The 120,604-nt window shown below is 29.2% G+C and overlaps 5 protein-coding genes and 1 non-coding gene across 7 annotated transcripts; 4 read left to right on the forward strand and 2 right to left on the reverse strand.

The window, feature by feature from the left end:
- Positions 1 to 4,813: 4,813 nt before the first annotated feature.
- Positions 4,814 to 4,886, reverse strand: TRNAV-AAC (transfer RNA valine (anticodon AAC)). Its single transcript has one exon. It is a non-coding gene; the product is annotated as a tRNA-Val (tRNA).
- A 10,325-nt stretch (positions 4,887 to 15,211) lies between these two features.
- On the forward strand, positions 15,212 to 28,378 carry ReepB (Receptor expression enhancing protein B). Its single transcript, XM_016066538.5, has 5 exons — positions 15,212 to 15,457; positions 21,977 to 22,070; positions 25,129 to 25,267; positions 26,208 to 26,364; positions 27,879 to 28,378. Exons 1-5 carry the CDS (start codon positions 15,328 to 15,330, stop codon positions 27,914 to 27,916), a joined length of 558 nt encoding a protein of 185 aa, XP_015922024.1. The 5' UTR covers positions 15,212 to 15,327; the 3' UTR covers positions 27,917 to 28,378.
- A 12,665-nt stretch (positions 28,379 to 41,043) lies between these two features.
- On the forward strand, positions 41,044 to 70,946 carry LOC107450685 (ATPase family AAA domain containing bor). Of its 2 annotated transcripts, XM_071185909.2 has the most exons (15): positions 41,044 to 41,390; positions 46,564 to 46,742; positions 47,817 to 47,876; positions 49,012 to 49,081; positions 49,945 to 50,110; positions 50,539 to 50,608; positions 52,999 to 53,211; positions 54,584 to 54,709; positions 56,219 to 56,343; positions 58,385 to 58,436; positions 64,015 to 64,085; positions 65,605 to 65,772; positions 65,859 to 65,967; positions 69,152 to 69,344; positions 70,921 to 70,946. In XM_071185909.2, exons 1-14 carry the CDS (start codon positions 41,177 to 41,179, stop codon positions 69,338 to 69,340), a joined length of 1,812 nt encoding a protein of 603 aa, XP_071042010.1. In that variant the 5' UTR covers positions 41,044 to 41,176; the 3' UTR covers positions 69,341 to 69,344; positions 70,921 to 70,946. The 2 variants fall into 2 exon arrangements, with proteins under 2 accessions (XP_071042010.1, XP_015922025.1); XM_016066539.4 differs by lacking the exon at positions 70,921 to 70,946 and having other exon boundaries at positions 69,152 to 70,693.
- A 7,370-nt stretch (positions 70,947 to 78,316) lies between these two features.
- Positions 78,317 to 80,922, forward strand: LOC147808610 (uncharacterized). The gene is made up of 3 exons (XM_087162638.1): positions 78,317 to 78,434; positions 78,555 to 80,734; positions 80,836 to 80,922. Exons 1-3 carry the CDS (start codon positions 78,317 to 78,319, stop codon positions 80,920 to 80,922), a joined length of 2,385 nt encoding a protein of 794 aa, XP_087018764.1.
- Positions 80,923 to 80,932: 10 nt separating this feature from the next.
- On the reverse strand, positions 80,933 to 82,291 carry LOC147808611 (uncharacterized). The gene has a single exon (XM_087162639.1). It carries the CDS (start codon positions 82,289 to 82,291, stop codon positions 80,933 to 80,935), a length of 1,359 nt encoding a protein of 452 aa, XP_087018765.1.
- A 109-nt stretch (positions 82,292 to 82,400) lies between these two features.
- Positions 82,401 to 85,769, forward strand: LOC147808612 (uncharacterized). Its single transcript, XM_087162640.1, has 2 exons — positions 82,401 to 83,541; positions 83,704 to 85,769. Exons 1-2 carry the CDS (start codon positions 82,401 to 82,403, stop codon positions 85,767 to 85,769), a joined length of 3,207 nt encoding a protein of 1,068 aa, XP_087018766.1.
- Positions 85,770 to 120,604: the final 34,835 nt, after the last annotated feature.

The following is a 120,604-nucleotide window of genomic DNA, read 5'->3' on the forward strand; positions in this document are numbered from 1 at the left end:
TCACATTAGAATTTCATATAATCCAAATTTTCGTTATTCTAACAGTCAATGTTCACAACTAGTTCAAGATATCAGAATTCCACTGCATTTTTAAGATAAATACTAATAAAATTTGCATTTAATTAACAAAATTGTATTTAAATCCAATATAAAAGTTGAATTTATATTTTATAAGTATTTTTGTTGTTTATTTATATAAAAGAGGAAGAATAATTTCTATTTATGGTGATACCTTTTTCTATTTTTATTAGAATTTTATGTAAACCAAATTTTCGTAATTCGAACTGGCATTGGTCACAACTAGTTCCGATTATCAGAATTCTATAGTATTTTTAAGATCAATTCTGAAAAATATACATTTAATTAAGGAAATATTAATTAAACTCAGAATAAAAGTTGAATATATATACTAATATGTTATCCATATTATTGTTGTTTGCTCTTAAGAGAGGAGAATTTATTTCTATTCATATCAGAATTTCGTATAATCCAAATTTTCATTATTCCAACAGTCAGTATTCACAACTTGTTCGAGTGATCAGAATTCCTTGAAATTAAATCCGGATTAAAAGTTAAATTTAAATTTTGTATGTAATTCTGTTGTTGATTTAAATGAGAAAAAAAATTCTTGCATTTATAGCGAAGCCTTTTTCTATTTAAATCAGAATTTCATATAATCTAATTTTTTCGTAATTCGATCATTGGCCACAACTAATTCGGATTATTAGAATTCTTCGGTACTTTTTAGAATAAATACGGAAAATAAACTTTTAATTTAAAAAAATGTATAATTAAATTCAAAATAAATGTTGAAATACCCATTTAACCTTTACCGTAACTGAATAAACAGTGTTCTGACTGTTTCAAGGTCGAGTTCGACAGCATTTCGTAATTTCTTCTAGCAACTAATAATTGAATCAACAAAAGAACGTTCATATTCAAGGAAATGATTGGCCTGCGGAGAAAATAGTGTAGAGGTGCTTAATGGTTCCTTTTTACGATATTATTATTCGTCATTTCCGTCTTATTTAGGAGATACGTTCTTTTTCATTCGAAGTTTCCTTAGACAATTCAGTTTAAAGTTTCCTCATTTACTCTAAATTCATGGTTATTTCTGTCATTTACAATGTCTCGTATATGTTTTAATCTTTTTAAGGTAAAAAAATATTGAAAAGAAAAAAAAAGCAACGTGAATGTTTTATTGCTATCTTTTTTTCCCTTTATTGTTAGAGCAAGAACGAATTATGTTTAAATTATCAAGAATTTACCTATTTGTGTCTAAAGTTCTTCGAAAAGGATTCTTCAGAACAGCGGTTCCAATTTTTTTCAGCTATGGAACCCCAAATGGTCGATCTTCTTTGGGCGGAACTCTGATTTTGTAAATAAAGTTTAAAAAATATAGGGAGATTAAAAAAAATATAGGGATAAATAAATAAAAGGAATGGAGCCATGATGACTCAGGGGGATCGTTCCCCCTCCCAATGAGGTGCACCGGGTTCAAATCCCAGCAATGGCAGGTCGATACGAATTCCACACCCGGCTCACACCGACCACAGTGTTGACGTAAAATATCCTTAGTGGTAGACGGATCCGTCAGGATTGCCGTTTTCGTGTTTTTCCTCTCCATGTAACGCAAAATCGGGTTAATTCCATCAAAAAGTCCTCCGCAATTGTAAAATTTCTCCCAATACTTGGTCCAGGAGTTTCTTTGTCTTCTGGATTGGGTACAAAATTACAAGGCTACGGAGTTGAACATTAGTAGTCGTAAATCCAAAAAATTGGGTCAGCTGTTCAATGACGTTTATAAAATATAAAAAAAATAAGAGGAAGGAAATTTTTTCTTCGTTATACCATTATATCTTAAATTATGTTTTATGTCCGACAGTTGAATTCACGTTTCTGAATAATCTAGTAATGAATTTAATCTTTGGGTGTATGTATAAGACGAAAATCTATTAAATAAGCTGAATTATGGTTTTCGTTGAAATGAAAACTTAACAGAACTGCTGTAAATGATAAAAATGATTAGTAGGGAAACATATTAAAGAATTTAATTATTTGATGATTTGAAAAGCTCAATGGGAAACTCGATAATTCTATAATTAATTTCCATTCAATAAATCGTTATTTAAAATTACAATATTTTTTAAAATAAATATTGCCATTTCTTTTTTTATTGGCATTTTACTTCTTAATTTTATAATTTCATAAAGACAACCGAATAACTAAACGAAAATTGAATTTTTAAATTTATCTAAATGTTTTCATTAGTAATTTTATCCGGTTTTAAAATTGCTTAAAAAATTTTTTTTAAAAAGAAATTAAGTATAAAGTATTATCTAGTCGTAATACTGGAACTTAGGTATATAGTACACTTAAAAATAGGTATACATATTATAAATATGAACTATTTTTTATGACAAGAAAGTTGTAATAGGTCACTTCATATTTTAAAAGGTAATGATCGATCGAATGAAAGCCGCTTGACGGTTCCCAGTATCTAAGACATACTAGAACTAGCATACTAGAACATGGCTGCCAACTACTAAGCTTATCACAAAGCTTTTTATAGAGTAGTAGGCAATTAAAAACTAATGTTTTCAGTATTTTCGGTGATTTTAGGCAACATCTTAAAATTCACACCACGGAAGAGCAGAAACAGCGTGGCACCTTTGGAATTATTTACTTGTAGTGGTGCGGAAAAGAACTATCAATCAAATGTATAAAACAAAGAATGATAGAATTAGATATATACTTAGTTACCACTAGAATTTTTTCCCCCTAAAAGCGATGAAAGCTGAGGGGATAGAAGCTTGTAAATTTTATTACTGGCTGCTGGTACTAAAATTTATTGACCAAACAATTTACTCTGATTTATTGCATTAAGTTTAATAATTTATTCTGATTGGTTTTATTAAGTTTAATAATATTTATTATTCGGATTTATTTCATTATGCTTAATAATGTATTTTGATTTAGTGTATTAAGTTTAGTAATTTATTCTGATTTATTGCATTAAGTTTAATAATAATTTATTCGGATTTATCACACTATGTTAAGTAATTTATTCTGATATAATGCATTATGTTTAATTACTTATTCTGTTCTATTGCATTAAGTTTAATAATTTATTCTGATTGATTTTATTAAGTTTAATAATATTTATTATTCGGATTTATTTCATTATGCTTAATAATGTATTTTGATTTAGTGTATTAAGTTTAGTAATTTATTCTGATTTATTGCATTAAGTTTAATAATAATTTATTCGGATTTATCACACTATGTTAAGTAATTTATTCTGATATAATGCATTATGTTTAATTACTTATTCTGTTCTATTGCATTAAGTTTAATAATTTATTCTGATTGATTTTATTAAGTTTAATAATATTTATTATTCGGATTTATTTCATTATGCTTAATGATGTATTTTGATTTAGTGTATTAAGTTTAATAATTTATTCTGATTTACAGCATTAAGTTTAAAAGTTTACTCGGATTTATCATATTGTGTTGTGTTAAATAACTTATTCTGAATTAATGCATTAAGTTTAATTATTTATTCTGTTCGATTGCATTAAGTTTAATAATTTATTCTGATTTATTTTATTAAATTTGACTTTTTTGCCTGATTTATTGGAGAAAGATTAATAAATAATTTTGTCGTATCTCATCAAGTTTAATAATTATTCTGATTTATTGCATAAAATTTAATAATTTATCCTGATTTGTTGCATTAAGTTTAATAATTATTATTCGGATTTATTGCATTATGTTAAATAATGTATTTCGATTTATTGCATCAAGTTTAATAATTTTCTCTGTTCTATTTAAGCTTAATTATTTATTCTGATTTATTTTGCTAAATTTAATTATTCTGATTTATTGGATAAAGCTTAATAATTTATTTTGACGTATTGCATTAAGTTTAATAATTTATTCTCTTTCATTGTATTATTTATTTAATTGTTAAATATTGTATGCCAATGATGTTGAATCAGCAAAACAACATTATAGTCAATTACCGTTTTAATAAATATTTTATTTTAAGTCCATCGGAAAAAAAAAGTGAAATCAATCAGAGCTTCTAAAATAAAAAGTGGCAAATAGTTTTTAAAATTCATCAGTTTTCAAAAATTATTTATATGCTAGTTCATAACTGTCAAATTTTATGAACTCATAGTAATATTTTATATTTATCTTTAAAAATACAATTATCATTTTAAGACGAACAGAAGACGCTACGAAATTAGTATATATAGACCAAAAAAATTATTAAGTAATTGATAAATAATTAATTACATAGAAAGGAAATGCATAATTAAGGTTTCAAATCGACTTCACAAGATTTTATAAAAACGAAATTCGGTTGTTATACGCGATCCATAATTATTTATAATTTACCACCACTTTCTCATCTTTTGCCCCATTCATTTCTAAGTTTGTCGTTATTGTATAATGAAGTCTTAACTTCGTTATTGAATCATTAAATATTGTTCAATAGTTATCAACAAAATGAAACTTTTAAGTATCGAACAAGTAATTGCAAACTTAGTCTTTAATATAACTCATTAGTTTTTTGTTAATTAAAATTTTAGCTGAAATAACAAACAACTTGTTAATAAAGAGCAATTTTTGAATTAATGAATTTTAACAAATTATTTTCCGAGTAAATTTTTAAGTATGTAAGTGATTAAAGAAAGCCTTAGTTTGTTTGTAAAAAATAGAAAACGTGTAAGAGAAAAATTAGTTTAATTAATTAGAGTTAATAGGATTCAACTGCAAAAATTAATGCGTTTACGCACTTTTTTGTACCTACCAGGTTTCGAACCTGGGACCTTCCGCGTGTTAGGCGGATGTGATAACCACTACACCATAGGTACGCAAGAATTGAAGGAAATTTTATTTTCATACTCGCAAGTTGAAGCTAAAATGACTAGTTTGAATCCTTTTATCTTTCACTAGATTTTCATGATTAAATTGTCGCATATTCAACGAAATTTAATCATGAGGTTTTTTTTCTTTTTTAGAGCAGGTTTTTTAAGGTATCTCTTTTAAAGTATGTACCTTTTTTTTTCAATTTATTTATTGAGATGATAAGAACAAGACAAAAAAAAAATATTATAATATAATATAAATAATGTCCATTAGTAGTTTCAAAAATAATACAATCAGTTATTTTTCGACATCTTTTCCTGCCATTAATGGCTCTATAAATAGTTTTTATTTATTTGAACAATACAACAATGATATGTTTTTAATATTGTTACACTTGAAATTCGGTTATAAAAATGATTTTTAAAGATTTTAAAATAGCTAAAAACTTAGAGTAAGCATTATCTAAATTACGCAATTTGCTTTTCTCTTTACTACATTCCATTCTAACACGATTAGAATATCTGAATAGATTTATTGCAGTATTCAACTAACTGTGCAGTAGTTATTTTTTTCCTTCTTTACCTAAAATTATGTTACTCAAAAAAATCTTATGAATGTAAAAATATATTTTAAGTGTTCCGCTGCATTTTCACACATTTGTTATTTAACAGCAATATATTTTAATATATAGGCAATGACGGGCAGAAATATTATCTCAAACAATACATATTTCCTGCTATTCATATCGGTTATTGACATATTTAAGATTGTTACGACTAATTAAAAATTTTGTAGGGTTGGTTGATAAAAAAAAATAATTAAAAAAAATTTATGAATGCATGTATGTTAATAGGGTCATATCACGTTTTTAGCCAGAGAAGTATAATATCGTATAATCTTTAATCTTTGTTTCACTTCTTTTTTTTCTTCTTCTTTTTTTCCTTTTTTAATGATTCTAAAGCAAATTTAATTTTTTACTTTGGCTGCAGCAGAAGTAATTTTAAGCTTTTTCAAAATCTTCCTCGTTTTGCAAAAACTGTAATTTAGGTTAAAGTGTGTTAAATGAAAATAAAATAATTCGAAATATTTTTTTAGTCGAAATTTTCACTCTGTAATGTGCTTGTTTCACGTTTTTCTAATGATTCTAAAACAGCTAGTATGGAAGAATAATTTTTTTCTTTTTAAGTTTATTTTTCCAAGACTGTAAATTTCAACCCGGAATATAAAAAAAAAAGACGAAGAAAATTTTTTTTGCGAAAGTATTATTCCTATAATACTAGAATTAAATACAATCCTTGAATTATTTAGATTACTTTAATAAATGTATTGGTAAGAAAAAAATTATCTAGCTTTTATGCTTTACAAATGCTCTGAGCATGTTCAAAACGATCAATACAATAAAACATAATAATATAACAACATTATTTTACATAAATAATTTTTTATTTCATTAACAATTTTATTTTTATTCAGATAAGAACTTTACTTCTTATATCATAAGAATTTCATTAAGATATATTTTCATTTTAATTCATTTAAAAATTTTCTTTTAATTTATATAGAAATTTTATTTAAATTTAGACAAACTTTGTTATCTTTCAAGATAATTTTCTTATTTTAATATCTCTAATACTTTATTTTTAATTCATTAAACAAGTTTAAATAATTTTATTTTTTTCCGATAGCAATTTTATTTTAAGTTTTTAAACAATTTTTCAGATATAATTTCGTTTTAATTCATTTAACAATTTTATTTTGATTTATCTTACAATTTTGTTTAAATACAGACAAAATATGTTTTCTTTAAAGATAATTTACTTATTTAAATATCTTCAACTCTTTATTTTTAATAGATATAAAAGTTTCATTTAAAATCATTAAACAGGATTAATTACCTAAATAGTTTTTTTTCGGATAGCAATTTTATTTCAATTAATTGTTGTCGTGTGCAATTAAGGCAAATGAAGTGCGCTTCGTCTATTTTAATTAATTGAACAATTTTATTAAGATTTAAGTAATTTAACAATTTTACTTTATTTTATATGGTAATTTACTTAAATTTAGACAAAAAATATTATGCTTCAAGATAATTTATTTATTTAAACATCTTTAACACCTTATTTTTAATTCATATAACAGTTGAATATAAATTCCATATACAATATCATCTTAATTATTCGGGTTGAATAGAATTTTATTTCATTAATCAATTTTATTTTTATTCTGACAATATTATTTTCATTCAGACAAGTATTTTATTCTAATTCTTATGACAATTTTGTTGTTGCTCAGTTATATTAATGCTATATATATATATATATATATATATATATATATATATATATATATATATATATATATATATATATATATACATAATAAACTAAATATTGCAATGTATATAATACACTAATATACTCTGTAATATTAAATCATGAAAGTTTCTTATCAACAAATAGCATCGTCATTTTCATTTAAGGAAGAGGTGATTCAAATAATTTGTATTACCTTTACCTGTTATGCTATTAAAGTGTTTAGTTTTATCTCATCAATCTTCAGGGTTTATAAGGTCAGGGTCACTGGAGCAATTCATCAAGATGAAATCAGACACCAGTTTATGCTTTTTTGATAAAGCTTTTGCACCGAATGCGTTTAGATAAAGAATTTCTTTTTTTACAAATACGTTCCTTTTATTTCCATAGTTCCAAAAGTAACGCAGATGTTAAAAAATTTATTTGAAAATTACAAATTAAATTTTTATTCAAGTGTGTATTACTTGAATTGTTGAATTGTGTGTCAAGTGTGTACAAATTAAATTTTTATTCAAGTGTGTATATTTTCAAACAAATTCGATATTATTTATCTTTTTGGAATTTATAATTAACCCATTAATATTCAGTCAGGATTTGTGCAGTCGTTAAAAAACACAAAATTCCAAAAAATAAAAGACATTTTAATAAATTTGTCATCACCGTGAAGTTAAACATGCCCAAATATTATTTCGTAGTTTTATAAATATTTTATTGTGAATCGAAAGTTTTGAAATTCGTAATTTCAGAGATTTAGTTATTTAAAAGAAATTTGTAACTTTTTAAATTACGACATCAACTTTTGACTTTCTTAAGGATTGGGTGATACGAACCCTGACAATTATTAAGAGTGGTTCGCCCAGTATCCTTTAAAAAAAAAGTCAAAAACATTTTTGTTACACAAGTTTTTTGAAGGATGCGAATAACATAGAGCAGGGGTGGCCAACCTGCTGCTCGCGAGCCACATGAGTCGGCTCTTTGAAGGATTATTTGTGGCTCTCGATAAATGTACCTGAGTTTCCTTTTAATTTTTGGTGCTATTATATTTTAAAAAATTATTATCCTTCCGTATGTGTTTCAAAATGTCTTTTTAATTACCGAGAACAAATATGAAAGACTAAGTGCAACGTTGTTCAATTCAAGGTGAGTTTTCCATTTCCAATATAATTATGACACAAAAAGCATCTGGAGAATTAGAATTAATAGAGATGCAAGAGGGTCAAGCTCTACAATTAAAATATAAGTCGTCGAAGATTGCAGAATTTTGAAAATTTGTACCAGAATCGAAGTATCCTGCATTAAAAAAGGCTGCTCGTCGAATTATTTCAGTATTCGAAACAACGTACTTATGTGAATCATTTTATTCCACTTTAAAATTCGTGAAATCCAAACACCGATCAGTATTAACTAACCAGCATCTCAAAGAATTACTGAGAAGTGCTGTCACCAATTATTCACCAAATTTTAAAGATATATATATATATAATTATCTATCCCCCTAAATTTTTAAATCAGTCGTAACAATCTTAAATATGTCAGTAACCGATATAAATAGCAGGAAATATGTATTGTTTGAGATAATATTTTGCCCGTCATTATTATTATTATATCAGACTGAAATTCCAAGTTGTATCTTTTTTGTCCACGTCACTCATGACACAGATTTTAGCTTGGAATATTCTTTTCTCTTCTTTTTCTTTTTTTGAATCAAAAGAGATAACATATATGAACTCGTGTGGTTATTTGAACTCAGTTATCGAATTTAAAAATAAATCGCTACTAATCTCTGCTTCCAAAGTTTATTTCTGATATTAAAGTTTCAAAGTTACCGTTTCTAAAAGTAACGCATCACACCAAATCAAATAACTGCGGTATGCCTTTATCTATTTTAAACGAACCTATTCAAGAAAATAAAAAAAATGTAATAACTAGCGATGTTTGCTTTATTTTGCGCTGAGAACTGAGATATATTTTGAAACGGAAATAAAGACTGAAATATTTTATGTAATAGGAAATCTGTAAACAAGACTGTAAATATAAATATAAAATTACAAAATTCTAATCCGAATCTGAAATATTTTGGATTCCACGAAGCTTTTAAAATAAATATGCAGTATAAATATACAAAACTCCATTCAAATTACAAAACTTAAATAATAAGCCTGTAAATAAAAATGCGGACTATGTACTGTCAATAAAAAAAAGGTTTCTCAAAATAGTGCAAAAATATGTCAAAATTGCTATACAAATATAGTCGAACTTAAGAAACCCCATGTACTCAATTTTAAAAGTAATGGCATGCTCAAAATAACATATACTCATATTTTTAGATTATGCTCATTCTCCTATAAACAACATATTACTCAAAATGAGTGTATAATGTGTTATGTCATGGGACTCAGAGGAGAAGCATTTTTTTTTTTGGGAGGGGGGGACGAAATTGAAATACATAATCTCAATTTTAGTGAATAGTCTAGTCTAGACAATGGTTGTCAATTAGTCTCAATAATTTTACACATAAAAAATAATGATTCATAAATCTGCAAAAAGATTCATTATTTTTTATCTCTTTCCCGTTTTTAATACTTTGATGAATTTAAATAGATGATGACTCATAAAAGTTTTCTTTATTCGTTTGAAATATTGAGGGTGATTTTTAAAGATTTATAGTTATTGAGGGGGATGCATTCCCACAGTCCCACTCGCCAACGACCCCATGGTACTTTCTGAAACTGTACATTTTGCTCAATGAGTATATGTTGTTTTGAGCATGTCACCATGCTCAATAAGGAGTACATGGGGGTTTCAAATCTGATTGTATCTCTTGCAGAACTTTTGACACATTTTCGTTCAATTTTAAGAAATCTTTTTTTTTTCAGTCTAAGTTTAAATGTAGATACATTAAATTCCTCTCCAACTCCAAAAGGGAAATATTTTAGATGAAATGTAGTCTGTGATCAAGTATAGAAACCATGAGTATGCGAATATTATAAATATATATATAAGAAGTTCCTCTCAAATTCTAAAAGCAAAATATTTCGTGTTGTTTAAAGTCTGTAAATAATCATACAAGCAATAAGTATAAATAGAAATATGCGAAATTCCTCTCAAATTCCAAAACTTAATTATTTCAGATTGCATGAAGTCTGTAAAATAAATATACAGTCTTTAAGTATATAAGAGTATACTAAATTTCACTCTAATTCCAAAACTGAATTATTTTACGTAGTACGTATAAAGTCTGTAAATAAGTTTTCAAACTTGTCAGAACAAGCATTCTAAACTTAAAGATTTGACTTTAATGATCCAGGTTTGATAATAATCAGATAATAATATAAAAACTGATAAGTGAAACGTTTGCAAACTATTAAACGTTGCTACGCACTTATTCGAAACAGATTCTAAAGCAATGCTCGCAACGTCCTATTAAAAAGAAAATAGTGGTAGAAGACCTTTAAAATTTCTGCTCATTTTTTTTAATTGATAAATTAAGATATTCTAATTACCTTTTGAAATTTAAGTAGTATTTAATTCTAAAACTGACAAAAGCATTACTTACAAAATAGAAAAAGAAAAAAAAACAACATAAGACTTAAGAATTTTGCTAGCCTTAAATTAAAGTAAAACTTTTGTTAGTTAGATTAAAGCAAATTGGCAATAACTATTAAAGGACGCTGTGACCACTGTCAATTGCGATTTACATTTTAAAGCGCTAATCTGCAGTAAATCACTTTTTAGGGACCAAATTTATAGCGCCCCGCTTTTTAGGAACTGAACCTATAGCGATTAACAGATTTGAACCAAATTTTATCGAGACCCATCTTCTTAGAGTCCGAATTAGCCGGCCAGGTGGCCGGGTGGTTAGCGTGCCTGACTGCGAAGCCAATGGCTGCGGGTTCGAATCCCGCTCTAGGCATGGATGTTTCTCTCTCTGTGTGTTGTCTTCTGATGTGTGAATGTATGAATGCGGCGCACCCTATGAACGGTTATTTGTGGCAGTGTGGCGTGGGTACTGTTGCTCGCCTCCGTGACTTTGGTTCACAGGTGCCCACAGGTTAACGATAAATGAGCAACACTTCCGGCATCTTCTAAGGAGATGAGCCAAAAGTTCAGTGCCTACCGTTATTTAAAAAAAAAAGAAAAAGAAAAAAAGAAATAAAAAAAGAGAGAATCCGAATTATAGCGACCCGTTTTCTAACAATCAAATCTATAGAGACCCACTACTTATCACTTTTTTTAAAAAATCTTTTTTTATACTCTATTACTTTTTAGGGACCAAATCTATAGCGACCTAATTTTTTTAGGAGCTGAATCTTCAACGAGACCCATGTTTTTGAATTTGAATTATAGTAACCTGTTTTCTAATAATCGAATCTATAAAGACCAACTACTTATCAGTTTTTATTTTGATTCTATCAATTTTTAGGGACCGAATCAATAGTAACTCGCTTTTTAGGAACTAAATCTATAGCGATCAACAGATTAGGTGTCAAATTTTATCGAGAACCTTTTTCTTAGAAGCCGAATTTTAGCGATCCACATTCTACCAACAAATGTATTGAGATCAACTAATTAGAGCCTGAATCTATTAAAAACTAACTTAAAAACTAAATTAGAAATCAAATCTATCACGAATCATTTTTTTTCCCTTCCTTTCAAAGAACGAATCTATAGAGACTCTTTTTTTATGAACTAAATCAATAGCGAACCAATTTTTAGAAACTGAATATATACATAGCGACCATCTTTTTAAAACTGAATAGAAACGCATTTAATCCTCAAATCCTGGTTATTGAAAAAATTTTGATTTCACTGCTTTTTTTTTTTCCACATACTTTCTTGCCGAAAAGGGTTGTTATGAATTATTATATAAAGAAATAATAATAAAATTCTTATTAATTATTATTATATAAATAGTCATGTATTATTGTGAATAAGATTAATATGTCTCATTCGTAATGAGCAAATTGAAAATAAAATATTATTAATTACTTATAAAAATTGTATTATTATTTTTTTTTTGTCTGTCTGCGAAATAAAACTAAAACAATGTGCATGAAACTACTCTGCAAAATTTAATTATATATATTTTATTACTCTCTTTTCATTTTATGAGTATCGATAATTCTAAAAACGCTGTAATGCAATAACAAAATAACTCTATTATTAATAGTATTACTATTAAGTGAAACGACAGCAATCTAAAATTCAACATGACACACTTGATACGAGGATTGAAAAGTAAAATTTATTATTTATCTTTATAAAATCTCTATTTTTTTATTTATTTATAAACTATCTTCTTGTAAAAAAAATAATAATAATAATAATACATCCCATTTCGTAATATAACAGAATTATTACCATTTTTTGCTGCGCAAATTTAGTTTTAAAGAACCGCTGTTTATACCTACGGCGTACGTCGCAAATTTCTTGATTTTATTCAGCTGTTCGTGTGTCATTTTGCTTTTATTATGCGGAGTGAACAAACTGAATAATCTTCTCTTGTTTCGAAACAATTTAGGCTTTCTAGATACTGTTTATGAATATTCTAATTGCTGTACAGATATTAGTTCACAGTATACACTGTATAAATATGTAACTCATTCGCATTACGAAAATTTCGATGTAAATTTTTTTAATATAAAAAAGATCTTTGTGAGCATAAAAAATAAATTATACGAAGTAGCAGATTTTTTTTAACCCATTAACCACTACTTTTAATAAACCCTTATGGACACTAAAATTTTAAATGACCAAATGCGCATTTATTACATTACTATACCTTTTAGTACCATGATTATATAAACATGATCACGCGATGACTTTAGTGATGTAAGATGACACGGACCTAATCTTGATTCGGTGCTCTCATATTACATCTCCTATTAGTGAGTATACGTATAGTTTGTCTACGGTAAGAACTCTCCCCGCCACAAAGTCTGAGGCCGTCTGCTGCTATGGAAACAAGAATAGCGCATTTCAGGGAGGGTAGCTTCTCTTCACTGAAGGGCTTACACAGTAGACCGAAGAAAAAGATTTCCTTTTTCTCACTGACCCGAGCCTAAACCTGGCCTAAACAAATTGACCCCACACCCCTACTTGAAATAGTTATACCTCGTTACCATAGTCATCGCCACGGGTCCAGACGAATGGCTAGGGGAGTTCTTACTTTAAACAAACTATACTTCTTAGTGTGTATAAACTCGGGCCATGACTTTTTTCACTTTTTTCAATAGACATTTCGCTCGTAGATAATATTTTGAAAAATAAAAATATGATTTTTTCAAAAAATTGGAACCGGTTGAAGAATGATAAGGGTTACTAAGAAATTTTAGGGCTTTAAAATACTAAAGAGGAAGATCAATTTTAAAATAAAAATTTTCTTTACATTTATAAAAAGGAAATCGGGAATATTTTGTAGAGAAAATAACACCGTATTTTGAAATAATTTTCGTATTTATTTAGAATTTTATGCTTGTATCCTTCAGATAGTTTATTAATATTGTATATATTTTGGAAATGAATGTATTTTTTTCTTTCTCTGCATTAATAATATAAATATAAATTTCTAATACGTATTGTAGAATAAGTAATATATGTTATTATAAACAATATTGCATAATTGTATGCTGATCTAAGCAATAAAATTGGAACGTTGGAAGTAACGCGAATCTCAATTAGAAATGACTTCTCGTGTATTCATTTTCCATCAAACAAAGTAGCTGGACTTAAAACTCAGGAAAATTTTATGAGTTTTAAATATATATTTGAATATTATAAAGTGTTTGTTTTCTTAAAAAATGGGTATTTGATCAATTTTTTCTACAACTAAGAAATGGTATTCTTTATTTTGCAAAGTAATAATCTTCGAATTATTTAGCATATCATTTAAAATGATTTTGAGGATCATCAAAATTAATTGCATTAATTTAAGTGCTTTAGTTTTTTTCCTTCTGTGATGTGGAAAAGGAATAGATTTGTGAACATTTATGTAATTATGAATTTACATAATTACTGTTTTACTTTTGAGTTCAATAAACTGAATGAATCTCTGGTTTATCTGACATGCCCCTAAAACAACAAAATTTTTGGTTTTTAGCGAGCTGTAATTCCTCTCTTCTTACTACATTAAAAAGTAATAAAAAGCCATCGCCAGTGTTTTAAGCGTTCATTTAAAAAGTGTGTTCATTTAACAGGTGTTTAAATTACATTTAAAAAAGAACCAATTATGTCATAGATAGAAGTGTCAATAGAGGCTGTAATCTATAAATATTTTGTCTAAACATCTGACATTTTATGCTGCTTTTCATCCCATGTAGATTTTCCCAGTTCAGCCTGTATCTCGAAACAAGCTAAGAGCCATCTAAATTGAACTGCCCGAGCCTATCTGCTAGGTTCATTGGAGTAAAATCTAAACATTCCAATTTGGATCCCTCTTCAGGGCATGTTTTTGTTACACTTTTGTTAAGCTACTACAGTTATTTTTACAGTTAACTTCGATTCTCCAAAAATACCGAAAAATATTCCTTCCTTCTAAAGTACACAATCAGTATCATTCTTGCCCCAATGAGTCCCGCAGTGAGGGCATTCTTGCCCTCACTGCGGGACTGTTCACATTGGATGCCACTTGGGAATTGAGAAAGTGGATCATATTATAATATATAGTAATATATTTATTTGCGGAAAACTCGCCAATTTCAGGTTCTCTTTAGCATCACGAAATCGCATATGCAATTTTTTTCGCATGCAGTGTGAATGTGTCTAATCTCTGCATAACTTCAAAAATTCATTCCGTAATAGTAGAATCTATTCCAGGCCGGCATAAGTATGCTGAAAAATAGGTTAATTTGTCTTTTGAATCGACGCACTCCCGTCAGTTAATTAAATAAATAAATAACTTAATTAATGCTATATACAAAGCCATTTTCAATATCACGTGTCATCAAATCATCATTGTTTAACTACGTATCATCTCAACTCGTCTCTAAAAAACTGTCTACCCCCTCTTTTAATTTTATTTGTTGCTTTCATGTGATTTGTCCGTTGATACACTGTGAATTTAAATAGTTGTTTCTGTGTAAATACATTTATTAATTCAAATCGATTGAGGTAATTAAATTTATAGTGTTTGAAAATGTCTGCTTTATTCGCCGGTTATTTAGAAATCTTAGACAAGAAATTGCACGAAAAAAATTGCAAGGTTAACGAATATTTTGAAAAAGCTGAGCAAGCTACCGGAGTTAAACGTGTTTACCTAGCTCTTGGTAAGTTAAGATTAATTTCATAACTAGCTTTAGAAAATTTGTTTGTTTGTAATTGAGTAACCCTTACTTTTACTTCTTATAACTTCATGTGTGTTAGAAATTTAGGAAAGCATAATTGTCTGATATCATATCCTTTAGTTAAATACTATTTCTGACATTTTAAATTTTCGTCAATTAGCATGTAGCAATTTAACGCGACTAAGCTATCATATTATATATTAGTCTATGCATGATTATTTTATATGTAATACTTATATTTGACATTATAATATTGTCTTTGGCGATACAAAAATGTTTTCATAGTCGTTTGAAATTGTTGAATGAAATGAAAAACAAAATTACAAATTCATTTTACTTAAACCATTATCTTTTTTATCCTAGTATTTGGTTTAAAATTCAGTATAGTGCGAAAAATTATTGTCTAGGGTACTTATTTGGCTGGTTATGTTTTTTACAAAGTTGTGTCACTTTAAAATGTGTATCATGGCAATTAATACTCACACTAACACTTTAAAGCTTCTTAAATGTGTTTTTTTAGAATTTAATTTATTGGTTTACAAGCCTTTGGGACAAAATTAATTTTGAATACCATTAAAAATTGTTACATTTTTATTAACTTTGAACAGAAATTGTAAGAAATCACATTTTAAGTGTACAACATTATCATCTTAAAGCGTCATTATATTATTTTATGTAATATTAATTTGTTGGTTAGCATAATGATAATATTTTTTCTAATTTTATATGAAGAAATACAAAAGGTAGGATTCATAGTAGTTTTGATATTCCTAAATTTTCTGATAAAAAATTTTTTTTTTCTTTTAATTTTCTTGATTTCTTTTTAGGTCTTTGTTTTGATTTTTGTGTGTTTAATTTAAGGCATCTAATTTTCTAAGAATACAAGATTCTGAGATTTATAAAAATAGAATTGAAAGATTTTGGTTCTTGATAAAGCATCTTTTTGTTTAAAATACTAATGCTAGTGAAGATAGTTAGTTAGTTCCAGAATGTGGTAACTCTTATAATTTAGGGCATATTTACTAATTATATATTTAAGGCTCAGGCATATAGGATACATTGTTTCAACTTCCTAAGAAAATTCAGTAATTCCATTATTAAGATATTCAATTAACAGTTTTACATCATCAAATTTCTATGTTGAGGATTTAAAGGATCATGCTTTTTGTTATTTTTAGAAAAATCAGTGAAACATATTTATTTATAATTATTAAACACGGTATATTTATTATTAACATTACAATTTTAAAATGGACACATATTTATTTTTATAATTATTGATTTGTTTCTTTCATGAGATTTTCGAAATGGTCAGCTCCAATCCAGTAATGGAATCATAGTATTTTAAAGCAATGAATTGAGACATAAGCATCGCCAGGGTTAAATTTTTAAGGCGGAGTGAATTAAAACACACATATGTAATACTTTTAATTTAATGCAGAAAAAAAATTTCTTATCTGTTATTAAATACATATAGAAAAATATCTTTTATTTCTTTAATTTATATTAATTGAAGTAGATTCAAGAAAATTTACTTCAATCTTCTGAAATATTGACAAGGACTTTTAGAGTTCTTTCATTTTAGAGGGTGACATATCACTCATTGTCCCACTTGCAAACAGTGCCCTTAAACTTAAGGATCATTTACTAAAATTACTTTTGTATAAAAATTTTAAGTAGCACATTCCTAACACAAGTCCTAACTTACATATTTTAATTATGTATTGGTATAAAGCAATATTAACTAATTGATACTAGTTATTTTTTTAATGTAAAAGCACTATGAAAGTTTTCTAGGTATTAATTAGTAACTGTTATCAGTTTTTTTATAAAATTATATTGGAAACTCTTAAAACTTTTTGCTCTTTCAGAGTAATTTAAAATAGTACATTTTATTATTCTTTTGCAATAAAATTAGCATTTCTTGCACTTAAAGCATTTTTTTAATTTTTTTAAAGTAGTCTGGTAAATGTAAAGAAATGTAGATTTCTCCCAATTTTTTTTTCTTTCCTTTGAAACCTGAAAATATTTTCAACTTTATTTAATGCACTTAAATACTTAATTATTTCTTTATTTCATTGATTTAAATAAAAGATGAAATGACCGATTTTCACAATAGCCCCTGTGGCAGAATTTTTTCTGGCTTTCTGCGACAAACCTGACTAGAACCAATAACTTTCTGCAAGATATTTTTATCATTATAAATATATGTGTAATGAATTTATAATAATAGATGCACTTCATGTTATAAAAAAGCCTACATGCATAGATTAAACTGTGTAGATTATTTTTTCTTCATTTCATAATATAAGTTTAAATTTCTTAATAAGTTAAAATTTACATAATCTTCGATAATAAAGAAAAATTATAAATGTATAGATCTGCAGGCAAAAATGCTTACTAGAGCATAAATAAATATTACCAAGAACCTGAAATAAGATAGAACTTATAAAAATAGCTAAGAATGGACAAAAAGATTAAATTTATAAAACAAGATAACTGAATTTGAAGTATCAGTTTAAAACAGTATGATTTAATGTTTCATTATAGTAATTATATCAGGTACAGAAACAAATCAGGTGAAAAAATGAATATTGAAGTTGAGTAGTCAAAATGATAAAATAATATTGACTATAACCGAATTCTAAAAGCAAAAAAATTAAAGCAATCTATTTCTATATGAAAACAATTATATTCGATTAATTTTGTACTGACTTATTGAAAAAATTTTATAAAAAAAAAGGTAAATAAAACTTTTTTTGTGATCAGATTAAGTTCAAAAAGAAAAAAATACACAGCGTGTGGGATTTGTAATAGAAGTCTCACTGTATTGTGTAAATATATAGCATTGATTCCACACGAAGTACGCAGGCGCGGTTTCCGACATAATACGCTCGAGACTATTCAACATCTCGAAACGAAATAGTCTTCATAAGTGCTGAAACATTGTTATTAGAGCCATACTTATTAGATGCGATTTTTTCGCATGCATATGGAAACCTATTTGAAAGTGTTTCGCCAGTAAATATTTTCCACCAATCTGGTTTTCATTTGCATGCCAAAAAATTGTAGATAATGAGATCTTAGGCTTTATTTCATTTATCGTTATATTGCGAGTGTTTTTTTATGTCGACGACTTAATTCAAAAGATATAGGTATTTTATCATCCGTTTCATCCCTACTATCGACATTGCTACTAGTAGGAATATTTGGTTCGAATCTAGAATATCTTTCTTTTTTCTTTTCCCAATATTAGTAGCGTAGAAAGCTTCTTACCTCTTTTCCTGTCACTTTCCAGAAAAAAAATCTGACATCGCTAGATATTGTCAACTTACATCTTATTTCTTCTTCGGAATGCCGCCTTGAAAAATAAGTTTTAATTTTTTATATTTTTTTATTATTGTTGCTTCACAAGAGCAACAAATAACCTTTTTCGCTAGACATTATTTTTTTTAAAAAGAGAATCTTTTTATGCATGAAATTTTCCATATTGGCGCAAAAAATATAAAACACTCTGTTCTCACAAGAAAACACAAATCAAATTTCTGCGCCAGCGATAAAGGCCGAAGTTGGCAAAAGTCCTAAAAATAGCTTAATAAAGGGGAAAAAATTTCTCCCCTTTTATATCCAGTAACTGTTTGCGTTGGAGACGGACTAGATAGATTAACGGAGGATCACGAGTGCTTTCCCGTTCCACGGTGCGCTAGAAAAACAATTCTGTAAGAAAATAATTTTGCAGAACTATTATTGCTTCTGCAGAAATTTTCTGTTTCTGTCAAAATTATTTTTTTGTAAAACAGTTTCTGTTTCTGAAGAATCTTTTTTGAGAACCTTTGGTTTTTTCCAAACCAAAAAATTTTATTTCCCAAATAAAAAAATCTTTCTGCAAGAACTCAGTCCCTTTCTGTGACAATGTCGCTGTGTCGCCGTGTTTCTGCCACGAGGACAATAGCTGGGGTGAAATCCCGTAAATTTTTAAAACTTACTGGATCTTTAGAATAAATTGGTGCTATTTAAAATTAAATAATATGAAAATATTTCAAAAATAATTAATAATTCTGCTGTTTGATAAATTTTTATAGATAATAAATTTAAGCAAAATGGTTAGCAAAGTTTGGTCAAAAATAGGATATATTAACTGATCTATAATGTTATGACTGGGTAATAAAATACAGTAAATTATCTCTACTTTAAGAATGAAACTATAACCTTTCATCATCAGGTAATAAAAATTAACTTGCTGTTCAATGTAAAAATTTAGTTCAAATATTATAAGAAACCCAATTTATTAATGCTTTTTCCTGATTTGAAGTTTTTGTTTTCTTTCACTTGTTCAGTTTTAAAATAAAATGACTTAAGTTAAAGCTTATTTAATATTATAGTTATTAATTATTCTAATATTATAGTTATTAATTAATTAGTTTCTTCTCTGAAATAGTGCTGAAGTAATGCTAAAATTGTGCATCTAGGATGTGAAAATATGCATTAAAACTTATTTCCAAAGATGCAACTGTTTCATTTTAATTCTTTTTATAAACTTTATTTGTTATTACTGTTTTTTTTTCTACTTCGGAAGTTTAAAATTTTTAACTGTTGACATATTAATTCAAAATATAAAAAAATTTGAATTAATATGTATTTTGATTGAGAACAGAAGCTATTTTTTGGGAAAGTTTTCTGTAATCAGACTATATTCAAGCAATATTTTGCATGTAGTTATTAAAAATTAATTCCTAAATAGTCTATATATATATAAACATAATTTTTTTAAAAAAAATTTCAGCCGATTTCTATCATTTTTGTTCTGAGGAGTTATTAATTTGCAGTAAGTTTTGACAGTTTAAATCATGGATAAAACTGTTGTCTGGAACTGCAGTATTAAATTATATTTTGCTTGACATGTTATGTAGTATTTAATGTTAAATATTTTAACATACATTCAAAGTAATACCTTTTAAGAAATCCAGATATTTATCTAACAAAAGTTCAGATGTAAGAAGGCATGGTTAGCAGTCGCTAACAGCAGTCTAAATGAAATAAAGTGACCACCAAAAAATTACCATAATTTGCCACTCACTCAAAACTTCCTCTTTTTAGCATTCGACACCCTATCCTCAACACTCCTTAGTTTCTTGAAATGCACCCCTATAAGAAAGTTTATTTTAAATAACTTCTGTAAATTCTTTTCTAACTACATGTTTGGAATCTTTAAATTTTAACTAAATTTATGCACATTAAGTTTCAATCATAACTTTTTTTTCTCCACCTATTTAAATGAAAGTGTTTCATTGATTTATTATTTTTAAATATATTTTCTGACTTTTTTTGTCTCTTTTTATGGAGGGAGTAAAGTAGAACTAATTATTAATTAAAATAATCTTCTCGAAGAGTAAGTGTGAAAGGGAATGACGGAAATGGTAAACTCATGAAAGTAATATTTTCAAAGAAAAGTTTAGCAATAGAATTGAAAAGAAAAAAAAAACATGGCAATGATTGAAATATGAAATTGATCTGAAAAAAATTAATTAAAAAGATAAATGAATGCAAAAGATAAAGAAATAATGAACAATGGAATAATACAGAGGTAAATGAAGCTGAGAGCAGCAGTTGCAAAAATTCTGACCTTAATGTTCTCTGATTTTATGTTTAAGACACTTAATTTTCGAGTTATTGTATTTCATTCTGATACAGAAGTTTAAAATTGAATGAGAGAAAAACAAGTTTAAAATCAAACCTTTCTTTTTTTAAATTATCATTTTTTCTTAACGAAATTTTATAATTTTAATTATATATAATATTTTTTATATTGACAAATTTTTTAAACTAATTTTAATTTTTTTAATATAAAATGTTTTTAAGTAAAATATTTTAATAATTTTTTAAAAATTTACTTCTAAGTAAAAAAAAGTGGTTTCTAGAGAAAGAAAAAATGGCCACCAGCTAAATTTCCCTGTCTTTAAAAAAAATACTAATAGGATTCCTATTATGAACTAATAGAAATGAATGATACTAAAGGAATATGATTTCTTAGGATCTTTGCTATTTTAAGACGCTTGCTTTTTTTAGACAATTCTGTTAAACAATGTTTTAATTTGGATTTTATGCAGTGTAAGAATTCAATTTTTAAAAAATATATGTTATTATAAGTATGTAGTATATTTGTATATATTTTAATCAATTCATATGTTTAATGTTTTAAATATATAATAAAAAAAACTTTTTATACATTTAAATGTATAAAAAGTTTTAATGTATATATATTTTAATGTATAAAGATTTCTGACAGTAATTTTTTTTAGACAAGACAAACCTTAAAACTGGGTAAAACACCAGTTTTTAAGGTTTGTCTTGTCTAAAAAAAAATTTCGAGGACCATTTATGGAAAATGTTAGTGTTTCCTAATATGTTCTAATCAATTAAGAAATTTTATGACCTTTCAAGCTACCAATTTTGTTAATATTTAACAACTGGAGCACTGATGCTACATTTATTCTGTTTTAGGTCTTATAGCAATATGGGCCTTGTACATGATTTTAGGCCATGGTGCAGAATTAATCTGTAATGCAATAGGATTTGCATACCCAGCTTATGTTTCGTAAGTATAAGCTGTTTTTTGGTGTATTTTATCTCTTTCTGAATGTGTCATGTCAGTTGTTTTAACTATAATTTGAAAGCAGAAACTAAATATTAATTTTTATCCATTAAATATTTTAAATGCGCAGATTTGTTAAATATCTATTAATATTTTATAAGTTATTATATTTTGAACAAATCAGAAATATTTTACTTGCTTGTAATTTTTTGGAAGAAAATTAAGGAACATTGAATAAAGTCACACAAGTTTTGTAAGCATTATTCTGGACCTTTTTTTTTTTAAAGATAAAAATTAAATTAAAAATAACTCCTTGGTTGAATTCACAAATTTTATGAATTAGTTTTAAAATGAGCATAATTCTAGATTTTTGAAAAAAAAATTCTCAAAATTAGAAATCTTGAAATTTTAGAAATCTTGAACAAGACTGACCCGAAGACGGGAATCGGAATTTTTTTTTTTCTGTCTTTAAAAATATTTTCTAGGTCTACTCTCTACTACTTAAAAATATTTTTTAGGTCTACGTTATTGGTCTACTTTCTTATGTCCTGTTGTTATTTTATCAAAAGAGAGATGAATAAATATTTTTTGTACAGTATTTAAACTTGATGTATTATGGTAAAGCTTTCTTAGATATTTTGCATATGCCGAGGGGGTATTGTGTATGTTAGGTATTTCAGTCAAAAAATTTTCAGTCTTGACCTTTTTTCCAACTTGCACCCATGAATCACCTTGAATCAAACGTCTTGCGCATCCTTTAAAAATATCAGAATTGGGAGAATCATGTGAATAGGACCAATAAAATAGTATAAGCAACTGCTGAAATAAAAAGTAACTGCCGAAAAACCTAAAAAAAATGGCATGGAATTGTGATAGAATCGTCACAAATCGAACCTATCAAATAGTGATTACACAAATTCGAAATTTGCATGTGGTGACAACATTGTATTAAAAATATCAAATTTGTAAATGCTTGTGAACAGAAAAAAATGACAGCTTTCGGAAATATTATCATTAAACAATGTGAAGTTACGATGAAATCTTCATAAATCAAGCACATTAAATAATGATAACTGAAATATCTTATTAAAATATCAAATTTGAAAAACCATGGGAAAAGGGCCGATAGAATGATGAATAACTGAGGAAAAAGATGAGAAGTTTTGATCGAATCAATACGAATCGAACGCAGTAAGAGGTGATAAATCAAATTTGAATTTCGAACATTGCGATAGCATGATATTAAATATATCAGAATTTAAAAGACCGTTTGAAAAGCCAACAAAATTATGAATAACTTCCTAAAAGACCAAAATCAGACACAGTAAATATGCGATGCAATTTTAATAATCGTGAAATTACGATAGAATCATGACAAATGTTTACTGCATGTTACTTTTTGCATGGAGTTATATTTGGGTAAACTAATGTTCTGATTGTGAGTGAATTTATTATTTTTTTTTTTTTTAAAGTCGCATAAAAAGTTCTTGAGTTGCAAAATATGCAAAAAGTAAAATTCACAATTGGTGGTCTTTTGTGCGCTCTTCTGGTCAAACTATTGGGACCATATTTCCCAGATTATCGCCTATCCCCTATATATTGGGGTGTCAGGAATCCGAATTCATTTTTGGAAAAGGTATGTTTATTCAGAGAAAGTACAATTATGTCTGATTTCGTAACTTAAAATATCGCATGCGCTTATTAATTAACATATTTCTTGTCCCTCCAAGCATATTTCTTTCCCCCCCTCCAAGCCATTATGATTGAGTTCCCAGAACAACGCAGTGATCCAATCATTGCATCAAAAGTTATTCAGGGTGGTCCTTTTTTGCTCACTGTACACCAAAAAGCAAGTTTGTAAAAAATAGCAATTGAGAGTAGGGATGTAACGAATATTCGGCCACTATTCGGTATTCGGCCCTTTTGCCGAATATTCGGCCTAGCCGAATAATGAAGTATATGCTATTATTAATTATGCTGCTATTATTAATTATTTAGATTTGTGAAAGCCTTATTGTTGGCATCAAGATATTTAAAATATTACAAAAAATACATCAAGTTGTTAAATTTTTTTTAAAATATAGAAAGTTTAAAAAAGCAATTTTTTTAATATTTATTTCATTTTTAATTTAAAATTTGAGAATTATTTAATTACATAATTAAAATTTCAAAAGTGAAACTTTTTAAAAAGTTCTTAATTTTCTGTGTTATAATAATTTTTCTGACAAAAAAGAAAGTTAAGATTACATTTTAACAGTAGTAAGTAATGAGTTTTTATCTTAAATAAAATAGCATATAAATTACAAGTATAACTATAACTAAAATATGCTATTATTAATTATTTAGATTTATAAAAGCCATATTGCCTTGTTATTGGCATCAAGATATTTAAATTATTACAAAAAATAAATCAATTTAAAATTTTTTTAAATATACAAAGATTAAAAAAGCAATTTTGTTAATATTTATTTCATTTTTAATTTAAAATTTGAAAATTACTTTAATTACAATCAAAAGAGAAATTTTTAAAAAGTAAGTATTCGGCCACCGAATATTCGGCCCCATCACTATTCGTTACATCACTAATTGAGAGAGGTATTGTGGAAATTGTCTTGTAACAAAAAATGAGGAAAAGTTAGTTTACATGTTTTTCTGATACTTCAACCTGTAAATGGCAATTTTTGAATAATAATCTTATGTTTTTTACCCTGATTTTACCAATTCATGCATATTTTAACTCTAGTTCAATGTAAAATGTGAGTTTCACTGTGTGTATATATAGATATTGAATTTTTGCGGAACCTATTTTCAGTTACTCCGTTGTAATTAGTTAGACTCTATTTTTTATGCACATTATTTGTTTAATTATTAAAAATGATACAAAAATTATTTTAGCACTTTAATAAACTTTACTTTAGCAACTTTATTTAAGCACTTTAATAAATTTATTGATGATTTTGTAATTAAATGTATTGCATTTTTATTGTTCAGGAAAAAATTATATCTAATATTGAATCTATCTAAAATTATATATAATATCTCTGTTTTTTATAATTTTCAGGATGCACGCTATAGAATCCAGCAACAAAGAAGACGACACACGATGGTTGACTTATTGGGTTACCTTTGCTGCCTTTTCCTTGTTAGAGTTCTTCTCTGAAATCATTTTGGATTTTGTTCCATTTTACTGGCTTTTGAAGGTAATTTAATTCATGTGACTGATCACTCACTGAATGATGATTTTGACAATTTTCATGCTTAAGATATTAAGAGTGATCAAAAATTAACCCTGTTGTACCAAATACTCCTGAAAGATGTGTTGATCGTTTTCTAGCATAATGGGCTTGAAATTATCAGTTGTCCAGGACTGTACTAAAATTTCACTCTAAAATTATCGGTGATCTCCAAAATCAGCAATCAACGTATATTATAAGTATGGTATACTTTTTAGGCGCTTGTGCTTTTGGACCAGTAACTAATTTTTAAAAATTTCTCAGTGGTCTGTCCAGGCCGAATTTACTACCGTTTAGCGGTGCCTTCACAAATTCAATTTTAGGAAAAACGCTAGTTTCACGAAATACTTTTTCTTAAAATTTTATTTTTGTATCCTTAGTAAAAATATAGATTTATCGTTTCTTATGTTTTTGTGTTGATTTTTTAATATAATTTTTAATTTTTCACAGATTATGCCTAAATTTTCACAAAATAGGTACTTCTCAGAAAAACTTAGACAGATCCCTGTTTCTACTTCTGTTAAGATGTCTATCTCATAAATCAACTGTGTAACATTCAGCAAATAACTTGCTTGCTGATCAACGTGAGGTACTTTTTCTGAGTTCAAAACTTCATCTTGAATAAAAAAGTAAAATTTTCAACTAGAGGGTGGTGTTATTCTAAATTGTATTGAAAGTTTTAAAATACAATTTCTTTAATTAGTAAATTAACTTTCATACACTTCTTTTTGGGATAAACTGATTTTATTTTAAGATGGCTTTTTTTAGGAAGGTATTAAAAAGTTTGCGGTCTTGATTTAGCTTTTAATTTTCTGCATTTATTCTTTATTTTAAAATCAATGTTGAGAATTTATTGCTTTTTATGATTGCTTATATAGTGTGACTTATATTATTTTTTCTTTTGTAGTGTTTGTTTTTAGTTTGGTGCTTTGCTCCCATCTCAAACAATGGTTCTCAATTCTTGTATCATCGATTCATCAGACCTGTGTTTATGAAGCATAAGGGTGCTATTGATGATACTCTTAATAAAGCTGCCTCTGGTGTTGCAGGATTAGCCAAAGATGGTAAATAATTTACTATTTTCACGTTTTCCAAAGCTATGTAATGTATTGTCACAGATTGCTTTTAGTCTATTAGAGGAAAAAGCAGTGTTAAAATTAGTTACCTATAGCTAACAAATTAGTTTGGGACTCTATTTACTTCCTTAAGAAATAAGCTGTTTTGCAAGTTCAGTGTAAAATTTATCTAATAAAAATAAACATATTCAGGGTATTCTACGTTGAATACTATATTTCATATATATATATATATCAGGAATGAGATAGATTTTTCCACTTTTCATGGATTTCTGCTTTTATCTCTCGAGTTTCAGCCTTTTTATCAAAAACTCTGATTCTCTAACAAAAAAAAGTCTTTTATGAACATTCCGGTTTTTCTGAAAATTCAGCTGTTGAAATAAAATAATTATATTTATTTTAGATTTTCAAAGGTAAACAGAAAATTCAAACTACTTAGTTGCCAGCCCTTGCTCAATATTAGCTATTTAAGTCACTTTTACGCACAGAAAATATTTTCTGCATTTTTACCCACCTGCTGGGTAGCTCGTATTTTCATGACTCAGACGTAGCTGCTTCTCTTCTCGATTCTTATTCACCCGATTTAAATATCGTATATTGTGATGCTTATTTACGAGATTTACAGATCCAATATCATGATTTGTATTTACTCGTTTTTAAAATACTATGTACTGTTTATATTCAAGAGAGTTTGAAATCCAATGTTGTGATACATTTATGCGCTATATATATATATATATATATATATATATATATATATATATATATATATATATATTCTTTTTTTTTGCTTTCTGACTACTCTCATCCCTAATATATGCTGTTATACCTCAATCCATCGCATCCTTTTTTTAATGATCCTGTCAAAAATGCTTTTCTTATAATGTTAATAACATAAGAATAGCATACCACATACCAGTCTAGATAGTTTTGAAAATTTCCACATCTATCGTTCAAAAATTTTACTGACATCTAGAGAAAAAAAAATTGTTTTGAAAAGAAAAATAGTAACTCCTGATGCTAATGAGGAAGATAATATAGAGTTTTGCGATTTGGTTTTCATAAGCTACGAAAGTACTACAGACAATGAAATGGAACTGTAACCACTGCCAACAAAGTTCATTGCCTCTTTCTTTTCACATTTTCAAGTCAGTATTGTTAAATTTAGTCTCGCATTTATAGTCGTGTATCTTGTTCGCAAAGAAGTGTCCTGCTAAAAAGGACAGATTTGAAAAATAAATATAGGTTCTACTCTATATTTATTTTTCAAATTCACCAAATCTATTTTGCTATTAAATTCATAAACCATTTAAAAAGTTTAAAGGGGCATTAGTATTATACATGTATTGATGTTATTACAATTTTTAATAATGCAGATTAAAATTTTTTTAGCTTCAGGTAAGATTAAATTCATAAATTATTTAAAAAATTTAAAGGCGCATTAGTATTATATCTGTATTGATATTACAATTTTTCATAATGCTGATTAAAATTTTTTTCAGCTGCAGGTAAGGTGCTTGCTGGTGCTAAAACTGATTAATTGCACATTAACTTCACTGAATGTGCACTCTCTAACAGGGGACATGAACTTTTAGGATTGTTTCATTGTTGCAAATTTGCTGAGCAACAACAATGTATTAGAGTTCATTTTCCTATTTGCTGTAGAAGGGGATTTTCTTTTTCATCATTGTAAATAAATTACTTAAATATTGTGATATTGTTGCTAAATAAATTTGCTGTATGTGCCATTATGTATAAATTTAACAGCTTTTATTTCTTTTAAAGTAATAGATTTACTGCAAATTTACGAATGATAAATTTTTCTAACACACTAACTTTGTTGAATCCATCCTATTTCAAAGTGAAAGGAAATTATGTACTGCAAATCAAATGCACATTATAATATGTATTCACATATTTTACTCTTTATTACATTATAATCTAGTTATATGCTTGTAATTGTATCACATATCTTTGTAATAAATTTAATTTTAAGCTAAAATGTCTTGTTGTAAATAATTGACTATTTTGACTTGCAATTCAGTGGCTGGAATTTTTTTTTCCCAACTGCAATTTTTATTTATGCTATCTATTGTGTTTCATCTAAGGTTTATTTTTAGGAAGAAAGCAAACAAAAAGAAAGTATTTCTGAAGCTTTTTAAAACTAAGCTAAGTTTGTTTTTAATATAAATTGGAAACTTGTATTTAAAGAATACTGTTATGAATAGAAGGTGAAGAGTTTTCTTTCTTTTATTAGCATAGACTTAACTGTATAGGATTTTAAAATTAAATTTTTTTGGATTCACAAAGATAATGCTCAGATTCACTCTGTAAATTCTGCTGCCAGGTCAGTTAACATGAAACAGCAGTTCCCAGTCTGTACTGATCCGGTGAGTTGTAAATACTGATCAAGACTTTAAGAGAAAGTGAATCTTTGAGTCTATATCAGCTTATATAGTTATACCAGCTTTTCAGAACAATTGACTAGTCCTAGTAGAATCTAACACTCAACAGCTCTCCTTGGTTGTAGCCGATGAGATCCACATTGGGTTTACTTCCAGCATTCTCCTACTAGCAACATAATAGCAGCTTTGAGAAGATGTAATAAAAACCTCCATATGGGCGATTTGAAGTGCGAAAATGCAAAGAAATAGACGAATGAGAAGAAAGGAAAGTAGGACATTTCGCAATAATTATTGTTGATCACTTTTGTTCTGATCCTAGAGGAATTACGTGGAGGGAAAACTTCTCTTTGTCGCAAGAGAGAGTTTAAGTCATTAATGAAGAAAGTATTCAAAATATCTGTAAGAATTATTTGTTTTTAACAGATTATTTTTAATTAAAAAAGTTTTACCAAATTTCTGAAATAATTTCTGTGCCCTTATTGAGCTGTCACTCCTTATGCTGAGCAATGCTTGTTTGTTAGCATTCTTTTGATTTGTTTTTACTTGTTAAGGTTAACGTGTGATCTCTACCCCTAGGGAGTAGTATTTTCATAAATTTTTAAAATCTTAGATAATCACAATAAGTTACTTTTTGTTTAACTCTGTTGGCATCGATATTAAAGTGAGTTTAAACAGAACTGTCATTCTTACTTCAACGCTGTTTTGCTAATTAGGTTGCTTAGTTCTTAACGTTTAGTTTGAGTTACCTTTTGATGTTTTTCATGTTATTTATTCACTGTGCAGGCCTACCAACTATGCTTTTTGCAAAATATTTTATGGGGTGGTGGACATTTAAATACCAAAGCTTTCAGAATTTTCGGTAATTTTGCCAACAATTTAAAAACCTCGCCACGAAAGAGGTGGGTTAAAGTGGCGTTGCATTGTATGAACTTTTAAGTTATTTATTAGTAGTGGTGTGAGAAATAAGTTTAAATGAATAATAAATTAAAATAGAGATAGCTACCACTAGAATGAATTTTTACAAAAGAGAAAGTTAGCAGCCCTGACTGAGTGGTATTTATCATTAAAATGTTGATCATGGTAAGTGTTTAGCGTTTTAATTTATGTTAAGCTAAGCCACCCTCCAGCAAAAGAACTTTCCATTCTCTGCATAGTGCATTGCCTTGTTGTCATAAAACATCAAGAGGATTCATGTTATTGGAATAAAACTAGTGGCGAGCCGAGATACAGTTAGGTGCGTCACAAACTATATTTTTGTAATCTTTTATCACTAACTTTCTTGGTATAGGTTTTCTCCAAAACTATGCCAATAGATTGAGCAATTATTACGCTTTTTGGTTCTATCTCATTACCACCAAATTAGCTCACCAAATTATTTCCACTTAATCTTTCTGTATTAACCGAACGGTGTGAAGACATATCAGAATAGTAGTTCTTTTAATTTTGTTGATTGCATTGATGCAATATGGTGTAATTAGTTGCAGGAAAGGTAATAGCTTCGGTGTTAAAATCATTCTGGGCAGCGATGCAACCTGTGAAAATGTTCTCTCAAGTAAGAATAGAAAAAAATCGTTTTTTTCCAGATTCAGATTTTTCATAAAATAAAAGAATCCATTTTTGTCTCTCCAAAACTTTTTAATTTTGGTTTGGTCTCAGGTCAGCAGTTATGTGGTTTGAAATTAATTTACCCATATGCTGACACACCACAACTGATCAATATCTGATATTTTGCCTTGAATCTCAAATTATGCGTCATACCGTTATTTCCTTAAATTTAAAATGTGATGTATCTGAATTGTTATGCTAGTACTATATAATTGGAATTTCACTTAAATGTCTTCATTCATAAATAACTATGGAATAGACAGCATTATTTAAACAATTATTATATGTTTTAAAGGGAGAGTTCTAGTGTAGTCCGTTTTTGTCAAATGTGTTGTAATATCAGCTATAATATTTTTTTTTTTAATGAATATTTCAAATGCATAATTTACAAATGTTTAAAAAGTGATTTGATAGTAATGTATGCAAACTTAAAAGTGCATCAAAATTATGCTTTTTTTCAAAAAGGTACTTTTATTATGAATTATGGGGTTTTTTTTCCGCTCAATTATTTAAATAAATTTTAGTTCGATTTTTTAAGTTATAATATATTTACGCATGCACATGGAAAAATTCGAAAAGTAGTTGTCATATAAAGATGAAATATTGTATTATATCATGAGACTAACTATAGGATATTTCACTATTGTAAATACATCTAGATTTTATGACTCAAGATTCAAATTTTTTATTCTAATGTGATAGCAAATAGTAGTAAAAAGCCTTTGGCTCTTTTAAAAATTGATACCAGTTCTTAATTGCTACGGATTCGTTTGAACACCTGTATAACTTATGCAAGATAATTCATGTTGATAAAATGCAATATTTAATTTTGGCGTAAAAAGCACTTTTTGGGAAAAGTAGGACTTTATATTTAGACTAATACATTTTCTATCATCGGCTCCAACTTTAGTTTTATATAATCACAATGATCTAATTTCAGTTCAATATGTAAATATATTATCAATAAATAATGATAAATACGATTGTCTTCTTTCTCTAAGATAAATTTCAAAAATGAAATAATTCAGTTACCAGTCTGAAATTTATCGAAAACTTCACACGTATTTGGCGCTTAATGGGCTAACGGCTTGTTTTAACGTAAAATAAGTATATTTATAAATGAAGAACACAACTTAAAAATGTCCTCTTTAGACCCAACCCAAGGAATCCATTAGGTTAGGATACATCACCAAATATACGGCATACGCAATCTGAAAAAAGTGGTGAATTTTTTTCTTCAAGATTGCTTAAAATTAAATAAAGTTAACTTTCAGTTCCTTTTGTAAAATCAGTCGTAAAGTTTATACACCAAAAAGATAAAACGAAATCAAAATATTTTGTCAGTTATGTATACTTTTAAAAATTTAGCTACCAGTTTAAAACATTTTCCAGGTCATGACACATCAGGTCTGAAGATGTTAGATAGTTCAAACAATCATCACCCTGGGATTTCCAGGTAGTGAATGATGTTTCAAACAATCGTCTCCATGGGAATTCAGGCAGTGAAAGATAGTTCGAACAATTATCTCTGTGGGAATTCTGGAAGTGAAAGATGGTTTAAACAATTATCTCTGTGGGAATTTAGAAAGTGAAAGATAGTTCAAACAATTATTTCCGTGGGAATTCCAGGTAGTGAATGATAGTTCAAGCAATTATCATCGGAATTCCAGGTAGTGGATGATACTTCAAACAATTATCTGCGTGGGAATTCCAGGTAGTGAATGATACTTCAAACAATTATCTGCGTGGGAATTCCAGGTAGTGAATGATACTTCAAACAATTATCCGCATGGGAATTCCAGGTAGTGAATGATACTTCAGACAATTATCTCCGTGGGAATTCAGGTAGTGAAAGATAGTTCAAACAATTAACTCCATAGCAACTTAGGTAGTGAAAGATACTTCAATCAATCATCATCTTAGGAACTCAGGAAAGTGAACAAAAGTTAACTAGCTAGCAAGTTAGTTTCTACATCAACTCTAGTTCGAGCTCATAAAATAAGATTTCGAAGGAGATCTAAATAAATTTCCCCCTACTACAACGGATATATGCTCCTCATTGAAGAAAAAAAAACACATAACTTCTCAGGTACAAAACACAAACACGCTAAACCCCAAATTGTGTTGCTTATGATATTTATGGTTTTGACTGTCGCAGCTTTAAGAATACGAAATTTCTAAAATATTCTTTTTGCCATGAGTCAAAAGATTTATCACTTTTCCTAAAACGTCTAATTCTTTAGTTTTAAATTTTATGTTTTAGATTTCGTTGAATTTATTTATAAATGTATGTTAAATCCGTCATTTATTTATAAATGTATGTTAAATCCATCCTTAACTTTCTCATGCTTTGAGTAAAAAGTGGGCGTTACTTTCCTTCATTACCTAATTTTCAATCAGTGACTTCTAAAACTTGCTTCTCAGATTTTGAAGAAGAAAAAAAATAGCTTAATTCCCAGATAGCAATATAAGGTTTTTTTCACCCAACAAAAACCTTTTCATGAAACTTAAAAAGGATTTTTAGACGGTTTACGCGTAAACCTTCTAACCTTAAAACGAGATCTGCGACAATCTGCTCTATTCTACGCACATTACCCTAATCCAGGGGTCGGCAACCTTTTGAAATGAAAGAGCCAAAAGTAACAATTTTACAAAATTTCCCGCTTTTAAAGAGCCACTGAAAATTTTTGATTTAATACTATAATATTTTTTTATCTATAGATTATTTTTAATTAAAAAAAACGGTTTTGAATACAGAATAATATTTATTCTTTATTTTTAAAATACGCTAATAATTTTTTTTTTAAATTTAGTTTTTATTTAATTTTTAATTTTTTAACTTATTTCTTTTTTATTGGGGGGGGGGGGGGAAAGAATATTTGGGTCATTAAAATTCGATGAAAATTGCAAATTTTCTTACTAATTCTTGTCAAATTTTCAACAGAAAACGCGATTTTTTTTATTAAATGTGCAACGAAACACAATCTTATCAGACAGATTTTATAATAATTCTTTTTAATTTTTCATAGCAATTCCGTAATAATATTCATTTATATTATATCAGAATTTTTTCACAATTTTCCTTTTTTAAGAATTATGTAACGTCTATTCTTGTTATTGTTAAAAACAATTTTTAAGCACTTAATTATTAAACATTTAAATAAATTTTGAATTTTTTTTTTCAAGGCAAACGTTAAATCGACTTATGATGAAGTGCTAGAAACGATGGTCACGTACTTTTTCTATTTATTGTAATTTCTATTTCTATTTATTTTCTATTTATTGTAAACATTTATAGAGCCTCGAGCTTTCCAACTCAAATAATTTAACATTATTTTAAAAAATTAATTTAATAATAGTCACTGAAAGTAACGATCTTCTATTATTTTAAATATCTTTTATACGCAAAATTACAACATTAATGTATTTGATTGCTAAATTTAATAATATGCAGGTAATTCGGAGTGACCGCTCTTAATATGCATTTAAAGAAATTTTGTTTCAAGTGAACGCGAAAACGAACGGATAGAGGTTACACGTTAGAATTTTAACAATCAAAAACAAGCAAATCACTGTTGAGGAAGGCGAGTGTAAAAAGGAGATTAGCGATTTTTTACAAAATTAAATAACTTTATAAATTAAAAACTTCAACATTCACCTGGCAATTAAACAGGCCTGTTATTATTACTATTATTATAAAGATTATATCAATACATTGCGTTAGATATTTTTTAAATTTATATGCTTGTTTTTTCCCTTTTAAATTTTAATTTACTACATCCGCTGAAGTAGATTTTTATCTTTATTTTTTACAAGGTTTATAAAAATTTATATTAAGGGTGGTCTTTTCATAACATCATGTTTTACATGATAATAACATGTGATACACATCAAAGGCTTTAAAAAATGTAGATGAAAATTAAATTAGTATTTATTCATTAAACTGAAACATTAAACTGAAAAATTATCAGACATCAATTATGACTCGTGCATTTTTTTTTAAACTCTTAATCTAAGTAGGATTCTTTCTGATGCATTTCAAATATTATATGCGTATTTATTTAATTTTAGTAATTTGATTTGCGAATAATTATTTTTAATGCTTATTTATTACTAAATTTTTTTTTTCATTTTCATTTAATAATTTTATTTATTTTTATTATTCATTTTATAATTTACATTGTTATTAATATAAGAGCTGTGACTAAAATCTTGAATGGGGATACAGAAATAGTTCTTTTTTTTCTGGGGGGGGGGATGAACTAGTTTTGGAAGCACAGATAAATTTTTTCACGCATTCTTGCCTTAAATTGTAAAATGCTAAATTTTTTATCCGAATATTTCTTTATATAAAAATAATACTATATAAATAATAAATAAAACTTTTAAAAAAATTTAACTATGTATTCAAACATTGCAGCGTGATAAATCATAAATAAATATTTTTAAAATTTTATGACTTGTAAATAATGCTTTACCGAAGAATGTTTAAGTCTTTTATTTAAAATATTAAAAAAAAAAAAACCTTAAATCGCAAAATAATTTTTTTTTCTAGTTAAGGTAGTTAAAGTACAATTTTGTTAATTATTTATTTTGTTAATTATCGTGCCTTTTAATACAAAACTGTGAATTGAGTTTTTACATAATTACAAAAATATTAAGTTTCTTTTTACTAATAATTAACTTAAACAAATGAAAAATTGTTAACTTAAATCTAAAATATAAATAAAAAACATTAAATACATACGAAATACATCAACATAGTAACAAAAAAGATGAAGAAAAAAAAATTATTTTAAAAAAAACTGCCGCTTTTCTATTTTTAAACACATTACATTTTTAATAAAATAAGCATTAGTATAGTTTTGTTCATAAAGGATTGCAGTTTGAACTTATTATAAAAGCAACTACTGCGAACAAATATAGAATTTGATTTTTGAAATTTAAATTAAATAAGATCTGTGAAAAATAATCTCAACTGAAAAAATTAAATTTAAAAATAAATTACTATTTTAAACACAAAATTAAAAAGCTTAGTAAATAACTATTTAAAAAAAGAAAAAAGAATTCCTATATTTAGAATTCAAATATGATTTATCTGCTTGCATCTCAAGCTCCTACTAATGAATATAAATAACGTAAAAAAATTTTAATTGCTCTTTTTTCTTTCTTTTAATCATTTTACAGTGGAAAAGAGATTAAAAAATTTTTACCTACTTCATAAAAATCAATTTTTACCCATATATATTTTTTAAAAAAATATTTTTTTCTTTTTTGAAAAAAGTCTTATACCTAAATTTTGAAGCAATAATTAAGGAATTAATTTAACAAGAAAATAACAACATATTTAATGAAATTTAATTTTACCTTAATATTTAAACAATAAGACTGCAAATAGTAAATATTCATAAAAGATTTATGCTTACATTCCGTAATAATTTTAATTTATAAGATATGCTTTGAGTAACTAAGTACTTGTAAACTGGTACTGGACAGTTAAAGACAGGTCAGTGAAGTAACTGGGGAGGTGAGGGAAAAGAAACTGGACAGTCATATAGAGAAAACCACAGCTGTGTGTGCATTGAGCCCTTTTCTTCCCTTTCTTAACGACATGGACAAAGATATTGTCTTTATTCTTAGAAAGAGCAAGAGAAAACGTGAGAAAAAGGCATTTCTAGATAAATACTTTTAAAGCACCCTGGATTTTTCAAGTTGACAGAAATTTCCGGGGTTTTGTCTGCTGTTTCACAAGATCAGAGTCGCAGGCATCATCCTTTTTTTGTGCCTTTTCATGGTGTCGGTAACGGCATGCTCAAACAGACAACAGACTTGCCACTTTTCCGGGTGAATACTCGGAATGAGACACCCCTCTAACCGGACTTAACGCCAGGCCTGAGGGTAGCTGTTTGTAATTAACGATTATAAGAATAGAAAGCTCTTGAGAAATTAGGTACTTAAAAATATTTTTTCTTATTTTTAAGGGCTTTGGTAACAATTTATTAATTTTTTCGTATGGAACTGGTGAGCCGCAACTTTGCATCAAAAGAGCCACATGTGGCTCGCGAGCCACAGGTTGCCGACCACTGCCCTAATCCAAAACCTCGGAAAACAACCTTCTACTTAACAACCTTAAAACGAGGTTGTCTTAGGGTTTTCAAGAGAAAAAGAAACCTTGAATAACGCTTGTTCTAAGATAAAAATCATCCTAAATCTACATAATTATAAGGTTTCCGTTTGCAGCGTTTCGTATGCTCAGCTAAAATCTACCTTGTCATGAGATTTTCATTGACAATGTAATTTAATACTATTGCTAGTGTACGTCAGCTAAAACGTCATCCTGAACGTGATATCATCTCCCCCAGGATTGTATGACGGCGCGTTTCATTATTCGTTTTAAATTTTAAAGTTTACTTCTTATACCTTCTCAGTCCAAGGAAAATTCTCGTTTCCATTAATTTTGCTTGATTATTTTGGGGGAAATAGTCATTTTTTATCAGTCTGACTTACTTTGCTGTAAGAACTTAGAGATTTACAAGTTAAAATATCGTTTAATGTAAAATTTTTTTTATTCAACGATTTGATTTATGAAAACACAAAACAAATAGAACATATGTAATACTTAAAGAGGGTTTGCGTATTTTCTTCTTTCTTATTCGGAAAATTATGCGGTGTGAGAAGTTTTGATGAGTGCGAAAACGTTTAGTTTTTTGTATATCAAAGAAAATTAACATAAAATATCTTCTTTTGACAAAATAAATAAAATGCAGCTGATTATTTATCTCTTACTTAATATGTATGTTGTTGTTGTTAATTTACGTCGCACTAGAGCTGCACAATGGGCTATTGGCGACGGTCTGGGAAACACCCCGGAGGATGATCCGAAGACCTTAATATGTATGACTTGATAAATGTAAAAAACTTAATGATAACAAAATATTTTTTAAAAAAATCGTTTAATGAATGTAGAAATTCCAAACATACTTTTTTAACACACAACAACAAATAAATATTATGATTATCATAACAGTTAGTGCATTAGTACAAATCAGATATGCCTTAATTATATTAAGTATTTTGTTAATACATAAAAATATTATCTGTATAATAACCATTAGTGAATAATACAAAACAGATATACCATAATTAAATCAACTATTTCGTCAATACATAAACAAATGATATTGTAGGTATAATAACCACCAGTGAATACACAACATATTTAACGTGAAGGAATTAGCGAAACAATCTTCATTAAAATAAATTATTTCCTCTTCAGATATGCTCCTTTCTCTGAAAAATAAGAGGAAATTTTTGTGTGCGTACTTGCGTATATAGAATGAAATTTTATGCATATACTCATGAATTGTATGTACGTACATAGACTCAAACGTATATTGTACGTACAGAAAAGCATGCGTATATTATATGTATACAGGTGCATACACACTCTTCGCTTGGATATTTTATTGCTATACCCTAATTAGGTTTGCAGTAAGGTAAAATGAAAGAGAGAAGGTCGCACATTTTAAAGGAACGGCAACGCATAGGACCCCTAAAGCCAAATTCGAGAAAAAAGTGAAATTTGTAAAAAAATATTGAAGAGTCAATTTTAAACTCCAGATCCAAATTTTTTTAAATTTTATTTATTTCTTAATGAGATTGTTCGAATGAAAAGTTTCTAAAAAAGAACTATTACTTATACTTGTGTCGAGAAACCTTTAAAAGAAAGTTTTCGTATTGCACTTTCGCTGACCTTAAAAAACAATCCAAAAACATAGTCTTATGTTCGTTTATTTGCTTTCCCTTAAATGAGGTCCTTTGCAAAATATTTTCTTATTATTTATTAATATTTTTGCTGAAAAGGTTCATATTTGCTTTATTTCGTCTCCTTTGAAAAAGGTTTTCGCTTAATATTTCTGCTAACCTAATCATGACAGCCAACAAAAATACAAAAAATAAGGTTTACAATTTGCTTGTTTTCTGACCTAAATAACAATATTTTTTAAAAAAGATTTAAGAATCATTTAGTTTTCCTTTAAGGAGGAAAGGTTGGAAATTGCAATATTTTTACGTCATTGAAAAAAGGTTTTTACTGCAAACCTTTTCGTGACAATAAAAATAAAGTTAAAACACAAGGTTGTCGTAAGGTTACATGCTTTCTGGGAGTGCACCAAGCCAAGAAGCCTTCCTGCCACCTGCATAAATTGCAATGGAAAGCATCCAGCCTATTTTACGGGCTGTGTTGCTAGACCAAGACGGAAACCACCTCAGACGAAGAGACAGCTCAGGAGCGCTACCGATACTGCTACCAGATTTCTGCATATCTTCCGAGAGATGCAAGAATTTCTACAAAACGAGGAGCTGGTTCAGCTTCTCCGTTCCATCCTACCAGAAAACAAGCCATTGTGACATCACTTCTATCCACCAAGCCAACTACTCATCCAAGCCTTCTTTAAATTTTTTTTCTTCATAAAGACATTATTCCAGGTGCCCACGGGCATCATCTCAGATAGGAGTGAAGTGTCCGCTTCGTGGGCAGGGACACCGTAAACGAACTCAGTCTAAGTCTAATTAATAGCGTTAAAACTTAAAAAACTAATGAAATATAAGTCATCAATAGCCCAAGGTTACGTGATTTGCAATTGGATTTCCTTTAGAAATGATAGCTAGCTTGCGGTTGGTACTAGTAGAGATGATTTAAAAAAGATGTATAACATACTAATATCAAATCAATACTGGTGATTTTTGATATTAGCTGAAATATCTAAGTCTTTGGTCATTTGGTTTGCACCATTATGAATAGCGAATGTTGATTAATGATTGAGTCTTGGTTCCGGAGGGTTGACCTCAGATATGCTAAATAATTAGTGTAAGTGATATTAAGTTACGAAATCACTGAAATATACTTAAAAAAAAATGCCATTCATTCGACGGATTTGGATTTCTAAATCCCAAAATTTAGGGGCAGTCGCAATATGAGATATACGTATAGTCCCCATTGTTTGGAGAGGAGAGCTATTCAAAGTTTGAACAACTTAATGATAATTTTGCATACTTCGCCATAGCTCGAGAATACTCGAGCAATTTGAAATTTTTGTCACACACTTCTAAAGGTTGTTTTCTCACCGATAATTACGTGCTAAAAATTACTTTTGATAAATATTTATTTTTTATTATTTTATGTTTTGATAGTTGGAGTAAATTTGAATTGTAGGGCATACAATTTCTCACATCGTTATTAAAGAAGGTAATTTAATATGGCAAAATACAAAATTTGAGCGAAATTGATCTTGAGAAATCAAGCTTTTAATATACGACTTTTTAAAAACTCGGCTTAAAATTCTGTATACGAACTAAATGAATTTAGACCCTTCCCCCGCATAACAATTTCTTTTTAAAAAAATTAACTTTTGAAAACTAATTAAATTTAATTAGTTTTGAAAGTTGTTTTTAAGAAAAAAGATAAATATAAATCATTTAAATATTTGGGGAAAAGAAGGTTTCTTGTATCTTTATGATCATACATTATACGAATGCATATGCTTCATGATTGAACAAGCTCTAATTTTTCTATACATAGGATGCTTATTGTTTGTTTTAATATTCTGAAAATGAAGATAACTATTTAATGAAAAAAATTACTGTTATTGTCTCTTTAATGTTACTTCTTTTTCTGAGAAACTAAACTGTTGTCATGGTTGGTTATAAACTACATATCATAGCCTTATGCTATAATTTTATTTTGTTGTCATTTTACTTTGATTATACGAAACAAATATTATATATAAATAAAGGACATTTTTAGAACCCTTTTGAAAACAGTATAAAAAATTTTCCAAGCATAATTTTTTACTGCAAACATATGTTTATGGCAGTGATATATAGGTGATATAAATGTAATGTGTAAATATATATTTATTTTTTATACTATGACATATATTTCCTTTTTATTTTAATTTTATAATAGTCGTTGAGCAGCTGATAAAAATAAACAGTCAATAAAAATGAAAATAAACAAGCATTTTACTCCAGAATAATTATTCTAGGTTGGACTAGGGCACATGAACCCCTTGGTTTTTACATTTTTTTGTCCTCTGGTCATTACCAAATCGCTATATGTGTGCTTGAAAAGGTTCCATCCATTGCCTTGACAAGTAATTACCCCCTTAGAATGACTACATCCTTGTAATGTGATATGAAGAGAAGGGATAAATTATTTTTCTTGTCTCTGCTTGTGGGTAACAAAATAAAGATTTATTTGGACATCATTTGAAATTTTTTCTCTGCATTCTAGTCATACTCTTAAGTGCTAAATGTTTCTTTTTTAAAAAAAAATCTGTATCAGCTTTGAAGAAGCATTTTTTTTCAAGATTCTTAAATAAAAAAACATTGATATTGATCGATATTGAAGCCTTTTTCAAATAATGTATCCACGGTATTCGCTGTAGTTGCCATACCCTAGGTACGCCACTGCACATATGGTTCTTTCATTTCAAATTTTCATTAATTTAATAATCAAAATCGTTATTATTCTTGACTTGAAATTTGGATCAATCGACTTCCTAAGGTTTTTACATCAATTTTCCGCTAGATGACGCAAAAGTAGACTTGAATATGATCAGTTTTTTGTTTTACTTTTTACGATTTGAACTGTGGCATCATGTTAATTTGTTTATTGCAACATCCTTCACCGGCAACAACACACGTGCATATTGAACTGAAGCTAAGTAGCAGTAAATTTCTGTTTCCAGCTTCCATTTAAATTCCACTTTCCATTTAAAAGACTGAATATGAGCTGGTTGTTTGGAGTTAAGAGGGATCCTGTTCCTGATTTCAGTTCTATGAATGTTTCCAGTGGTAGTGGATCTCCGCCAGAAAATCAAGGGACCGGCGATGGAGGATCAAACTCAGGCTCCAATGATGATAGGAAATCTATGTCTTATAGATTTGATTCTTCAGCTTTGGAAAGAGCAGCGAAAGCTGCTAAAGAATTGGAACAATCTCGTAGGTTTTATTTCCCTTAAAAATAAAGATATGATTGAAACCAATTCCTAGTCTTTTATACAACATTATTCTTTTTTTCCTCCAATCTATTTCTGATGAAATTTAAGCTATTGTTGCATTTTTCGTACTATATTTAGAATATCATATTTTTCGTCGTTAAAATAATCGTTCTAATATTGTTTGAAGAAATCTTAGACAGATGATGGTGAAAACAGACATTCACCCATGAAAGTCAACCAATCACATTGTTGGTGTTGTGAATGTTCAGATTATTTATTATATCCGATTTGATATTAATTTATTTAATATGTTTATATTTATCTGGATTCGATGTTGGGCATAGGGAATCCTGGACAATTCACCTTAACCTTTAAAAAACATCTCTGAAGGGAATAATTGGCAATAGCCCACATATCTCTGATGATTTGTTATCTGATTATCTTTAATAATAACCGCACTATTAGGTGAATTTATTATGTGAATCCCATTTTCTGGTACTTTTTACAATGTTTTTTTTTTAATTCTTCAGGGCCATTGTTGGTGTATGTGATTAACAATACACAAGCAAACTTTAATAATTAAAGGCTAAGTTGAACAGACTAGAAAAAAAACTTGAAATATCTATATATTTAAATAACAGCTATGTATTTAAATATCTATATAATGTCTTTATATTTAAAAAGTTAAATTAAAATTGCTAACCCTACAGAAAAAAATTAGACTTATAAATATTATTTAAGAATACTGTTGATTTTTCATTAACACTAACTTAAATATGCTTATATATATATATGTATATGTACACACACACATATATATATGTTATATATTTTTATAATTTTTACTAATATGCACTATATTTTGTTAGTTTATAATAATATAGTATTATTATAAACTATTATTGATAGCTTCATAATTTCTTAAGCTTTTTTTCTAGTTTTTTCATCATTACTATGCTTTTAGCTTATGTTTATTAATCATAAGAAGTATTAAGTTTTGACAAATCCATTGTAGGAAAAATATCTGGAGTGATCGTATTTAAGATTTTTCGTATCCTTCCCGCCCCAAAACTAAGAGAAGGCTAGGGCACATGATTTTGCCACAATTTTGACATAGTTCTGCTTATCTCAAGAATATTAGTTTGCAGAATTCTGCAATTCAAAAGCTTATCTGACAAAATGTTCACAGATTTTTGCAATCTAAAGTTTAAATTTTGAATCTTCTGCAAAAATCTTGTCAACGATACTTTTACATTTATGTGAATTTACTACCAATTGGGGAAAATTTGCCTATTTGATTATTTTGAATTAGCTAAATTTTTCCATTTTGAATATTTGAAGCTGCACCAAAATTTATTATTGTGATTCATATTGATGTGATATAAATATGAAACATAGGTTTTCATGTCGTTCTAATCTAAAAATTGCACATTACGATTAGTATCCACGCTCTTGAAATATCCATTAGTGTAATTCGTATTCATGCAATTTAAATATCCAATATTGCGATTTGTATTTATGCTTTTTTAAAATCCAATATTGGGATTCGTAATTGTGCAATTTTAAAATTCAGTATTGTTATCTTCAGGGATGAGATTTTTCCGCTTTTTAGCGGATTTCCGCTTTTTTCACTTTTATCACTTGAATTTCAGCTTTTTTCTCAAAAATTCAGATTTTTCTAAAAATTTCATTTTTTTTTATAAGTATTCCGCTTTTTCAGAAAATTTACCGATTTTCAAAGAGAAACAGAAAATTCAAACTGCATAGCTACCAAACCTTTTTCATTTTTACTTATTTTAGCTGTTTTCTCTCCGTTTACTCACAGCAAATAAGATTTTCGGAATTTTTTACCCGCCCTCCAGATGGATCAGATTTTTGTAGTTCAAGTGACGCTGCTTCTGACAAGCCTTTTAGAGGTCCCAAGCCTAGAATCTGCTAATATCTCGATCTCATTCACACGATTTTAATATCAAACATAGCTTATCATATTTGCGTGTTGCGATTCTGATTCACGTGATTTGAGTATTGTATGTTGCGATTCTTATTTACGAGATTTAAAAATCCGATATTGTGATTCGTATTTACGCCTTTTTAAAAACCTATGTAGCGATTCATATTCACGCAAGTTTAAAATTCAATGTTTTGATTTGCTCATGCGGTTTATAATATCAAACATTGATTTTCGTATTTATATGTTATTTTAAAATAAGGCATTGGGATTCGCATTCACGCACTCTAAAAATTCATAATTCTTATTTATGCAATCTAAAAATTCCGCATCATGATTCGTATTTACGCGATCTAAAAATTATGAATCGTGATTTGTATTTACGCGTTTTAAAAATTCTATATCCCAGTTTGTATTTTCTTATTTTCAAAATCGTATATCTAGTTTCATATTCATGTGATTTCAAAATCCATAATTGTTATTCATATTCACGCAATTTTAAGATCAACTATCGGAATTCTTGTAAGAAGTAAAATTTTTTTAATTAGTTACTATAAAGATGATTGTTTTTCTAACTACGATTATTAGTATATGTAAGTGTTACAACATCAGGAAACTGGAAGGTAATATATTCAAAACTTACATTCTGTGCTTGCAAAGAAGAAAAAATAGGATTTGTCACAAGATGTTTGAAGATGGACTAACGACTAAATATAGCAAACATAAAAGATATAGCAAACAAAAGCAATCACTTAAAAAGTGATTTAATTTAAATTTTTTTTTTTTGGAAAAAGAGTTAACTCAAAATTTTATTTATAATTGCTGTTATTTATGCTATAAAATGCAAAATTCTTATGAAATAAAAGACAATTATCTAAACTGTTGCTGATTGTCATGTAATTTTTCAAACTAAAATAGCAATTTTTGTATGTTAAGGAGTTACTATATATTTCTACTTCACTGTTATTGATATGTTTCAAAGGACTCTAGTTAGATTAGACTATAATATGAACATAATGATTCAGTCCATTGTTAAAGTTTTTTTTCCCAATATAATTTAAAAAGTAATATTACTGATATATTTGCTATAAACCACATAACAGTATTTATTAAAAGAAATGAAATATTAATGTATGTTCTCAGTAGTTTTAATTTGCTGAACCAGGTAGTTTTTCAAGTAATATTGTCTCTTATGTGAACTGAGGAAAAATATAATTTCCAGCTTTTATTTTTTCAATTGGGAATTTTTATTTTCACTAAATGTTAAGTATCAATGTAATCATTTATATAATAATAGATTAGTACCAATATTATGTCAACACATTATTTATCACCTTAAACTGTCTGAAATTTATTATTAAAGGGTTGCGCTTGCGTAAAATTTACTATTGTGGAAATTCAGCTTTTTTGCCTTTTGGCTAATCTCATCCCTGTATCTTTCTATGAACTAATTTTTTTTTTCTTCTTAAACTAGTGTTAAGCTTTTTTCTCACAGGTGTGATGTTCTTTATTAGTTCATAAAATTATATTAAACATGTATATTGTATAAATCTGTGCAACTTTATGGATCTGTAACATTGCACTGCAGTCGAAATATAACATGAAAAAACTTCAAGTATTTATTAACAACTGTTTAAGAAGAAAGCTGTGTACTAATTGGCTCCATAAAATTTGTCATTCAGAAATCCTTAGAAAAGCAAAACAAAAATGGATAGATCTGTAGATTAAAAAAATGGAAGTGGATTAATCATATCCCACAATAACCTGATAAAATTCATAGCAAAACAAGTTTTTGATTAGAACCCTGAAGGCAATAGAAAAAGAGGAATCTTTCATTTAGAGAATGAGTGGAAATTACTTTTTCAAATATGCATATATAAAATAGTATGAGACAGTAGCTTAAAAATTGTTGATTATCAAATTAACTTATTACATGATATTACGCGTTTTTATAACTTTTTTTCGGTGTTAAGTGAGTGCCCTTTTAAAACTCGAAGTGCCGTTTACTGTGGTGAAGAACTCTACCCTTTTGCGTTCCTAGTAAGAACTCTGTATGGTATATAAATTGATATTTTGACCTTGAGTTTTTGCAAATTTTCGTTTTTATTTTTTTTACTCTGTGTCACAAAGACCCATGCAATATTAAAAGTACAAATACTCGAAATGTTACAACTTGTTAGTGAGATTTATTTTTTTCCAGGCGCTACTTAATATATGTGCTTAAGAAACTCAGCTTTAGAAAACAAAGTGTCTTTAAATGAAAATGAATATAACTTCAAATGCTTATTTTAAAAAGAAAATGATCATCATAATCTAAAAAATTTATAAAAACTAAACAGCAAATTGCAATTGAAATTTTTTTTTAAATTTAGGACTTCTTGCAATATTTTGAGTTTTATTAAAATTTTGTATGAATTCTCTCCGATAATTACTTGATTGCTGGTAGTTGTACTCGTTAAAAATCAAAATGTTTAATGCATGGGCTGATTGTGCTCCGGAAAAAATCTGGATATCCAGAATTTTTGCTAACAGTGATCCGGAAGTTTCCGGAGATCAAAGGTCCAGATGTTTAAAAAAATCATTGATCACAGAAGTTTCCGGAAATCAAATTTTCAAAGGTGGAACTTAAAAACACAGTTTATTTTATTTGTTTGTAAGGGAGAGCCAGAGAGATACTTTCTAAGCTTATATTCGTGATTAATATTCATTTTTTATCAGTAAACAGTTGTTATAATCATAAACTCAAGAAAGAAAGACATATTTGTAAATTTTAATTACTTCTCCAGGTCATCATAGGTATGTGTAAATGGTATAGGTATGCGTAAAATTTTAAATATATTTTAAGTAAACTAAGAAATACTGAGAAAAAGGAAAAAAACCTTGTTTAAATTTTTTTCTAATTTTTCAATTGAAACTGTTTTTTTTTATTTATTTTATTTTTTTTGAACACAAGAAATTTTCCGGAATTTTGACTTGGGCTCACAATCACCCCTTTATTGTGTACTTCTAGTATCCCTGGTCATATCTAAAGTTTTTTTCTTTTTTTTTTCGCAAATAAAAAATTAGGGGATCATTATTTAGCTAAGTAAATCTGTAAAAGTTTTAAAAATATAAGTAAAAGTTTTAAAAATATGCTTATTAGTAGTTTTTTTAAAAATCTTTATCAACTTTGTTATTATGTAATCAAATTTTCTATCTTAATTTTTAATTTATTCTCTTCATCTAGCTAATGCAAAGCAGTATTTAGACTTAGCAAAGATGCAGGAAGTGAATTTGCAGTTAGAAAAGCAGACAAAAATTAAGGAATATGAAGCTCTGATTGAAAACTCTAAATCTGAACAAATTCGTGTTCAACAAGAAGAAAGGAGAAAAACTATTGCAGAAGAAACTAAGCACAATCAAGCGGTATTAAACATAATTTAACTCAATTTTTTTTCCTGTTGTTAAATTCTTTTAATGCTTTACTTTTATGTTTATTTTCTTTGATCTCTATACCTAATAATTAGAAAAATGGTAATATTTGATGAAATATCAGATCTGTGAGATGAGCCTTGTATTACAAGTTCAAATCGTTTTAAGTTTTAAACTATTTAAATAAATGTATAACCACTAGCTATTCAAACTATGCTGTTGATAATTTCCATGTGATGTCATGATATTTTATTTAAAAATTATTTTTATCAATATTATAAATAATTAAGTCCAGGATTGGGAAGATTTAAATCATGTGATTTTTTTTAAAATAATTGATTTAAAGTAACCCATTTTTTAAAAAATTGTTTTAAATCACCTGATTTTTTTAAACCATTGATTTGAGTTAAAAATGCTACTTAAGCAGTATAATTTATTAATATATTCTTAATTAAGAATGTGTAGTCTTTTTAAATATTTATTTTATTGAAGATTACGGATTTCATAATTAGAAATAATGAGTGGAAAATGCTAGTAAATTATTATTTGATTCCTAAACAACAGAAGAAAGATTATTTGATTAAAAGTTTTGTTAAACTTTTAAATTAAAAATATTTTTTAGCTCTACACAAAATAAGTTGCTGTTTAATAAATATATTTCTATCAGGCTTATTAAGTTTGTCTATTTAAATAAGAGTTCTTTTAAAACCTTTATTATGTAGTTTGTATTTATAAATAATGGAGGAAGACTTTTTCTGTAAGACTTTTTTTGTAATTAAGAATAATTGTTTTGTTTTCTGATATCAATTTATTCTTCATTTCATATTTAATATAAAAAAAATTATATCTTAGTTTGTCTTTACACTTAATAGATTATACACGAATAAATTAATTTCATTGATCGCCACTATTATAATCACTGAATTATAAATTCAAGTCCTTTTTGATATCAAACTTGGAAAAATAAAATCATTGCAATTTAGGACATGCTAATTTTGATTCAATTATTACTATTTTTTATTTGAGCTGTGTTTACTTAATATATATACGTATATATATTTTTTATAGAGAGCACAATACCAAGATCAATTATCTAGAAAACGATATGAAGATCAATTGACACAGCAGGTAAAATTTCTCATATTTATTTACGATTTCATAATTATTACATATTATGTTATTTATTAATCATATTTCTCATATTATTTCTCATATACTCTCTACATAAGAGAAGAAGAATTTATGTTTTATTTTTACACTTCAACTAAGACTATGAACTCCTTTGCAAAATCTTAAGTCAGAAATACGATTTTTACTCTAATTGTTTCCAATTTTACCATGCTTAGGGTTAAAAAAATCTTTTTTTAAAATTTTTTTTTATAATATTGAACTTTTTCCCCCAGCTTTTCCTTTTTGGCTTTTCGAAGTTAATTAGAGTAAGGCTTGAGGAATTAATTAACATTATTAATTTGTGTTAATTTAGCTATTTTTTTTTAAAAAATTCATTTGAAACATGCGTAACAAAAGTTTCAAATCACGAAAAATGGTATTTTAAATTATATATAAATAGATTTGTAATTTCATTGAATTCTCATTCTAAAAGTATTATATATTGCATCTTGTTATAACAATAGTATCAATTATAATTTGAAATTAGTATCTCAAAATTTTGTGAGTATACCTTAGCGATTTTGATTCTAAAATTAGAAATTGCAAAAGAAAATATTTAGAAAAGCTAATTAAAAATTTAAGCATGATAGAATGTAGAAATGATGGAAATTAAAAATGTTTCAATCTATGTAGTTCATATTCTATTCTATCATAAACAGAAACTTAATGACTAATATTGATTTGTTACTAATAAAATAGAATAAAAAAAAAACAAGCCTGAGTTTTTTCAAGTTCTTTTTCAGGTGAGTATTTTTGAAAAACCAATTTTTTTTGCATTGAGAAAAATTATAAAAACCACAAGCCTGCTTTTTTATATCAGATACCAAAATTTACCACGATTATTCATACATATATATACAAAAGTTTTCTAATGAAAAATTGCATGATATAGAAAAAATATGGTCTGGATTTGCATTTATTAAATTTTTCTAAAGTACCTGAAAAAGTCAGGATTTTTTTTTCTTCTGAGATTAGGTGGGAACCCTGCTGTACTTAAAAAATATCTTATCAAAATAAATATTACTAACCTTTTTTATTTTGTCTGTCTTTTGGTTTTGAAGTAATACACTTATTATTTTTTTCATTTTAAAAGCAAAAAGCGAATGACGAAAATCTCAGAAAACAGGAGGAGTCTCTGGCAAAACAAGAAGCTATGCGAAGAGGTTGGTATAATTTATAGTTCAAAATGTTTTTTTCTTGCTTTTATTGTACTTAATATTTATTATTTACTTAATATTTATTTATTACTCAATATTTTATTTTACTAAAATACTTATTTTGCGTAAGTCATTGTTTAATTTGGGGAACATCACTATTAATTATGCTTGCAATTCTTCAAATGCCATGGTGCATAGCATTTTTAAAAAATGCTTAAAGGTGCTTATTTTTGATTTTCGTTTTTTAAAAGCCCTTAAAGGTGCTTTTTTCATTGGGCGATTTTAAATAGTGCTTAAATTTCCCTTTTCCAAATTGAGATTTTTCCTTTACCATGTTGATTTTCGCTACGAATTACTGTTCATATTGTTCTATTCAATGTTTTCTCAATTAATTCAACCCCAATCTATTTCGGCGCATTGTCAGTCCGTAGCGTATGAAAACGCCATTCGATTTACAAAAATTTTGACAATTGTCAAAAAATTGTTTTTTTGACACGACTGGTTAAAACCGTCAATTGTCAGAAACTTTCCCACCCTGCCTAATTATGATATTTTAAAGTGCTTAAAAGGTGCTTATTTATTGTTGAATAATTTGGCTATGCACCCCGAAATGCTCATTTTACCTTTTTTTTATTTCTATTTTGTCCACTTCTGAAAAAACTTGCCATCCCTATTGTGACCAACTCCATTTTTAATTTTCTTGATTTTTTATTTTTTTTTAAATGTCTTAGTTATGCTTTTGTAGCCTCTCCATCAATGTTTACTGATTGTGCCTTACTGCATTAATCTAAAAAGTAAAATAATTCAATTTTGCTATTTCCCTGTCGTTTCATTTAGCATATCTGTTAAGAGTTCTATTAATTTTTTAGCTACCCTAGAGAAAGAAATGGATGTGAGACATAAAAGTGAAATGAAAAGAATAGAGGCTGAAATGAGAGCAAAAGGAAAAATTGAACGTGAAAACCAAGATCTTTACTTGGAACGAATAAGAGTGAAAGCTTCAGAAAGTCGTACAACTGTCCTCGAATCACTCAAGTAACTACCATTTTTACACACTTTGTTTTCTTTACAAGTACACTGGTCACTAGAGGTAAAAAAACTGGCCAACAGGCCTCTTTTACGTGGCATCCCTTTTTAAAAACTTGGAATTTTATTAAAGCTAAATAATTTGTCACTGTTGTAAATTGTATTTTCAATATAATTTTAATATGGAATGAATTTAAAATTGTAAAAAAATACATCTTATTCTTGAGAGAAATAAATTTTTCATCTTAAAATTTTGATTGTCACACAAGTTTTTTTTAACTATATCTAATTGTTATTTGGTATTGCATGATCAATTCTTTAAAAAAAAATTTTAAATTCTTTTTAAATTTTTCTTCTCGGTGAAAAGTGGCAACCACTAATTTTGCTCTTTAATCAGTTTTGGTGATACATATTTGTCATAAATTATTCTTTTCTAGAACAGCTGGTTCTATTTTGGGTGTTGGATTCAATGCATTTCTTAGTGATTGGAGTAAAGTTACAACATCAGTAAGTGTTATTCTTTATTTAGTTTTTTTTTTAAAAATCAATAGGATTATTTTTTGTTTAAGGTACTGCTTATAAGTAGTTTTTTTTTTTTTTTTTTTTACATTTGTTAGGCAGGTGTATCATTTCTCCACAGAATTTCATTCTAAGACTTAACTAACAAATCAAGAATTGAAAAAAAAAGTTCAATGTCTTTGACTTTAAACCATCCGCAAATCGTACAAAACTGTTTGAATTACCTTATTTCTTCAGAACTGATTTGTTAATTGCAAACCACATGTGGCACATTTTTATTGACATACCCTGAATAGATTATTACCCTGATTAAATATATTACCCTGAATAGATTACAATATTTAATTCAGTTTTAGTCACATGCCTAAAACTGAATTAAATATTGTAATCTATTCAGGGTATTATAATCTGAAGGTATTATAATCATATTGTAATCTGAATAAAATATTGCATCTATTGTAAAATATTCAGGGTTCATTTTTCGTGGGATCATTTTTAGTCCAAAACATGCATATAGTTGTAGAGCTATAAGAAATTTTAGCTCCCCGGCAACTGTTTCATTATGCACCCTGTGCCTGAAGGAAATCAAATGTGTGTGAACACACACTGTGAAATTCAAAGTTCACTTGTATTATAATAAATTTTAAGCAATAGTGTGGGACGTGCCATGCAATGAACTTAACCTTAAAAAACATCTGTGTAAGGTAGACCTGAAAATTTAAATTTTCAGATAGTAGTCAGCAGACTCTGATAACTTAGCAACCACTTTTTCTTCAAGCCTAATTAGTTGGTGAGTAGTGAGATCGAGTCGTAATGAGTCGGTATTAGTAGTGAGATTGATAGGTCCTTTTATATTAGCAAACACTTTTTGCAAACTTTTTTTTTTACTTGGTTTAAAATATATTTTTAGAAAAATAAATTCATGTTATGTATGGCTATAGAAAATTCAACAATAAAAATATTCTAATTATATGGCGAAGTTTTTGTTTTGTTCAACCTACTGATTGTAACGAACTTTATTTAAAAATATTTTTTGGAGGGCAAATTACACTTAATGTATACATTATGACTTTCAAACATGTGAATTGCTAAGAAACTTTCTTCCCACATGATTCTGAAGGATCAAAAATTTTAAATGTAGGTATTGGTCATCTAAATGAAAACTATGTTATCTTTCTGAATTGATGTTTTTATCATTAAAGAATTTTCAAAAAAGAGAAGAAAAAAACTTGAAAAAGTAACTGCATGTTTATTTGAAAGTTGCCATTTTTTGTTGACTTGCCTCATGGCGGGTGGTGAATGATTATTTTCAGGTCTAGTGTAGGGTATACAGAGCAAATGTATAATGGACACTGGTACTTTAGCTTAAAAAAACATCAGTGTTGAGTATATCAGGCTGTGGCACTTAACCTTAAAAAATAAGTAATTATTAAATTAAAATTTAACCTCTTTTTCAGTCATATTCTTTACACAAAATGAAAAGTACTGCAGATACCAGTGTATATATTGAATCATAGGCAACAATTATGTTACTGCTCACCAGAAAATATATAAGAACTCACTTGAAGGTAAAGAGTATTCCACTTTCACAAATCTTTTTTAAAAATCTTCTAAGCAACAACATTATCATTGATAATAGTAATCAAAAATTTTCAATATCACACAAAATTAACTAAAAAATAGACATCATAATTTAAACTTTCAAACTTCTCAAAAAATATTGGAAAAATCGCCCTATTTCCACTAACCTTAATTTTAACAAAAACATTAAATTTATTCCTCTTATTCTTACAAAAACTTTTTAATCTACTCCATCTTTATTGAACTTCTAATCATTGCCTATGCAGTCAATAACGACCTTAAAAAAATCAAAACCAATATACAAACTGAAATTAAGAAACAACTTGAGCTAAAAATCTCTTTATAAAACCCAATTACTCCCAACAAAATATTAATTCTGCAAAAAATAAAAATTCAATCCAAAAACCAAAATGTAATTATAAAATTCCTGTCGAAATTTTTATATCGACAAATACAATTTTTGAACACATCATTACTGTAATCTCCCATCTATGCAAACAGAAAACATTCCTAATCACAACATTAAATATACACATCCACTACTATCTTGTGGGCGTCATTTATTCTATTTGATTATCCTGTAAGTCCATTAGCATCACCGTCATAATTGTGTTATATCTTAATCCAGATTATTTTCAGCTATCACAAAATTCGACGAAGAAACAAAAGTCCCCAAAAAACTGTTGGCGTAACAAATTTGTTCCTAATCGGGAAATTTTCTATCATTCCCGATTCATTTTATGGGTGTTAAAAATAAAATGATGCAAGTCTTTTAAGTTTTTGGTAATTCTTTTTAGGTTGCTGGCGCCACATTGTTGGTTTTAGGTTATTATTCAGTGAAGCGAGGAACCGGTATTGCAGCCAAATACATTGAAGCACATCTTGGAAAACCATCTTTAGTACAAGAGACTTCACGCTTTAGTTTACTAGAAGCTTTAAAACATCCTGTGAAGACAACGAAGCGTCTTTCAAATAAGCCTAAAGATGTTTTGCAAGGTGTCATCCTTAGTGTAAGTAGATGATAAACTATTATAGCATGAGAACATTCCACAATATATTAAAAATGACTAGGTTTGTTTTCCAATAACGTGAATTGTTTAAATTTTTTTGAAATTTGATTACATAATAGTAATTATAAAAGAGAAAATATATCAAAATGAAGGTAAGGTATAGTTTGTCTGTTGAAAGAACTCCCCTGGTCACTAAGTCTTGGACTGTCTGCTGCTATGGAAACAAGAAACAGCACATTTCAAAGAGGGAAGTTTCTCTCTGTCCCCTAATTCTCTTTCTCTTGTCGATCCTTAATATTCTCTTTCTAAAAATTAAAAAGTGTGAAACAAAATTTTTAAGTTTAAAAAAATTTTTTGAGATAAAAACATTTCTCAATAACAAAAAATTTCTGTGCTGCTCCTTTAGATGTCATGTGTCTAATGATACTGAGACTCACAGCAAAATGTGAAATCAAATGTAAAATAATTTACGAAGTGTAGAATTTTGAATTTTTTCAATGGGGGTAATGATGATTTTTTGAATGACACTGCTAATGTTATCGTATCCAATGTTGATGATGTTCTGAAAGCTAAGTTGTTGCTTTGCGGTATGTTTCAAAAGTTTTCATATTACATTTATTGTTTTTAATATACTCTCAAAAAAAGTATCTTTTCTTATTCCTAATTTTTTTTTCTAAAGATGATTTAAAGTGTTTTATTGAAAAAAAGTTTATATGTAAAGAAATTTTGATGCAAGAAAAGCAAAGTTAATTGTATGGAACAAATAAAAAATAGTTTTTGAAAAAAATAAATAGATACAGAGTTGTTCCTTTTTAATTCATTTCTTATAATGCATCAATATCGCATGATAAATGAATCTTCGACTTTACTGCAAGTGTATAAGTTGACCCCCTGATTTTTGTAAAATTGTGAACATTTGAGTTAAAATTAATTAATTCCTATTTCTTAACAAAATGGAAGGACAACTTTTTAAAATTCATTTACATATTTCTCTAAAATTCTTTCATATTATTACAAAACGTCTCTAGCTTTCATATTAAACCCTTAACGAACCAATGTTGCCATATCAGCATGGCTTACTGGTCCTAACGTCGTGTATATTGAGATCAAAGTTATTAATTGATTTGTCACTTGTTGTCGTGTCTTAAAATTTATTTAGTTGTAATTTATTATAAAATTATAATTAATGTATTTAATTGCTAAAATTATACTTGGGAAGCAACTTGAAATATTTCCAGACCACTAGTGTTAAATGAATTGATAATTTTTATATCTCTAAATATGCTTACTTTTATGTAAAAAATAGATTCTATAATTTATTATTAATAATTTATACTTATCAAATTAAATAGCATTTTGCATGTGTTTCTAGCCTGCCTTGGAAGAAAGACTCAGTCAGATAACTATTGCTACAAGTAACACAAGAAAAAACAAAGGAATGTATAAGAATCTATTGCTCTTTGGTCCACCCGGAACAGGAAAAACTTTATTCGTTAAAGTAAGTATTTTTGCACGAAAGGAACATACAGAGATGATTTTTTTTCTGCATTTTACAATAGAATAAAAGGAAAAATTGTGCGTTAAGTTCCGCATTTTGGAATTTCGAGACATGGGTTTTTTTTTCGCCTTTTTTCCTGTTTACCTAAACACACAATTTAAAATTATGCTTACATGATTAAAATCACACATCGGGAATCATATACAAGGATATAAAAATATTGGGATCTGTATTCACGCAGTTTAAAATCAAACATCGCTATTCATATTCACATGAATTAAAAACCTCATTTTGGGATTTTTATGAATATGATTTAAAAATCTCAGATCAAGATTCATATTCACTTAATGTAAAATTACACATCTCAATTCATATTCAAACGATTTAAAAATTTCACATAAAGATTCTTATTTACACATTTTTAAAGTCTCACATCAAGAATCATATTTAAAAGGGAAAGAAAAAAATCACACATTGATATTTTTATTGTAACATTAATAATATTCTAAGAATATTTTTAATTATTTAAAAATTATTAAAATTATATTTAAAAATTATTATTTAATTATTATCAGGCATTTTTGATTATTTAAAAAGTGTTTTGCGCATAATATTTTTGATTTTATATTTTTATTTTTACCAAACTCATCCCTGAACACAGCTTAATTTTAACAAATGGCAATATGTTACAACTGACTTTTAAAAAAAAATAAAAATAATTGCTCTTATTCATTATGTATGTGTTGCTTGTGTGTTGTCAGACATCACAATTTTACCTTTATTTTTAATACTCTTTTCAATAATTTCTTAGTTAGTAATGATAAAATTGCATTAGTTTCTACATAAATATGAAACCTCATAAATTTAGTTCAAACAAACTATTGCTGATAACTATTAACATGTTAATTAAGGAAAAAATGGATAAAAATCCCCAACTGGGTTTTGCGCCTCTTCCCACAATTACTATAATTTTAAACTTCAATTTCATTTTCCTATTTTAATCATTATTTCCTAATGAAACTTACCTTTTTTACTGTTATGTAAATATCTGAAAATATTGACACACACACACAAAAAAAAAAAAAAATTAAAGAGAATTATGAATACATTTTTATTCATAATTCTTCTGTTCAGCTATCAGCATTCTAAATTCTTCATTACGTAAATTTTTTTTTATTTTTAATTTTATAAAATTTTTTAAAGAATTAGAAAATATTATTGTGTGATATTTTTCTCCTTTTTTTTTTTTTTTTTTTTTTTTTTTTTTTTAAATTTCATTTTTTAAATCTTTCATAAATTGGCAATTATGAAGAAAAGAAAGTATTTTGTATTGGAGAAAAAAAAAATTCCAGACATTTTCCTCTTATAATTTATTAATTATAAATCTTAGAATTAATTAAATGAAGTTTCCTATTTGGCAGAGAAATCTTAAGTTTTACATTTTTAATGTTGATGAATCAGTGATTTTAGAATTTCTTTTAGTATTATTTTTCTTTCTTTTAATTCCAGAGATTAGCTCAGCATTGTGGAATGAACTATGCAATAATGACTGGTGGAGATGTTGTAGCAATGAGAGAAGAAGGTGTAACAGCTATAAATAAAGTCTTTGACTGGGCAAATAGTTCTCGGAAGGGGTAATTGTCTTACACTATTATTTGCTTGACAGTTCTTAAACACTAGAGGGGAGATTTTCAATCTGTCTATCTATATATATATATTTAAGAATTAAAAAGGCATAATGTATTTTTAAAAAAAATTCTAGATGATCAAAAACATCTATGAGCATTGCACAAGTCATGGGTGATTGCACTCCATGTGCACCTCGGAATTCCGAGTTTCTTGTATCATCATTGGAGGCCTAAAAACTAGGCGCATGGCTTGTGATTTTTCAACAAATTTTTTATAATTAAGCGTTATTTAAAACCATTGATTCATAGACTTCTGCAAGTCAAAACTTAGAATCCAGCAAAAGTTTCAAAATCTAGAACATAAATTTCGAAACTTTCGCTAAATCGCGTTAGAGAGACATTTTCATTATTATTATTCTTCCGCCAAATTTTTTTCCCTCTTTTTTTTTTTAGGATTGTTGGACTTTTGAAATTTTTAATATTTGAAACTATAACGGAATCCTCAAATATTGTGATTCATATTTACAAGATATTAATATCAAACATCAGTATTCAAATTAACCTGATTTAAAAGTTACACATTCTGAATCGTATTTCCAATTTCGTGATTTGTATTTACTTGCGTTTGCAAAATCAATATTGCTATTTGTATTCATGCGAGCTTAAAATCGAATGTTTCTATTCGTATTCACATGTTTTTAAAACATCGATTTTAGTTCTTTCACATTGAGATTCTTATCCGAAAATCATGTATCTAGATTCGTATATTCATGCTCTTAAATTCTAATATGGTGATTTGTATTTTCCCATTGTCAAAATCTAATATCGTGAATCATATTCATGTGATTTAAATAGATAATTAAGTTATAATCATTCTTAGGTAATTAAGTTATAAACTTAGATTAAAAAACTATAATAAGCATCTATAGTTTATAAATTGGTATCGTGATATAAATTTTTTGTACATAAAATTTTCAAGGTTTTTCACTTTGTGTTACAATCCAATCACCCCTGACAAGTGATTAATATGTGTATTTAATTTTTTCTTTCTTTAAATTTAGCTTCCACTTTTAAAAGCATATAATTACATGAATAGAGAACTTTATTTAAGTCTAACAATTCGTAAATACACAAGTGGGCGACCTTTGTGCTAAAATACAAACTAAGGTAAGCAACGTTAAAGAGCACAAAAAATATTTATAAATGCAGACAGTTGTTTCGGATGCTCAAAGGGCAACTGTTGCACTGATGAAGGTTTCCCTTTGAGCATCCGAAACAGCTGTCTGCATTTATAAATATTTTTTGTCCTCTTAAACGTTGTTTACCTTAGTTTCTAACAATTCGTACCATACCTTTATGCAAAACACTGAAAGTACAATATACAGTTAATGAATCCTATATAATTCTCAATCCAAATTGCTTATTGTGATCCATGATTTAATGAGATCCTAGGTTTAACGAAGACATTTTTAAAAGCTTGATTAATGTTTAAAAAAATTTAACACATAACTTTGTTATTACGAGCATGAATTCAGGCTTAATGGGAAACTCAACTGAAAAGTTATTTCACTATATTTGAAGAAAAAAATTATCTATTCATGAAAATTAAAAATTGTTCAAATAATAGATTTATGTAAACAATGATGGATTCATCTGTTTTGCCATAAATTATCGAATTTTAGCACAGCATCTGATGAATTTAAATTTCTGTTCAGTTATTACAAGACTTATGTTTTATTAGTATTTTAACATACAAATGTCTATAAATTGCATGTCCTATCTGTTACTTATTTCATCGATTTACTACTTTAATAATTGAAATATGAAACATAAGGTGGGGTTTCCCTCACAGAAGAAATAGTATAAAAATAAATTTAATAATATGATTCTTAATTGAAGAACAGGTATTGATTGTTTCGCTGTTCAAAAATTGGAAATTTGCAGATATTACTTGAAAATTTTGATTGAACCTGAAATTGGGAATCATTATGATTGTTGAATTGAATTTTAATTTAAGCGTACTTATATGCTGTTTTATCTTTCAAAGATTACTTTTGTTTGTTGATGAAGCTGAAGCATTCCTCCGAAAAAGAAGTTCCGTAAGTATTTAAAATATTTAATTTTCTTCCAAATAAATATTCTTTTTTTTTCCTTTTCTTTTAAGTAAAGTTTAAATTTTTTTTAGCCAATTTGTTTCTAGACGAAATTTTTATCGATGAATTCCAGGGTCTTTAGATTTGTTTCCTGATATTTCAAAGATGCAAATCTTAGTTTTACAATAGAATTTTTATTTTGTTTGATTTTATAATGAAATAAGTTTGAAGTTCTCTATTTATTTTATTTAGTATTACTGTCCTTGCATGTTATGACTATTATGCTAGTAAATACAAAATAACCAGTTCCTCATAACTTTTTTTTATGACTTAAAGTAATTTTTGATTTATAATTTTCATTAATTTGTTAAAGAAATTTACTCTTTTGCTTTGATTTCATTAGGATATATGCCAGTTATGAAAAATTCACAAATTTGAAAAAAGGTCATGGATGTCCTGAAAAAATCATGATTTTTTAAACGGATTCATGAAATTTTTTCTTCGTGAGCACTTGCCGTTGCAACAACTCAAATTCTAAATTTGTGTGTCATTATAACATTGTTTTAATATTATTTAAATTTGAAAAATCACATGAAAATGGTTGAAAAGTGGTAAATAACTACTGAAAAATAAGATATTAAAAACAGTATGGATTTATGATGGTGTCGTTATGAACCGATTGGTTAAAAGAGATACCCAGGGTTTCCGCGATCTTGATAAAGCCTTGAAAAGTACTTGGAATTTCATTTTGATTTTTAAGGGCCCCTAGAAGTACTTGAAAATGATATTAAATCCTTGAAAATTTCGAAATGACCTTGAAAAATATCGAAAACTCGGGATAGGATCATAGAAAACTTCCAGTATTTCTATGTTTAACTTTATGACGCGCGTAAGTGCGAGAGAATGACTTCCCCGTCTTTCAGATGATGACACGTACTGTTTGATTTTAGGATTTTATGTACGTTTGGCTGATTTTAGGAATTTTAAATATTGGGAACTGCGCCAGATTCTGACAAAATCTCGATTCTTATTCAGGCGATTTTGATATCAATCATAGATCTTCGTATTAGACTTATTTAAAAATTATGTGTTGCAGGGATGAAAGACTTCCACGAAAAAGCGGAAATCCGCTTTTTTTCCCCAATTTTGAAAATTTCCGACTATGTTCCAAAAACTAAAATTTTTGGGAAGTCCTATTGGAGAAACCCAAGCCGCCCGAACGATAGTCGGATTACCACGACTTCTGCTATAGAGTGGAAAGGAGTCTAAGCGTTTCGTTACGAGCGCCGATATTTGATTTTTTTTTTTTGTTTGGCTGATTTTTGGAATTTTAAATATTAGGAACTGCACCGGAATTTGCTAAAATCTCGCTATTTTTAATCAAACGATTTTAATATCAATCATCGATTTTTGTATTTAACTGATTTAAAACTTACGTGTTGCAATTTTTTTACGCGATTTAAAAATCGTACTAGCAATTCCTATTCACTCAATTTCAAAATCCAATATCGCGATTCATATTTAAGCGTTTTTAAAACCCAATATCGCGATTTGTATTCTCGTGAGTTTAAAATCCAACGTCGCGATTCGTATTCACGCATTTTTAAATCCAATTTTGCGATTCGTTATCACGCAGTTGTAATATCAGATATCGTTTTTCGTATTTGTACGCTATTTAAAAATTACTCACTGCGATTCGTATTCACGTGATCTAAAAATTATGCATCGTGATTCTTATTTACACGACTTAAAAATTCCATATCGCAATTTGTATTTTCGTGTCTTTAAAATTCAACAGCGTGATTCATAATCACGGGATTTTATAAATCCAAAATCGCGATTCATATTCACGCGATTTTAAAATTCAAAAACGCGATTTTAAAATCCAATATCGTTATTTGTATTTTCGTGTTTTTAAAATCCAAAATCGCGATTCATACTCACGCGATTTTAAAATCCAATATCGCGATTCATATTCACGCGATTTTAAAATCCAATATCGCGATTCATATTCACGCGATTTTAAAATCCAATATCGCGATTCATATTCACGCGATTTTAAAATCTAATATCGTGATTCATATTCACGAGATTTTAAAATCCAGTATCGCGATTCATATTCATGAGATTTTGTAATCCAATATCAAGATTCATATTCTCATGATTTTAAAACCCAATATCGCGATTATTGAAAGAAGTAGAAGTAAGCTTTCTCTTGAATTAGATACTGTAAAGATGTGATATATTTTTCATTAGTAAGTAATTTAATAGTCGCGCCTTCCAATAATTGCTTAATTTTTTTTAATATATTAGTGGTCAAAATTTTAAAATTATATTTAAGAAAAATTTAAAGTTAACTGTCGCCACTTTAAATATTGAATAAAAATCTCCCAGCATAGTTAAAAGTTGCTTTTATAAATCTCAGTATCATATAGAGCACTCCTCCTAGTGACCTGCGTTGTAAAAGTTCAGCTTTTTTTATTTTTGTCCACTTTAATGCCTAGTGTTGCAATTCATTTTCGCGTGATTCAAAAATCGTACTCGAAATTCCCATTAAAGCAATTTAAAAATCTAATATCGCGATTTGTATTTAAGCGTTTTTTTAGCGCAAATAGTTTTCCCTCGAGTTTAAAATCCAATGTCGCTATTCGTATTCACGCATTTTGCGATATCAAACATCGATTTTCTTATTTATACTCGATTTGAAAACTACTAGTTGCAATTCATATTCACGTGACCATGTCATGCGTATGATCGATGCTACTGAAAAAAAGTTAATTCAAGTATGAGTGGTTAATTAAAAAAGTCAGTGACCAAAATTGTTACTAAGAATCTATCAGAAGGTATTGAGGTGAAAGTTGGCAACTGTTTCGATTTAAAATGGTTGACTGGTAATAAATTTAAAATGATAATCAAGCCGCAACATCCAATAATTGATTAATTTTCTTAAATAGAAAAGTGGTCGAAATTTCAGAATTATATTTAAGAACAATTTAAATTTCACTGTCTAAATGCTTCTGCCACTTTAAATATTAAATAAAAGTCTCCCGGCAGAGTTGTTTTTAAATATCTAATTGATATCACAGTGTTATATAGAACATTCCCCCCTACCCCGTCTTCTGCCCGAATCTTTGCTTATTCAGACTTTGTATACCTAGCTTAAAATAAGCCTTAATGCAAAATTCAAACCTGACGTTTTTATGCATCTTGAATTTTATTCTCGACTTGATGCCAATCACCCTTGTTTTTTTTTTGTTGTTGTTGTTTTTTTTTATATATATACTTAGATCACTTTCCGAAATCAAGAGAGAGCAATGGAAGTCTTATTTTTCAGTACTGCTATTATCGACTAACATTTATCATCAAAACATTTTAGTTTAAAATGTTAAATTTCAGTCTATCTTTAACTAAAATTTAAGTCCTTGAGAATTTTATAAGAAGTCCTTGAAAAGTACTTGAATTTTATTTTTATAGTAGAGCATGAACCCTGGATACCTCAACTTCAAAATTCGCTTGTTGTAACAATATGGTATTAAAAACGTTGGGATTTAAAAGACTGGAAATGGGTAAAAAACAGTAACTACAGAAAATGGCCTGAAAGTGCAGTGAAATTGTTGTTGTACGATAAAATTTTTGCGAGCTCGTTAAAAAGTGATGACTCAAATTTAAAATGTGCTTATGTTAAAAATATCAAAATTTCTTGTTTTTTTAAAAAAATTTAAAAAAAGAAGGAAAATGGTTAAAAAAGACGATATGTAACCAGTCAAAAAATGATCAGCAAATGACTCAAACTGATGATGAAGTCATTGCGACCAAGCATATAAAAAAAAGTTAATTTACAGGTCATAATTACATCAAAAATTAAACCCTGTGGAAATAACCCATTGACATGTATTTTAAACGAAATTGTTGTTATCCGAGTGTGGCAAAAAAGAGTGTTAAATAAAACTCCAAATTATATTGGCGTAATGACACTGTATTAAAAAAATTGGAAGTCAATATACAGTAGCCAAAAATCATTAAAAATCGACAGAATTTGCGATGTAATCGTGGCGGATCAAACTGTTTAAAAATTAATTACTCATAATTTCTTTTCGTATTGTCACAATATTATTGTAAAAATAACAAATTTTTTTTAAAAAAAAAAAATGCAGAAGGAGTTTAAAAAAAAGACCTGAAAATAGCATGGATTTAAAATAAAATGGTCACTAGTGCTATATCAAGTTCAAAATTCTTGTCAGAATAACATCATATTAAAATCTTCAAAATATTAGAAAGCATGTAGTCAAAAATCATCAAGGACTGATTATTCAAATTCGTGAAACCTTAGTACATATTAGAAATATCTGAAATCGAAGGAAAAAGGAAATGCGTGAGATTAGGTGAAAAAACTAGCATTAGGGTTATGAATTAGAAGCGATTGAATCGTTTTGAACTAAGGGCATCAGAAATTTTACATATGATTGAAAAATGATTTTTTTAAAAAATATTTTGGCCAAGTATTCACAATTAAAGATCTTATTTTAAGGGCTGACGGGTGGAGTTTCTTGCAAAAAATGGGAATTTTTTAGGCTAATTTGAAAAAAAGGGAAATTTAGTTTAAATTAGGAAAAGAATAGAAATCTAGTTTTTAAGTGCAGAAAAAAGAATCAAAACTCAGTAAAAAAATGTCTTAAATAAAAAATAAACTTTTTCAAATTTTTTGAATGAGCAGAAAGGGACTGATGAACAAACTAATTTGAAAGGCAATAAAAGAATAAATATTAATTTAAATTGAACTTAATGGTATATTTCTCCAAACCCTTATTAAAAAATTATAAAATTGTAGCTGAAAGATATTGAAAAATCGGAAAATTTTTTTTCCAGCTGTAAAAACAAAATGTAAAAGCGTAAATTTGCAATAATGAGCTATATAATGTATTTTTTTGTAAATAATTATATTTGTATGGATTTTTTTTAGAATTTATTCTAAAAGAATATAAGAAGCAATAAAAATATAAAACTGTTAGATAATATTCTAAATCTCTTCTTTGAATTGAATTTTTACTGAGAAATTACCATGTGCTGATTATAAAATTACTTAGAGAAAGGAAAAATAACAACACTTGAAAATATTTGGACACATGATTATTCTATATGTCTATCTGAATAATGTATAATTATTCAGAAAAGCACGTCACCAATTTCCCACATTAAAACTGCAGTTTATGTGGTTAATGGTTCATTGAAAAATATCTATTTTTTATATTTTACTAATCACATGAATTTAAACTGCATTCAATACCATTTGCATAGATTGTATTATATCTATTTTAAACTAAAATAAAAATAAAAAAGTTATTAAAGTTGAATTTTTTTCCCCTGGTACCTGGTAAACACACTGTTTATAGATTGTCATTCTTTTATTTATTATTATTTTGGGAATTGTGTTGTGTTGTACTGGGTAAAGAATATTTTTTCCAAAATAAAGGAGCTAAGAAAATAAGTAATTTTTTTTTCAAAGTGTAACCATAAGATAATTTTTAGTGACACAATTTATGTTTTGTTGTGAATTCTGTTCTAACTGATTTTGTTTGCTTGATAGGAACATTTGAGTGAAAATGTCAGAGCATCATTAAACACTTTTCTGTACCAAACTGGAGAACAGTCCGATAGGTAGCAATATTTTCTAATCTATTCTTGTCTTTGGCTTATGTATAGGAAATTGTATGTATAGGTAATCAACATTATCAATGTATATTTTTAGAATTCTTATAAGAAATAAATAAAAAAAATTAGGTAAACAAGGGTCACAAATTAATATTTAAGCAAGGAGGGGAAAAAGATGCAATTCAAATTATAATTTTAAAAAATAAATTCTATTAACCAGACTGAAAAATAAGTTGGCAGTTTAGGTGGTGCAAATTAATATAACAACAGAAACTATCAAAATCTAACGAACCACTGCTGAAAAGGGCAAGGGAAAAAACCATCAATACTTATTTGATTTCTGGCAGTAACAGAGAGAAGTTTTGTAGCAATTATTAGGGAAAAGTCTTATCAGGTTATCTGACTAGTTTTATCCAACCTTCCTTGCTAGTGAATTAACATATTTTAGTAATATTTTGTCCCTTTCTCTTCCTTAAATATTAATTTCAACCCTAAAAGTGTATTCATTTTTTTAAATATGGATTCTAAAAATATGTACTGATGGCAGTTGAGGCATACATTTTGCGTAAACATTCTCATGCACAGTTTGTCTATTGAAAGAATTCCTTTTGCCACTAAGTCTTAAGGCCATCTATTGCTATGGAAACAAGAAATAGATCATTTTAAAGAGGGTAGCTCCTTTCTTCCCAGATTTCCATTGTCTCACTGACGCACTATTTAAGCCAAAAACTGTCTTAAATATTGATTGAACACCCTTACTTGAAATAATTAAAACTCATAACAATAACCACTGCTCCAAGTGAATGGCAAGGAAAATTCCTCCTTGCTATAAACAGACTGTATTTAAGGTTAAATTAATAAATATTATTTATAATTTTTATACAAACTGCAACAGCTGAGTCAAAGCTAAATAATAAAATAAAAAAAAGAGAAAGAAAGTTATGGGAATATCACACATAATTTGAAAATAAACTTTAAAATTTTTAATTACGACTTGATTAAGTAGCACAACAAACATAAATATACAAATTTCATGGTTGAAAAATGACACCTGTATATGTTTAATAGGTGTTGTTAAAATATTATGAACCTAAATTTCATGCAGAAAAGGTCTCTGGAAGAGAAATTCATCCATGTCAATATATATGAATCATGATATGTCTAAAGTGTCTCACTATCTGGACAAATCTCACGTGGATCCTTGAGACTGCATGTCACACAAATTATCATAAGGCAGACTATCTTCTGGACAAAATACTTGTTTTATTTTAGCGTTGTGTTTATAGTGGTTGTTTCACCCATGCTATATTAAAAAGGGCAAGTTTGTATTTATGTATAGTACACTCTGTGTCAAGATAAGTTATTTTATGGGCCAGTTTTAATTTTACCCATCTTGTAGGTCTTAGTTAGACTGCTAAACCAATGATCTGTCCATAGTTATGAGTTCACTCTTTTTCACATATCAGATTTATGTTCTTTAGCATTGATGCTTTCATTTGTGAGGTAATACAACTTTATGCTTTAGGTTTATGTTGTGCTTGGCTAGTAACACACCAGAACAGCTAGATTGGGCTATGGACGATCGAATGGATGACATTGTGGAGTTCAAATTGCCTGGTTTAGCTGAAAGAGAACGTATGATACGTTTATATTTTGATAAATTTGTCCTTATGCCTGCTACTGAAGGAAAAAGGTATGTTGTTTTATTTTGTTATAAACAGTTCATAATGTCCTCTTTTTTTTAAAGTATATTATGTTTTAATTTATAAATTTTTTTAGACGTTTCAAATTAGATCAATTTGACTACAGTTCAGTTTGTTCACAAATTGCTACAGTAACAGAAGGTTTCTCTGGTCGTGAAATAGTCAAATTGGCATCAGCGTGGCAGGTAAACTTGTTTTTTTTTCTTTTTTAATTTACTCTTACAGCCTATAATTATTGTTAACCTTTATAATGTTTGCATATTTGTAAGGTTATTGTTATGAATTCATTGATTTATTTTGACTTTACATCATCTTATTTTCTTGTGGTGAATATCTCTTTTGTAGGCTCTCAATTATTCTAGTATGATCAAAGTACAATAAAGTTATACAGTACAGAACCCGTTATCCGGAAATCAGAAAACCGGAACGAAATTCGATAAATTTTCTTGCCATTTTTTTAAAAAAATTGTTGTTTTTTTTCCATAAGAATTTATGATTTTTCTTTCTTTTTTGAAAGATGTTTACCTTACCATCATTTTGGAAATAATCATTAGTGTATTACTTCATCGTTTTTTCTTCTTTTTAAGATTATTTCCAAATACTTTTTTTTTTATTGTTGGGTTTAACAATAAAAAAACGACTTTTTGTAGCGATTGAGAAAACTGGAAAAATCAGTTATACGGAATAGCGATGGTCCAGATCGCTACGGATAATCGGTTCTCTACTGTACAACTGAATGTGGAATTTTTTTTTAAACTTCTCTAATATGTTGATGTGCGAAATTCTTTTGAATTTTCATTTTGTTTATGTTGAAACAGGGTTGCCACTCCACAGGGAAAACCTGGAAAATACAGGGAATTTAAAAATCACATAAAATAACAGGGAAAATGCAGGGAATTTTGGTTTTTTCCCTACAAACTGGGAAAATACAGAGAATTTTGTTTCTTATTTCGGTCTTTTAAAAGATGGTTACCACTCAAAGCGTAATCTAAGGGATATTTAACCATAATATTTCTGTTTTACTAAACTGTTTCATTTACTGTAACATTATTTAAGTATGTTCAGCTGTTTACTCAGCAATTATAACTAATAAATATAGTTAGCCCAATATAGCTCACACAAGAGCACAGTAATTGCTTTTTCCCCTTAATATATTGTGTATAATATGTACAGGAAAAACACAGGGAATTGTTTTTCCAGATTTGAGTGGCAACCTGTGAAACAAAGTTACGTAACTCGAAATATAATTTAAGTGCAGCATTTATGTAGCTAAATTATATTTAGTAGTTTTGTGTGAAATTACATTAAAATACCACTAGTGACCAACTCTACACTCTCCCAACGTCATCCTTTGTTATGCCTAATAACTGTGTACAAGAAGTAATATACTTTAATTTAATGATTGAGAGTGTTATTCATTTAAAGTACGCTGTACTGTATAATGTATGAACAGCATATGCAATTTATTTACATAAATTTAGTGTATAATTCAAATAGTTAAATTGCATTAAGCATTGCTAATTGTATTAGTTACCAATGTAATGTAGTATTGGTTTGCAAAGGGCAAAATAATGAGTTAATTTGTTAATTACCAGTTGTTAATTTTATTTATGACGAACAAAAGCTTATTTTTATAATAGTTCAAAATAGCATAGTTTTTTCAATTCGCATTTGAAGAATTGTAAGGTCTGGGAGGTGAATGCGACTGTATGTCTACTTAAGCTCTGTTTCGGGAACAAGCCATAAAATTAATACTAATTCGTTTATCAATACAAATTATTTTATTTTTAGTATGAACATTATTAAATGCAATAAATAAAAATTAAAAGAATATTATTTGGCCTAACCACATCTAATTGCATGGTGCATAGCGTTCGTGAAAAATGCTTAAAGGTACTTATTTTCAATTATCGTTTTTAAAAGTCCTTAAAGGTGCTTTTTTTATTTAGTGCTTTTAAAAAGTGCTTAATTTTCCCTTTTCTAAAATGATATATTTTCTTTACAGTGTCAAATTTCGCCTCATATTATGCAAAAGCATGCTTTTCACATTGTTTTATTCAACGTTTTCACAATTCATTCAACCACAATCTATTTTGGTGTCCTATCGGTTCATAGCGTATGAAAGCGCCAATCATTTTACATGTTTAAAAAAAATACTTGCGAGCTCGCACGTGTGTCTACTGAGCTGGGTTCGGTGAGATTCTAGCACTCTCGCGTGCAACTCTGCTGCATTTTGCAAGATATTCTCAATTTCAGGCTTCATTTTCCACCCTCTGATATCGAATCAAAAGTTACTTCGATCGTTTTATAATGACTAATGTAATCAAGAAAAGAATTCTTTGTTACGAACTAGTTATTTTATCATGATCTTGTAAAATCTGAAAATTATTTTGCATTTTGTTAATGTATATAGTGCTTAAAAAGTGCTTATTTTTTGTTGAAAGATTTGGCTTCGCACCTTGAATGGGTTACGATATGATAATTTAATGATTACAATATTCATTTAAGTAAGTTCATTGCAATCTGTTAATTAAGATAATTTAAATTTTTTTATTTTTATTTTGCTACATTTCATAATGAATCATTGAAATCAGGCGTGATTTTCCAGTATTTATAATTTTTTTTTTAATTAAGCATTAATGTTGCAAAATATGTACAAATTGGTATTTCTTTTCCATTTCAATATTATTTCATTCCTATTGGATTTTATGTCTTGTCAGCATCCTGGAAAACTGGTTGAAACAATTTTTTGAAAGTAAAGGATTAAAAAAAAAATCACAACTTTTCCTTTGCGATTTAATATTTTGAGAACAGAAATCCCTAGGAAAAATTCTCTAAAAGATTTTAAAAAAGAACTAAAAACATAAAGCACTGAGTTCTCAAATGCTCTCAGGGGTCTGTCTAGGCTCTTCTAAGAGGTACCTATTTTGTGAAAATTTAACATTATTTGTGAAAAATTAAAAAATCGACACAAAAATATGGTAAAAATATGGATTTATTGTTTTTTAAGGGATAAAAAAATAAAATTTGAAGAAAAAGTATTTTGTGAAACTACCGTTTTTCCTAAAGTTGAGTTTGTGAAACTATCGTTTTTCCTAAAGTTGAATTTGTGAAGGTACCGCTAAACGGTAGTAAATTCGGCCTGGACAGACCCCTGGCTCTATTATAAATTTAAATCCTGCAGGTCATCTTCCATTTGAAGTATTAATTCTTATATAATTCCCATAATTGAAGTATAATTCTTTTGTAGATCATCAGTAATTTATGCCAGTTAGAAATTAATTTCTAAATAGTTTAAAAAATTTTATCTTCTGTAAAAATCTTTTTTTTTTTTTTTTTTTTTTATTTAAATTTTTTTTCATTTTGTAGTTTGCTGCTTATGCATCAGATGATGGTGTTTTAACTAAAGACATGGTTATGAAAGCTGTTGAAAATGCTCTGAAACAACATCAAGACAAAGCAAAATGGCAGACTACTGAAGAAGCTAAAAAGCAAGTCCTGGACGCTTCAACGCCCAGGGCTATTCCATTAGAATATCCTAAATCATCACCATCATAATTAGGTATAAATTTAGGAAATATATAAATTTTCAAAGACAAATTAGTAATTAATCTTTATTGGCGAGAAGCGTTGGCCAAGTCATTAGAATCATCGCCTTGGAGTTTTGTGAAATGTAGAAGAAGAAAAAAGTAACTGTGTCAGCAAAAGATAGAATCAAATGCTAGTTTAACTGTGACTGTATTGCATTGTTCATAAAGCTCATCATTTATCAACAATGATAAAACATTTTGACTGCATAGTATTTTTGTAACTTTGTCTCTATCAAGTTACAGTCATAAGTTGTTATTTGTATTGTAATTTGTTTTGGTAGTGTATAAATTTAATTGGCCACTAAAATAGTGTCCTAATGAAATTCATTTTCATAGATTTTTATTGTAAGTTCAATTCTTAATTTAGGAGTTTGATTTCACTATAGAAATGCTTTAGAATAAAATTAGGGAAATCAAATCTAATATATATGATATATTTGTAATGAAATGACTTTAGACAATATATTTTATTACTTTTTTTTGTGTAAAACTTTAATTTTATCTACAGGAAGGTTGAAAATTACAACAAATCTTGTTAAATAATTATAGAATCAAATTGACAATATCACCTGGAGTTATTTAGTCAGTATTAATTTAGAAAAAAAAATGTTAATTTAAAACCTAAGAAATATTCCAAAAATTTGGAATTTCTATGTTGTAAAATTAAAAATTTTTTTGTAAGGTATTCAAAATATTAATTCTAAAAAATTTTTGAAAGTGTCTAATTTTTTTTTTCACTATATAGTTTTCATTGTCTTCAAATTTTTAAATCTATTGTGTTTGATTAAGTATTTTCTGTTGACAGAGTTTCATATACCTTCTGTTATTTTTTAGTGTATATTGTAATTGAGGATTAAGAGGGAAATTAAATATTTATATATTAAATCAAAATATATCTATTATAAATATTTTCAATTGTGAGTCTAGAATTTTGTACTAGATTAAAATGTATTTTAGAATCTATTAAATTACTATGGATTCTCCATTGTTTTAGAATATCTGTTTCTTTATTTAAAAAAAAAAAAAAATACAAGTAATGGCGTTATTGCATCTTTGTGACTGCTTTCAAGAAATCTGAAAATTAAATAAATGTTATGAAGAAAAAAAAATCATTATTGCTTGTATGTGTCATAAAACTATTTAAACGTTTGTCTCTTGATTCTTAAAATCAGAACAAATTCATCTTTTTGAAATTTCATTTTATGTTGATATATGATATCTATAAATTAGTGTGATTCACATAAAATTCCATTGCTCAAAATAATTGTAAATAACTAAAAAGCTGTCATCTTTTCAGTTATTAAAAAATCAGTTTATTAAATATGTTGGTATTTAATTAGTTTAATAAATCAGTTTTTTATTTATTTTATAAAAAAGAAATATTGCTGTATTTTTTTTCTAGCTCCTCCTGGTTATGTAGTTTAAGGAAAAAATTTTCTTGATTTAAAAACTAATTTATAATATTCTGAAAAGTAGAAACATTTTCTTCTTAAATATATATATATATAAATAGATTTTTTGCTCACTTTGTTTCTTGACTATTTTCAGGCATATTAGTGCTAAGTAATGAAATCAGCTAAGTGTCAATTAAATTAATAAATTTGAAGATTTCTTTTTTAACTTAGTTAAAAGTATAAAATTTTAAAAAAATAAAAATAAAGTATAAAACTGTATTAGCTGTCTAAAATAAATTCAATATCTCTTGCCATTTGAAGTTATTAATTCAAAAAATCTTAAGCATTACTATATATATATATATATATATATATATATATATATATATATATATATATATATATATATATATATATATATATATATATATATAAATAAATACAAGAAAACAATAAGTAAGCACTCTGTTTTGCGGATATAATCGTGTGGGCTGAAGAAAAGATTATATCTTTTTTTTTTTCTTCCCCGGTAACATTTTTTTTTTTTTTTTAATAAAATGTTGTTTGTTATTTTTTTACTAATTATTTCCCACCCCCTTTTTTTCATATGTCTATAATTTTTCTTTGTTTTATTCTTCATTTAGAACTTATATATATATATATATTCTAAGTTGTTAAATCTCAATCATAAATGGAAAATTTTATAGTCTGTTTAAATTTAACAGTTATAGTTAACAGTTACAGTTATTAATATAAGATAGGTTTTATATTTTATTGACTATAAAAACCTCAAAAACTCCTTAATTAAAATATTTTTGATATTACTCAGTAGTTAGCATGAATTTCTTATTTTGTAATCTGCCCTATAGTTATAATCATTTCATATTGGTTGCTATGCTATTAAAAATTTACAAGACTGCCAACTTTCTACGCTTTTTTGAAAAATTTCTTCTACTGTCAGGTTTTGAAAAAAAATTCTAGTTTATTTAAACTTGATTTAAAGTTATTTTGTTTATTTATTTTTATATTATTTATACCACTACATGTAAATGTTTAAAAAGTTTATATGAAACGCCACTTCGTTACAGCTCTCTTGCTTTGTGTCTAATATGTTGACAAAATTACCTAAAATTTTGAAAGCTTCATTTTTTAATTGTCTGCCATTCAATAAAATATTTTGAAAAAAGTGTAGTAGTTGGAATTTTGGAGGAAATCTATGAATGATTTAAAATTTTATGAAATATGCTGAACTATGTATTTTTTTTTAAATCAAAAATATTTATATTGATATTTTAATGTCATTGAACTGAAGCAGGATTATGTTATTGTACATATTTTCTTAAAATAAAAGCTTACATTTTCTAAGTTTGAACTCTTTTTGTCTCTATTGTGAAATTCCAAATAAATTAAATCAAGCTAGTTATTGCCCTTCTTAATATTATATTCAAAACTTCTATATCTTACCTTTCCATTTTAAACTTTGCTGCTCAAAAATTGTGTCGGAATTTTTTTTTTATTGCAATAAAGGTTCTTTATATCAATAATTAATAATAGCAGATGAAAATTGTTCTAAGCAATTAAACGTGTGTAATGTTAACACTGCCGATGGAATGAATTGGACCTGAATATTAGCTAGCTATCCCACATTTTTTTAACTGTTACAGTTTAATGTTAAGATAGTTTTATGTCCCTTATATAGAGCTAAACAAGACAAACAGATCTTATTCATAAACTAAACAAATTCTTATATTTTCTACCACGTCCCTATTATTACTAGATTTTCTTTTGAATGGCTCTTTCATAAACTGTTTCACCTTCACACTAGTCTGATTGGACTACTTAGGAAAGCGTATGGAGACTTTACTCAGAAAAAAGAAAAATCTGATTAAGGAAACTTAATTTTTTCTTCTAAATGATGGTTGACGAGATGGTTTTGTATAATATAAAAATTTATTAATTGTTAATTATTTTTTATTGACATTAAAAATTACATTTTCAGAAAAGTGTTGTAGCAGCGGATAGCATTTTTTCTTACCGGATGCTTGAAGAAAACTGTTTTGAATGCAAAATGCAATCTATTGACGATATTATTGTCATAGTTATTATTTATTTTCTACTTTTTCAATCTCCGAATTATTGATCATGGGATTGCTAAAGAGAATTTTGACAACCATTTTTGATTTTAAGATGACAGACTTAATTTAGAAATGTAACTTTTATGTTTCTGATAGTCGATTATCCCATAAATAAAATTTAAAAAAATATTTTTGTTGCTTTAGCATTATTCCTGTTTATTTTAAGGTTAAAAAAATGATATTTACACCTACTTTCTAATTTAAGAGCGAACAGCTTAGCAGAAAAAATATGCAACTTGAGATTTTGAAAAATGTGACTTTTTTTTCTCTTCTTCTTGCACGTGGCTGTTCGTAAATTTGTAATTATATAATACTCTGTTATAAGTTAAGAAAAAATTACTATCCCTATGGAGAGTGCCAGTTTGCATCTAAGTGCATGCTAAATGGATGCCAAGCGCGAAAAAAAAAAAATTTCATCATCGTCAAATCTTGAAACGACGCATCAAGGCCTTTTTGCTTATAGAAAAATTATGTATAAAAATTGTGATCGCAGCAAGGATATCATAGGTTACCCATTGGTAAATGATAGTTGTCTAATTTTTTTTTTTTTTTGGAAAAGCAACTTTATTGTGTTTTTATCTTCGACATCTTTAACTGTTAAACCTGAACTACTCTGTACAAAATTTCGAAGACATATTTGAATGCAGTTCAGACACATTCTGTGTAAATTCTTTTGATGACTGAATAGACATTGAACAGCCAATCGAGATCAATATCAACATTTTCGGATTGGTACAATGATGTTTGATGGAGATTGTAAGTTGCATCATACACCCGTTTCAGATTCACAAGTTCATACATGAAATATGATTTGAAAGCTAGGCTTTTTTTCAATTTTACATGAATAGTGAATGAATCATTTATACTGCGTGGAAGACATTCTACGGTCTTATGCAAGTCATTGGGTACGGTGACAATGGATCCTTTTATCCCTAACTTAGTGATCAACTCTAAGTTCTCGTATTTGCATGAAAGGTGTTCGGAGAGCCACAATTCGCACTTCAGAAGTGTTCAGTTCTCTCAAGCACTTTATATTTTTGTGAGGGACGGGCCTCATGCTTGCATTTACAAACGGAATCCTTTCGTTTTTCCGTTTGGGTGTAACGCTTCTTAAGGTATTCCCGTCTATGTTCTTTGGCTCTTTCAGCCTCTGTAAGTTTAGGCCTTAGCATCGTTATTTTCTGGCTTCGACTCTAACTTTTGGGATCGTGTCAATCAGTTTGGACCCTCTTTATTTGTGATATTCACCTGAATCAGTATTGAAAACGATCCAGTTTGAACTGTAGGGTTAGAATTTCTGATTCTTAATTGAATGAATAAAAAAAAAAATATCTTTCATATAATGAAATTCTCTTTTATTCACAACTCAAGAAATGTTAAGTTATAAACTCACCAACTTAGTACATAACGAAATTAAACGTGAAAAAAAGAATTCTAAAAAAAATATCAAACAAAACAGGTGTCGATAGCAACGGATGCGCACTGTTAACTCTTAATCATTGAAGTTGAAAAGTGAGGACGCCATCAAATCCAAAGCAAGACCCATTTTGCCAATGGGTAAAAAAAAAAAAGAAAAATTTCTGACGGACGAGTTTAATTTTTAAAAGCTTCAATATTGTTTTGACAGCATAATTATCTAATTTGATAGCTAAGTCAAACGGAACTATCAGTCGCGGATGATTACTTATACTGCAATGGTCTTTTTTTAACTTGCAACGGAATACAGTCATTTTGTTTTTTAATAATTTAATTGTAGATTTACGGGGTGGCAACGACTAGGGAAAAAAAGTAACGACTACTTTCTAATTTAAAGTGAGAACAGTTTAACAGTATTGATATGTTGTAACACTGCAAACGAAAAATATGTAATTTCATTTTCTTAAATTTAACAAAATGCTAAGATGAATACTTTAATTTATGCTTTAGAAGAAACATTTTTTTAAACTTTTGATAATAAGGATATTTCAAAACACCATTTGCCAAGAAAGTTGACGCCCGTAAGGATGTGGCTATAGTAGTTTTACCTAAGACAATGATTTAATTTACCTCCTCTCCAAAATCTAAAGCAGAATGTCTGACTCCTTCTCTTTCGAGAGATTTTTATTAGTGCTGAACAGATCGACGAATTCCCAGTGTTAGTTTATCTTGTTGGGTATTGAGTATAGTTAAGTGCGGCGAGCTCTCTGCTTATCGCTTATAGCTCTGCGTTTCAATAAATAAGGCTTATTTCAGGTTGGGGGCTGGTAGATAGCACAAGGTTGGAGCGAACTGCTAGAATCTGTTAGTTGCTTGGAAGAATTTTAAGAGGGATTGGATTTTGGTCCGGGAGTTGAGAGACAAGTTAACCAGATCAGTGAAAGCTGGGCTCTGCAGGGATAAGGATTGATAGAGGTCTTTACGAGCATTTTGATAAAAGGAGCAGTCCAGGAGGTAGTGTTCGTTCGTGTCTATATGTCCGCAGTTGGGGCACTTAGGACTTTCTACTAACTTGCACTTATGAAGAATCGCGTTAGTTGGAAGCGTTTTCGTCCGGAGTCTGGCTATTAACACATCTAGACAAAAACAGACATAGAGAGGAAGAATAATTAGTCAATATTCTCCCAGAGATATAACAGGAGAACAAAAAATGTAAAAAGTGTTAGAAACTCAATTCATTACTATTTATTTTTCTAACCGTCGTTGAACAGCCGACCCAATTTGTTAAGTTTATAACTGTTAATATTCAACTCTGTAGCTTTGTAATTTTGAACTCAATCTTGAAGACAATTGAACTCCTGTATCAAGTATTGGGAAAAATTCGCCTTCGTAGAGGACTTGGTGATATAATTTCCCCGCATTTGCGTTACGTAGGGAAGAAAACATGCGACGGTTAACCCGATGGCAAGGAGTTTCAAACCCATGATCCGACTAGCACTGAGGATTTTTTACGTCAGCACTGTAGTCGGAGAAATTCGGGTACGGATTTCGAATGGATCAGACATCCCTGTGATTTAAACCCGGTTCACCTTTTTGGAAGACAAACGTCATCATGGCTCATTTTTTTTTTTATTTTATTTTATACCTTCCGTTGAACAGTCCACCCGATTTTTAGGGTTTACGGCTACCAATGTTCAAATACGTATCATTGTAATTTTGAACGGAATATAGTGATTTTGTTTCTCAATAATTTAATTGTAGATTTTAGGAGTGGCAACAACTGGTGATAAAGTAACGCCTACTTTCTAATTTAAGTGCGAACATTTTAACTGTATTAATATGACAATATAACGCTGCAAAGGAAAATATACAGTTTCCTCTTCTTAAAATGCAACAAAATTCCAAGAGATTTGCTTCTTCTTAATACTTTAATTTATGCTTTAGAAGAATTGTTTTTAAACTTTCGATTAAAAGGATATCTCCAAACCCCATTTGCTGAGAAAGTTATTACGCCCGTAAGAAAATTGATACGGCAATAGCCGTTTTCGTTAAAACAGCTGTCCCCGGCAAGACAATGATTTGATTTACCTCTTCTCCAAAATCTAAAGCATAACGTCTGGACTACTTCTCTTCCGAGCGATTCCCAGGTTTATTGCGCTGTTCGCTAATGTACATTGCGGAGAACGCTTCTCTAATTTTAATCCACTCGTCTTTTTCTCAGAATAAATCGAAAAAAAGACTTCAATTATATATTGAGTGATTTCAGAGTTGTAAGACGCGTAACGGACGCGTTGCTAAGAATACTTGAGGATAACTTTCGCAGTTTATGAAATATAATAAAAACAAAATTATTAGAATATTAGTGGTAGATTAAGAATGGCTTTTTTTTAAAAATATTATGATTTGTAACGCTTTATAAATGAATATTTTTTAGCGGAAAATATATCAGATTCAACTTTATTTCAGCTATCTCATTGCGTCACTTTAAAAAAGTACGCTTATTTATCCTTATTCTCCAACTTTAACTATGTATAATTCATTATTAGCAATTTATTAAAAATAATGCAGAAAGTGGAGCATGTGGCATCTCTGAAGATTGCAACAGGAACGAGACTTTAAATGAATGTAAACTCATAGAGCTTATAGCAATCTATGCTTCAGAGGTAATGGTGAATCGTTTAATTCGTCTAAAAGAAAATGAGTCTTAGAGAGGAAGAATAATTATTTTATATTCTCTCAGATATGCAACAGAGGACAAAAAATTTAAAAAGTGATAGAAACTCAATTCATTTCTATTTATTTGAATGACAGTTGTTGAACAGTTGACGCAATTTGTTAAGTTTATAACTGTTAATATTCAACTATGTAACGTTATAGTTTTGAACTCAATCTTGAAGACAATTGAACTTCTGGATCAAGTATTGGGAGAAATTTGCCTTCGTAGAGGACTTGCTGATATAACTTTCCCGCAATTGCGTTACATAGGGAGAAAAGCGACGAAAACCTGCCACGATTACCCCGATGGCACAGAGTTTCTAATCCATGATCCGACTATCACTGAGGATTTTTTACGTCAGCACTGTAGTCGGAGAAATTCGGGTACGGATTTCAAATGGGTCAGACATCCCTGCGATTTGAACGCGGTTCACCCTTTCGGAAGGCAAACGCTCTATTCCGTGAGTCACCATGGCTCATTTTTATTTATTATATTTTATAACTTCCGTTTAACAGTCCACCCGACTTTTAGGGTTTGCGGCTACTAATGTTCAACTACGTAGCATTGAAATTTTGAACGGAATATAGTGATTTTGTTTTTCAATAATTTAATTGTAGATTTTAGGAGTGGCAGCAACTGGTAATATAGTAACGCCTACTTTCCAATTAAAGTGCGAACATTTTAACAGTATTAACATGACGATGTAAGGAAAATATACAGTTTCCTCTTAAAATGCAGCAAAATTCCAAGAGATTTGCCTCTTCTTAATACTTTAATTTATGCTTTAGAAGAAATTTTTTTAAAACTTTCGATAAAAAGGATATCTCCAAACCCCATTTGCTAAGAAAGTTATTTCGCCCGTAAGAAAATTGATATAGCAATAGCCGTTTTCGGTAAAACGGCTGTATTAGGCGAGAAATGATCATTGTTTAAGATTTTAAGTCATTAGCGTATGTATATTTGACCGAAGCGCCACCTTTAATTTTCATCAGATTTATTTGTTTTAATATTTCACTTTAGGTTGCGTGGCAACCAGAGATAGTTTTTGTTGTTGTTCTTTTTTGTTGTAATTTAGAATTATAATTTTTAGAATCCGTTTTTGATGCTAAATTATTTGTTATTAAAAGATTAAAGTTTTATAATTGTTGTCATTCATCTGTAGAACTTGTAGTTCATTTGATTGATTTTATTTAAAAGGCGTCCGCATTATTTATTTTCACTTATTAGCGACATTTTGTGGCGTCCGCGACAGGACGGTTGATACGCTACTTCTGATTTGAAAAATGTTTTTAGCATCAAAAGGATTTAAAAAGGAAGATCTTATTATTGTTGCCCAAGAAATTGGCGAAGTATTACCTCAAAAAGCTACTGTAGCGGATCTGAAAACGATCATTTTGAAAAGTAAAGAATATTTAGCTGATCCAGATTTTGTAACAAGTGTATTGGTAGCTACTGTCAATGATCGACGACAAAAGGAGGAATATGAAGAAAAAGAGAGACAAAGAGAATATGAAGAAAAAGAGAGACAAAGAGAATATGAAGAAACAGAGAAACGAAGAGAATATGAAGAGAAACAAAGAGAATATGAAGAGAGAGAAAGTATAAGAAACCATGAACTGGAGTTGGCGAGAATTCAAGCTACATCGCAAAGAACCGGTGAGTCTCCGCCAAATATTATTAGTGCCAGTGCCAGAAAGCAGTTTAATTTGCCAAAATTAGAACTTAGGCAATTTAGTGGAGATTTAAAAGATTGGCTACCATTTTGGGGACAATTTGAACAAATTAATAATGATACAGATATTGCCCCTGAAAACAAATTTCAATACCTGATTCAGGCTACAACTGTTGGATCTAGAGCTAGAGAAGTTGTAGAAAGCTTTCCTCCAACAGCTGCAAACTATACCAAAGCAGTAGACAGCCTTAAAGCCCGATTTGGCAAGGATGACCTTTTGGTCGAAGTTTATGTTAGGGAATTGTTGAAGCTCATAGTTTCCGTTCAAAAGCATGAAAAGATATCTATGACGTCCCTTTATGACAAACTAGAGTCATATCTTAGAGCTTTAGAAACGTTAGGTGTTACGACCGAGAAATGCGCTTCAATACTATTCCCTATGGTAGAATCTTGTTTCCAAGAAGAGTTTCTAAAAGCCTGGAACCGAAGTTCTTCCCGCGTTGCTTCAGTTGACGCCAAAGAGCGATTAACGAACATCATGGCTTTTCTGAAGGCAGAAACGGAAGGTGAAGAAAGAATTAATTTGGCAATGTCAGGTTTTGGCTTGGGATCTGATGAAAAACGCCAACCCTTTAAAAAGAAAGCAAGAGATTTGCCAACAAAAAGATTTCCAACAGCGGCAAATCTATTGACTACAGATGTAAAAGATTTGAAGAAAGTGTGTGTGTTTTGTTCAGGGAAACATAAAAGTTCAGATTGCTTTTCCGCTCGAAATATGACTTTAGCTGAAAGAGAGAACATAGTAAGAGAAAGTCAATGTTGTTTTGCCTGTTTAATGCAAGGACATCCAGTTCGTAAGTGCAAAGCTTTTATAAAATGTGTCATATGCGGTAAAAGACATGTGGTACTAATGTGTGGATCTTTAGCGGCAAAAAATCGTGAACCCGATAAATCTGGGCAGAAAAGTGAAAGTTCTGAAATAAACATGTCCAACATCACATACGGTCCGAAAGTGTTCCTTCAAACTATGAAACTAAAGCTGATATCTGATAGAAAAGAAATTGTGGTGAGAGCAGTTTTGGATTCTGGATCACAAAGAACATATATTTTAAAAAATTTGGCTGAAAAGATGGAATATGTTCCTTTGAGAAAAGAAACTCTCATACACTCTTTGTTTGGTGGTCATAAATCAGATAAATTTGAACACACGTGTTATAGAATTAGATTAAGGAATCCAGAGAATAACTTGACTTGTAACATGGAAGCTTTAGATCAAGCATCTATTTGTGATACTATAACACCTGTTAGCTTTGGACCCTGGTTAAAAGAGCTTGAAGAAATTAATATAAAGTTGTCAGACGTCGGAAATGAGTCACAACCAGTTCAAATTCTGCTTGGAGCTGACGTAATAGGAAAACTTATGACAGGAAAACGAAGAGTTTTGGCAAGTGGATTAGTAGCAATAGAGACACTATTGGGATGGACTTTAACAGGGAAAGCACCTGAGAATGATTTACCGTCAAGCAACGCAATGTTGGTTACTTCACTTTTAGTAAAAGAAATGGATATTTCTGAGCTGTGGAGATTAGATTCTTTAGGAATAAAAGATCCTTCAGAACAAAAATCTAGAGAGGAACTGCAAGAAGCCTCAATGGAACATTTCTTAAATACAGTGAAAGTTGAAGGAGATGGCCGTTTTATAGTTAGTCTGCCATGGCTTGATGGGCATTTGCCTTTGCCAGATAATTATGATTTGGCGTTAAAGAGATTGCAAATGACAACACGCAAGTTGAAAACCGACAAATTGTATGATGCCTATGGAGAAGTGTTCAAGGACTGGGAGAAAGAGGAAATAATTGAAGAGGTTCCAAAAGAAGACATGGGGATACCTTGTCATTACTTACCTCATCGACCTGTGATAAAGGAGAGCAGCACAACTAAAATCAGGCCCGTGTTCAATGCTTCTTCTAAGAGAAAAGGAGTTCCTAGTTTAAATGATTGTGTAGAAAAAGGGTTAAATTTGATAGAAGTAATTCCCTCAATGATAAATAAATTTCGGAGATATCAATTTGGCGTAACAGCTGATATACGTAAGGCTTTTTTGCAAATAAGTCTTTATGAAAATGATAGAAATTTCTTGCGATTCTTATGGTATGGAGAAGATGGACAGCTGAAACATTTTCGTCATCGAAGAGTTGTGTTTGGTGTTTCTTGTAGTCCGTTTTTGCTAGGAGCCACTATTCAATACCATTTGAATAGTGGCTCCTAGCAAAAACGGACTACAAGAAACACCAAACACAACTCTTCGATGACGAAAATGTTTCAGCTGTCCATCTTCTCCATACCATAAGAATCGCAAGAAATTTCTATCATTTTCATAAAGACTTATTTGCAAAAAAGCCTTACGTATATCAGCTGTTACGCCAAATTGATATCTCCGAAATTTATTTATCATTGAGGGAATTACTTCTATCAAATTTAACCCTTTTTCTACACAATCATTTAAACTAGGAACTCCTTTTCTCTTAGAAGAAGCATTGAACACGGGCCTGATTTTAGTTGTGCTGCTCTCCTTTATCACAGGTCGATGAGGTAAGTAATGACAAGGTATCCCCATGTCTTCTTTTGGAACCTCTTCAATTATTTCCTCTTTCTCCCAGTCCTTGAACACTTCTCCATAGGCATCATACAATTTGTCGGTTTTCAACTTGCGTGTTGTCATTTGCAATCTCTTTAACGCCAAATCATAATTATCTGGCAAAGGCAAATGCCCATCAAGCCATGGCAGACTAACTATAAAACGGCCATCTCCTTCAACTTTCACTGTATTTAAGAAATGTTCCATTGAGGCTTCTTGCAGTTCCTCTCTAGATTTTTGTTCTGAAGGATCTTTTATTCCTAAAGAATCTAATCTCCACAGCTCAGAAATATCCATTTCTTTTACTAAAAGTGAAGTAACCAACATTGCGTTGCTTGACGGTAAATCATTCTCAGGTGCTTTCCCTGTTAAAGTCCATCCCAATAGTGTCTCTATTGCTACTAATCCACTTGCCAAAACTCTTCGTTTTCCTGTCATAAGTTTTCCTATTACGTCAGCTCCAAGCAGAATTTGAACTGGTTGTGACTCATTTCCGACGTCTGACAACTTTATATTAATTTCTTCAAGCTCTTTTAACCAGGGTCCAAAGCTAACAGGTGTTATAGTATCACAAATAGATGCTTGATCTAAAGCTTCCATGTTACAAGTCAAGTTATTCTCTGGATTCCTTAATCTAATTCTATAACACGTGTGTTCAAATTTATCTGATTTATGACCACCAAACAAAGAGTGTATGAGAGTTTCTTTTCTCAAAGGAACATATTCCATCTTTTCAGCCAAATTTTTTAAAATATATGTTCTTTGTGATCCAGAATCCAAAACTGCTCTCACCACAATTTCTTTTCTATCAGATATCAGCTTTAGTTTCATAGTTTGAAGGAACACTTTCGGACCGTATGTGATGTTGGACATGTTTATTTCAGAACTTTCACTTTTCTGCCCAGATTTATCGGGTTCACGATTTTTTGCCGCTAAAGATCCACACATTAGTACCACATGTCTTTTACCGCATATGACACATTTTATAAAAGCTTTGCACTTACGAACTGGATGTCCTTGCATTAAACAGGCAAAACAACATTGACTTTCTCTTACTATGTTCTCTCTTTCAGCTAAAGTCATATTTCGAGCGGAAAAGCAATCTGAACTTTTATGTTTCCCTGAACAAAACACACACACTTTCTTCAAATCTTTTACATCTGTAGTCAATAGATTTGCCGCTGTTGGAAATCTTTTTGTTGGCAAATCTCTTGCTTTCTTTTTAAAGGGTTGGCGTTTTTCATCAGATCCCAAGCCAAAACCTGACATTGCCAAATTAATTCTTTCTTCACCTTTGGCGAGAATTCAAGCTACATCGCAAAGAACCGGTGAGTCTCCGCCAAATATTATTAGTGCCAGTGCCAGAAAGCAGTTTAATTTGCCAAAATTAGAACTTAGGCAATTTAGTGGAGATTTAAAAGATTGGCTACCATTTTGGGGACAATTTGAACAAATTAATAATGATACAGATATTGCCCCTGAAAACAAATTTCAATACCTGATTCAGGCTACAACTGTTGGATCTAGAGCTAGAGAAGTTGTAGAAAGCTTTCCTCCAACAGCTGCAAACTATACCAAAGCAGTAGACAGCCTTAAAGCCCGATTTGGCAAGGATGACCTTTTGGTCGAAGTTTATGTTAGGGAATTGTTGAAGCTCATAGTTTCCGTTCAAAAGCATGAAAAGATATCTATGACGTCCCTTTATGACAAACTAGAGTCATATCTTAGAGCTTTAGAAACGTTAGGTGTTACGACCGAGAAATGCGCTTCAATACTATTCCCTATGGTAGAATCTTGTTTCCAAGAAGAGTTTCTAAAAGCCTGGAACCGAAGTTCTTCCCGCGTTGCTTCAGTTGACGCCAAAGAGCGATTAACGAACATCATGGCTTTTCTGAAGGCAGAAACGGAAGGTGAAGAAAGAATTAATTTGGCAATGTCAGGTTTTGGCTTGGGATCTGATGAAAAACGCCAACCCTTTAAAAAGAAAGCAAGAGATTTGCCAACAAAAAGATTTCCAACAGCGGCAAATCTATTGACTACAGATGTAAAAGATTTGAAGAAAGTGTGTGTGTTTTGTTCAGGGAAACATAAAAGTTCAGATTGCTTTTCCGCTCGAAATATGACTTTAGCTGAAAGAGAGAACATAGTAAGAGAAAGTCAATGTTGTTTTGCCTGTTTAATGCAAGGACATCCAGTTCGTAAGTGCAAAGCTTTTTTAAAATATATGTTCTTTGTGATCCAGAATCCAAAACTGCTCTCACCACAATTTCTTTTCTATCAGATATCAGCTTTAGTTTCATAGTTTGAAGGAACACTTTCGGACCGTATGTGATGTTGTAAATTTGCGTATTCCACAGTAGTTTTCCTGAGAATAGAAGATGAAAGCAATGTTCAAGTTCACCTGATACAGAGTAAAGCAAGAATCGCACCTAGCGGGAAAAAGGAAACAACGATTGCTCGACTTGAACTTCTTGGTGCCACAATTGCAGCTCGTCTATCTGTTGAAATAGTAAAACAGTTTCAGACGGACAAAGTTCATTTCTGGACAGACTCAACAACTGTATTAGCTTGGCTTAAAAGAGAAGACACATGGGGTGTATTTGTGGAAAATCGAGTTCAAGAAATCAGGAAATTGACTCCAGTAAAAGCATGGAGGCATTTGCCCGGATCTATGAATCCCGCAGACTTACCAAGTAGAGGTTGCTCTGCTCAACAACTTGGCAATTCGAAGTGGTGGGAGGGCCCCAGCTGGCTATATCTTTCCCACACGCAATGGCCTGCAGCAGCTGACGAAATTTCCGTTAATGAAGAGGAAGTAAATTTGGAAAAAAGAAAACAAGTAGTTATTTCCATGGTAAATATTGAAGTAACGGAAATATGGTGTAATTACTTTTCAACATATAGCAGAAATGTAAGAGTAGTAGCTTGGATCCTACGTTTTGTCCACAACGTTTCACATCAGGATAAGTTGAAGGGAAATTTAATCTATGAGGAGTTAACAAAGGCCGAAAGTGTGATTTTTAAGTCAATGCAAACAACGCATTTCCAAGATGATAAATTTCTCGCCAAAATACAAGCTTTTCGAGATAAAAGTGATATTCTGAGAGTAAAGACCAAACTTGTACATAGTGATGAGAATGAGAATTTCAGATGTCCAATCCTTTTACCTGCTAACAGTGTTGTGTTAGAATTAATCCGTGAAGAGCATATAAAAGCGATGCATGCAGGTCGTTCCATCTTACTCTCAAGACTCAGAGAGCGATACTGGATTCTTAAAGCTAAAAAGTTAGTAAATAAAGTTATTTCCAAGTGTGTGATTTGTAAGCGTCATCAAGCTAAACCAGTAGAAGTTCCGTTTGCGCCCCTTCCAAGAGAAAGAGTTACTCAGACAAAAGTTTTCCAAGTGTCTGGTGTGGACTATGCCGGTCCTCTGTATCTAAAATCGAATGAAAAAGCTTGGATCGTTTTGTTTACCTGTGCTGTGTACCGAGCAGTTCACTTTGAATTAGTACAGTCTCTCACTACAGATGCTTTTATTCAAGCATTCAGACGATTTATCGCAAGAAGAGGTAGAATATCGGTCATTTACTCGGATAATGGAAAGAATTTTGTAGGAGCAAACAATTATTTAAAGAATTTAGATTGGGACAAAATTGCTGTATACTCAACCGCTCAGAAAATAGTTTGGAAATTTATTCCACCCACAGCAGCATGGTGGGGTGGATGGTGGGAGCGGATAGTTGGAATGCTTAAGACTCTTCTGCGTCGTGTGTTAGGTAAATCTGTTGTGGATTATGAAGAACTAACTACAATTTTATGTGACTGTGAATCGGTTATAAATAGCAGACCATTGACCTACATTCACGATAATCCATCTGAATTAGTACCTTTAACTCCGGCAACATTTATATACGGGGAAGGTAGCAACAGCAACGAAACTCCCGATCTAGACCTTGTGAATCGAACCTCTATGTTGAAACGTGTAAAATTTTTGCAAAAATTACGTGAAGATCTCAAACAAAGATTTAGAAATGAATATCTTGCTCAGCTAGTGCACAAGGGAATAAGAAGGAATGATGTAATAAACATCGGTGATATTGTTTTAATAGGACAAGATAATGCTCGACGCATAGATTGGCCTCTTGGAATTGTCTTGGAGCTTTATCCTGGAAAGGACAGTATTCCTAGAGTAGCCAGATTAAGAACCTCTCAAGGCGAAAGGATCCGACCTTTCCAAAGACTTTATCCTTTAGAGTTATCAGCAAAGAACGATATGGATGTTCTGGAAAAGTCTTCAAAGAAACTTAACTTGGAAGTTGATAATATTCCTAAGTCCGTTGATGTGCCTGATAATTTGGAAGTGAATTCTCCTATCAAAGGCAGATTGGGAAGAATCATAAAAATTCCACAACGTTTGGATTTATGAACTTTTTGTTATTTACATAATGATTGAATATTTTTTATTAGTTTCATATAAAGGTGACCAATATACATGAGTTAGTTTGTATTTTAAAGAAATGCTAAATGATTGTTCCAAAGTGCTATTTATAATATCACTTTGCAAGGTGGGAGTATGTTTAAGATTTTAAGTCATTAGCGTATGTATATTTGACCGAAGCGCCACCTTTAATTTTCATCAGATTTATTTGTTTTAATATTTCACTTTAGGTTGCGTGGCAACCAGAGATAGTTTTTGTTGTTGTTCTTTTTTGTTGTAATTTAGAATTATAATTTTTAGAATCCGTTTTTGATGCTAAATTATTTGTTATTAAAAGATTAAAGTTTTATAATTGTTGTCATTCATCTGTAGAACTTGTAGTTCATTTGATTGATTTTATTTAAAAGGCGTCCGCATTATTTATTTTCACTTATTAGCGACAATCATAGAGTTGAAATAGTAGTATTCAACATTCTTCAACTCTCCCAGTATTTCAACTCTATGGAATGATTTGATTTAAATTTCAGTAGCTGGTGGACCCATAGAGTTGAAATACTGGGTAGAGAGAGTAGAATAACCCCCGACCCGTGGAGAAGATAAAGTCACGTGACTGTAGCCCAAACTTGCCGTTCACTGAGACCGCTTCGATTCCCGTCCATTCGTTTAGCATTGCGATCGTCTGATTGAATTAACTGTCTGTCTTTTTAATTCAGAAATAAGAATGGTACAAAAGTCCTGAGCATTTTGCTGCACGGAGAAGTTTTCTAGAGACTGTCCGATAACTTTTTACAAGAAAGGGCGACATTTTTTTTCACTTTTTCCATTTTAAAATTGATTTTAAAATTTTTCCGATACTCAGTCATGCTCTGATAATCATGTTTTATTTGCTTTAATAATCAATTACGCTCGTTTTTGCTCACTTTTTTTTTGCATTTAACATAAGTTTTAATTGTTTCATACACTTTAAACTTATAATGTTTACGTATATTTCAATATATACTCTATTTTTAGCTGAAATAGCTACAAAGCTTTGTTGGCTTCCTTGGCGAGATACTTTAGCGCCAAGGAACAATTGAGTAAACTTTCGGTTTTGTTTTAGTTCTCTTTAAATGTCGATATCATTTCTGTATATTCTGAAGATTTTGTTTATCTTTACCTCTTGATTACTAAAACCCAATATTTATCTTGTTCTAAAATGTTTCCTTTAAATATATATATTTAAATAGAAAATATGGTACATAAGAAGTTGTGTTTTTTAAATTACATAGGAATGCTTAAAAACCAAATTATTTGTATATTCTTATATGTTTGATGAATAATTAAATTCCATGAAATATTTTTAGTATTTAAATATAAAATAGTGTATAGTAGTTTTAGTGTTAATTTTTCATAAAATTGTATAATTCTGTTACTATACATAAAATGAATACAAATTATGTACTATTTAGAAAATAAATTAAGGTATATTTAATATAATCATTAAGTACTTGTTTATCTTCGTTTCATTTAAAAATAGTTGCTAAATTGGAAATACTTTATTTTACTAGTATATTAAAGCGTAGAATTAGTTTGATTTAGTGCAACAAATTTAGAAAAAATAGAAGTGGCTAAGTTGCATAGGAGTAAATTAGTGCAGTAAATTAGCGCATGTGATGCATTGGTATGGAATAAACTGCTTAGACGGCCAAGGCTAACAGCTGGCTGTGGTGCAAAGATTTAACATCATGAAGCTTTCTTGTAAAATTTCAACTGTTTTTACCTTTGTATAGATTGTATATATTTAATTTGCAGCTGGCTAAAAGATATAGTTTTAAATGCACTTACTATTTTTAAGAAAATTACATTTTTTATGGATGGGCATTGTAATTTTCTTAATGTCCATAAAATGATTATGGTTCTTTCATTTGTAAAATAAAATATTTTTAACTGTTACTTTTTAAGTTACTGGTTTTCTGTATAAAAATTATTAAATATACATTGACCTATAATAGTTGCATAAATTTACCTCATAAAAAGTTGCATAAATTGCAATTTCTATCACAAATAAAAGTAAGATATTTTAATTATAAGTTCGTCATTAGTTTCAATCTACATTTAGTACAAAGTAAAAATTCTAATTGATTTCTCTTTTATTTAAGTATTTTTCGTTTAAATTTCGAAAGCTTTTCTACTAGTCTCTTTGTGTGTACAATTCAAACTTCCTAGTAATTTATGGAATTAGATTGTACAGTCCGCAAAAAAAAAAAAACGAATCACCCTGAATAACTTTCGTTCTAATGATCGGATTTTCACGAACTAAGTGTCAATCTTAATGGTTCCTGGGGGTGACCTCAAATATAATAATTAATTAGTGCTAACTATTAATTAAGTTACGAAATCAGACACAAAAACGTACTTTCTCTGAATAAACATATAATTTTTTTTACATATTTGGAATCTAGACCCTTGAATTAGTGGGGGTAGACAAAATTTAAAAAAAATTGGGTGGTAAATTGGGCCGCAATAAATGTTTATATATTTGGCGATAGTCCAGAAAACCGCCAAAAAAAGTCGCCTGCGCAAATAAATATTTTAAGATAACCCATTGACTAATTCAAAAGAGGAGTGCTTAATTTTACTAGGTTGCTACGCAACCAAACTCTGATAGTAAAAAAATTGAAATAATGTTCAGTGATTGCTCGGAGGGGCTTAATTTATTGTTAATAGAAAATATCTCGAAGTTTCCAAGCCATAAACAATTTTTTTAGGGGATTTCTGTCCAAAAAGCAAAAAAAATATTATTTTAATCTCCTTTGAAAAGTAAATTTGAATCGATTTATAAATTATTTATGATAGTTTTTAGAATCTAAATACATGAACTTTTTATCTGATATTGTTTAGATTACACTGTTTTTACTATATTTATTCGAGGATTTTATACTAAAATAAAATGAGCATAACTTATTATAGCTATATACAAAATTTTAGGGATAATCATTTTTACAGTTTTAATCGAGTCTTCTAGGCAAGAAAATTTGAAGAAAAAAAAAGTGCTTGAAAAATAAAATGTAGATTGTATAATAATTCTAATACACATTCACAAGGCTTTCTATAATTTACGATATTTCTTTTTTCTATAACTCAAAGGAATTGCTGAATGTTTAGTGGCATTTTAAAAAGATTGAAATATGTTTTGTTTAAGAATAAGATATTGAAATAATATGTTGCAAATTGTAGGATTCATTGCTTAAAAAATCGCTTCATTCTACTAGATATTTAGGTTACATCGTTTCTTTTGGATAAAGATGATTAGCAAATAGCATCCTCATGTTTCGATACATTCTGAAATTTATACGATCGCAAATTCACCATAAAATGTCGCACAGCATATTCTTCAATTACGATAAGCTACATTTACTACCAAATACTGCTACTATGGTTATTTTTGCTTTCTTATATATATCTGATGATCTCTTTTTAAACAGAGCTCGTAAGATCCTTAAGATACTGAAATGGGGGCACAAAAACTTAAAAGATAAAATATTTAATTTCATTAACTCAAAATATCTGGTGTCAAAATGTTAATTTTTAAGTTAAATATAACTTTTACAATATTGATGTTCTTACATTTTTAAAGACCGTATGAAACCTGATAAAATATTAAAATGCATATGTTTACTTTAACTAGTGTAAAATCCTTATCAAAATAATGATCAAGACCCAAATGTAAAACAGTATAATTGACGATAAAAACTCAACTGGCTTCAAAACATATGAAGAGGGAAGTAAAAGTCGACATGTTTCGAGTTTTCAAATATAATCGCCCATTCTCAAGACTCGTCAGGCTTGGATAACTTGTGACTTTTATTATTGGACGCTCAAAACATGTCTATTTTTATTATCATCTATTATTTTTTTAAATCAATGAAGTTTTTATATTTTCGATTCAGTTTCTTGGGATTATCCATTTAGTTACACAACATATTAAATTATTTCACTCGATATTAAAATAAGTTTTACATATGTTATAGGTTCTTAGATTGAAAAAAATAATAATTCACTACTTTGTAAAAAAATTAATGCAGTAAAAAAAAAATTTTTTTTTTTTTGCTGCAAGCCTTAACATTTTAGTTTAAGGTCGTAAAAAAATTCCGTTTACAATTGAAATTTCAAAAGTCGAATGTGAAAATGGAATGTCCCCTAGTACCAGGAATCGAAATTAAATAGTAACAAGGACAACTTTTTTAAACAAGTTAGCGTTTCCGTCCAACTCGAAGTTGTTTGAAAAGGTATTTTTTATATATCGATTCCAAAGTTTATTCTACATATATTTCAGGGTATACTTTCGGAGTATTTCGATCGAGTTTATTTTTACACCCTTATTTGCTTAAAATTATTAAATAATTTACTTAAAATAAATTATTCAAGCTACATGATTTAATGCATTTATAGTATAATAATAAACGGAGCTTCCGACGCATATCCTTAACCTTAATACCGCTATCATTAAATAAATGGAATAAGCTTAGATAAATAATAAAAGTTAATTTTTTCCTCGTGTAATTTTCAAGGAATAATATGTTTCGATCAAACAGATTTCATTCTGGAAATAGCGAAATTATTGAGTAGGTCCCTTGGAGCAATATCATTCTTATCCTCTTTTGACGAAATATAGGAAAAATTAGTTTTCACAGTTTCTGTAAAAAGTATGTTAGCCTACTTGCCACGTTTTTTTTAAAATTTTTTTTTATTAAAATAAGGTCGGAAATTGTGTATTGTGTACACAGCTTCGGAATCCTTACAAATTCAATTTTTAGTATTTCCTGATTAACAAAATAAGGCATTTTCCTGATAACAAATTATACTACAATAATATCTTGGAAATCATGCTAAAGTAAAAAATTAAACAAAATAGTTTAGTATATTATCAGAAAAAAAATCTACTTGGTATCATAAAGAGTAAAAGATATAATGAAATAATTAGTGAATCACACGTGGTCAGATAATTAAAAATTTAATTTCACAACTAAGATAGTAGGACGACATTTAAGATACTGAGATATTTTAAGACACTAAAAAAATTGGTTACGTATTCCACAGCTTTTTATGTTCGGTATCCTTATCCACTTTGTAGTGACTTATAAAACATCAACACTATTTTAGATAATCTAAGCTGAAGTCACAAGAAACAAAAAAAAAGAAGACAATCAATAATTTATATTCTTTTTTCAAAAAAATAGTATGCTAAGTAAATAATCAGCTGTTTTGCATTAAATAATTTTAAACAGCTGAATGTTTTTAATTTCTTAACAAGGTTTTATTCTTAGCTAGCAGACAATAATTCTTTAAAAAAAACTTGACTATAATTTGAAAAGGAAACCTAAATTAAAGAAAATCTAAATTAAAGTTCTAAAAAAATTATTAGTATATTAATGAAGAAATAATAAACGTAAAATGGAAAAGAATAAGAATTTTAAAATGTTAACATTTTATTAAATAGTTGGTAAAATAGTTCTGCGATACACTTCCGGAAATTTCTTTTAAGATTAGGATGATATAGGGTAAACCAACAAATGAAGGAGCATTTCATAGATATTTCTTAGAAATAAGATTTTAAACGTTTTAATTTAGATTGATTGGTAAGAGTAGCTTACTACCTAACAATAGGAAGTCCTTTAACAATGCATTTAGTTATCTGGTCTTTGAGTCTTCTCTGGAAAAAGTTTTGAATTTGTTAGTATCTGTTCAACGCCTTGTTTCTTTGACAAAATTATAAGGTCAGTGTTTGTTGTTATCCGTTTAAACTACAATTAATTGCATATAATAATGCTTTTTCTTTTCATTGTGAAAAAAAGTATTCAAAATATGGTCATTGAAATTACGTTTTACTTATTTTAAGCATCATAACATAGCAAGTACTGAGATTAGGGGGTGTTTATTAACTGGATTACAGAACGATGAAAAACCAATGTATAAACAAGTGTTCCTTTACTGGGATTTTTTCAAGTTAATGAAAATAAAAGAAAATTTTTAATTTTCTTGTACCTTTTGTCATATTATAAATCAAAATTATGTTAAAAAAAAAAAAAAAAACTTCTAACCAGTGAAGGAACAGGCATGTTCCTTCACTGAGAATAGATTTCCCAGTGAATGAATAGTATGTGTGAAATATGATTTTACTTGGATAATTAGTAGTTCAGCGACATAGAGGACTCCTAAAATTCAGTTAAATGTTGTATGAATAGTTCCTATAACTATTTCATTTAAATATGCAAATTTAATTGCTAAATTTATTTAAAGAATTATAATAATAATTAATTTATTATTTATCTTTATAAATGTAGTGATTAGTTATTACATCATACCTAAGACTCCTTAATAAACTATGTTTATTAACTAAATATAACAACTAAATATAATAATAAAAGCTTGAATGGAATCTTTGCAGGATTTTGTGCCAATAATTAGCTAAATTATTATCCTATTGCCGTCCTTAATGTCCTAACGGGAACTGGTAGGAAAAATCCATTTAAAGACAATTATCTAGGTGAAAAATGGGTGAAGTTTTTTTAAGGTGACATCCACCGATAACTCAGTGCAATGCGAAGATAATTTCAAAAGGCAAAACTTCCCTTGGAGAATAATATTCGAAATACTGGTTTTAAGAACTTCAGAGAATCTTTTGGAGGGAAGTAGCCCTGGCATCCTTTTATAAAGTGATTGCATTTACAATGCGAATGAAACAAGAGTTGAATACTGCCCTTAAACGGGAAAAATCTGCGGCCTTAAAAATTATAAGGATTTATATTCTAAAGTACCTAGGAAAGAAAAAGTACCTCCATTGGTAGTTTATCCTTACTGAAGAATTCGTAGAGATATTACAGAATCAGTCCCTGCTACATATTTCATTGGAAAAAGCTATTCATGAAATGAAACGATGACCGCAGCAACATTTTACAAATATATTGCAAATGTTTCTACCCATGGCTAATTAAAAATGCAATCAAATTCCTAATTTTGCTTCTTCTGGATAGGTATAAATCTCATATCAATTTGAAACTGAGCAAGTTTTGTTCCTCAAAACAAATTTTCTGGTTTAGTTTTCCACGTAATTCTTGGAAATCTCGTTAGATCTTGAAAACAAAAGAATTGTAAAACAATATGTCCAGAAAATTTTACATCCATTTTTAAATAAGATTTGAGGCATCAACTGATGAAGTTAAAATGCTTTTATGAAATGCGATATTTTTTCATTCGATGTAGAAAACGTTGACTGTAACAAATGCATGCAAAACAGACACCAAGAGTTAATGAGCAAGACAACTTATCAACAAAACACATGCTTCGAGAGTAACGATGCGCTATTTCTTCAGAAGCTTGAGAAGGAAATCTCACAAGTTATGTTGCAAATTTTTAAAGGAACATTGACAGAAAAGTTTAATCTCCTAAATATCCAATAGCCTGCGCTTTTCTCAATATTGAAGAATTTATTTCAAAAAGAACAATTGTATAATCAAATTTTGGCTCTGAAGCTGAGACAACTAACATTAATAATGAAAGTATCTTGAAAACCGATTTTGAGATAAATCCTCTTGAGGCATTGTTAGTTGCAAAAACGATTGGTTTCATAAGTAGCTACTAGATATAAGTCAATGAGAGATGGGTTTTACTCAAACTTCGAAACTCCTTTTTCTCATTTATTATCCAGTGAGGAATTCTTGAAATGGAACTGGAAAATCAGAAGAAATTTCGAAGATACATTTACATTGGCCAAAAATTTGGAAAAAAGAGGAAGGTTAAATCAAAAGAAAAAGAAATAAATTACTCATGACGAAGAGAAAAAAAATACTTAAAAAGATTTTAAAAAAAGCTTAAAAAATATGAGGAAAAGATTAAACAAAAAAATGATCGAATTATAATAATAATAAAAACATCATCAGATTACACAATGATAAACATTCATAATTTAGAACGGACTATTAAACTGTGAGAAAAAAATGAAAAACATTTTTTTAAAATTATGTATTCACACATATTTTACTTTCCATTCCATGACTGAAAAAAAAGTAAAATTTTCCACATTAACTATGGTTATATGTCGTAATTCCAAGAAAAATCTTGTTTTTAGACATTTGTGTGGCCTATGGATTCCTAACGAGCATCAAACATTATCAAAATTAAGTGTTCATTCTCTGGAAAATTTAGTGTTTATTCACTGGTAAGAACTGTTCCTTCACTTGGTCATCTTGCTACTTATTATTTAAACCACCAAAAGCTTAAAACAATATTATGTAAGTTATCTAACTTTTTTTACATAATTTGCATTTAATAACAAATATGTCGAAACCATCATTTAGCTAAAATTACAAATTTTGAAATTTTTATGAATTTTTTTTAAAGGCAAGCTAAGCTTAAGTGTTCCTTCATTGTTTAGTTTACCCTATAAGATGTTAAGAAATTTGCGATGTTGTGAGAGATGTTTAAAAATGTTGACTACGTATTTTTATTAATATTTATAAAACATATATTCAAGAAATTGATAAATATATTATTCCAAATCTATGCATACGTATGTATATTATTGAAATTGTATCAGTTATTGAAAAACAAAATAAAAAAAATAAAAAATAATCACATTAAATAAGCACAATCTGGTGTATTCTATCAGAAGCACGCTTTTTTGAAACTAGACATTTGTTGAATAAAGTGTTTTTTATTCAAAATTCTTTACTAAATTGCAAATAAATTATTAAATGACTAAAAAAGAAACATCGTATTTTATAGTGTGAAAGAAATAAAAATAAAAAGATTAACAAACGATTATTAGCGAAAAAAATATGAATGAAATTTTACGCTACGCGCACGAAGTCAAGTTCCTCCCAAGTTTACCACATTTTAATATTAATCGCCCCAATTAGTTATTTCTTTATTGTCGCCAAATTATTTTTTTGAAAATAATTTAATTTTAATTTTTCTCAGCTTCTAATAAATAAAAACAGTTGAAACTTTAGATTTTTCAATTGAAAAATATGTAGATTAATATGGTATAAAAAAATTCATACCTTATAATTCAATATTTTTTCATCCTCACTTTAATTAAATAATAAAAAATAATAAATAATTATTAAAAATTATTTTTGCATGAAATTATCTTTGGGTAAATGAGTTTTATGAGTGGGTGCAATTTTTTTTTGAATTGCTTCATTAGTTTTGAAAATATGACAGAAAACGCAAAAAGCGAAATTAACATTAAGGGGTGCGAACTTTGAATCGCTCTCCTGACCAAACTATGGGGACCACATTTCCCAGATTGCGGCTACCCCCTATATTTTGAGGATTAGAAATCCAAATATGCAAAAAAAATGTATGTTTATTCAGAGAAAGTACGTTTTTGTGTCTGATTTCGTAACTTAATTAATAGTTAGGACTAATTAATTAGCATATTTGAGGTCACCCTCAGGAACCATTAAGATTGATACTTAGTTCGTGAAAATCCGATCATTAGAAAGAAAGTTATTCAGGGTGATTCGTTTTTTTTTTTTTGCGGACTGTACATGAAATGCAAAGTAAAATTTCTAATTATACTCCTTTATTATTTTCTTTGATTAGTTTAATGCTTTTAATCTTATATTTTTCTCTATTCGGAGCTGAAAACTTTTATATTAGAATTAATATTTTATTTCATATTTAGACAAATTGTTGAGTATTAAGTTAAAATGCAACAGCAGTTTATTTTTGAAAATATCTGTTTTAAGTGTCAGGAAAAAAAGAAGTCAAAATTCTAAATTAATAATGTAAATAATCTTTATTGTATAAATAATATAATGTATTCAATATATAAATAAAATTCTAAACGTAATTAAATTTAATCAAAAATATGTTTTCTAACTAATCTTTTCTACTAAAAACGGGTTTTATTTTCCCCGAAGATATTTTTCCCGAAATTTGATATTACCTCTCGAGCAGTCTCTTGGTGAGCATAAATAAAAATGATAAAAGTGTTGCAACATTAACGTTATTTCTAAGCATCGAACTTTTTTCAGACAATCTGTTTAATTTTACAATTTGTTTTATCTAACAGTGATAAAACTTTTAAAACGTAAAGATTAAATTTATTTTTTAAACGAACTTATGTTTCATTAAAAAAGAAATGCAACATTTTCAAATTCACATTTTAAGCCCTGGTAAATTAAAAAAAATCCTGATTTTTGTATCGAAGTTATTATTTTTTTTAAAAAAAATAACAATAGTTAAATGTAATAATAGTTATTATAATATATATTGTTAATTTTTTTTTTAAATAGATCTTTGCAATAAAAGCATTAAAAAAATTTTTTCCCGAATATAGTAATAAATATAAGTGATGCAGAATATCGTTTTTTATTTTGTTATAATGAATAAATTTTAAGGAATAGTGTTAAGGGTAAAGACGAGAGCTACTGAATTTTTTTAATAAAGGCCGTACTTTAATTAAAAATTATTTGTTAAGAAAAAAAAACTCCTCATGTTTTAAAAACCCATTTAATAATATTAAAGAAATGTGATTAACGAAAATATTTTTTTTCTCTCTTTCAAATGCTCCGATTATTTGCGCCTCGGTAATATCGAAATAAAGCTGTTTAAAAACTTAGTGCGCCAACATTTGTGATACTGCGCCAAGTATTGCACTCTTTCCATCACGTGATTGTAACTCTTTGCTTGCTATCTGTGGCGTGTCTTTTCGGAAGGAATAAAGCAAACTTGGTTCCTCTACCTACTATTTCAACTCTATGGTTGGACCCGCTGTTCACTAATTTTAATCTACTCGTCCTTTCCTCAGCATAAATCGAAAAAAAACTTCACTTAAAAATTGAGTGATTTCAGAGTTGTAAGACGTGTTTTAAGCGTTGCTAAGAATACAAAGAGGATATCATTAGAGGTATTTTAAATATTATTAAAACAGTAGTATTAGAATATGAGTGGTAGATTATAGATGATTTTTTTAAAGATATTTTTTGTCTCATTATAATATGGCAATAATTAGTTACGCTTTATAAATGAGTATTTTTTAGCGGAAAATATTATATGAGAGTCAACTTTATTTCAGCTATCTCATTGTCACTTTAAAAAAGTACGCTTATTTATCCTTATTCTCCAAGTTTAACTATGGAGTTATTCGTTACTAGTAATTTATTAAAAATAATGCAATCCGAGATTGCACCACAAATGAGACTTTAAATGAATGTAAAGTCGTAGAGCGTATAGCAATCTATGCTTCAGAGGTAATGGTGAATCGCTTAATTCGTCTAAAAGAAACTGAGCCATAGAGGGGAAGAATAATTATTTTATATTTTCTCAGAAATGGTGCACCCAGTTTTCAGTATGAATGGTACAGAAAAATTACCGATTTTAGTTATTGGTATGTATAATTCGTTATTAGCAATTTATTAAAAATAATGCAGAAAGTGGAGCATGTGGCATCTCTGAGATTGCAACAGGAACGAGACTTTAAATGAATGTAAACTCATAGAGCTTATAGCAATCTATGTTTCAGTGGTAATGGTGAATCGTTTAATTCGCCTAAAAGAAAATGAGTCTTAGAGAGGAAGAATAATTATTTTATATTCTCTCAAATATGCAACAGAGGACAAAAAATTTAAAAAGCGATAGAAACTCAATTCATTTCTATTTATTTGAATGACTGTTGCTGAACAGTTGACGCAATTTGTTAAGCTTATAACTGCTAATATTCAACTATGTAGCCTTATAGTTTTGAACTCAATCTTGAAGACAATTGAACTTCTGGATCAAGTATTGGGAGAAATTTGCCTTCGTAGAGGACTTGCTGATATAACTTCCCCGCACTTGCGTTACACAGGGAGAAAAGCGACGAAAACCTGCTACGATTACCCCGATGGCACAGAGTTTCTAACCCATGATCCGACTATCACTGAGGATTTATTACGTCAGCACTGTAGTCGGAGAAATTCGGGTACGGATTTCGAATGGATCAGACATCCCTGCGATTTGAAAGCGGTTCACCTTTTTGGAAGGCGAACGCTCTATTCCCTGAGTCACCATGGCTCATTTTTCTTTATTATATTTTATAACTTCCGTTTAACAGTCCACCCGACTTTTAGGGCCTGCGGCTACTAATATTCAACTACGTGGCATTGAAATTTTGAACGGAATATAGTGATTTTGTTTTTCAATAATTTAATTGTAGATTTTAGGAGTGGCAGCAACTGGTAATAAAGTAACGCTTACTTTCTAATTAAGTGCGAACATTTTAACAGTATTAACACGACGATGTAAGGAAAATATACAGTTTCCTCTTAAAATGCAGCAAAATTCAAAGAGATTTGCTTCTTCTTAATACTTTAATTTATGCTTTAGAAGAAACATTTTTTTAAACTTTCGATAAAAAGGATATCTCCAAACCCCATTTGCTAAGAAAGTTATTACGCCCGTAAGAAAATTGATATGGCAATAGCAGTTTTTCGGTGAAACGGCTGTATTAGGCAAGAAATTATTTGATTTAAATATCAGTAGCTGTTGGTCACTAATTTTATTCTACTCGTCTTTTTCTCAGAATAAATCGAAAAAAAGACTTGAAATATATATTGAGTGATTTCAGAGTTGTAAGACGCGTAACGGACGCGTTGCTAAGAATACATGAGGATACCTAACGCAATTTATTAAATATCATAAAAACAGTAGTATTAGAATATTAGTGGTAGATTATGAATGGCTTTTTTTTAAAAAATATTTTTCGTCTCGTCTCATTATAATATGACAGAATAGCTAGTAATTTGTTACGCTTTATAAATAAGTATTTTTTAGCGGAAAATATATCAGATTCAACTTTATTTCAGCTATCTCATTGTGTCCCTTTAAAAAAAGTACGCTTATTTATCCTTATTCTCCAAGTTTAACTATGGAGTTATTCTTTACTAGTAATTTATTAAAAATAATGAAATCCGAGATAGCAACACAAATGAGACTTTAAATGAATGTAAAGTCATAGAGCGTATAGCAATCTATGCTTCAGAGGTAATGGTGGATCGCTTAATTCGTCTAAAAGAAACTGAGCCATAGAGGGGAAGAATAATTATTTTATATTCTCTCAGAGATGGTGCACCCAGTTTTCAGTATGAATGGTACAGAAAAATTATCGATTTTAGTTATTGGTAAATCAAAAAGAAAAAAACTCGATTCTTTTGAAATGCTTTGTGATTATGACAGTAATCAAAAATCCTGGATGACAATTGCAATTTTTGAAGCCTATTTAAAAAAGAAAAGAAAAGTAAGATGCGGAAACGAGGGATGGGAAACGGAAAAACGATGCGGAAAAACGAAACATCATAATTTTCGTAGACAACTGTGCTGCTCATTCCAAAGATAATAATTGCGCTAAAATCGGGATGTAGTTTTTACCACTTAATTCTACTTCTGTTCTTTAACCGACTGATCAAACACTAATCAAGGTGTTTAAACAGTATTAGAAAGTGCGACTTGCGAATCGGATGCTGCAAGGACTTGAAAATGCTGAAAAGTCAAAAAAAAGTCCACGTTTTAGAAGCGATTGAGTTTATTTTATCGGCTTGGGAATCAATGACACAATCTGTAATTGTTAATTGTTTTTGTAGTGATTCATCCCAGTACATGTAATGAGGTGGCGCTGCGAGCGCATGCACCTTGTAAGTAAGCCCAACTATAACTTCCACTCTCAACAGCTGTTGTTCTGACAGTTCCGATGGAGATGGTAGTACATCTACTTTAACGGTCCTTTTCGTTCTGGACTCCCAGCAGTTGTTTCTCGTTGTGTTGTTGTGAATCATCAATAAATGTTGTTTTGTTAAACGTTTTTATCATGTCATGTATTACCGATATATGTAACAAAGAACACGCATTATTTACCTTCACCTTACTTTCACAAAGCTGGATTCTCTGACGGAGATAGAACTGAAGAGTATGACTTTGAAAGTGAATGTGAAATGTCATATGTAGATTAAAAAACAAATGAAAATTTTGATAATGATTGGAAGTCGTTCCAATATAAACTTAGTTTCAATGCATCGGTTAAAGAATATGTATCGCTCGACGACGAAATTTTACCTTGTGATGTGCTTACATTAAAGGATATTTTTGATGCTGTAAATGACACAGAAGAATTGAGTGAAACTGAAGAAGATATTGCTAAACCTCCCAGTTTTTTTTGATGCCAGAAAAGGGTTGAATACTTTTCGAAAATTCATTTACAGTGCTGAAAATGTACCCCCCCCCCCGAAATGTTCAAGTACTTACAAGCAGAAAAAAAACAAAAACAAACTACTTTTATTTTTATTTGAAAGTGATTACGTAACTTAGTTTTTTCTCCTAGTTTTTATTTTCGTGAAGGGCTAAAAACCATTTTTGTTTTTTAAATGACGAGTAAAAAATACTTTTTAGAGTACTTTTATGATGAACAGTATAACCTTAAGCATTGTGTGAAAAATAATTAGGGTGCAACTGCCAAATAAATTCCTCCTGAAAATTTGATGGAGCTTTTTATAAACGTATACAAATATCTTTAGCATTTTTAATTTAGTAACATTAGTCTTCACTTTTTTTTATTTTTTATAATCACACCAAAATTAGGAATATTAGATCATACGATAAAGATATAGACATTTTTAATATTCACACCACCATATCTAGTTCAGCAATTTTCACAATTCGAGCCAAATTTCAAAATTGCCCCCAAATTGTAATCTAAAAATTTTAATATAATAATTTAGCAACTATTCATCTAGAACTTATGTAAAAAAAATTTCTCGAAAAATCTGTCACATGATCACAACGAGTTTTTATTTATTTCGGTCCATTTCACCTAGATCAGGGGTGGCGAACCTTTATACACCAACGTGCCATTTTTTCTAGAAAATTGTTTAATGAGGTCATAAACGTGCCGTCAAATAATTTTGACTTCGTGATTATTGGGAAAATAATAATACTAAATACTATCAACTCGAAATTTTTTTTATATTTACATTGAAAAAAAAAATTTTTTTTTTTGCATTGTCTCAGTTATAAGCATACTTCAACTTAAAGTAACATCAGTGTGACTTCTGTTGCTGCGGATTAGATGACAAATAACTTATATTAGGTATTAAGATGTTAGTTTAAGCAGGACTGTTAAATTTTTTTTGCTAGTTATTTATTGTTAGCTTGTTTATCATGGTTATTAATTGTTTTTTTAGCATTAATTGTTTATTTCTTTATTAATAATTGTTTATTATTTTGTTTACTTTTTGTGAATTTTAATTTAATTTATCGGTGGCGTGCTCAAAATATTGTATCACGTGCGTAAATGGCACGCGTGCCATTGGTTCGCCATCCCTGACCTAGATTGTGAACATACAAAGAAAAGTAGCTCTGACTCTTTTAGAATACTCAATAATTATACTATGAAACATAACGCCTACTAATATTTACTAAATTTCAAAGAGTGTCAGTAAATAATTTACGGTGGAACTATTTTCTCTTGTTTCATTTATTTAAATACTTCGCAAGTTTTTTTTATTTATTTTTTAACCTAAAACCTTAACATGCGATTCTAGATTGTTTAGATCTTTATGCGATCTAGCAGAGATCGATGATGGCCGCCTACCTAAAAAAATTGAAGATACAGACAGAACTCTACTCAATCATCGGAACTACAGAGTAGGATGCCTGAGCGCTAAATTACGGCTCGAACAAATTACAAATTTAATCTTAAGAAATAGAAAACTCAAAAAATATTTTTTGTTTTAATTACTGGTACAATTGTTTTCTCATACTTTTAATGTTTATAAATATAATTACACTCGCGAACAAATTTATTGCATTTATGCAAATATTTGATCTTACCTATTTCGTGTGAGAGGATTTTGTACTCCAGTGTTATTTTACATCAAATGGTGTGTTAACTAAATCCCCCCCCCTAATTTTAACGAAATATAAAGGCGTAAATTTCTAAACATTTTTCAAACAGATACAATTAAAGCACTTGACCAGAGCCTGACTAAAGCAGTGGCAAACAGGCGATTGCCCCTGGCCCCCACATCAGAGGGGAGGGGGCAAATCAAATAGAAAGTTAATTTTACGTTTCCTTCCTTAATAAACATTTTTTAAAACTAAATATCACTACAGTGAAAAATATGTCTGTTTTATGTTTGTTTTTTCATTAATCTATATTTCGAAAATCCATGGCTCTCTAGAGGGGGAATTCGACTGAATTTTTGTAATTAAGGTGGACAAATTTGGTCAATCAAAATCCTGTATTTTTACATATCGCAAATGCTTTCAAAAATACCGGCTTCTGACTGGCTTAAGTGAGCCATCGTAAATGCAAAATTTTTTCTGAATTCCTCCCTAATGTCAGCAAGGACATGAATATTTCGCAGCTAGATGACAAAGTTTACAGTCAGAAAACTGCATTCGGCATAATGGACATAGAATTGTGAAAAAATCAATTAAATGGACAGAACGATATTGCGTCTGACCATTAGGGGAAAAGAACACTTTATAGTTATTTTAGGTATTAGTTAATTTTCTTGTTATCTATGTATTATGAGGTGAAAATTTTAAATACCTCCATGAAGTCCGGTCTTTCATTACTGAAGTAGTAAAGCAGGAAGGGGGCCCTAAAGAAGTGTTTGCCCCGGCCCCAATTAGGCTAAGTAGGGCTCTGAACTAGACCCAAGCAAAAGCAAGTGTTACAGATAAAAAGACAGTGGGACTGTGTAATTTTCGTGCATACTGTTCACGTCATAAAAGAATGTTTAGAGGGATTAATTTTCAGAATAAAATATATTTGAAAATAATATAAAATAAATTCTTCTTCTATTGAGATTACTTAAATATCTTTACAAATATTGCCTTTTGATGAAACTAATTCCTTTTAATTACATCAACAAAGGATTTGTGTTTGAAATTTAAATAAATATGGAAAATTATCAGAATATGTTTTTTTCTTCTTTTTCATTTACTGACACAAATGATTTTTTCTAGTCACTCATGATTCTTTCTACATATTTAAAATCGGGAACTTGAACTCGTAAGTATTTGACCTTGCATATTTCGTTTGTGAGGTCTGTATATTTGTATAAATACAAATGTATATCGAAATTATTTTTTGTTCAGTTTTTTGGCTAAATATTTAAAAACATATGACGTTAAAATATCGTGTCTTAAACTGAAATATATTATCACCTTCTTTTTTACCCACCCTACGTACTACAAAAAATGGTAATACTTAGCATTCGCTCGAATGAACTTTGAAAAAAAAGTTCTGGTTTGGAATTGAATGTGACATAGGGCTGCATTCAACAAGTGGTTCATAATTGAAAAAAATGTGCATTTTTTTGTTCTTAAATGGTTTAAAAATATTAGATATCGCATAAGAAACTCTCTATTCATTTCTCCATTAAGGAAAATATTGTGAACAATGAAAAGATAATTGGGATTGTATAAATATATTTATCAAGCAGTGGATGCTATGTTCGGATCATGCTTAAAGTAAAATATTAAAATTGTTTATAATGAACTCTGTTGAATGATTTAAATTGACAACATTTTGATTACTTACAGTTAATACATTTACAGTGATATTTACAGTGACCCAAAGATATCAACTTGCTCCCGATTGTAAAAATGTATTTTCTTTTAGTAACGAAAATAATGTTATATTCTTAGTTTAGTATTTTTACTTTTAAGTATTTTTTTCCACAAAAATCATATTGACAATGCAAAGCATCATATAAAATGTAACTTTGCCCTTTTAAAGGGTGGGCGTTATGATTCCTAAATTATTTTTATTTAATGTGCTATCAATTTCGTAAAACATTCGCAAAAAGAGAAGCAGTTTGCGTCCCTGGTTTGTTTATTAATAAAATATTGGGTGACTATATAACATATTCAAATACAAGAATTAGAATAAAAAACATTTGACCATTACATTGTATTACCGTTATTAACGTAGAGTGACGAGAGTACTTTATATTAATATATATGCTTAAGTTTTTTAAAAATAGTGGTGGTCAAAAAAGATTTTAAATTAAGTTTATAAATGGAAGGAATTTATAGAAAGCATACATTTTACTACCACTTTAAAGATAGGAATAAAATTTTACGCCAAATGCGTAAAATTGGCAGGTATGCATATAGCATCAACAGGTTACAACGCGCGCGATTCTCTAATTTATTGCTACATATGCTTTGCGTTAGCCCAGCACACGTAGCGTAGTGTTTTTATTGTGGTGTCGTATAGACAGAAGTCAAGTGCAGTTGAAAATAATTTTTTCATATATATGAATGTTTATTTATTTTACTGGTAGAATTAAGTTAAGAAATTTCAAATTTTTAATAGTTAAGTTTTCTTAATGGTTAATTCATAAATACACCTGTTCATGCTCTATTTCACTGATTTAACAATGAATTATCAATAAAAGAATTAAGCGAGCATCAGGGTGCATGTTTTACAAAATGGTTATCTGTTAAAATTTTATTATATCTTATACTTGTATATACTATCAGAAGTAACGCCTACTTTCTTCTCGAAATCAGCTCTCATCAATTTGAAAAGAATATCAATAATGATAACTCAGCAGAGGAACAAATTTTTGATGCAGTTTACCTTGGTCTTGCAGTTAAGCTTACTTAATGCTGCTACTGGTGCAGAGATTTCACATCTGAAATGGATTGAAAAGCTACACATTCTTTTCAAAGTGGTATTTTTAGGTCATTACTTTATTCATTTATTTATCAATTTATTTATTTACTTATTTTTTTGTCTGAATGTGTTCAATGCATCTAAAAAAAAAAAAAAAAAAATAAGGAAAGAAAGAAGACTATTCTGGAAAATCGTATTTTCACGTTCTAGGATAGCTTGAGGTTGTGATCTCAAATATGCCAATTAATAAGTGCAGACGATATTTCATGTTACGAAATCAGACATAGAAATATACTTTTTCTGCTTTCACACACCTTTTTCCGCGGATTCAAATTTCTGACTCACATAATTCAGGGGGTTACCGCAACATGGGAAATAAGGTCCCAATAATTTGGTCAGGAGATCTCTCCAAAATTTGAACCCGCTAATGTTAACACTTTAACAGGCCGTTTATTTCTAGTAAAGGTAAATTAAAGTATTTTTGGAATTGAAATTGTTTTAAGAACAGTAATTGATATAAAAAAAACTCATTTAGTTTATAAAAATGCCATTTTTTTGGTGGTAAATATATTTAACATGATCTATTAGGAACTTACTGACTTTTATTTTTCTTTATTTATAAAATAAATTCCTTAAATGGTGCAAACTTCAAAAGGAATTATGTATTTTATAACTTTTATACGTTTTTTTAAAAGTGACAAATGGTTTCCAATTTTATTCAAACTCACTTCAAGAAAGCTGAAGTTATTGAAAAATGGAAACCTAAATTAAAAGTGGTAAAACGTGGTGGTAAGTATACTGAACACGGCCTTCAAAAGGGATAATTTCACATTTTGCATATAAATTTTTGCATTGTTATTGTAAAATTCGTTTGTTCAAAGATATTGATATATTTAAAGTTAAATATTTATTATTTTTTATTATTATATTCAATAATAGTCGAATAAGTTTTGATTTGTAAGGTAAAAAAATTTTTGCAACAATTTAAAGAATATAATTTTACATCACAGAATACAAACTTTGAGAAAAAGAGTTCCTGAGATATTAAATTTTAAATCATTCATATATTTTCATTCCATATCAAAAGACACTAAGCCTTTATACGAGTAAATTTTGAAAAATTCTGATTTAGATAATATTGTTATATGGTATAAAATTTATTATTATTTCAGCTATCTCATTGTGACACTTTAACCCTTTCAATACGGCGAAAAATCAGCAGGGGTGAAAGCGAGACGGAAAAGATGAAAGGCTGGTAGTAAAACCATTTCAGTTATAGCTAGTTTTGGGGAGGAGTTTACTTATTCTTTTTTTAAATTTTTCAACAATATCTACTTTATCTTGTTCGTTCGTTCGTTCGTTGTAGTGGAACTGGGCGTCTGAGGCCTTACGGCCCTTTTCCCATTCATCTTGAAGTTAAACTTAGAGACATACATGACAAAATTAAATACTTTATCTTGGAAAAGAAGCAGTTTTATATATATGCCAGAATTATAAAAGAAATCTTGATAGTTACAGATATTTCATTTTTTTCGAAAAAAAATGCTGGAATGAAATGTTTTACGTACCAGGTTTTTCTCTTTTCCGTCTTGCTATATAAGGGCTTTCACCCATGGACTGGGACAGCACATGTCCCGTCCGGTGCGAAAGAGTTAAAAAAGTACGTGAATTTATCCTTATTCTTCAAGTTTAACTATGTATAATTCGTTACTTAATGTATTAAAAGTAATGCAGAAAGTGGAGTTTTGTGGCATCCCTGAGATTGGTACTCAAACGAGACTCTTTAAATGAATGTTAACTCATGGAGCTTAGCTTATAGCAATCTATGCTTCTGAGGTAATGGTGAAACGCTTAATTCGTCTAGAAGAAAATTAGGAAGAATAATTATTTTATTTTCTCTCAGAGATGTGACAGAGAACAAAAAATGTAAAAAGTGGTAGAAACTCAATTAATTTTTATTTATTTTCATAACCGTCTGTGAACAGTAGACCCAATTTATTAAGTTTATAACTGTTAATGTTCAATCCCGTAGCCTTATAATTTTGAACTCAATCTTGAAGACAATTGAACTCTTGTATCAAGTATTGGGAGAAATTCGCCTTCGTAGAGGACATGTTGATATAACTTCCCCGCATTTGTGTTACATAGGGAGGAAAACCACGAAAGCCTGCCACGGTTAACCCGATGGCAAGGAGTTAAACCCATGATCCGACTAACACTGAGGATTTTTTACATCAGCACTTTGGACATGGAAAATGGGGTACGGATTTCGGATGGATCAGGCAACACTGGGATTTGAGCCACTTCACCTCTTTGGAATGCAACCACTCTATTTCTGGAGTCATCACCTCTCATTTTTATTTATAACTTTCGATGAACAGTTGACCCGACTTTTAGGGTTTACGGATACTAATGTTCAACCACGTAGCATTGTAATTTTGAACCTAATCCAGAAGACAAGGGAACTCCTGGATCAAGTATAGAGAGATATTTGCCGTTGCGGATTTCCTTTTGATGGAACTAACCCAAATTTGTGTTACATGGAGGGGAAATCCACAAAAACTCCATGGTTAGCCTGGCGTCAATGGGTCTCTCTAACCTATGATCGGTCTACCACAGAGGAAATTTTACGTTAGAACTGTGATCAGGACAAGCCAGATGAGGAATTTATATCGACCTGCAATTAATGGGATTTCCACCTGGTTCACCTCATTGGATTGCGAGCACTCTATCCGCTGATCCATCACGGCTTTTTATTTATTTATCATTTCCTATCTAATCAACCGTTATTTCCAACATTATTTCTCATTTTTAATAGCCTGAGGCAATCCTTCACTCTGCCCACTAGAGTTCATATCCTGTAACAATACGGCTTGAATTTACAGTGTAGTCCTTTTCTTATTCATTCATCATTTTGTTCTGTAAACAAATTTGTCAAGTAATTCACAGTACAAAGCATCCCTGAAAAAATCAATCAGGCAGACACATATTAGCAGTATTGTTACCAATATAGTTGCATGTGCCTCTATCAAGTAAAAATTATAGTAATGTATTGCTGTAACAGCGTATTGTGGGCCAGGGTGTTATGGAGTTAAAACTCCGCTATGATGTCTATATCGTCAGCATAGCGCACCAGGTTACTCACAGTTCAGAAATATTTACAAAATGGTAACAAATATTTTATAATTTAATCGCAAATTTTATAGGCTGAAATTTCACGTAATTTTAGAAAATCTTTTATTTCGCAGTTATTACTCATATATTTGATTTACAAATATTTTTGATTGCTAGTAATAAGTTGAAACGTTTTATTTCCCTGATCTTTTCTACCTGATTTTGATTTTTTCTGGAATGCGGAGAGCTAGCACGCTGACCATTTTTACATCCCCGACAAGCTTGTGCCCATCCATCTGAAGCGGGTAGGTCTATAAATCACCACACTATCAAGAAGAATTATGTTCCTTCCCAGTAAAAACAAGCTGTTTGCCCATCATCGATATGAAGCTGGGTCAGCATCAAATCGCAACGATTACCATAGGAACTTGATTATGCGAAGTAATTAAGAGATCAAACCTACTTAGGACAACCAACATATATTGGGGCTAGAGATAACGATGTTTTAAGACAGGGCTGTCCAACTGCAAAGAGCTCACGGGCCAGAATTCCGGTCACTGATCACCTGGCGGGCCGCAGTTTGAAAAAGTTGAACAATACCCTCTTACACAATAACAGAGGCATCAACTGGGAATTAAGTAACGCCTACTTTCTATGTATATAGAGTGCTAACATTTTAGCAGTATTGTTACGTCGATGTAACGCTGCAAACGAAAAATATAAAATTTCATTTTCTTACAATTTAACAAAATCCAAAAAGATTTGCTTCTTTAAAATACTTCAGATGAAACTATTTTTTAAAAAACTTATGATAAAAAGGATATTTCAAAACCCCATTTGTCATTACACCCGTATGGAACTTGATATAAGAATAGTCGTTTTTACCTAAGACAATGATTTAATTTACCTCTTCTCCAAAATCTGAAGCAAAATGTCTGACTCCTTCTCTTTCGGGAGATTTTTATCAGTGTTGAACCGATCGACAAATTCTCAGTTTTAGTTTATCCTGTATCACCATAAAAGGAAAAAAAATGAGGGAAGCGAATGCTAGATACTGAAACTGAGTAACAAGAAGAATTATTTCAATGCAATCTAATTACCCAAATTTCAGTCGGTCACGCTGTTCGCTAATGGATTCGAGGGTAGGGAGAATTATTCTCTAACTTTTTTCCACTACATACACTTTTAGGCTTTACATAAAAGCCCAGCGCACGTAGTGTTGAGTTTGGCAGAATGAAATTACAAAATGCTTATTCAAAATAAATTAAATTTTCCGATTAAAAGATGTTTTTTTATTTGACTGGTACATTTAAGTTAAGAAATTTTAATTTTCTAATAAATATTTTTTTGCAAAATTTAATTCTGCAATACATCTATTTATGCCCCATTTAAATAATTTAAAGATGAATTATCAATAAAAGAAACAAATATGCTCAAGGTTCGTGTTCTGCAAAATTGTTAAAACATCATATCTGTTGAAATTTTATTTAAGCTTATACTTGTGCATACTATCAGAAGTAACGCCTACTTTCTTCTCCGTATCAGCCCTAATTTATCTTAAAAGTAAGTAATGATGGCTCAGCAGAGGAACAAATTTTTGATGCATTTAACAAGTAGTTTACTTTGGTCTTGCAGTTAAGCTTAATTAATACTGGTACAGAGTTTACCTATGTCTATATGAGGTAAACTCACGACTTTCCTGTCGACAAACAAGACTTTAACAGCATCACAGCACTTTTCGCAGATGACACTGGAATCGTAGTGAAGTCAAAAAACCCCAACATTGCCCTACAAAAACTCCAAGGAAAACTGAAAGAAATCGAAACATGGTTTCTAGACTGGAAATTCAAAGTAAACGGACAAAAATCAAAACTACTACTCATTCAGCATAAAAGAAAAACCATCCTTCCCAAAAATCAAATTGTTCTCTTTAATGAAATTATTCCCATAGTCAAAAGCGCAAAATACCTTGGTCTGGTCATTAACAGTAAATTTAATTGGAAAGATCACATCAAAACAGTTATCAACAAAGCTCAAGCAGTCTGCCACAGATTCAACAAAGCACAAGCAGCCTGCCACAGATTACAAATCCTTCTTCAGAACCCCAAAATGAAACTTAGACTTAAACGAATACTCTACATCTCAATGATCCGTCCCATCCTGACTTATGCATCTCCAGCTTGGTGCAACATCTCCACATCACTCCTTAAAAAACTCAAAACATGCCAGAACAAAATCCTCAGGAAAATAACAAAAGCAAGATGGTTTATCAGAAATAAAAACATACATCGCGACCTCAACATCGATTTTTTGAGATCATCATATTGCAAAGCTAAATATCAGATTTTTTGAAAAAACCATTAATTGTGACACCGCCGGATTCAAGGAAATTATTACTTTTGAAAACTTAAGAAAAGACATAAACCTCAGAGCGATTGCAGCTCATTTTTGTAGTGACGTAATTTTATCTAAAATTCAAAATATTTGAATTCCTTTTACTTCAATTGCATTCCAATTACCAGAAAGAACCACCCTAAAGATCAAAATTCAAGACGAATGGGAAAAAGGCGGCTAACGGCCCCAGATAAATGTTGATGATGTTCATCGCTAACCTTGTTACGTGCTGCAAGCATGTTATTGTTATGTTATATTTGTTGTTTTATTAAACTTATACCTTAGTTATTATGTGTCTTACTTGGAGACCACCAAGGATACTTCACAATACAATAACAATAGTTGTTTTTACCTAAGACAATGATTTAATTTACCTCTTCTCCAAAATCTGAAGCAGAATGTCTGAATCCTTCTCTTCCGAGAGATTTTTATCAGTTTTGAACCGATCGACAAATTCTCAGTTTCAGTTTATCTTGTATCACCATAAAAGGAAGGCAAATGCTAGACTGAAACTGAGTAAGCTGAAGAATTATTTCAATGCAATCTAAAGTATCCAAATTTCAGCAGGTCACGTGGTGTGGGGAGAATGATACTCTAACTTTGATCCACTACGACTACATACGCTGTTAGGCTTTACACAAAAGCCTAGCGCACGTAGTGTTGAGATTGCTTGCATGAAATGAAAGAAGTAAATTACACAGAAAATTAAAATTTTTGACATTAAAAGATGTTTTTTTATTTTACTGGTAGTTTTAAGTTAAGAAATTTTAATTTTCTAATAAATATTTTTTTGTAACAGTTAATTCTGCAATACATCTATTTATGCCCTATTTAAATAATTTAAAGATGAATTATCAATAAAAGAAACAAATATGCTCCAGGTGCATGTTCTGCAAAATTGTTAAAACGTCATATCTGTTGAAATTTTATTTAAGCTTATACTTATGTATACTATCAAAAGTAACGCCTACTTTCATCTCCGAACCAGCCCTAATTTATTTTAAGAGTAAGTAATGATGCTGGGATGCCACAGGCGACTATTTTTGTAAAAAGTGCTGACTGATAAATTTCAAAATTTTATTAAAAGAAATTAAAATTAGCAACTTTTTCCAGCTAATCCTTTCAGTTTATTATTGAAAGTAAATACAAAAATGTGTGTATATGAATAATAGGAAATGTAAATCATAGTGGTTGATACGATTGAATGATTAAATAGATAATAAATGAATAAAAGAAAATTGAGTTTCTACCACTTTTTTCAAAAATAGTCGCCTGTGGCATCCCAGTGATGGCTCAGCAGAGAAATAAATGTTTGATGCATTTAACAAGTATAGTTTACTTTTGTCTTGCAGTTAAGCTTACTTAATACTGGTACAGAGTTTACCTATATCTATATGAGTTCGTGATCTGAGCATCAGTCAAGTTAATGGCAATAGCTCATTCGTCTCTATGGGTTGTATGTAGATTTCAGAGGGGAGCTCCGAGAGATGAGAGGAGTAGAATTTGTTGGTCTGAAATGGTAGTAAACAGTCGCTTTAAGATGATAATTAGAAGTGAGATGACTTCTTCGTTCCTTAAGAGTTCCTGAAGCTCTTTGATGATGGTAACAAGTCTGAGTGAAGATGACACAGAAGAAGAATTTTTCCTATGTTAATGGCATTTTCTTCTGGGGTGGCACCCAGAAAAATCGGCTGTGTGTTCTTTGTTGCAGTTGCAACAGTTTGGAGGTGAATTCTTGTCCTTTTTACACTCGAAGGAGAAATGTCCTTCGCATGCTTCGGGAATCCCGGCGGCGCCGAGCATAATCTCTGAGCGTGGTCGTGGAATCTAAAGCACTGAAGCGATCCCCGGCCGTCGCGGAAATGTTCCACTTTGACCGGGAATCGCTCGATGTGTGAGATGGTGAATACTAGCTGGTGATTCGTTGTCTTTGTAACAACTAGAAAAAATGGGAGGAGCTTATAGGCTCCTCCCCTTTTTTCTTGAACCGAATGATTTTTACGGTCTCAATGTTCAATTTCTCTGTTTCTAGAGCGATTTCCTTGGAATCAAAGTCATTTGGTAGTCCACGAATGAGAAACTTTCTGTTTCTGGTGATTGTATCAGTTTTAGCAGCAGTGGAATTCTCTTTCATGGTTGCTTTTTGGTCAAGTATCGGTGTTGCAAGTACCGGGCGGGCTTCAGAAGCTGAGGTAGAGAGCTTTCTCTTCTTTTTAGTTTTACTCTCGGTGCTTTTTTGTTTTGTTAGGGTGTGATTTCAAGGGCTGGAGCCTCTTCTATCTGGAGTTCCAGCTTCTCAGGAGCAGTTATTTCAGTGGGCTTGGGAGATGATTCAAGATCAACTTCAGTGGTTTCAGCAGTCCTTTTATCTTTCATTTCTTGAAAAGCCTCAGCAAAAAAGGTTGCCTTCCAATGTACTTTACTGCAATTAGTATTATTTGGAACGTGTACAATAATCGAAGTCTGCTTACTCAATTCGGCACTGTCTCTGAAATTTTTGATATAACAGTCAAAATAAAAGTCTGGAGTTGAATCGACTTCTTTTTGGAGAATCATTTCAAACTCTTGTCTTTAGAGTTTGCAGATCAATGGGGGGCTCACGGCAGGATTGATAAACCATCCTTTCGCTGCGGCATCTCTGAGTAGACATTGTAGATAGAGTTTGGTTATAAAGAACCTTACTCCACGGAGTCTCGAATGAATGAGGTACAGAGTTTTTCAGATCTGAAATTGATTGAAAAGCTACACACAGTTTTCAAAGGGGTATTTTTAGATTAGTCTTTGTTCATTTATTTATCGATTTATTTACTTAATTTTTCTTTGTCAAAGTGTTCAGTGCATCAAATAAAAAAAAATTTAAAAAAAAAAGAACTACCCCGTACCTTTACGTTCGAGGATAGCTCGAGTGGGTGATCTCAAATATGCTAATTAATAAGTGCAGACTATATTTCATGTTACGAAATCAAACATAAAAACGTACCTTCTCTGAATAAACATATCCTTTATTCCAGGGATTCGGATTCCTGACCTTTGCAATACAAGGTGCTATCGCAACCTGGGAAATATGGTCCCGATAGTTTGGTCAGGAGAGCGCTAAAAAGTTTGAACCCGTTAATGTTAGTTTTACATTATGCATATTTCCGTACATTCCGAGAACATTTTAAGCGAATTGAAAATTTTTTGAATGCAATTATAAAATTCTTTTGTTCAAGGATATTTATATATTTAAAGTTAAATACCTATTATTTTTTATTATTCCATTCAATAATAGCAGAAAAATGTTTGAATTTTAAGGTACACAATTTTTTGCACCATTTTAAAGAATATAATTTCACATGACAAAATACGAACTTGGAGTAAAATCGGTTGAATAGATCTGGAGAAATTTAATTTTAAATATTTTCTTATCTTTGCCTAAGTTGCTGAATGGCGAAGGTGACACTAAGCCTTCATACGAGTAAATTTAAAAAATTTTTATTTCGGATTATATATGTAAATCGTATAAAGTTTGTAGCTTGTAGTGAGAAACCGATTGCAGATTTTATTAGAAATTTAAATTTGTGGTAATTTTGATCATTTGAAAATCTCATGGGAAACATGTCTTCTTTAAGTCACACTAGTATTTATTGCGACTTGTCTCATTTCCTTCTCACATTTATTTTATACCGAATTCTGTTATATGTATACTTTGATACGACTTATTGGAAGTACAAATTAGTTCAGTACGTTTTCAAAAGGTGGCTCTGGCTGTTATGAATGTTTCATAGTGACATCTGTCAATAATATTCAGCTTATATCGCTTTGAGTTTCATACAAAAACCCTATTTTTTTTATTTTGCTGAATATGTCAAATTTTGTTATAACTAAGCAGCATTTGCGGAAGGTTTTTTATTTTTGCTTTAACCAGTTAACGCCCAGCGTCATATATTTAGGACAGTTCCTTTTTTCATTGTGGTGGGAAACTTTTTTCAGCATTTTCATTTATCTGGGAGAATTAAAAGATTCTCAGATACCACAATGATTTAGTTATTTCTGGTTAGATCTAAGAATTATAAGGAACAAGTACTTTTTGATTTATCAAAGACTTTTTGAATGCCTTAACAGTGGAAAAACCAATTAATTTCGATAATATATTAAACCACTTTTTGTATAATTTCCATATATAAATTCGGGACAGAACAGGTTAATTGTTCAGCTGAAGCGGATCGAATGCTTCTAGAAGTTTATGGTGACAATGCTACAACTGATAAATCATGTAGGAAATGGTTTCGACGTTTGAGTCGTGCATTACGAGAAAAACGGCCGGAATACGAGCAAAAGATGCGACAAAGTTCTTCTTCTGCATCATAACAGTCGGCCTCATGTCACTAAAATTATTTGGAAACGCTCATGTGGAATATTTTACCGCACCTGCTGTATTCGTTCGGTATTGCTCCTTCTGCTTACTGGTTGTTCCGACGGATGCAGCACGATTTGGCAGGTCACCGGTTCACTTCTTTCGCAGAAATCGAAAATTCGCAGAATCATGGTTGTCAACTTAATTTTTTTCAAAAACAACGTATTTGTTTGCTTAAAATTGAAGTTTTAATTCCATTTTAATACCACTGGGAAAAATGATAATGGATGGGATTAAAAGTTGGCATGTCTGAACCTTTGTATTACTGTATCCCAAGGGGTCGTCCCCGAGGAATATATAGTATGATTAAGACTTGTGGTTATTCAACCAGGACGCCTGGGTCACCACTGCAACAGAGCTCACAACATAATTTTCTCTCATTGATTATTTTCCTATTGAATATAACTATTTTAATTTTATTTTATCTTTTATTCAAGTAGGGTTGATTTATCGTGCGTTGTAAATATATATACATATATATTTTATATTTAACCCAGACCTTCCTTAATAATATCGATCATCATAATCTGCATGATTATCTTATTTTATATTGTTTATGATTATATTGTCATTTAATTATACCCCATGCCGCTCAACATTTCTTGATTGTCCATGTCACACGAACCCCCTCTCGATTTTTTGCTGCTGAGCACCCCCTCTTCCTCCCATCTGCATTCCTCCTCATCATCGATTTATTACAACAGATGAATCGGTTAATGCCGCTTCGCGGCAGCGCACCGAGATTAATGTGATTTCGACCATTCTACCATTATATTACTGTCATAAACTTTTTTTTTTTTGGTGTTAATTGTAAGTCAGATATTTTTAGCTGCTAATTTAAGTGCAGAAAAAGTCTCACTCAACATACTCTAACTATAGAATATGTCATAACTTAACATATTCTAAAATCCAGGCTTCACTATGTCAACTTAAATTTTTATGCGTACATCGAAATAAAAAAATTCATTCTAATTTTTTTATTGTTAAAAATTTTGAGTTAAAGTTAAGGTAAACTTGTCTCCCCCCCAAAGAAAAATAAGAGTATACGGGAATTGAGTTAATGCTAAAAAAATATCAAGTGCTTATATTTAGTTACGTTAAATGTTTTACTACCAAAAGAAAAAAAATTACTTTTAGTGTTTGAAATATTCGTCGTAATATTTTAAACTATACGTTGATTATTTCCTCCACCAGAACGACATAACTCTTAAAAAATTGCCCGAAGATTTCATTTTCTTCCCCAAAAGAAAAAAATTCTCTCTTTCTCAGATGAGGGACGTAGAGAAGCCTTTGAAAATCGGCCAAATGAAAGAAAAAAACCTATAAAATACTTCTTAACAAAAAATATAAGTACAACTTATTCTTTAGTTTGTTTCAGACTTTTGTTACCAAAATTTAATCAGTTTTGAGTCATTATATTTAGCCTCCTTTACGTAATAGTAATTAGAAACGGAAGATAAGCTGTTAGAGATTTATCACTTTTTTAAATTAATGCTGTACAAATATTTTATAATTTACTAAAAAACATAAAATTGTTAATTTATATTTCTAATTGGGTTTTATTGATTTGAAATTAATATTATTTACAGCTTTGGTGTTCATAGAAAATAGGTCAAAATTATAGTTTTTTGTAATGGTAAAATTTTAACACTTTTTGTGATGAAATTTTAGAGAACACGTTGCTCGAATACCTGGAGCTAATACCTTACCATCTTCAAAGAAAATTAACTTTACCTTTAATTGTTTTAAAAAGTAATGTTAAAGTAAAATAGAAGAATCATCTGTAGATTTTATTTATATGTCCTGTGGAAGTAACACCACAATAATTTTACTCTTTCAGCTTTAGATAATTAATAAAATTAACAATAAATCGTTTTTATGATTACTACTTTTCAGTAAACCTGCCTAGAAAGAATGAATTGAATAAGTATTATATAATTGATAAGTAACAAAATGTAAAGAGCGTCAGAAAATAATTTATGGAGGAATTTTTTCCTTTCTCTCATTTATATGAATACTTAATAAATTTTTTTTTATTGTAGAAAACAGTTTTCGTAGAGTAATATACAGGGATATTCATAATTCCCTCCGGGTAATATACAGGGATATTCATAATTCCCTCCGGGGTTTCGAAGCGATATAGTAAAAAAAAGAAGACGTATATGAGAAAAAGAAACATATGAAATTATTCCGAAACTATTCAAGTGTTTACTTACAGTTCTATGTGCGAACCCTTGGTCACACGGCATACATCAATGCGATAGTCCAGTTCCTGCCCGGAGGGAATTACGAATAACCCTGTATTGCAATCAAGACCCCTAAGTGGGCGAAACTTATCATACGCTATTCCGAATACATTGGAGTAGTGAGTAAAAATTAATCAAGCAGAGATCGCTAATCCATTTCTACTAATTAACTCAGTCATCGTAACTACAGAGTAGGATGTCCGAGCGCTAAAAAACTGATAACGAGAGAAGTAAACGATCTCTTTAGAATCAGAAAACTCATAAAATATGATTTATTTTAATTACTGGTAGAATTGTGTTCACATACAAATTCTATTTCTTATATCTTTAAAATATAGACAACTTATTACTGTAATACGAAGCAATACAAGACTCGAAAAATATTTTTTGCTTTAATTACTGGTAAAATTGTCTTCTTATACTTGTAATGTTTACACAAATAATTACACTCGGGAACAAATTTATAGCATTTATGCACAATTATTATTTTACCTAATTCAGGGGTGGGGATTGTGTCCCCCAGTGTTATCTTGTATCAAACGGCGTGTAAACTAATTTTTTTCTCCTAATTTTAACGAAATAAAAATTTTTAAGTTTCTGAACCTCTTTCAAACAGGAACAATTAAAGCACTTGACTCAAGCAAAAGTAAGTGTTACAGATTGATGGCAATTCAATTTTTAAAAAGACAGTAGGACTGTGTAATTTTCACCCATGTTGTTAACGTCATAAAAGAATGTTTAGAGGGACAAGTTTTCAGAATAAAATATATTTAAAAAAAATATATAAAATAAATTATTCTTTTTGATTACTGAAATATCTTTCAAAAGGTTGCCTCTTGATGAAACTAAGTCCTTTTAATTAACACAGCAAAGGATTTGTGCTGGGAATTTAAGTATAGAAATCTATCAGAATATGATTATTTTTCTTTTTCATTTACTGGTACAAATGATTTTTTCTGGTTACTCATGTTTCTTTCTACATAATAATGCTCGGAAGTAATTGATCTTGGAATTACTTGGCCTTACATATTTCGTTTGTGAGGTTTGTATATTGAACGCTAATTTCGTTCGAAAAAATAAAGATGTATATCAAAATAATTTTTAGTTTAATTATTTGACTGAATATTTAGAAACATATAACGTTAAAATATCGCTCCTTAAATTAAAATATATTATCACCTTCTTCCTTACATACCCTACGTACTACAAAAATGAAGACACTTAGTATTCACACGAATGAATTTAAAAAAAAGTCCTGGTTTGGAGTTCAATGTGACATAGGACTCCTCTTAACAAGTGGTTCATATTAGCAAGAAAAATAATCGACCTTTTTTGTACTTAAATGGTTTAAAAATATTAGATATTGCATAAGAAACTCTATTCATTTCTCGATTAAGGAAAATACCGTGAACAATGAAAAGATAATTGGGATTGCATAAATATATTCATCAAGCAGCTGATGCTATGTTTGGATCATGATTAAAGTAAAATATTAAAATTGTGTTCACTGAACTCTGTTGAATGATTTAAATTGACAACATTTTGATTCCTTTACAGTTAATACTACATTGAAACACTATCTTTTACACTAATACACTATTCCCAGAGATGTCAACTTGCTCCATTTTGTAAAAATGGATTTTCTTGTAATTACGAAATGTATGTATTTCTTAGTTTAGTATTTTTTATTTTAAGTATTCTTTCTACAAAAAATCAGATCAAAAATGCAACTTTACAGTATTTATTTCGTGGCTACTATTTTCAAGAGTGGGCGTAATTATTCTTAAATTATTTCTATTTAATGTGCTACCAATTTCTTAAAACATTCGCTCAAAGAGAAGCAGTTTGCCTCCCTGGTTTGTTTATTAAGAAAATATTGGATATTTTATGAGTAACAATATAACATATTCAAATACAGGAATTAAAATAAATAAAACATTTGACCTTTACGTATTACATTGTATTATCGTTATAACGTCGAGTACCTCTCCATGCTTGATAAGATTTTTGTAGGAAAACAGCTCTTGTGAAGTAATATCAAGTAAGGCGAATGTTAAAGACTATAGTTAACCCTTTCGCGCCGACTGTCACAAATACGTGCCAGCATAAAACCGTATCAACCAGGGTAAAAAGATAAAACTGGTAATTAAAGTAATTCTTTAGCAGTTTATTTGTGGGCGGAGTTATAATTGTTTGATTTATTTAACTCACCATTACTTTGCTCAAAATAAAACTATTTAGTTATACTTTGAATTAACATTGATTATATATATGACTAAACAAACAATAATTGAAGTAAAAGCAAAGTAAGTCTGTCAAATCAGAAACGACTACATTTAAGTTACCGTCTTTTACTTAATTAGAACTTGATTCTGATTTTGTACGAATGCTTTTCTGAATCACCCGTCCCCAAGAGGTTAATGTTACTCAGTCGCAATTTTACCAATGAATGACTTCGGTAATAATACGTCTAACTCCGCCAGTATATTAACTGGGCGTATCTTTACCTTATGCGGTTAAATCTGATGACACAAATCTCATCATAACTACTGAGTAGGATGCCCGAGCTCTATATATATAAATAATACCGTTTGTAATTGTTTGAATAAGAGCTTCTCAGAATCAGAAAACTCATAAAATATGATTTATTTTAATTACTGGTAGAATTGTGTTCACTTACAAGTTCTATTTCTTATATTTTTAAGATATAGACAACTTGATTACTGACAGAGATGCCAACTTGCTCCGGACAGCAAATATATTTTTTAAAGTGGTAGTTTATAAATTGTGTTTCTTAGTTCAATAAATTCAATTTAGTGGATTTTTATCCACCACTATTTCCAAATAATTTGTAGGCTTATATAATTCAACACTTTATAGTACTTATGTCATGCTATACCATTTAAAATGCAAGCAAAAATAGTCAAATATTCGCAAAATTTTCTTTGAAGTTGCTTACCATTTTTTTTAATTATTTCGGCGTCTCCGGAGCAGTTGGCATCTCTGCTGTGAAACAGAGAAATAGAAGACTCGAAAAATATTTTTTGCTTTAATTACTAGTAAAATTGTTTTCTTATATTTGTAATGTTTATACAAATAATTACACTCGGGAACAAATTTATAGCATTTATGCACAATTTTGATTTTACCTAATTCGGGTGAGGGGATTGTGTCCCCCAGTGTTATCTTGTATCAAACGGCGTGTAAACAAATTTTTTTTTCCTAATTTTAGCGAAATATAAATTTTTAAGTTTTTCAACCTTTTCAAACAGGGACAATTAAAGCAGCCGACCCAAGCAAAAGTGTTACAGATTGATGGCAATTTACTTCTAAAAAGACAATAGAAATGTGTAATTTTCACGCACACTGTTCACGTCATAAAAGAATGTTTAGAGGGATAAATTTTCAGAATAAAATATATTTAAAAATAAATACAAAATAAATTCTTCTTCTTCTGAGGTTACTGAAATATCTTTCAAAATGTTGCCTTTTGATGAAACTAAGTCCTTTTAATTACAACAACAAAGGATTTGTGCTTGGAATTTAAATAAATATAGAAAATTATCAGAATAGGATTTTTTTCTTTTTCATTTACTGGTACAAACGATTTTTTCTGGTTACTCATGTTTTTTTCTACATAATTAAACTCGGGAACTTGAACTTGGAAGTACTTGTCCTTGCATATTTCGTTTGCGAGGTTTGTATATTGAATGTTAATTTCGTTCGGAAAAATACAGATGTATATCAAAAAAATTTTTTGTTTAGTTATTTGACTTAATATTTAGAAACAAATAACGTTAAAATATCGCGTCTTAAATTGAAATATATTATCACCTTCTTCCTTGCATTCCCTACTTACTACAAAAATGAAGAAACTTAGTATTCACACGAAGGAATTTAAAAAAATGTCCTGGCTTGGAATTCAATGAGACATAGGGCTCCACTTAACAAGTGGTTCATATTTACAAGGAAAAAAAACAAGCAGCTGATGCTATGTTCGGATCATGATTAAAATAAAATT

This window comes from Parasteatoda tepidariorum, chromosome 5 (genome assembly GCF_982258835.1).
Source record: "Parasteatoda tepidariorum strain Cologne lab strain chromosome 5, Ptep-v5.0, whole genome shotgun sequence".
In the NCBI taxonomy this organism is placed as follows: Eukaryota; Metazoa; Arthropoda; class Arachnida; order Araneae; family Theridiidae; genus Parasteatoda; species Parasteatoda tepidariorum.

What these genes read in the sequence shown, in the direction of transcription:
- ReepB (XM_016066538.5), top strand. Translation starts at nt 15,328, where the DNA reads ATGTCTGCTTTATTCGCCGGTTATTTAGAAATCTTAGACAAGAAATTG. An exon ending in ACGTGTTTACCTAGCTCTTG is followed by an intron (nt 15,458 to 21,976) that starts GTAAGTTAAGAT and finishes ATTCTGTTTTAG; the next exon opens with GTCTTATAGCAATATGGGCC. An exon ending in TGCAGGATTAGCCAAAGATG is followed by an intron (nt 26,365 to 27,878) that starts GTAAATAATTTA and finishes AATTTTTTTCAG; the next exon opens with CTGCAGGTAAGGTGCTTGCT.
- LOC107450685 (XM_071185909.2), top strand. Translation starts at nt 41,177, where the DNA reads ATGAGCTGGTTGTTTGGAGTTAAGAGGGATCCTGTTCCTGATTTCAGT. An exon ending in TAAAGAATTGGAACAATCTC is followed by an intron (nt 41,391 to 46,563) that starts GTAGGTTTTATT and finishes CTCTTCATCTAG; the next exon opens with CTAATGCAAAGCAGTATTTA. An exon ending in ACTGTCCTCGAATCACTCAA is followed by an intron (nt 50,111 to 50,538) that starts GTAACTACCATT and finishes ATTCTTTTCTAG; the next exon opens with AACAGCTGGTTCTATTTTGG.
- LOC147808610 (XM_087162638.1), top strand. Translation starts at nt 78,317, where the DNA reads ATGTTTTTAGCATCAAAAGGATTTAAAAAGGAAGATCTTATTATTGTT. An exon ending in GAAAACGATCATTTTGAAAA is followed by an intron (nt 78,435 to 78,554) that starts GTAAAGAATATT and finishes ATGAAGAAAAAG; the next exon opens with AGAGACAAAGAGAATATGAA. An exon ending in AAGGGTTAAATTTGATAGAA is followed by an intron (nt 80,735 to 80,835) that starts GTAATTCCCTCA and finishes TGAAAATGATAG; the next exon opens with AAATTTCTTGCGATTCTTAT.
- LOC147808611 (XM_087162639.1), bottom strand. Translation starts at nt 82,291, where the DNA reads ATGTGTGGATCTTTAGCGGCAAAAAATCGTGAACCCGATAAATCTGGG.
- LOC147808612 (XM_087162640.1), top strand. Translation starts at nt 82,401, where the DNA reads ATGTTCTCTCTTTCAGCTAAAGTCATATTTCGAGCGGAAAAGCAATCT. An exon ending in AATGCAAGGACATCCAGTTC is followed by an intron (nt 83,542 to 83,703) that starts GTAAGTGCAAAG and finishes ATTCCACAGTAG; the next exon opens with TTTTCCTGAGAATAGAAGAT.